General features: G+C 41.1%; 7 protein-coding genes and 1 long non-coding RNA gene across 12 annotated transcripts in view; 6 read left to right on the top strand and 2 right to left on the bottom strand.

Annotated features, from left to right (window-relative positions):
• The window catches only part of LOC138971143 (uncharacterized), a 23,052-nt gene extending 2,074 nt beyond the window's left edge, over positions 1-20,978 (top strand). Inside the window, exons 3-9 of one of the 2 annotated variants that reach the window (XM_070343776.1) lie at positions 845-1,006; positions 1,659-1,835; positions 4,156-4,299; positions 5,633-5,782; positions 7,396-7,497; positions 19,822-20,017; positions 20,582-20,978. In XM_070343776.1, the coding sequence (XP_070199877.1) occupies positions 845-1,006; positions 1,659-1,835; positions 4,156-4,299; positions 5,633-5,782; positions 7,396-7,497; positions 19,822-20,017; positions 20,582-20,702 (1,052 nt within the window). In that variant the 3' untranslated portion in view covers positions 20,703-20,978. Of the gene's footprint in view, positions 1-844; positions 1,007-1,658; positions 1,836-4,152; positions 4,300-5,632; positions 5,783-7,395; positions 7,498-19,821; positions 20,018-20,581 lie in introns of both variants that reach the window. The other variant, XM_070343775.1, reaches the window with a different exon arrangement.
• An 8,399-nt stretch (positions 20,979-29,377) lies between these two features.
• On the bottom strand, positions 29,378-36,037 carry LOC138971133 (thyroid transcription factor 1-associated protein 26 homolog). Its single transcript, XM_070343760.1, has 4 exons — positions 35,928-36,037; positions 34,626-34,800; positions 33,763-33,850; positions 29,378-31,272 (listed from the first exon to the last, which is right to left on the bottom strand). Exons 1-4 carry the CDS (start codon positions 36,025-36,027, stop codon positions 31,078-31,080), a joined length of 558 nt encoding a protein of 185 aa, XP_070199861.1. The 5' UTR covers positions 36,028-36,037; the 3' UTR covers positions 29,378-31,077.
• Positions 36,038-43,147: 7,110 nt separating this feature from the next.
• On the top strand, positions 43,148-46,417 carry LOC138971132 (uncharacterized). Its single transcript, XR_011457174.1, has 2 exons — positions 43,148-44,684; positions 45,425-46,417. It is a non-coding gene; the product is annotated as an uncharacterized lncRNA (long non-coding RNA).
• A 5,264-nt stretch (positions 46,418-51,681) lies between these two features.
• LOC138970175 (uncharacterized) lies at positions 51,682-57,644 on the top strand. Its single transcript, XM_070342667.1, has 17 exons — positions 51,682-51,727; positions 52,092-52,190; positions 52,324-52,423; positions 52,580-52,669; positions 52,774-52,915; positions 53,425-53,551; positions 53,718-53,986; positions 54,139-54,245; positions 54,376-54,434; positions 54,548-54,756; positions 54,946-55,025; positions 55,218-55,356; positions 55,473-55,605; positions 55,852-55,962; positions 56,129-56,284; positions 56,565-56,656; positions 56,900-57,644. The coding sequence occupies exons 1-17, from the start codon at positions 51,682-51,684 to the stop codon at positions 57,101-57,103; spliced, it is 2,163 nt and encodes a 720-aa protein (XP_070198768.1). The 3' UTR covers positions 57,104-57,644.
• A 4,491-nt stretch (positions 57,645-62,135) lies between these two features.
• On the top strand, positions 62,136-85,010 carry LOC138971142 (zinc finger CCCH domain-containing protein 11A-like). 3 transcript variants are annotated; one of them, XM_070343772.1, is made up of 22 exons: positions 62,136-62,244; positions 68,699-68,834; positions 69,790-69,909; positions 70,156-70,276; positions 70,661-70,852; positions 71,369-71,677; positions 72,084-72,161; positions 72,550-72,594; positions 73,110-73,175; positions 73,637-73,915; positions 74,534-74,626; positions 74,985-75,098; positions 76,259-76,360; positions 76,857-76,973; positions 77,363-77,479; positions 77,776-77,877; positions 78,327-78,449; positions 79,055-79,168; positions 79,610-79,749; positions 80,485-80,662; positions 81,179-82,034; positions 82,874-85,010. In XM_070343772.1, exons 2-22 carry the CDS (start codon positions 68,781-68,783, stop codon positions 82,980-82,982), a joined length of 3,429 nt encoding a protein of 1,142 aa, XP_070199873.1. In that variant the 5' UTR covers positions 62,136-62,244; positions 68,699-68,780; the 3' UTR covers positions 82,983-85,010. The 3 variants fall into 3 exon arrangements, with proteins under 3 accessions (XP_070199873.1, XP_070199872.1, XP_070199874.1); XM_070343771.1 differs by lacking the exon at positions 62,136-62,244 and adding an exon at positions 62,304-65,997 and having other exon boundaries at positions 66,653-68,834; XM_070343773.1 differs by lacking the exon at positions 62,136-62,244 and adding an exon at positions 62,305-65,997 and having other exon boundaries at positions 66,653-68,834; positions 70,664-70,852.
• A 300-nt stretch (positions 85,011-85,310) lies between these two features.
• LOC138971144 (ciliary microtubule-associated protein 3-like) lies at positions 85,311-90,337 on the bottom strand. The gene is made up of 6 exons (XM_070343777.1): positions 90,196-90,337; positions 88,993-89,141; positions 87,654-87,752; positions 87,277-87,413; positions 86,555-86,681; positions 85,311-86,102 (listed from the first exon to the last, which is right to left on the bottom strand). The coding sequence occupies exons 1-6, from the start codon at positions 90,203-90,205 to the stop codon at positions 86,034-86,036; spliced, it is 591 nt and encodes a 196-aa protein (XP_070199878.1). The 5' UTR covers positions 90,206-90,337; the 3' UTR covers positions 85,311-86,033.
• Positions 90,338-90,394: 57 nt separating this feature from the next.
• Positions 90,395-128,387, top strand: LOC138971138 (general transcription factor IIH subunit 1-like). The gene is made up of 14 exons (XM_070343769.1): positions 90,395-90,514; positions 92,515-92,802; positions 99,992-100,193; positions 100,739-100,835; positions 103,741-103,803; positions 104,226-104,319; positions 104,962-105,111; positions 106,351-106,430; positions 106,723-107,025; positions 107,573-107,779; positions 111,012-111,102; positions 111,642-111,757; positions 118,489-118,581; positions 122,486-128,387. Exons 2-14 carry the CDS (start codon positions 92,649-92,651, stop codon positions 122,570-122,572), a joined length of 1,737 nt encoding a protein of 578 aa, XP_070199870.1. The 5' UTR covers positions 90,395-90,514; positions 92,515-92,648; the 3' UTR covers positions 122,573-128,387.
• A 3,986-nt stretch (positions 128,388-132,373) lies between these two features.
• Positions 132,374-140,000, top strand: part of LOC138971130 (arylsulfatase J-like) — a 12,971-nt gene continuing 5,344 nt past the window's right edge. The window contains exons 1-10 of one of the 2 annotated variants that reach the window (XM_070343758.1): positions 132,374-133,098; positions 133,706-133,817; positions 134,376-134,427; positions 134,811-134,914; positions 135,513-135,625; positions 136,290-136,357; positions 136,812-136,913; positions 137,626-137,689; positions 138,175-138,272; positions 139,948-140,000. The exon at positions 139,948-140,000 is cut by the window's right edge and continues 87 nt beyond it. In XM_070343758.1, coding sequence (XP_070199859.1) covers positions 132,969-133,098; positions 133,706-133,817; positions 134,376-134,427; positions 134,811-134,914; positions 135,513-135,625; positions 136,290-136,357; positions 136,812-136,913; positions 137,626-137,689; positions 138,175-138,272; positions 139,948-140,000 — 896 coding nt within the window. In that variant the 5' untranslated portion in view covers positions 132,374-132,968. The remainder of the gene's footprint in view (positions 133,099-133,705; positions 133,818-134,375; positions 134,428-134,810; positions 134,915-135,512; positions 135,626-136,289; positions 136,358-136,811; positions 136,914-137,625; positions 137,690-138,174; positions 138,273-139,947) is intronic. The other variant, XM_070343759.1, reaches the window with a different exon arrangement.

The raw sequence follows: 140,000 nt of genomic DNA, 5'->3' as shown, positions 1-140,000 counted from the left end.
ATTGAGAGAGGGTTTGGATGAAGAGAAAGATGAGGAGATACTATATATACTGTCGTTTTGTTTGTTTGTTTGTTTGTTCATAAGTGTTTTTCCCCAATGTTGTTGTTATCTCTGTTTATTTGTTGTGTTCATGAGTATTGTTGTAAGTAATTCTCTATTTATTTACTTTGTTTTGTTGTTGTTGTTGTTGTTGTTGTTGTTGTTTTATTTTCTTCTAGTATCTATCTTTTTTTTTAACGAGCTTTTCCCCTCTTTCTTTCTGTCTTCCTTTCTTTCTTTGCTTTGTATTACCCATTATTATCTTTTGGGCTTTGTTTTATTTCTCTCTCGTTCTTTCTTTCTTTCGCTCTGTCTCTCTGTCTCTCTCTCTCTCTGTCTCTCTCTCTCTCTCTCTCTCTCTCTCTCTCTCTCTCTCTCTCTCTCTCGTTCTTTCTCTCTTTCTCTCTCTCTCTCTCTTTCTTTCGCTCTCTCTCTCTCTCTTTCTTTCTTTCTTTCGCTCTGTCTCTCTGTCTCTCTCTCTCTCTGTCTCTCTCTCTCTCTCTCTTTTCTTCTTTTCATTCTCTTTCAATCTGTCTTTCATTTCCTTCTTCTTTCCTTACTTTATTCTTTTCCTCTCTCTATTTTTCAATCATTCTCCCCGGTTCAGTCTATCCTACAGTCATTTTTCTCTCTCAATTGTTTTATTGCCCTCCTTCTTTTTCCCCTCTCTTTCTCTTTCTTTCTCTTACCATCAAACCACCCCCCCCCCCCCCCCCCCCATTTCTCCGGGACTAACCCTCCTCCCACCCCCACACCTAGTGTCTCGTGTATGCATTTGACCACAGCTCGCTGTCCTTTCTTTCAGTGGAGGGAGGAGCATACTCACCGGACAGTGGTGTGTCCAGCTGCTCGGACAGCGCCCCCTCCTCCCCCATCCTCCAGACTCCGCGAAGCTCGGCTGGCCTCAACTCCATGACGTCACTGACCTCGGAGGAATCCGAACATATCACCCAGCTGGCCAATGCAGGTGAATAGCATTTGACAAAAAAAAATTCAACAAAAAATTATAAAAAAAAGAGCGATTGTTTAAAAATACATTCCTTACCATGTTTGATCGTCACAGATACGTCGATCCAGGCATTTTACCTGGTATAAGGAAATCTTTCATATACAACAACAAAAACAAACAACAACAAATAAAAAATGGTCAAGTCTTTTTCTTTTCTTTTTCTCAGATGTTATGGGTATATTTGTCCACTCTAAAGACAATTAGGTCGACGTAGTCGTAATTGTTTCGTTTTGTCAAAAATTAAACTGACCTTTCTTGTTTTTAATTCTCAATTAAAAAAAAAGTATAAAAAACTAAACCACACACACACAAACCCACAGACTGCCTGTTTTTCTTATGCAGAGTGAATATTTCTTCAATGATTGACTCCGGACACCTTTTTCAATTTGCGAAATTGATTCAAAACTCTTGACTGACATAACAACAACACTAAACTTTCTTTTCAAGTAAATAGCGATAAGGCTTTGAAAGAGAAGTATACTTCAAACAAAATGTTACAAACACAAATATGTCGAACTAACACGAAACTGTATTCAAGACTTCATTCGCTGTATTTCAACCACGCAGACTCCATGTTCAAAACATTCTAACAAAATGATTTTCTTTGCAGAGTTCTACACGGACACCGAACAACTAACGTCGGAATGGTTGCCTACTACAGCGTCCGACACCGTATTTGCTTCTAACGGCCAATGGTGCGTTCAGAATCCGCCACACTTCTTGGAGCTCGACGACAAAGAATGGCACCATAGATATCCGGCACTGGGGACGGGCACTTATGTTGACGGTAATTTTGATTACTCTGTTTTGGAGAGTTTCAGTAGCTATCGCAGGTGACACTACTACCATTTTAGTGGGGACGTTTTAGCAGTAAGGATATAATAACATTTGTGCAATAATTTTGCGAAAAAAATGCTACAATTTAGATCGTCAATCCACCACAGTTTTGAGGAATAATGTATTTTCTTTTTCGTAGTTGAAATTGAATAAAAAGAAAATTTAGCCTACTTTGAGTTCGGTGATTAACATCTGTGAATTTCGTAAGAACTGTCGACTTGTGCAAGTTCACTCTCCGAATTAGGCACTTCACTTCCGAAAGGATTCATTATGAAATTCGACTTCTTCATAAAGTACTTCAGTTTTTCCCCAACACTTGAACGTTTTTCACTGAGATTTACGCCATTTTGTTAGATACGTCATTTTTACACAAACCTCAATCACTGACACACGTGGAATTGTGGATTTCTTTCTGAATGAGTGTTCTCCGGTCTTACGCTTATTTCTGAAATTGTGCAATTTCTGTTTGGAGTCGTTTCCGAGCTTCAAATACTAAAACATAAAAACCCAGGTCTTTTCACCAGTTCATTGGCAAGCACAAGGTTAGCTTTTATGGGAAAGGAAAGAAAAAGTTGGGAAAATCGAAATCAAGATTGTTTTCTCTGCGAGTGGACGAGTTTCTCACGTCACAGCACTGAACAGCAGGAACAGTAACAACAAAATCGACATGGACTACAGCAGCGACAACAGTAAGAATGCAGTGATATTCTCAAATTAGTTTCGAGCATTAGATAAGAGAATTCACATATAAGTGTACCAGAGGCTTTCCATTTTTGTGAGAGAAAAAAATGCAGCACGAGCAACCGAGCGCAATGATTTGTTTTGTCGATCAGTAACAAAAAATCTAAATGGGCGAAAGCTTTGGATAAATTAGAGGAAAAAAAAGAGAAAATAGCACTAATCAGTTGTTGGTGCACCCTAACTGTCAATAATGCTGGAAAGAAATGTTTTTGTTTTGTTTTTGTTTTGTTGTTGTTGCGTGCGCGCTATTTCTAAATGTGCTCGTGTAGACTTATTGATTTCTAGAATTTACGACGCATACACTGATCTGCGCAGTTTCAGGAAAAAAACCCCAGGAAGTTTAACTTTGCGTGGTTCAATTTCAAATCGTGAAAATGTTGCCAATGCACAATCTATTCTGGTATCGTGCAAATACTATCACCGGTTGCAGGTTCCAACTACGAATACCGTCGCACAGCTGCTTTCGTGCGCAACTCTGAAATTGCGATCGGAGCCATTATACAAATGCACGAATTCTTAAAAAGCGATGAACGCTTATTTGCAGACAGTCTGGAACCTGCATGGGTGGAGACCACAGAGATATAGAATCTCTGTGGTGGAGACGCGCACAGCCGCGGCGTTAAAATGTGTCACACAGTAGACACAAATGCAAAGCAATACTAAAAATGGAAAACAATCGTCAAAATTGTTTGGAAAAAGCAAAAAAAGATCAAATATTTTGTCCTAATGTCAAAGAGTGGAAGGAGACGCAGACAGAGTTCAGCATGTGTCGCTCAGTTCACTTCAAGTCTCGAATCTTTGAACGATCGCAGAAATCTACACGTACAGCCACACAAAAAGCGCAAACCAATTCAAATATTAAGAAGAGTGGGGCTCATGATTTGACGAATTGTATATTGTCAAAATGCGCGGAACAAAAAACAAGAACTATTGCCCTCTTATACAGAATAAAGACACTATTCGTGATTTGTTGCACAACGCACAGAGTGCAAAAGCAATGCAAGAATTACACAATTTGAAAAAAAAAATCAAAAAAAGATAATAATGCAAATGAAAACGTAACAAAAGAAATTATAAAAATAAGGCCTAAAAAAAAAATAGGTGTGGTTACGGTAACCCGACCTACCCTATTTTTAGGGGCCGATCCTATAACTTGTTATTACATTTGTCAAAAAAAAAAAAAAAAAAAAAAAAAAACGAGTGCAATAAACGCAATGAAAGCGAAAGCGCCCGTGTCGCACACTTATTTCCCTGTCAAGTAGGTTTAATTTGTACACATTAGAAAAAAAAGTTAAAAAAAAAAAAAGTGATTGCCTACCTACCTACCATATTTATTTTGGCTATGTTACCGTAACCACACCTATTTTTTTTTGTTGCCTAACCGCATCGCACAGAAAATTATAGTAATGCCAGAATTCCACAAATGCACAGAAATCACAGGCAATTCTAGAATTGTAAAAACACCCCACCAATCAACAATGACCGGAGCATTAAAACAATTTTTTTCATTATATTTTGTCGTGTAGCAGGAGACTGGGTGGAAACGCAGGCAGGCTTCAAGATGTGTCGGACGACGGACGGCAACGCCAGGGTCAAGCTGGGCACCAACCTCACCTACGACATCGACATCCACATAGATATCCCCGACAACGCCCCCGCCATCGTCAAGAAAGGTAGGTCAAGGGTACCGTATAGAAACGTGTGAGGGACTTCGGTTGTGTTTTTCTTTCATCTTAAAAAAAACCACCACAAAAACTTTTTGTTTACATTTTGTTTGTTTTTTTCCTGTTTTTTTCTTGTCTTTTTTTTACTTTTAAAATTTATTTTGTAACATTTTGATTTGTTTTCTTCCCTTTCTTTTTTAAACATATCTCCTCTTTTTTTTACAGTTATGAAACTTTTTCTTTACTATTTGGTTTGTTTTCTTTCTTTTTTTTTACATTTAAAAAAGAATTTAACATTCCGATTGCTTTTTTTTTCTTTCGTTTTTGTTTTTAATCATTTCTCTCTTTTTAACATTATACCTTCTCCACAAACTAGTAACTTCAAACTATTGCAGCTGTCAAAAGAATCGTGCTTGCTGAAGGAAAAAGAAGAAGAAAGAACACAGAACGGACTCAACTGAAGACAACAAAGCCCCCCCCCCCCCCCCACCCCCCATTGGCTCGGTTGCTTTGAACACACAAAAAAAGCAGGAAAAAAACCGACAAGCAATAAATTAAACGCTGCCCCTCCCTATACCCCATAAAAACCCAACTTCAAGGAAAATATTATTTTCAGAAGTTTTTTATTTCCAGGTCTGTTGTAACTTTGTAATTGCTAACCTATCTGCCGGTTAAAAACGACGCGTTTTTTTCCTGTAGTGCTTATTAATTGACACAATGGTGCTTCCTGAATGGTGGGTTGTCTGGTTTTTTTTTTAAGGTTCTTTGTATGTTACAAACACAAAAATTAAATGAAAAAAAATTGTCTACGCCTTATTATTAATAAATCAGGAAGGGTTAACAAGCTGTGTTCTTCACTCAATAACTTCGCATTCATTTGGAAAAAAAAAGTCTTTTTCTTTGCATTGAAAAATCTTTGTAAAAGCTCATGCACAGTAATTGTTCTTTTCTTTTCTTTTGAAGAAAATTTTATTGATTAGAAGAAGAAAAATGCTTTGAATTTCTTTTCTTTTTTTTAGAGATTAGTTCCGACGAGCAAAACGAACACACACACACACACACACACACACACACACACACACACACACACACACACACACACACACACACACACACACACACACACAAAAGAAGAAGAAAAATGCTTTGAATTTCTTTTATTTTTTAGAGATTAGTTCCGACGAGAGTCCGGGCCAATACACACACACACACAAAAGAAGAAGAAAAATGCTTGGAATTTCTTTTTTTAATTTTTAGAGATAAGGTCCGACGAGAGTACGGGCCAATACGGACACAAAAACAACCACAACAAACATTCTTTGAATTTCTTTTATTTTTCTAGAGATCATTACCGACGAGACTCCGGGCCAATACGAACACAACAACAACTCACAATACGGCTACATGGACATCAACAACAACCACCACCACCCTTTTCCCAGCTACCAAGACGACAACTGCAATGGCTGTCTTCAAAGGAGAAACTACTACGGTAAACCATTTTTTACCTGTAATATTACATTATGTTCTGAGTTTTGTTTTTCTGTTGTATAATGTGGAAGTCTAGGATGACTTCACAAGTTCTTTTTGTTTTTTTGTTTTTGTTTTTTGCGATACAATTCCGCACAAGAAAATATGTTTGAAGTAAATTTGGTTAGTCGAGACCATTTCATTGTCTGGTTGGTTCTAAATGGCCGAGACTAGCCACATAGTTCCCAGAAAATGGGTCAGTTATACAAGAATTTTACACGTTTAATTTCAGATGCAAAGACCAAGTCTGCCTATACGTCTTTTTCAATCGCTTTGCTATTGTTTCATAATACAAATACGTAAAGAACCCGTTTCACACGCTGTCTTTCATGTTATTCTCCTGTTAAAATCTCGTGCAGTTTCTAATATGAATACTGCAGAGAGAAATCATAAGGAGAAAATCCGCAAACAAAAAAGATCAATGCATGAAAAGTGGGGACCCTTGAAAAACAGTGGAGAAACAGAAACAAATAAACGAAACATTATTCAGAAGATCAAGATTTTGATTTTAAAAATGTTTAAAAAGAAAAGAAAAAAGAGAGAAAGAAAGAAAAACAGGAAGAAAGAGAGAAAAAAAAACCAAAAAAAAAGAGGAAAAAAACGAGAAAAAAACCGGAGGAGCGATAGCCGGCATTCCGCGGATTTTCATCAGTGATGTCCATATATGTGCATCTGCATCACAAATTCATCTCCCCAAAATATTAAAAGTGTAAAGAAAGTTATGTCTGTTGTGTTATGGTTTAATGCTTTCAGTTTCAAAACTTACCGCCTGCAAAACATTTAGTAAACAAACTGCGTTAAATAGATTTGAATACAGTGTGAACAGAGATGACGGCTTTCTGTTCAAAACCTTAAGGGCAGAATATACCTGCGCAGAGTCAGCGGCACAGACGACCCACTGCATATTATTGATGCTGCGATAGGGATTATGACGAGTACTTGGCCTGTTTTCTTTTCACGCAACGTGTAGCGGGCTGGGATAATCTGCAGTGCGTCGTCTGTGCCGCTGACTCTGCGCAGGCAGTATAATCTGCCCCTTACCAAACCCAAAAGTTTTTGTTTTTTTCAATGATCAAGACAAATGTGTTTGTGCTTATGAGCACAGTAGGCGGGTTAAGTGGCAATGTTATAGAGTTTGTTTTCCCGAAATACATAGAGTTAACAAGCGAAGAATCTGTTTGTTGCTTGTGTCAAAGAAGGCATCAGACATCACATGGAAAATTTCACTCATCTGCACTTGAACGACCAGTTTAGTGAATATTTTTAATTACGGATAGAGTGACATTGCACGGGTGTGTCTGCGATTTAAAAGTTCTACTCGGATAAATGTCATCAGTAGTTTATCTTTTAACTCTGACCGGGGGGCTTAAAATCCAAACTTAGAGGTTGGGTTGCCGCATAGCGATTCATCAAACGTCAAGTCATTAAAAACGACATCACATCACATCATTTGTCATAATGTCACGTGTGGTGTCGTGCCGTATCGTATCGTATCACCTATCAATTATTTGTTCTTCATTCATTGTTTATATATTTACTTACTCATTTATTCATTTATATTACTTATTATTACAGGTATTGGTCACTGTGCGGGAATGGGTCACCTTGACCTTCATCATCCTCATCCAAGGGCAGCGAACCCTGACGAGCGTCCTACAGTGCGATCCAGACGACAATGTAAGTTTTGAAAACCTGTTCGCTTGTTTGTTTGTTTGTTTGTTGTGTCCCTTTAGGGGTTTTTTTGTTTTTTTTTGCGTTTCGTTTGTTTGTTGTTGTTTTGTTTGTCTCTTGTTCTGTGGATGAGATTCCCCAAAATGTCTAAAAACAGTAGCACGTATTTTTTCTGGTCGGCCGAAATTTTACAATTTAGTTTTATTTTGACGGTCCGATTGCAAATCAGAAAGCGGGAGCAATTCCTATCACAAGATATTCGATTGACTAAATGTATTTAATGCGTTTTTTGTTGCTTTTACCATTTTTAATATATTTTTTTATTAACAAAACCAGGTATAGTCAGTTGCCAAGGAAATTGAACGTTTTCCTGACAGTGCAAATAGCTACAGAATTTCAAAAATAATTGTTTGAACAAAGATCAGACTAAAAATCGTACAAAGAAAGAGCTCCCGAAATAACTTTATAGGAAAGAGCTCAAGTATCATTCCGTGATCAGAATTGTGATATCTCAAAATCCGTTGTAAGTACTCCAGTTCGGAGAAGACTATAATTTATATGACCCAGTTGTGAACCAAAGGTGGACGGGGATGGGGGGAGGGGGGAGGGGTGAGGGGTGAGGGAGAGGGGGGAGGGTGGAGGAGGAAATGCCCTGAACACTCATAACTGTCAGAACTTGATGACTCGCAACCTCCGTATCTCCTCTTAAGTATAACAAGTTCTCCCAATTCGCAGTCAACGGCTTCAGAAACTGCTTTGACAAATGAATGTGTGCTGTTGAAAGCCGAATCTACCCCCAGGAAAATAACTTCTCTCAAGAGCAAGGAAACTCGCATTATAAAGTCTCGATCTTTCCGTCACCGAAGAGTTGGAGCCGCCATGGTAACTTGCTCGTCGTTGCGGCCGCTTGTTTGCAAACGGGACAACAATGGACGACACTGTCTTCCTGGGCATACACGCGCAGCCCCCCGCGGGTTAGGGGGAGTTCCATATTGGTTGGGACGAAAAAGAATTTACCTGATGCTCCCCAGCATGTCGTAAGAGGCGACTAACGGATTCTGTTTAAGTGTTTCTTGTATAGAATATTATTATTATTATTATTATTATTAATATAGTCAATGTTTGTAAAGATTTTAGTCAAGCAGTATGTAAGAAATGTTAAGTCCTTTGTACTGGAAGGGGTCCTGATTTGGCCTATTATGGTCCGCTGGACCCGAAAAGCAACAGCTAACTAACTAACTAACTTTGTACTGGAAACTTGCATTCTCCCAGTAAGGTAATATATTGTACTACGTTGCAAACCCCTGGAGCAAATTTTTGATTAGTGCTTTTGTGAACAAGAAACAATTGACAAGTGGCTCTATCCCATCACCCCCCTTCCCTCCGTCGCGATATAACCTTGCCGAACGGTTGAAAACGACGTTAAACACCAAATAAATAAAGAAAACACACGCGCATCTTTTGTGGGCCTGCAGATGTGACCTCAAATGCGATTTTTTTGTACGGGCTCACTCTGTAACGCGGTTGAAAGCTCTTTTAATGCTGGTTCACCTCCTTTTCAGATCATTGACAAAATAATCACTCGGTCAACACACTCGCGTGCTTTATGTAGGCATTACACCGCTTGCCACGTGTGCATGTTGTCAGAAAGATTAACAAAAACTGAGACTCTGACAAGGAGAAAAGTTAGACGATTTAGTTCCTGTTTCGGTTTCGCGTGTATAATAGCCAGCTGTTTGCATAACTGCACGCGACGTCGCCGTGGTGTTTTCGCCCGGCCGGTAGAGGAGTATGTCAGTTGTCCTTATAAGGAAGTGTTACACTACTAGTACTCTAGACGTCGAGTGGCCGGGTGATAGTAAAACGATGCCCTTCGCCCCTGTGAAAAAAGGTCAATGTATGTGTGGAGAGTGCAGGCATACACACACACGACCACACACACATGAACATACCGTGCCACACACACACACGCGCGCGCGCGCGCACACACACACACACGGCACACACACACACACACACACATCCACACGAACACTGTGACACACGCGCGCGAACGAAAGCATGCACACAAACACACACACACACATAGTGTTACTAAAAAAAAATTAGGTGGAAATCGAGTGTGCGATGTACCAATATTGAGTGCAAGTCGAGTCAGACGACTGAATTGTCTGTGTTGTAAGAAAAATCCCTCCCCAAAATGCAACCATTTTCATTTGGTGCATTCAGATTCGTTCACACTAATTCTACTTCTTCTTCTTTTCACTCCCCCCCCCCCCCCCCCCCCTGTGTATTCTTGCACAATATATAGCTTCCTCCTTTCTCTGTTACTTGTTCTTGTTCAGTTATGCTTCCTTGTCAGTCAGTGGAACCCTTTTCAAATCATTTGATATATTTTAGGCTATTGAAGTTGTTGTTGTTGATGTCGTTGTTGTTGTTGTTGTTTTTGTTGTTGCTGTTTCCTGGCATGTTCTAGGCACCACAAGTTGTTAAAAGCACTGAGGTGGTGAAAAAGAAAGATCCGAACAAAAATTCGAAGAGGGGGAAATAAACAGATTTTTGTTTTTCGTGGCCGCCCAAGGTAATGCTCTACCAAACAACGAACCGTGGGAACATTTTTTGGGACGAGGGGTGGAGAGGGGGGGGGAGGGGGGGTGGAAGGGCGTGTGGGAAAGGTCAAAGTACAAATAGAGGGCAGAACACCGACGATGTCTGTTTACCTCCTAAGGAACCGAAACCGGTTGTGAAACGCTTCCTACTATACCTGAAATGCATCGTAATTTTCTTCCTACCTGTTGCATCATTTTACCTGCATAGCCCGCCCCCACCCCACCCCCCCCCCCCCCCCCCCACCCAACCACCGGCCACCCTTCAACTGACATGTTTAATGGACGGGGTTGGAGGAGGAGAGGAAACTAAATAAGAAGAAGGAAAATACCTATCCGGAAAACTTTGGCCACGTGGCATCATTCGTACGCCTTACGCTCGCCGCCATCAAAAGACTAGGGGAACTTGAACTTGAACTTGAACTTGTTCTTAAAGGCACACTCCTTCCCATGCAAACAGTTTCCCCGGCTCACCATCCCAGCCGCTGGTCCTTGTTTGGTTTAAGCGTGTTTTATTCAATTTCTCATCCACACGTTTCAAACAATAACAACATTATAATAATAAGAATAATAATAATAAGAACATTTATATAGCGCTAAATCAAAAACTTTCGTTAAAAAGGCTTGCTCTAAGCGCTTGACATCTAAACTAAAACATTAAGAACGTTAACAAGCAGATTGCTTATGGACACGTTCTTGAAATGATAATCAATACACATTCCGATAGCAAAACATGGCGAACAAGTGATAGCTTCAACACTTATCTTGATAATCTTTAATTATATTTTATACAAATAAGATGAAGAGAGAGACAGAGAGAGAGAGAGAGAGAGAGAGAGAGAGAGAGAGAGAGAGAGAGAGAGAGAGCAAGAGAGAGAGGGAGTTTCATGGGATAAGAACTTCCCTCTACTTGGTCATGTACACACAATAAAAGAAACAAAAGAAAGCCTCAATTAACAGCCTGATTCCTCTCTGTGCACAGTTGGCATTTTTAAAATTATTAATTAATTTCGTAAGAGCCATTGGTGGTTTTTGAAGAAAATATTTTGAGAAAAAAAGAAGAAAAAAAATCCAACTCACCACAGCAAGCAGCTGCAGGGTGTTGATTTCTGGTATGTGACCAAAGTGGAGGGATGCTCTTATTACCCATTTAAAAGCTTGGCCAGACTCTGAGATTGTGAGCCCAACTGTTTACACGGGAAGGAGTGTGACTTTGACTTGAAACTTCTGCTATTTCTTCGTTTGCGTTCCCAGGTTGAACTTTTCAGTCCCAGGCAGGGCCACCTGCTGGCGGTGAATGATAGTTTCGCGTGGCACACGCCACGTGGGCAGCGTCACGCCGTGGTCGAGGGTGTGTGCGTGTTGTGTTTCCACAGTCTAGACTTTCGCTTCAATTCCGGGATCCCGTTACATGAAAAGTGCGCACCGGTCTTTGTGCATGCATTTGTACACGAAGGGGGTGGGGGGGGGGGGGGGGGGGCACCATTCTATCTTGGGATTTGCACTGTACGCTGACTCTAGTAATTATAGGAGAGACTGAGAAAAAAGAAACGAAACATAGAAGTCATAGAAGAAGAATGACAACACAACAACTCATGTTCTACTACATGTACTACTACTACTCTACTACTACTACTACTACTACTACTACTACTACCATTACTACTACTACTACTACAACAACAAACCCCCAAAACCGCCGCACATGGGCGTTTGAACATTTTGACTGACGACACTTGCTTGCATTAGTAGAGGGATTATAAATGCATTGCACGTTTGCGACAGTCGAAAAAAGGAAAACAAAAGCCTTACGGCCACAACTAAAGCTTATTGCTAATTTGTTCTTGCTTTCTACATAACGATGGATGAGTTTATAAGTGGTGAAACAGAAAAACGAACATAAAAAAGCAAAACAAGCAAAACAAACAAACATCATGTAATTATCAGTATAATCAAACAAACCGACCACAGCGGTTCAGACGGACCGGGTAGAGATATTTAGGGCCGATCCCCCCCCCCCCCCCCCCCCCCCCCGACTCAGACCTTCTTTTTACAAGGCTACTTCCCAGCGGGGGTTGCGGATTCTGCGAAATATTTAATTCCTTCGCGGAAATTCTCAGATTGTGCTCCCGCATCTTAGTTTCAGTGATTTTATCCTCGTGCGAAACCACGCTCTTTTCCCCAACAAATATTTCTCAGACAGGTGTTTTAAAGAATGTCTGCTATGGTGCTACAGCGACTCGTTCCTCCAAGTCTGTTATCATTAGTTATCAACACCCAGCTTCCCTATGCCCACAGGCTAATTTACAGGCCGTCTCCAATTTCACACGAAGACACGAAAGTCGAGTAATCAGAGATACCACCATACTACTGCTTATCTAAACAGTTCCAGAGACTTGTTGGATAGAGGGTGTGAGTGTCAGTTGCGCATCTGGAGGTCATTAATCAAATCTTCGTACTCGCAGAAAAATTCCTCCCGATCCTGTAACGCTATTGAGTTCGGCGGCTCGATTTACGTTTTTCGCACGCACTGAACCGTGCTCAGTCGGTGAGACTGAGATAAAAGTGTGATCGTGTTCTCAGGCTCCTCTTTCAAATCTTTTGACAGTATCAGTCCCGTTACATGCTTTTGTTGTGAAGTTTAGGAAAAAACTAGACACCGCTGCCTTTCCACTGGCAGTAGGGCAGGAAATCACGGGCAGTTTCGCGTCACTTCAGCGGAGTTGTTCGAGCTATTCAGTATGCCTGGGGAAATACCTGTCCTGGTTTCGGAAGCAACTTGATTCAGTATCATCACGTGACTGGGCACCTGTTATCGCGTCACGTCACCCAGACCGACCGCTCCGTGCGCTCACAGTCAGTACGGTGCAAGAAGCACGGCAATAATATTATACTCAAATGTAATTACTAATCTATAACACAAGCACACGGAAGCGAGGGTGCTGATCTCTGTTATCGCGGAGACTAATTTTGTATCTCAGACGAGAGAGAGAGAGAGAGAGAGAGAGAGAGAGAGAGAGAGAGAGAGAGAGAGAGAGAGAGAGAGAGAGGGGAGAGAGAGAGAGACACACACACACACACACACACACATAGACAGAGACAGACACTAAAAAGACAGAAGCGGAGAGACTCAGAGGGAGACACAGACAAAGACATACATACAGAGAGAGAGAGAGAGAGAGAGAGAGAGAGACAATGACAATGACAATGACAAATCTTTATTTTTCGAGGGTGACAAGAATAAGCATAGGTATGCTTTTTTGCATCTGGCCCTCGCCCTAAAGAGGGACTAAACTATTTTACTATAACTATGACTAGGGAAAAAAAGGTTACATAAAAACATTAATGGTAGAACATATAAGTTTATGTACATGAAGCGCATTATGTAGAAGCATTGTAGATCATAAGGTAGTGTTCAAAATTGGGTGTAAAGCAATGAAGATAAACGGAAAGTAACCCAACAATACATTAGCTCAGCAAAACAATGTATTACAGAGCCAAATCTTCGTGATTTTGTCACAATAAACCATAATTCCGATAATGAACAACTGTATACAAAGAAAACATACCAATCAAGTTTATTTGTTCATAGAGTTCATTAAATGGAAAGAATATTTGGTTCTAAAAGAATCTGTGTTGGTGGATTGCCGCAGGGCGTCCGGAAGAGCGTTCCAGAGGCTGCTTCCTGAATAAACAAGACTTGATTTAAATAGGTCTATCCTAGGAAGAGGAGTGTTTAGTTTTATAAAGTGGTGCGAATTCTTCAAAGAGAACTTTGAGCAAATGGTTTCGGGTGCATTTTCTGTCATAATTTTATGCATCATTATTCCTTTGTTGTAATTCATTCTTGACTTCAGAGACTGAGAGAGAGACAGAGACAGAGAGAGACAGAGAGAGACAGAGAGACAGACAGAAACAGAGACAGAGAGACACAGACACAGACAGACAGACAGAGACATACACAGACAGAAAGACAGACAGAGAGAGACAGAGACTGAGAGAGAGACAGAGAGAGGGAGAGAGAGACAGAGAGAGAGAGAGAGAGACAGAGAGAGAGAGAGAGAGAGAGAGAGAGAGAGAGAGAGACTGAAGGAGAGAGAGAAATACTCTTAAGGCTGGAGTTCACACCTGAGGCCATATTTCAAAGTGGTTAGGCAGTTTTAAAGGTTTGTTTTTATGTTAGTTCAGTGTTTTGTTTATCAGGAAAAAACAAAATGAATAGAGCTTGTCGCGCAAAATTTTGAGATAGCGACTGAAGTTTGAGCATAGGTATGAGATTTTTTCACGCAAACCCTACTGAAGAAATTGTGATCTTGTATTGTGAATATGTTAACAAAAAAACAATCGGATGATCAGAAACTGAAGAAGAGAAATAGGGAAGCAAAATAGAACATCAAACATAGTGATTTTACAGGTGAATTTGGAAAAAAAACCTTATGTATCCATTTTTGAAGCCCAATTTGAAGCATGGAACACAGTCAAACATAAATTAAAAGTGTTAAAGTGGTTACAGTGTTCAGAAATAGTGTTAAATAACAAGTTGAGTTATCCCTTTTCACAAATTTTAAGAGAAATACACCTCTTGTCCCGCAAAATTTTGAACTGTGATGCTTTTACTACCCCCACCCCCTACTCATTTTTCAGAAAAGAGTGCATATTATCTTCCAAATAGACAAGCAAGGTAGTCAGATGATCAAAACTTCAGAACAAAAATAGGGAAGCAAAATAGAACATGCAACATAGTGATTTAACTGGTGAATTCAGAAAAAACCCACTTTTTTACTCATTTTATTAGCTGAATTTAAAGCTTGGAAGACAGAAATAAATAAATTAAAAGTGCAAAACTGGTTACAGTGTTCAGAAATAGTGTTAGATACCAAGTTGAGTTATCCCTCTTCATCACAGTTAAAAGAAACGCACCTCTTGTCGCGCAAAATCTTGAACTGTGATGCTTTTACTACCCCTACCCCCTACCCATTCTTCAGAAAAGAGTGCATATTATCTTCCAAATAGAAAGGCAAGGTAATCAGATGATCAAAAACTTCAGAACAGAAATAGGGAAGCAAAAAAGAACACCCAACAGAGTTATTTAACTGTTGAATTCAGAAAAAACACACTTGTTTACTCATTTTGTAAGCTGAATTCAAAACTTGGATGACAGAAAAAAATAAATTAAAAGTGCTAAAGTGGTTACAGTGTTCAGAAATAGTGTTAGATACCAAGTTTAGTTATCCCTCTTCATCACAGTTAAAAGAAACACACCTCTTGTCGCGCAAAATCTTGAACTGTGATGCTTTTACTTCCCCCACCCCCTACCCATTTTTCAGAAAAGAGTGCATATTGTCTTCCAAATAGAAAAGCAAGGTAGTCAGATGATCAAAAACTTCAGAACAGAAATAGGGAAGCAAAATAGAACATCCAACATAGTAATTTAACTGTTGAATTCAGAAAAAAACACTTTTTTACTCATTTTATTAGCTGCATTTAAAGCTTGGAAGACAGAAAAAAAATTATAATGTGGTTACAGTGTTCAGAAATAGTGTTAGATACCAAGTTCAGTTATCCCTCTTCATCACAGGTAAAAGAAACACACCTCTTGTCGCGCAAAATCTTGAACTTTGATGCTTTTACTACCCCCACCCCCTACCTATTTTTCAGAAAAGAGTGCATATTATCTTACAAATAGGAAAGCAAGGTAATCAGATGATCAAAAACTTAAGATAAATAGGGAAGCAAAATAGAATATCCAACATAGTGATTTAACTGTTGAATTAAAAAAACACCTTTTTTTTCTCATTTTTTGAAGGTGAATTAGAAGTTTGGAATTCCTCCGAAAGCGGCGTATGGCTGCCTAAATGGCGGGGTAAAAACGGTCATACACGTAAAAATCCACTCGTGCTAAAAACATGAGTGAACGTGGGAGTCTAAGCCCATGAACGAAGAAGAAGAGGAGGAGAAGAAGAAGAAGTTTGGAAGACAGAAAAAATAAATTAAAAGTGCTAAAGTGGTTACAGTGGTTACAGTGTTCAGAAATAGTGTTAGATACCAAGTTGAGTTGTCGCTCTTTATCACAGTTAAAAGAAACACACCTCTTGTTGCGCACAATCTTGAACTGTGATCCTTTTACTACCCCCGCCCCCTACCCATTTGAACACAAAAGAGTGTATATTCTCTTCCAATTAGAAAAATAAGTAATTTGCAACTGGACATTTTTAAAATACATATTTTCTGTCAGTCCAAGGATTGCTTAGTCCATTAAAAACAAACAGACTAGGATTTAGCGCACCCATTTTAAGAAAAAGTTAACATGATAATTGATATATATATATATATATATATATATATCAGACTTTTTTTATGCAATTACTACTGAAGATTCCAGACCAGGTAAAACAATCATTTTATATTCTTTGTCACATTTTTTACTTTTTTTTAAATAAATTTATCTATAGCGAGTCTTGTCTCTTTGTGTCATTTAGTTATTTTGAAGAATTCTATCCTGGCAAAAAAAATTAAAAATCCCTACCTACCTACCCTATTTTGTTTACCCATGTTATTAGAAACAGACAATTTATTTTTTATTGGCCTAAAGATCTTGAAACATTTGTTTTAATAGAGAAATAACAAGTACAGCCCTTAGCTGTGTCACTCGAATTTCTTTGTCAGGCTGAAACTTAGCTGTTGCGTTGAAGTCTGCTGTGTGTGTCTGGGTCCAAAGCAACTTTCACATTCTCATCTACACATTCTCATCTACACACTCACACAATTATACAATTCTACCCACAGAGGCGTTCGGGGATGGGGGTCTCGCACTCGGGCGAATCACACCACAAAATACAAAGTATAACGTACACAGATTTTTCTATTGAACCAAAAGGCAAATTAAATCATGAATAAATCAATCAAGCAAAACTTCCACACAATGACACATTCACTCTCGGTTCACACTGCGCTCTGGGCATGCACACTTGGCAGCACGTATACGTTCCGACGCCGTTTGTCTTCCTGCAAGTCCAGCACAGGCACACGATTGTCCAAGAATCACAATAATCCTCGTGAATGTCACAGCAGGCATAGTAAGGTTACGTAGAAAAGTCCAAAAGGGTGCGTTAATGGTGGTAATCCGGCACACACACACCGGGCACACACACACACACTGACACACACACACACACACACACACACACTCCGGTTTGGTAAGTTACCTGATAAATAATGTAGCCTGTAGATTTAACGTGGAGACTGATCAGACAGGAAGAGTAATACTTTCACATTTCCGATGTTCAGCGATAAACTTGTTTTCTTCGAGAGTTCGATCTTCGTGCGATTCTGGCGCGTTGTCACCAAGAACGTTAAAAAAACACAGGATATCATCATGATGCCTCTCTACAAAAACCAGGTCTAGGAACTCTTCATCTAAAGTCAGTCAGTATTAACATCCTCAACACAATCCTCATCTTGTCCCATAGTGATTTCTGCCGCCAAAGAACATGTGGTTCCCAACTCAAAAGACCGATTTGTCGTCTTCCGGCATTGCGAAATTCAGATCTACCTCAACTTCGTGCATTGATCTGAGCAATAAAATGTAGAAGCGATAATCTGAAAAAAATCTGTTCGCGTGAACGCTGCCACGTTGTCATCAGTCCAATGTCTTTTATCCAGAGCAGGGACGAACACACTTTTTCATCAGCAGTTTGTTATGTTTATCCGCAGACTGCTTTCCATTACTTGTCTGTTTTAGATTGACTCGTATGGTTCTTCAGCCAGGCAAGAAGTGCTTGTTTACAGTGACACGTTCTCACGCACGACATGTCGTAAATGCAAGTTCTAACGATTGTTTTTTATTGCACTGATAGAGAATGTCGATAGTTGTAAACTTCTGACATTTCCTAATGTTTATTTCATTATTTTGCATACGGATATGGCTAATAAGTGGATAATCTGTTACGACACGAAACGCGTTCTAAATCCGGGAAGGGAGGCTACTCCAGCGTACTGTCAGGTTGTTAAGTTGAGGAAATGCAAAACATCGATATTGATGCAAAGCTAATGGGAAACAAGTCGCGTAAGGCGAAAATACAATATTTAGTCAAGTAGCTGTCGAACTCACAGAATGAAACTGAACGCAATGCCATTTTTCAGCAAGACCGTATACTCGTAGCATCGTCAGTCCACCGCTCATGGCAAAGGCAGTGAAATTGACAAGAAGAGCGGGGTAGTAGTTGCGCTAAGAAGGATAGCACGCTTTTCTGTACCTCTCTTTGTTTTAACTTTCTGAGCGTGTTTTTAATCCAAACATATCATATCTATATGTTTTTGGAATCAGGAACCGACAAGGAATAAGATGAAAGTGTTTTTAAATTGATTTCGACAATTTAATTTTGATAATAATTTTTATATATTTAATTTTCAGAGCTTGTTTTTAATCCGAATATAACATATTTATATGTTTTTGGAATCAGCAAATGATGGTGAATAAGATAAACGTAAATTTGGATCGTTTTATAAATTTTTATTTTTTTTTACAATTTTCAGATTTTTAATGACCAAAGTCATTAATTAATTTTTAAGCCACCAAGCTGAAATGCAATACCGAAGTCCGGGCTTCGTCGAAGATTACTTGACCAAAATTTCAACCAATTTGGTTGAAAAATGAGGGCGTGACAGTGCCGCCTCAACTTTCACGAAAAGCCGGATATGACGTCATCAAAGACATTTATCAAAAAAATGAAAAAAAAACGTTCGGGGATTTCATACCCAGGAACTCTCATGTCAAATTTCATAAAGATCGGTCCAGTAGTTTAGTCTGAATCGCTCTACACACACACACACACACAGACAGACAGACACACACACACACACACACACACACACGCACATACACCACGACCCTCGTTTCGATTCCCCCTCGATGTTAAAATATTTAGTCAAAACTTGACTAAATATAAAAACCGACTTTGTTGGTGATCAGAGCCTTGCGTTTCTGCTCCCTTTACGCATTTCTTTCAAGAAGGTGAGAAACCAAGAAAGAAAAACCGTCGCGATATAACCTTCGTGGTTGAAAACGACGTTAAACACCAAATAAAGAAAGAAAGAAAGAAAGAAAAAAGAAAAAAACCGAGAAAAAAAACGGAGGAGCGATAGCCGGCATTCCGCGTATTTTCATCAGTGATGTGCATATATGTGCATCAGCACCACAAATTCATCCCCCCCAAAAATATTAAAAGTGTACAGAAAGTTATGTCTGGTGTGTTACGGTTTAATGCTTTCAGTTTCAAAACTTACCGCCTGCAAAATCTTTAGTAAACAAACTGCGTCAAATAGATGTGAATACAGTGTGAACAGAGACTACGGCTGGTTTCCGGCATCCACTTCAGTAGTAACAATCACGGGCCCTGTGGTTGTAAAAAAAAAAAAAAAAAAAAAAAGCAAGCCCCCCCCCCCCCAAAACAAACAATTTTTGCGCATACGGTTACCCTCGCAAATAAAGATCTTCTTCGTCTTCTTCTGCATTCATGGACTGATAGTGGTACTCCAACGTACACTCGTGGTTTTTGCACTGTTTTTTTTTTTTTTTTTTACGTGGATGACCGTTTTTACCCCGCTATTTAGGCAGCCATACGCCGCTCAGTTTTTGGGGAAAAGAAAAATCTTGCCTTATCTCTAATAATAAAATTAAAAAAAACACCAGCAAAATATTTTAATATCTGTGTCCATTCATCAGTGACGCGGACCGAGCGCCTGTGGGAGTTCATCCTGCGACTGTTGGGGGACGCCAAGCACAACCCGCGCCTCATCGAGTGGGTGGATCGTGAAGACGGCACGTTCCGCTTGAACAACTCCAAGGCCATCGCACTCATGTGGGGCATGCGCAAGAACAACGGGCAGATGACCTATGAGAAGCTCAGCAGAGCACTAAGGTAAATAAATTCATGTACATGTACTATGTCTTAGAAATGAAGAAAAGTTAAACTATGACAGAAAAAATTTCTCAAAGTTAGTTAAAAATCAAAACTTGACTAAATATAAAAAAAGAAAAAAAAAGCCTAAGATTGATACCGTATTTGGTCAAGATGGCCTGTTAGAGACTCAACAAAGCGTTGAGGTGAATAGATATATTTAAAAGGAAAAAAACACCTCCATTTCAATTTACTTACACACAAGACACGCGTAATTAGCAGAATTAAGTCTGTGGCCGTAACGTCACAAAGTGCCACAAGAAGACTGAACTTTGAACTTGTAGGACTGATTCACTTTGATGACGTTCAGGCGCGGCGTTTTCATCTTGTCTCTCTGTGTTTCTTTGTCATTTTTCCTGTCTCTCTCTGTCTCGGTCTCTCTTTCTCCCTCTCCCTCTCTCTCTTGCCAACAACTATATACAGTCATTTGACTTTCTTACTCTTACTTTTTCTTGAATATTATGATGTGACGCTGAGATGATGTCATGAATCGAAAGCTGACCGAATGACGTCACATGTGTGCAGGTACTACTATCATCGTCAAATTCTGGAACCAGTACTGGGAAAAAAGCTGGTGTACCGATTCGGGCCTCACGCCACGCAAGTGTGGGAAAACCGCATCTACCGACCCCAGAACCCAAGATAGAATGCCGCGTGTGATGCCCCATACTACTGAGCTTGGCTTGTGTTACGATGGTGCTATCGTTAAATGTCAGAGCTATCTGACGTCATAGACACTGATTGTCACGTCATGAAAGTGACTCGCGTCACGACAGATTGCATGGCACAGTCTTCCATTACAAATGCGGCGTTCAAGGAATAATGTGTTGTGTAGCATAGGCAGAGGGAATAAGTCATGTACTGATCGATGTTGGCATGTGTACTGGGAGAGGGACTTGAAGCGGCGGGGGGAGGGGGGATAGAGAAGGTGGGGGGGGGGGGGGGGAGGGGCTCAAATTAGTGCAAGCCGTGTAGAGTGCTTTAACAGAGTGTACACATGTGACAATAACAGTTGTCCATTCAAATACGAATAAGAAGAACACGCCCACCGAATACCCCGTCCCTTCTGCGGCATCAAGAGAATCAGAGAGTACCCCCAGTGATCCGCATATACACACTGTTGTACTTTTGTTTGTTGTCTGCACAGAACGCCGCAGCTGATCTAAAATGGCCACCTTTTTACATTTAGTCAAGTTTTGTTTTGACTAAATGTTTTAACATAGAGGGGGAATCGAGACGAGGGTCGTGGTGTATGTGTGTGTATGTGTGTGTGTGTGTGTGTGTGTGTGTGTGTGTGTGTGTGTGTGTGTGTGTGTGTGCGTGTGTGTGTGTAGAGCGATTCAGAGTAAACTACTGGACCGATCTTTATGAAATTTGACATGAGAGTTCCTGGCTCTGAAAATCAAAAAAATTAAAAATTATGATCAAAATTAAATTTTCGAAATCAATTTAAAAACACTTTCATCTTATTCCTTGTCGGTTCCTGATTCCAAAAACATATAGATATGATATGTTTGGATTAAAAACACGCTCAGAAAGTTAAAACGAAGAGAGGTACAGTAAAGCGTGCTATGAAGCACAGCGCAACCGCACCGCGCCAAACAGGCTCGTCACTTTCACTGCCTTTTGCACTAGCGGCGGACTACGTTCAATTTCATTCTGTGAGTTCCACAGCTTGACTAAATGTAGTAATTTCGCCTTACGCGACTTGTTTCTCATTTCGTTGGTTGTTATATGAAGAGTAATACACCACAGTTGTGTTCAAAAGATCACCAGTTTTATTCATGTCAGGGACCTATATCTAATAAATTATAGGTCTATGTTCATGTTGATGTCGGATCAAATATCTGTTCAAGTGTGGGTTGCGCTCATGTTTTTAATACCTAAATTAACTTTAGTATATTTCAAATATTTACTGTTTGTCAGTGATTATTCATTCCTGTCGATTGTAAATCTGTGTACATATTCACTTTGTAGAAAGATCGTTATTATCGTTAACACTAAGTACGTCCAAGGCCTAGTGACAGTAAAGGGGACAAAATAAAATTGCAGAGCAAATTCTTACTCTTACTCTTCTCAGTCTTGAATTTCAGTACTTCCAATTTCGTCCAGCAAATGAATTGTGTCAGTGTCATTCTTATAGCCAGTAAAGGGTCAACTTCAGTACAAAACCAACAGAAATAGCTAAAACCACAGTTCTTCTTTCTAAAATGATCCAGCTTTTTGTTTTCATTATAATCATTCTATCACTTGAAATTCAAAAAATGTCAAGACTTGTCAAAGGTGTCGTATTTGCATCATACAATAGATTCTGAAAATCTGGTACTTTATTACCCCGCCGAACTTGTATGATATCAGGCTCAATGGGAAAAATCTGCTTTAAACAAAAAGTGTACGCCTCCCTCCCCCTCCCCCTCCCCCCCCCCCCCCCTTTCATCAATCCAGCACATCTGGGATGTAAAAATCAGAGCTGGTTGAAGGCTTACCATTAATTTTGATTTTACCCTCAGCTCTTCAAAATGTTCAGTACCTGTACCTGCGGAACATTCTAAATTCTTCTATCCTGTCAAATGGACTGTGGTTTTAAAGAATCCCATTCCGTCTCAAACGTTTGGCAAGTATAAGGAATGACTTAGAAGTAAAGCGTTCTTTAGGCATTGAGGAAACTCTCGCTCAAGATGCAGATCTTTCTCGAGTTTGTTGGAATGACCCTCAGCTGGTAACACGATAGGCCATTAGAACAAATTATACAGATTCTGTCAGATGTATATGTAGCAGTCTTTGCCAGATCTTCGGATCGTACCAGTGTTTTTTCTCTGTTTTTGACATTTGTTGTTGTTGTTGTTGTGTGCGTGTGCTTACGCGATTGTTATAGTGGTCTCTTTTTTATCTTGTTGCTTTCGTGTGTGTGTGTGTGTGTGTGTGTGTGTGTGTGTGTGTGTGCGCGCGCATGCATGTTTTCGGTTGTGTTTTTGGTTTGTAGGCCTATTTGAAGATATTTTGCTTTTTATTTTGTCAATTTTTTTTCAAATTGTTCATTTAAACAAATCTATTTTGTCTTTTTTTTCGGGTGGGGGGGGGGGGGGGGGGGCGGGGGGTGGGAGAGGCAATGTGAGATTACTGTTCATGCTTGCCATATGTTTGTTCTTCCAAGCCCTGTAAGTTGGGTCATTAACGTGACGTCATTAACGTTTCTCTCTACTCATCAACATGGTCATCGCAGAGAGTTGTTGTGGTTGTGCCTTTTGATTGTTTATGGCTGTGAAAAAAAATGTGTGCGAGTAAAGCTCACTGTACAAAACGCATAACGATCTATGAGGCTGCTTGCTTTGAAGTTTGTCACGACCTCTTTTTATTATTTTGATGTTTTGTTTCTCCTGTCAATAATTGTGCAGCTTGTTCTTGTGCTTGGCTGCTCAGCTCCCGGCGGCTTAAAGGCACACTTCTTCCCATGTAAACAGCTCGGCTCATCGTCCCAGATCTGGCCTGGCTTTTACATGGGATAAGACCATCCCTCCACTTGGACACATACCAAATATGAACAGTCTGGGTGCTCTTTGTCCACATTGGGGATATTTTTATGAATTAATTTCGTAAAAGTCACTATAGTGGCTTTTTAAGAAATTAATTCAGAAAAAAATGTCAGCTCACCACAGTAAGCATCCAGACTGTTGATTTGTTGGTATGTGTCCTAGTGGAAGGTGGGAGCATCTCGTTACTCCCTCGGCTTGTTACTAACCCTAACCCTAAGGGGGACTCAACGAGCCGGGGGAGTGACGAGCTGATCCCGTGGAAGGTTACCATGGTCCCGTGTAAAAGCTTGGCCAGCTCTGTGTTGATGTATGATTGTTTATTCAAGAAGAACGATGCACTATATCTTGAAAAGTTCACTGCGGCTTGTCTATGCTTCACACGCGTGCAGTAACTATCACATTCACTCCAGCACAAACATACATGCAGCAGGAAGATGTGAATCGTGAACTGTTTTCTGGTTGTTACCGACCCACTTTGACCTCGACCTAGCTTCTAAAACGGAAGTGACATCTCATCAGTCATAATCTGTGGCTCGTGTCATTTGCAAGTCAGGTTACAACACAAATGATCTGGTCATTTTTCCACTTAGTCAACTATTTACTGAAAAGCAGAATAGTCTGATCTCAATTTGTATCGTCAAATATAATCAACTATCACCATCATTCCATGAATGAAGCACAAAACTAGCATTTTTCAATAGTCATACGACAGTCTGGTCAACTTTGCATTAAGTCATTTCATAGAAAGGCAGCAATTCCTGATCTCAACCTCTTCAAAACCTCTTTAGATTTCATGTGCATACACACGCTCTAATAAACTCATCGCCCGTTACTTCATCACTCATCTGTTATCCCATGATACCTATATGCATTTGTTCTAATAATACACGCATGGTCTTGAATGTGTAATGCTCAAATTATTATTATTTTTTTCGTAATAATGTGTTATCTAAGAAAAGAAAAAAAGTTAAACAGAATGCATGGTGTGCATTATGTGTTCAAAAATAAACTCTAGACTTTTTGCACACACATATGTTAAAGGTGGTCGTCTACATTTTTGCTTTTTTTCAATAATCTTAGGCCAAAAAAAAAAAAAGGTGTGGTTACGGTAACATAGCCAAAAAAAATAGGGTAGGTAGGTAGGCAATCACTTTTTTTTTTTTTTTTAACTTTTTTTTCTAATGTGTACAAATTAAATCTACTTGACAGGGAAATAAGTGTGCGACTCGGGCGCTTTCGCTTTCATTGCGTTTTTTGCACTGGTTTTTTTTTTGTTTATTTTTTTTGTTGACAAATGTAATAAAAAGTTATAGGATCGGCCCCTAAAAATAGGGTAGGTCGGGTTACCGTAACCACACCTATTTTTTTTTTAGGCCTTATGGTTAGATTTCGCTAAAAAGTTATGTCAGATGATGAATGAACCATGGGAAAAAAAGTTATAGAAAAAAAAATATATGTAAAAAAAGATTTTATTTTTGGGTAGCGTGACTCACGCTTCCAATATTTTGTTTTCTGTTTGCTGAGAACATGTGCTGTGCCTAAAAATACTGACCAATCAAATTCATGTCACTATGCTTATAGCCACGCCCAAACAAGTGCAGCAACAGTTTGACACTGGAGCGCTGTCCACGCTTTTTTTTAAACGCACGAAATGCACGGGATTTGAGAGGAGTTTTGCGCTTGGCATTTTCCAAATAAGGATATCCTACTATGAGTACTACGCTGGAATACTACAATGAATTTTCAAACGGCTACACTGGCTTCGTCTTTCCTGATCGAAAGGGGGTGTATTGTTGATATTTGTAGATACTAAACTCTGCATTTTAATGGTCAAATGGCGATTTCGGTATAAAAATGTAGACAAGGACCTTTAAGTGCAGTCAAACACATTTTTCAGTAGCTTAACAGTTATTGAATGAAATTCCATATTCAAAGTTTTGAAATGCAAGAAGATAGTAATTCCACTATCGATCTAATGAAAGTGAAAATTGTGAGGAAGCAACAACTTTTGTTTTCAAAGATCACCATTTGAACTGAAGTCTTCCTTGAAAATGATATCTTTTTAAAGAATGTTATGAACGTTTGCTCCTCTCTATGTTGTTAACTGCGTGACCTCATGTTTACAATATTTTTACTGAATGAATCATATTACTTGTTTGTATAATTATATGTATCAGCTCAGACAACTGTTTGCAGTGATATTTTCCTAGCCGGTATATGGGCTATTGTGATTACTGTTAACGCACATTTTTGAGTGATAAATGTGTGGTGTAAATGAGTTGTTTTGGGTCGATCAATCTGGCTTGGTTAACAAAGCAAATCAAAATAAAACATCAGAAAATAATAAGAAAATGTAAAGTTTGTTTTGTAACAGAACCGTGCGTTTTTTTTTTAAATTACTGCCTATTTTTGTTGTTAATAATGAAAGTGAGCAGATCTGAAAATCTAATATTCAGACTATAAAAGCTTCACAGATAAGCCAAAAATTATTAACATCTAAGTCAACTAAAACTTCAACCAAGCTTTTGTCACTCACACAATATGGATGCAACTTACGTACTGATTCAAACTGCATGCAGTTTTCATTGTACATTTTGAAATATTAGAATGATTTCTTTCACCCTAAAAGTAATATCAAATTCATCATATAAAGTACTTCTGTTTAGAAAAGTTCTTTAATACGGTGTAAAGAAAGCAAGAAGCTTTGATTGTGTTTTCATTGATGAAGATTGTTTTCTTCTTCTCCTGTTTGTTCTACATTGTATTGAGGTTTAACCTGTGTTTTTCATATATATATATATATCTGTAACTCACACCTGTGTTCAGAGTTAAGAGATACCAATTGTGTTCAACTATAAATAAATAAGACATATCATATATAAGATGTTAATAATGTGTTTGTGTTATTTGTGTGTATATACAATGTAAAAAACAAGTGTTCATTTTCAGAAGAAAATATTTTTCTTGCATTTTTAAAGCAATCTATTTACTGCCTGTTGATTGGGCATCTATTGCTGGTGTTTTTACCCAAAATAAAATATTTTTTAATTGTATATACAATGTACTGGCATTTGGTTGTGTATGTATGTGTGGGTGTTTCAAGTCATGCAATTTTATATTTATTCAAACGTGTGTGTGTGTGCTTGCAGTGAGAATTACACTAGTACTTGTACATGATTTGAAAAGTACACATATTTACAAGTTTTAAAAGCGTTGAGAATTCTCTTTCATGGAAATAGAAGAGACAAAGATCGATGCGTAAGCTTTTTTTTCATGGTCAGATTAGATTTTTCACTGGGATGGGGTCAACTTTAATTTGTCCTGATGCATTCGTGCACAATTATAGAAGATTATGATGACACACTTTATTCTTGCTGCTTTGGTCTCTCACTGTCCCACAAATCTGTCCAACAACTGTCTCAGTTTGTTGTTTTTGTTTCTTATCTTATTTCTGGCTGCTGTGTTTTGGAAGATTGCTGGTTAATTAGTTTTGCTTGCTAATGCCATGGTGTGTTTAAATTCACAAAACATACTTGCTCTAATTATTATTCAGTTTAAACACCAACACTTGAAGGTACTTGACACAAAAACAACATCATCAAGAGAGAGAGAGAGAGAGAGAGAGAGAGAGAGAGAGAGAGGAGAGAGCATGTAACAAAGTCAGTGGGATTGTGTGTGTGTGTGTGTGTGTGTGTGTGTGTGTGTGTGTGTGTGTGTGTATGCGTGTTTGCATCTGCGCGTGTGTGTGTGCTTCTGCGTCAGCGTGTGTGTGTCTGCGTGTGCTTCTGCGTGCGTGTGTGTGTCTGCATGTGTGAGTGAGTGTGCGTAATAGAAACCGAGATAGAATGAACAATACTTCAAAATCTCATTCAAAGAAGAAGTCACCACTCTATTCACACCTAAAACGTTCCTGGTAGTCATCAAATCCTTCTTACAAATTCCATTCCTCAGAAAAACTTGAGTCATTTTTGAATTCAATCCCCTTGATGTTCTGTCAATATCACATTGGACCACTACAGAAGTCCTATTCACAAGGCCCATTAGCAGTTTTTTCGCTTCGCACCTGGGCTATCAAGATTCAAGTTGACATTTTCCTTGCCCAACATAATGAAGGACCTAAATTTCTGAGGAAAAACACCAAATTAGGTTTAAAGGTCACTTGGTCTGCCGCATGAACAGTTTCAATATGCGCACTCCACTGTGAAAGGACTTTGCGACGAGCTAATCATACAAGCAAGTGGTCAGGTGGTTACTTGTTGATAAAATCCGTTTAAGTGTAAGATGTTATACAGTGGAACCCCCCTTTTAAGACCCCCCAATTTAAGACCCCCTCCTTTTTAAGACCCTGTTTTCTCAGACTTTCTGTTCATAACCTCTGTAAAATGACCCCCATTTTAAGACTCCCTCCTTTTTAAGACCTGATTTTCTCAGATGTTTGGAGGTCTTAAAATGGGGGTTCCACTGTATATATGCAAGTTATCGATAATATATCTTAACACCTCAAGTGTGACAGCAACACTTCAAAGCATAAATGTCCTTGGATGTTACATAATTATATGCCGGTGTGGAAATGTTTGACGTGCACGGGGAAGTGATAAGGAAGAAATACTTATCCCTCAAAAGTTGATTTCTCGTTTACTCGCTCTTTGAAATACTGAAGTGGGGAACCACACCCAATGATTTTGCAAACTGACTTTCATCATCAATTGCAACTTTTTCTATTCAAAATAAGATTGAAAGGATATTAAAATTACCATAGCATGCAGACGTGAAGTGCTCCCAAAATGAAATCTTTCCACCAGCTAAAACGGGGTATGAGTAAACCCAACAAAATTACTTCATGGTTTATACCGTGCAGAGCCTTGTGAATGTTTTTAGAACTTTAATCTCTCGGAATGAGTTTGTTTTAGTCATACACACTGTGCAGGGGTCAAACTTGAGAAAATAAGTATCACCTTTTAGTCCTAAAATCACAACAGTCATGAGGCATGACGTGCACTAGGGTACTTAAGAATAGTAAGATGATTCGAAAACAACATCCATAAATCAGGACAGAAAAAAACCCACGCCCGAAACAGCAAAAAAGGGCTGACAAAAAGAATACTACTGAAAATACGGGTATCTTCCTTCTTCAAAGGTGTGCTAGGGTGATGTTCCAGTAATGGCGCATTTTTTCAAAAAAACAGCAAAACATTTCAAGTGAAAATTTACATTCTGGGCGTGCTTAGCCACTGCAAGACGAACACAGCCGGAAGATAGCATTTACATCCAACAGTGGGTCATCCTTTGCTTAACCTTGAGTGCTCATTTTTAGGACTGGCAAATAATCATCTAGATAATATAATAAATACATTTAAATCCACACTGAACACAGCAAAAACTATGTCTCTATCGTGATCTCATGCAACAAGACTTTTAGACTATCACTGTTGGAAAAAAAATTCCATCAAATTTGACGTTAAAAGCTAGATGAAAAGAATGCTAGTTTTGCTGCCTTCCATGTTTTATGACTAGAAATTTCCATTTCATCCAGTTGAATTCTGAATTCTGAATCCTGCCACTCAGATCTCAGCCATAACATATATATTTATTCATACTCTACAGATTTGCAAAATACACGGCAACCCAAAGCAATCTCATTTTCTCTTCCGTAAACTACGTCCCAACTGATAGTTTTAGATAAAAAAAAATGGTTTACGACAACAGAAAATAAACAAAAACAACAACAGAGACAGCAAAACAGAAACCAACAGGGATGTTTAAAATAAAAAATGCAAGCACAAGACACTCCAATGTCCTGATATTTATTCATAAGTTAGTCCCGAACAACATTTTCTGTTTCATCTAAACTTAAATCCACTTTGAGCTTGTTTAAGCTTGATCTAGTGTACTGTACAAGTGGCAATTACTTTATGTAACAACAGGGAAAAAGACCTGAAATTCATTAGAAGTATGCTTTGCGCAAGGTCTGAGTTAACATCATGCAAACAAGAACAAAGAAACCTGAACACACGCACACAAATCTAAAAACATTCATGCCCAAAGTCTAAACACACACACACGCAAAAGAAGCTCAAAATACATATTGTTCATGTGCACTCACGTTCTCACCCATACACATACACTCTGACTCACACACACACACACACACACACATACACACACACACAAGGAAAAGCGCACACGCACCAAAACAAAACACCCACACGCACAAAGTCCTGCAATTGAAACGTGATTTAACATTCAACCCGGACCAAGGAAAATCTTTAACGAAGATTTTCCTCGTACAGTCCTTAAAACTCTAGTGTCACATCAAAGCCCTCTTATTACACTCGACACTCTTAAATGAGAAAAAAAAAAAAATTTCAACCTTACAACGGCAAAACAAGAAACCTTAAAGTTAACTTAAAAAGAAGTGAATACCTTCCTTTGCATAATGCTACTGGTAGAATAACTAAGATTTATTAGGGCTGGGTGTGTGTAGTCTTCAAAAGCAACTTACACAAAGATTTAGTTGATGTCCAGCCTCATGGTCTTGCAACCACATTTCAGCCTCTAATTAACGGGGCGAAGTCGACTACGCGAAGTATACTTCGCGAAGCTGGCTGCACGGGCCTTAAGACAGAGTTTTCGGTAAAAAGACTTTACGAAGTCGACTTCGGGCTCAATCAAGGGCCGCCATAAGGATTGTTCACAACAGTCTGTTATCTTAATCATTATAAAAAAAAGGTCACCGGCATGCCCAGTAATTGATAACCAACTGACATCAAATTTTCCTTTTCACAATCCCAGCAGGCAAGGTCAATGTTTGATCCACTTTTTATAAGATTATAATTTGAATATGAAAGAGACCAAGAATAAAGAACTACGCCCATCTGCCGAGCGTTTCCATTCACTCATTCTGTATTTCATAAAGGTGCACAAAGGACCGTCTAAACAAAATACTTTAGCAATGAACGGATAATTAAACATAGTCAAGGACCAGGAATGCTTTCTGCAATCTGTGTTGGTACTCAGCCAGCAAAGCACAAACATTTTTAATTTGTCATTACAACAGTGGAACTCCCTTTTAAGACCCTATCATTTAAGTCTTCCTCCTTTTTAAGACCTTGCTTTTTCAGCTTTTCTGTTCACACTGTCTGTAAATTTACCTCCCTCCTTTTTAAGACCTGATTTTCTCAGATTGTTGGAGGTCTTAAAAGGGGGGTTCCACTGTACTGTACTGACTGCAACCTCAAGTTCCACTCTGCTCAGCTCTGTCCAATTTCATAAGTCAGCATACAGTGACTTAACCACTTTCGCCGTTTTTAACGCACTCTGGTCGCTTGTACGACAGCAGAATCCTGCTTTTTCATTGAAACCTTCCACATTTATGATCCTATTTTTTCAAATGTTCTGTTCATAATGTCTGCAATTTTAAGACTACCTCTCCTTTACCACTAGATGTTCTTATATTTTTGAAGATCTTTGAAAAAAAAAGCCACTGCATCAAGAAGACGATGTAGAAGCTTGAGTCTGTTCTTTGTGTTGCTTCTCTAGTTTCTCCAGCAAAAAGTGCATTTGATGCTTCATCACAGGCTGTCCTTTGGACGTTCGCTTGCACAGCTTCAGAAACCTGTCCTTCTTCTTGGTCCTGTACCTCTGCAGAGCCTCTTCTTTCTCCTGCTTTCTTTTCGTCATCTCCTGCACAAAAAACAATAACAAAGGGCAGAGATATAATTATCGCTGTTTTGATCTAGCAGTGATGTTCCCAGACACTGAGAACAATAGGTCAGTTGGACCTTGATTGAAAGTATGTAAAGGTCCAAATGACCTGGCTAAGACCTCCTGTGATTCAAAATTCTTGGATGGTCGACAGGCCAGGGGTCAGAGTAATGCTTTGGATCAAAAAAGTATATGCCAGTGACTGAAGACCAAGTCCTGAAAACATACTGGTATGTAAATTTTCTGCTTGCGTGACAAATCTCTCAGAATTAAAACAAAAATGAAAATCTAGTAACAGGTGTTGTGGTATCTACATAGCATGCCATTAGTTTGTACGGAAATTACATCCGTGCAGATTACCACGGCTATTTGGAAGGGCCATGTCCTTTCTAATAACCACAAGTAGTGACGTACACACATACTTGTTATTGTGTGTGTGTGAGCTTCACAAAGTAAGGCAGGTGTCTCCATATAAAACAAAACCAGGAAAATGGAAACAAAGGGCTCAGCAATACAGAAAATGTTGTGCTGCAATACAAACAATTTAGAAGTGAAAATACACCGCACAAGAGCTGGTGTAGGCTGGGACTAAAGGGAAGTAACTGCAGGCAGGACTTGCTACGCTTCAATGCAAAGGATCACTCATGGGACGAAACAAAGACAAAATCACACACACAACTTATACATGGACGCACAAAATTACCTCGAATAAACACATTCCGTCCATAGTTTCATACATGATAAAAATTACAGTTAAAATGAGCAACATTGGCACATAAAATCAGAGAAGTGCTTACAATTTTGAAATTATTCAAAAAACATCAACAACACAAATCATAACAAGAACCCAACAAGGGCAACATAAAGAAAGCATACAGTGTTGTTTCCACACTAACAGGTCAACAGGTCAGTTGGACCTGGACTGAACATATTTATAGGTCTATATAACGGGTCAGTTGGACCTGGACTGAAAATATGAATAGGTCTATATAACGGGTCAGTTGGACATAGACTGAAAATATGAATAGGTCCTAATAACAACCTAAACAGGTCAACGGGTCAGTTGGACCTGGACTGAAAATATGAATAGGTCTATATAACGGGTCAGTTGGACCTGGACTGAACATATTTATAGGTCTAAATAAAAGGTCAGTTGGACCTGGACTGAACATATATAGAGATCTAAATAACAGGTTAGTTGGACATGGACTGAACATATGTATAGGTCTAAATAACAGGTCAGTTGGACCTGGACTGAACATAATGTTTAGGTCTAAATAACAGGTCAGTTGGACTTGGACTGAAAATATGAATAGGTCCTAATAACAGGTCAACAGGTCAGTTGAACCTGGACGGAACATATGTATAGGTGTAAATAACAGGTTAACGTGTCAGTTGGACATGGACTGAAAATATGTATAGGTGTAAACAGGTTAACGTGTCAGTTGGACCTGGACTGAATATATGTATAGGTCTAAATAACAGGTTAACGTGTCAGTTGAACCTGGACGGAACATATGTATAGGTGTAAATAACAGGTTAACGTGTCAGTTGGACCTGGACTGAATATATGTATAGGTGTAAATAACAGGTTAACGTGTCAGTTGGACATGGACTGAAAATATGTATAGGTCTAAATAACAGGTTAACGTGTCAGTTGGACCTGGACTGCACATATGAATGTCCTAATAACAGCCTAAACAGGTCAACGGGTCAGTTGGACCTGGACGGAACATATGTATAGGTGTAAATAACAGGTTAACGTGTCAGTTGGACATGGACTGAAAATATGTATAGGTGTAAACAGGTTAACGTGTCAGTTGGACCTGGACTGAATATATGTATAGGTCTAAATAACAGGTTAACGTGTCAGTTGGACCTGGACTGCACATATGAATGTCCTAATAACAGCCTAAACAGGTCAACGGGTCAGTTGGACCTGGACTGAAAATATGAATAGGTCCTAATAACAGCCTAAACAGGTCAACGGGTCTGTTGGACCTGGACTGAAAATATGAATAGGTCCTAATAACAGCCTAAACAGGTCAACGGGTCAGTTGGACATGGACTGAAAATATTAATAGTCCTAATAACAGCCTAAACAGGTCAACGGGTCAGTTGGACATGGACTGAACATATGAATAGGTCTAAATAACAGGTCAGTTGGACCTGGACTGAACATATGTATAGGTCTAAATAACAGGTCAGTTGGACCTGGACTGAACATATGTATAGGTCTAAATAACAGGTCAGTTGGACCTGGACTGAACATATGAATAGGTCCTAAATGTCCTGGCAATGAAATAAATTGTTCAGTCAGTCGAGCTCCTACATGTCAAAACTATCGGACAGTCAGCTGACCAAGGATCAGAACAATGCGTTAGATCAACAAAATATGCGTCAGTGACAGAAGACAAAGGGCCTGAGAACAACACTTCATACAAAGACAAACACTGACAATTACCACACCTCATATTTTTGACGCTTCGTTTCCGCTTTCTTATCATGCTCCCACTGAGCCTGGCTGAATCGTGACGCTTGTTTTTTCTGTTCAAACCTGCATTCAAAAAACATACATATTACCATATATATTTAACAACTGATAAAAATGTACCCTTTAAAAATCTGGTTCGAGTTTTGTAAACACCATCTTGTACTGCTGATCTTCATTTTGCAAAACAGTGTAATTACATGTAGTGAATAAAAATAAGATACATGATGTCTTAACAAAACAAATGCCCATAAAAAACACACACAAAAACAGTAATTATCAAACAAATAAACACTAATTCACAAAGCTAATATTTCATTTTAATTCGTTATACATAGGGTGTCGCAAAAAAAGTACCCAAAAAGACATTGAAACATCAGTACCGAGAAAGGGAAAAACTAAGAGAAGGGACAATGAAATCCGAATGACAACACAGTGGTTCCAACAGGATGGAGCCCCACCACATTCTCAGAGAAATCCAGAACATCCCACAGGAAACATTCCCCAATGTAATGAACAATATGGCAATGAGGATGCAGTCTGTCATTGGAAAACGGGGTGGCTACATTGATCACGTGGTGTGAAGAAACAGACAATCTCAACTGAAAGCTGTGAACTGGGGACAAAACTTCTATGAACTGACTACAATATCACGCAAAAATGATTTCAATAAAGTTACTGACTTGTCTGTAGTATTGAAAGAAAATCAGGTACTTTTTTTGGAGACACCCTGTACATAAGAAAAGAAGGAAGGAAGTTATGACAATGAGGGAGGAACAAAATGCTATTTATCTGCAATAAAAAAGAGAAGGTGAAAGGCAGATTCTGCAGACAACAGTACTTTTTCTTTGCAGGAGAAACTTGAGGTGCTGAAGTAGACTGTGATTCCTCGTCTGACTGGGAGGTTTGTGGCTGCATCTCTTTGTAGAGCTTCTGCACATCCACTCCCCCGACCTGCTCTTTTCTCTTCAGCTTCTTGAAGTCATTGAACACCTTGTTCTTCCACCTGTCATTGCCTGTAACAAACAATCAGTTGCAGTCATGGCACACTTTTGTCCTTCTATTTGTCTCACCCTGTAGGCAGTTATTTGAGTTATGAAACACTTTCTGTTTTTTATCTTATGTCTTAGTCTGACGCATAGTTCCTGGACATTTGTAAAGTAAGATTTTTTTTAACTCTGCGGGTCTGTTACCATCTCACTGGGACAAGTTCCCTGCAGCAGTGCTGTGGGCGATACAATAATAAATATAATCTACTGAGGTTAAACAGTGTCAAATGTAATCACTTTCAATCAAAACCAATGACAATGTCCCACATGCTCTTTGTTTTGCTTCGAATGTCGCAAGGCTTTGAAAATCAAGTCTTCGCAGGTCTCGCGACTTATCGACTTGTTGTGGAAGAGTCGCATTCCACTTTATGGAGTCAAACAATAACATGTGGTTGACTAGTTATAACAAGCAACCGCAGCGAATAACCGACTTTAATGTGTATGTTAAGCAGTGTCCGCTCGATATGACATCACCCCATTTCTTTCCTAAATATACACATCAGAGTTTAAAATTTGGTGTGACAATGATCGCCTGCTTGCTCTCAGTGCTCGTCGACAATCTGTTTTGCTTGAGGTCACGGGAGTTTGGGAAAAATCATGTGCTCAGCAAACACTGCAGGCCATCGCCAGTGAATCGTGGCTCCAATGTGCAGATTTTCAAAAGAAAAAGGCATCATATTGAGCGGACACTGCATAAAGTACACATCGGAGTCAGTTATTCGCTGCTGGTTTTAACTGGTTCACCATGCGTTATTGCTTGGCTCACTAGAGACCGGCGCAGCTGATCCACAAGGCTTGGACATCCTGGCGGAGTTATTTCTGAACATCGTCTACTAGTACTACTGAAAATCTGAATTTAAAAAATGTATGAGGTTGACAGTCGCAAAGTGTAATCCACAATGTGCTCGCTTTTTAAAAGATCGCCAACTACGTGTAGAAGTGGTCGAATTAGACTCCATCGATCACTGGCATCAGCCTGAATCAGTGAAAGCCACATGGTCTGCTTTTCAAGACACTAAGTCTACAAAAATACAACTCATTAAAACAATTCTGAAACATTCAAGATAATCCATTACGACAAACATGTTCCGGACCTTCATCCTTCTTTCCTTTCTGATTCTGGAAACTCTTCTTATGCTTAAAAGTCTGGAATTTGTGTTTGTCCAACTTTTGCTTTCTATTCTTGTCCGCCATATTGAACCAAATATGCAGGCTCGCAGTAAATAAAAACGGAGTGGCTCGGGATCCGGCGAGCCGGATCTGGAGCCCCCAGGCTCGGGCACCGACAGTCACCAGTATCTCACTAAATAGAATTTCCTATGTTTCACACATCAGTCAGCTTGTTTTCTTCAGTCGGTAGTGAAATGCGCTAGAGATCATGAGGTTGCCGGTTCGAGTCTTGCCACCTGATTAGCGGTCCATCATCTTTTAATTTTTCTGTAAAAAAAAGAATCTGTTTAACTTATCCTCCCCCCCTCCCACCCCCCTCCTCTTAACTTTCCTTTGCTTTATTCTTTATTCCCAAGCATTTCGGTGATCAAACTGAGATCGCAACAACTAAAGCAGCTTACGAGTCACAGGGCTGGACCAACTTGAGTTCGTTTGAGGGGGGGGGGGGGGGGGGGGGGGTTCCAACTGAAGGCAGGCCGGGGTCCAGGGACCGCCGAGGCCCCGGGTGGGGTGCAGGGGCACCGCCCCGGCGGGGGGGGGGGGGGGGCCTGGGGGGCAAAGCCTCCCAGAAGCCGAGAAAATTTTGCATTTGTGAGGTCATTTTTTGGTCTTTTCTTGCAACTGGGAATCAAAATGACACATTTTCTATTAATACTAGTGATAGTGTAGCGTGTGACTTGACTTGTGGCCTATGATGATGGACTTATAACGGGGAGGGCAGGCCGTTGTCGACTTGATGTTGTTCATAAATTGAAATAGTTTTAGAAGACCAAATAAACCGTAAGGGAGTTGGGGGAAGAGCATATTTTTTTTCTTTTCTCTGAGAGGTACATCGGATGAACCCCCCCCCCCCCCCCGCCAGATTCGGCCAGGCTGAGTCAAACACTACAATGCAGCAGGGTCATCCGGCAACGACAAAAAGCGGCGGGTGCCGAAGACATGCCGGTGTCACTGCGAACCTGCCCTGAACTGTGATGCGCATATATATGCGCTAACACTGATGGGGAGATTAATCAGGTCGTGAACAACCTAACCCTAACCCAAATCCTTACCCTAACCCTAACCTAACCCTGGTCAACCTCACCAATATTAGTATGTTATTCAACCCTACTCAAAAAGTTATGAACCGATTTTAAATCTCTTTTCAGAGTTTGGTAAAGCTTAATGAGTTCGACATCTCCTGTAAGTTTCATTGCCAAACCCTAATTAGTTTAGCGGGTATTCCCGAAAAACCACAGGGTCAGTGCTAATATTGGTGTTCATGGCCTAACCGGAAAAACTTAAAGTCCAAATTAAAAATATCCTTGATTTTCTGCGGCCTTTTTTAACCCCGCACATGATCATAAAATAACATTTGACATATGAAAAAAATATTTTGGTCATGAAATATATCCGGGGTAGATTATAGTGATTTTCTGTGTAAGTGGACATGTTGGTGACATTTTGGTCACTTTTTTCAAAATTGATATTTTTGGTATACAAGTATATACCAATCGATTCTATATCAAAAATGAATGTGTTCTGTGCAAAAAACTTATTCCGGGTCAAATTAGGTCAAAAGTTATTGACAAAGTTATTTTAGTCATAAACAACACCGATATTAACCCTGGCCGAAAACTAATCTATAAATAGCTCAGCTGTTTTTCAAGATAGAAACTTGTACCTTATATGTTTTTTCATCTACGCATCATTTTCAACACGATGGTATCAATGTTATTTAAAAAAAAATAAAACCAATTTTTAAAATTTTTGACCATTCACTACACCTTCACCGTTCAAGATACACATTTGTTCCTTCTTTTACAAATGCAAAATTCATCAACAGCTACCTCCTACAACAAACAGAAATCAAATCCAATAAATCAATCAAAAGTTATGACATCAAGAAAAAATGAACACCAATATTAGTGACTTTTTCACGTTTCAACCCTAAAATAATGGTTGCCAGGGTCAAGCATTTCCACTTAGTTCTCAAAGGGCTGTGTTATATATGTTAAATGGCATTACAAATAAGGCACAATTTTAAAATATCTCAGCTCTAACTTTATTTTTCAACCTTTGAGAGCCATAAAACAATTACAGCTTTCTTTTGCCTGTTACAGCCTAATGCATAGTCATAGGGTGGTCAAACAAGAATAATATACATAAGAAAAAGGCCAGGATCATGATTACGAAGAAAAAACCCACTTAAAATCAATATTAAAAATTTTAGCTTTTTGAGTTGAGTGAAATTTTTCTAAGTCCAATTTAGTCTTGGACTGCACCAATATTAAGGTTAGGATCAACCCTGAGATTGTAAAAAATAATCATAAAAAATCAGTGCTTGTTCTTCTATTACTTTTAAGTGCACATACTAGTCTGTAAAAGTAGCGGCTACAATATCAAGGGTTGAAATGGTGAAAATAGGTGAAAATAAAAGAAAATCCTTCTTTGATCCAAAATCAGCATTTACTTTCATATGACATTAAGTGTCAAAATTTAACCTAGGATTAGGGTTAGGGTTCCAATTTGTTGCTTGCATTGTACTGAATCAATTTCTATCCATGCACACATGCAAAAATGGACATGGAATTTATTAGAATTTTTTCCAATTTTGGGGGTTGAAACATGACAAAGTCAACTAATATTGGTGTAAATCGTAAGAAGGTTTTTTTGGCGCCAACGCTATTAAAGAGAGACAAGTGATTGCTTGAAGTAATTAAGGCTTGGAAAAGGTAGATGTCAGTTCTGTACATCATTTAAAGTGTTGAAACTTGAAAAATACAATCTAAAAAAGGGTTAGCGCCACTGTTGTAATTTTTTGACTTTTTCATTAATATTGGTGTAGAACATGACTATTTTCAAACTCAGTAAAACATACATATCTAATGATTGGATAGGCCTAGAGAGAAAAGCTAAAGTGATTTGGAATCATCATTGTATGCTCTACCAAACCCTGTTCGACCCTAGGGGTTTTTAAAAAAAATCTCAAAAATTCTCAAAAAACTTGAGGTGTTGAGAAGTTGCATCTTGAAACGACCTGTTGCTGCATTTTTAGCTATATCTTTCTCAAATATATTTTTCGTGTTTTTTCTTTTCAGAGACAGGTAGGTAGTCATGCAAAGAAGGTACCCTGTGATTTTCAAGGAAATCTAATGATAATTAAGTAGATGTGCAACGCCAAGGCACTGCATACCCCAGCGAAAGACAAACCTCTCTCTCTCTCTCTCTCTCTCTCTCTCTCTCTCTCTCTCAAACTGACACACACACACACGAACACACACACACACACACACCCCAAGTTACACTGACACGTACACACTCACTCACACGCACTCACTCACTCTCTCACACACACTTCATACACAAAAAACACCCCCCCATACGCACATATAGACAGACGGACATACACACCTTTACAAACAAACACACATACACACACACATACACTTACGCACACGCACAAACACACACCCACCCACGCTCTCTCTCTCTCTCTCTCTCTCTCTCTCTCTCTCTCTCTCTCTCTTTCTCTCTCTCTTTCTCTCTTATACAAACAGACCCACACAAACACACACACACACACACACACACATGTACATACACACGCATGTACGCACGCACATAGACACACACACACACACACACACACACACATTGATTCACACAAATCTCATACACACAAAACACACGCTCATACGCACATACACGGTTGGCCTAGTGGTAAGGCGTCCGCCCCGTGATCGGGAGGTCATGGGTTAGAACCCAGGCCGGGGCATAACTAAGACTTTAAAATGGGCAATCTAGTGGCTGCTCCGCCTGGCGTCTGGCATTATGGGTTTAGTGCATGCTAGGACTGGTTGGTCCGGTGTCAGAATAATGTGACTGGGTGAGACATGAAGCCTGTGCTGCGACTTCTGCCTTGTGTGTGGCGCACGTTATATCTCAAAGCAGCATCGCCCTTATAATTATGGCCCTTCTTGGTCGGCTGGGCGAGCAAACAAACAAACAAATACGCACATAGACAGACGGACACACACACCTTTACAAACAAACACAATATACACACTCATACACACACAAACATACACACAAACTCATGCACACACACATTCACACACACACACACACACCCTTTCTCCCTCTCTCTCAGTCTTTCTTACACACACACACACACACACACACACACATACACACACACGAGTACAGACTCATGCACGCGCACACACACACACACACATACACACACACACACTAACACTAACACTAACACATGTGCACAAAATGAATACACACACACGCGCACACACACACACACACACACACACACACACACACACACACACACACAAACAGTAACACTAACACATGTGCACAAATTGAACACAAACACACACACTGCGCGAGAGAGAAAGACTTCAGGGAGACATGACGTCATGATGCATTAATTGACGTCAAAGTCTTTCGACCGTGACGTATTCTTCTTACGCGAGCTTTATCCATAGACTTGGAAACTACGGAATTTCTACCCGTCCAAAACGGCCTTGGGTGGCGTTTGCTGAAAAAATGGGGGCGACTATTGCACCCACCGTATTTTTGTTAGTATGGTCCCAATTTTTGGTGAACTTCCATCTCCAACTGTAGCACGTAGCCGGGCACAAAGAATCCTTCTTTATCATGTATTATTCAGTATGCACATTTCTCAAGTCGATTACAGTATTCACGACTTTTTTCCGTGACCTTTCGGATTTCATGGGGGCTGCCATTTTGTTCTCATCTCCTCAGTGTGTTCCGGTCTGAAACCGGTTTAAAACACCACTAGGCGGAAACCCCAAAACAATGACGGCCGCCTTTTTCGAAATAACATTTTCAGAGATTGTACACAAAAACAACGCCCGAACGGAAAGACAGAATGTGTCTTTCGCTAGATTGCAAGTCAGGCTTTTCACTTTTCCGATGAAGACAACCGCTGAGAGTGAAGAAACGACGCTGTTCTTCTTCTTCTTCTTTCTTGATGTGGACTGGGTTCATCAGAACGTCTGTAGTCCAGCGGCGGAGTACTGGGTGATTGGTTACTGATATCACTGATTTTGTTCGACTTCAAAATCTCCAGTCGCAGACGACCTTCGCTTTCGCAGTACAGTCTGTAGGCAGGTGCAATGTTACTCATTTTGATCAGCTCGTTTACGTATATTTTTTGCATTCAGATCAATTAGAATGATTGGAATCAAAGCAGGAATAACTTCGGCATGCAAATGCATTTATTTGGCGAAATCAGTACAGCAGTAAGCTAGATTTTTTCCCTTCAGTTTGTTTGCGTGACTGAATTTTGTCTTCAAGAATGTACCACTTGCTTGATTTTGATTGTTTGTTCAGCTCATTGGCACGAAATGCATCTTGCAAAATATCAATTTGTTGAATGAAAACGGAATAAGTGACGTTCTAACATTTATCTGCTTGCAAAAACAATCGCAAGGATAGATCTATCTGCTTCATTGACAGACAGATTTTCATTGAATTTAAAAAGCATGACTCGGTTTGCAGGCTCTCCGATTAGATCTATCTAGTGTTTGTGTTCTTAGATTTATTGGCCATGTGGGCTGTTTACGATCATAACACAGTGTTTGTTTGTGCCGGTGCAATCTGCAGATCAAAGGGGATTGACCACATGGTGATGCAGTGATCAATGCAACTTGTGTTCACCACTCAATGCCTTCCACCAATCTCAATGGCAAAACGAAAGGTACAGTAACATGCTTGTGATTTCACATTATGTAATGTCTCTGGCGATCAACATAGTTTTTTTGGCTCACGAAGTGTAGCCTATGCGATCGTAACTTTGTCTGTCTGTGCGTTTGTGCGTTTGTGCGTGTGTGTGTGCGTGTGTGTGTGTGTTTGTGCGTGTGTATGTCTGTGGTAGAAACTTTAACATTTCCGAGTCTATGTGTGAGTGGTTATCCAAGACTATGGATAAAGCTCGCATAAGATTACGTCACGGTCAAAAGTGTTTGACGTCAATTAATGCATCATGACGGCATGCCTCCCTGTAGTCTTTCTCTCTCGCGTGGTGTGTGTGGTCTCGGTCATTGTTATTTTGAGCGGGCCGAGACTATTTGGCAGTCGTGTCCCTGTAAGTAGGCTACATGCAGACAGACAGATCTAGATCTAGTGTCTCTCTTTCTTGCACAGTGTCACCTAAGCTTACTGTGTGTGTGGGTGTGTATGTGTGACGGAGTGATTGAGTTTGTGTTACTGTTTGTTTATTTCTTACGTGAGCCTTGAAGGCTTCGCCTCTTGTTAACTCTAGTCTAACTGATCATGCTTATTACTATTACTATTAGTATTCAATTACATACGATATATTCTCCGCCCCAGCTCCACCCTCACCCCATAGCACTGCCAATCAGCCTCTACACTACAATCCAACAACTACACCTCTAAAAGACCCCCCCCCCCCCCCTACCCTCCGTGCAACATATGGTCATAGGGAGTGCTCTAATTGTTCCAGAACATACCCGACCACACTCAAACACAGGGTACTGACAAAGGAACTTGTTTTTCAGTCTCCATCAGGGCTGTCACCTAATATATGCAGACAGGTGTAACGGACGTTTTAGCAGCCACTGTACCACACATGTCATATAAAGGTAAATATAGGTATGTTAGTATATTTACAAACTGTTCACTCTGTTGGTTTTTCTTGCAGCTTTTATTCAGAAACTCTGTAAATTGTGGCAATTACATATGCAGACGTTCAACTTATTATTGAAGAAATAGAATCAAAATTGGTTTATTAAGTATTTGAATTTTGATCATGTGATCAGAGAAACAGTTTCTTGAACAGCTAAGCTACAAGTGAAGTACAAGGACAACAACATAAACAGGTGACTGGAGACTCAGGCATTGTTTTTTTTTTTAAATATGCACAGCAATGTTTACTCAGTACTGGGGGGGGGGGGGGGTGGATTTAAAGTGTTCTTTTGGCTTCCAGAGAGGTGCTACGCCTGTTAAGATGGAAATGAAATAGAATAGTTGATGGTGAGGGTTATCACAAAACAGCAAGGATAATGTTGCATGCCTGTATTTTCAGTTTGAGTTTAAAAAAAAATTAAATACTAGTTTTCTGATTAGCTATAATTCACGTGAGAATATTGTAAGATTCTACCTTTTTGACTCACATGCGAAGCAAAAGTGAGTCTATGTACTCACCCGAGTCGTCCGTCCGTCCGTCCGTCCGGACGTCCGTCCGGAAAACTGTAACGTTGGATATTTCTTGGACACTATTCAGTCTATCAGTACCAAATTTGGCAAGATGGTGTATGATGACAAGGCCCCAAAAAACATACATAGCATCTTGACCTTGCTTCAAGGTCAAGGTCGCAGGGGCCATAAATGTTGTCTAAAAAACAGGTATTTTTCACATTTTTCCCATCTTCTCAGAAGTTTTTGAGATTGAATACCTCACCTATATATGATATATAGGGCAAAGTAAGCCCCATCTTTTGATACCAGTTTGGTTTACCTTGCTTCAAGGTCAAGGTCACAGGAGCTCTTCAAAGTTGGATTGTATACATATTTTGAAGTGACCTTGACCCTGAACTATGGAAGATAACTGTTTCAAACTTAAACATTATGTGGGGCACATGTTATGCTTTCATCATGAGACACATTTGGTCACATATGATCAAGGTCAAGGTCACTTTGACCCTTATGAAATGTGACCAAAATAAGGTAGTGAACCACTAAAAGTGACCATATCTCATGGTAGAAAGGGCCAATAAGCACCATTGTACTTCCTATGTCTTGAATTAACAGCTTTGTGTTGCATGACCTTGGATGACCTTGACCTTGGGTCAAGGTCACATGTATTTTGGTAGGAAAAATGTGTAAAGCAGTTCTTAGTGTATGATGTCATTGCTAGGTTTAGTTATTTGACCTTGACCCTGAAGGTCAAGGTCATGTAAAGGTCAAGGTCAAGCATGTGAGTCGTATGGGCTTTGCCCTTCTTGTTTAATTTTTTTTTAATAAGATTAGCTCATTGAGTCTGACAGGAACATAATTGAGGAATGCTTATAATTTCTTGGCCAGCTAAAAAAAAATTAAAACCCTTGAAATGAAGTTTACGCAGGTTAGATGTGAGGATATCTTAATTGGGATAATGCATTTACCAGTAATTACAACGAGAGATTTACTTAGAAAAACTGAAGTCATTCATAAACAATAATTATGATTACAATCACAGAGTAAGGGGAAACATGGCCTTTGGTCTGGAACAGCAGCTGGAATGGTCTACTTGTCAAACCTGCCTGAATGTGCTTTTTTATTTTTGTATACCTAGTGTGAACGACGTTTAGGTATTTGCAGACTAATTATTGTATTGCTGTTGTTTGTTTGTGAGTTATGTTATGGTGTGTCCTAAATTGGTCGGAATTTGTTGAGTAACAGTATGTTCTCATTTGTAATTTGTTTCTCCATGACCCCAGAGGAACAGACTTCATATTAAAACCTTGAGACCCTGAAAATACTGTTTTTTTATTGGGGATAGGCAAGCTCTTGAATTCTTCAAGCCTTGAGAAACTTTCCAGTCTGATATACATGTACCAGAAAAAAGTGTGATCCTAACAATAACATGAATACTTAATTCAATATGTGCAGGAGCTACTTCGGCAGACCCATATGGCTAGTATCACAATGCAGGGAAGGTGAGTTCATTGATTTATGTTTTTTCCACCTTTTCTGTGTTTGATGTCAGCCGTGATTACCCAATGAGAACTTCAAAACATGTTGCTGACTTGCGAAAACCCAACCATGACATCTGATGTAGTTGTGTAGCCCATCTAGAGGATAGAACATCTAATTTCGTGATAGCATAGCAATGTTGTGTACCTGACTAAATCTCTGCACATCACAGTGAAGTCTTACTTTATGATCATATGATTCAATACCCCCCCCCCCCTCCCCCCGACTAAACAACGAAGAGCAGGCACTACACACTCACATAACTACCAACTCCACAATGTCATTTCAGAATCAAGCAATCAGGAGAATGAAAGGATTCACCAGTGCTCCGCCACTCGGTTGGATAGCCATCACTATGCACAACAAAATCCATTATTGAGGGTTTCTTGGTCGTTTCTGAAGCTAGGGCTTGGAAGCTTCACATACAAATATTCCTAAGAAAAATCCTTGTCCTTGAGTAAGATTCCCAGTGAATGGGGCCGAAAACAACAAAAATGAATACTATTTTTTTTTTAAATCAAAACATTGTTAAATTTGTTATCTTACTCATTGTGAAAGTATGACCAAATCTGCGACATTGAGGCAAACAAGTTGGGGTGGGCCTTAAACTAAATACTCTGAAACCAGCAGCTGCTTTAAGTAATTGTATGTGTGTTGTCATTATGTACTGCTTGCACTAAATGCATTTTCTTTATCTCCTCAGAATCGAGCCACCCAGAGAAAGACCATTGACATGCAGGGCGCATAGTAAAACATATAGAATTATGGCGTGCAAGTCGGTCGACAGGTGCCAGCCATTATCATCATAACAAGCAATGCAGATCATAGTTCCTTATGTTTTATGTTGTGCACAAGTCCCTAGATCTGCTTTAATTTTAATGTAGAATTTCATTATCAGATAATTTGAAACATTTTGTTTAATTAAATTGTAAATACGTCCAAGTCAATTTGCAGCATTTTTTCTTTATTGTTCTTCTATATACCCTTAAAACTAACACATAGTAAAAACAAGAAATGTTTGTTCAAGGGAGATCATCTAAAGCTTGTTTTTTTAAATCTGTAAAATTGCATAGTGACATCCTCCAAAAATAAAATGTCTTAAGAATAAAGGTATCTACACGGGTTGTCTACCTATTTCTTGATAGCTTTGCTTTTAAGTATAACTTTTTTTCTCAGAATATTTTTTTTAATAAGTTTTATTCAAGGGAGGCAATAAAAAATATTTACAAAAATGTGTCCAATTGTGTGCTTACAAATATTAACATTTCTTGTAGCCCCAAGAAGTGTGTTTTGTCTTGTAACTATTGTGATTTGAGAGCTTTAGCACTGAATGCTTTGCATCCTAGTGTGAATAGCATTGTAAAGCTTGCCTCTTGCTAATTTAGAGCAGTAGAATAGAAAGCAGCCTACTCCACAATCTTCTTTCATATTCTGTGCATACTCCTTGACAAGAGAACCACGAGATTTGTTTTTATTCCGATGTTGCCTTTTCTATTCAATTAAATACTTAAATCCTACGTGCAACACAAACCTTTTTTGTGTTGGTTTGTTTGTTTATTTTTATATTTTGTAAGTATAGACCGTACTAGAGACCAGTCTTTCACCGCCGTATGATTGATCTGGAAATCTCCGCTAAGCAGTTCAATAACATAATTAGTACATGGCTAAAGCATTTTTGCTACTCCACTCAAAATATGTCTAACTACGCACTCGTACTCTCTCCCTAACATAACACTTGTTCATGCAAAATTGTTTGCGGATTAGTAAAATTTGCGTGAAATATTGAATTGCGAATTTTTTTTAATTTTTGTTGTTGAAAATTACGTAATCTTCAAAATAGATGAGTGTTTACTGAAGCGATAAACTATTTATACAAGTTAATAACAATGGTTTGTAAGATCAAATACAAACCAGCAATACAACTGCTGTCGATAGATTACCCCCCTTGACTTCTCTGTCTGTTGGGTCAAACTACGCCAGACATTTCTCTTCTAGTGGCTCCATAGCATGAGATATGTGCAGGCTCTGAGGCAGAAACTGCTTCGTTCTGAACTTGAATACATCGGTTCCTCTCAGTTACATAGTCTTTTAATTCCTTCTGTCGTTTCAATGCAACAGGTAATCAAGTCTGTGAGTGTTGCATACTGTATCAAGTTCTGGTGTATTAGCGATCAAAAGGTTTACGAGGTAGTTGCAGAATCGATGTTTTTACGTACCTTTCTGGTCAGTTATCAGGAGATAAAAATTAAAAACAAATGACATGTATGCAACATAAGAGGCTAAAAGGCTAAGAAACTTGATGCCTCATCTGTCTCGGTTGCTAGTCTTCATCGTTCATACTCATAGCATATAGCAATACCATTTGTTGTGTAGAATCAATATGTTATTTTTTTCTGAAATAAAATATTCACGAAGAGGGTTCGATTCTGATCGAGTGAATATATGTGTCAAAAGCTGAATAAAACAATGCGTTTGTCTTTGACTGGTGAAGTAGAGCTGAAGCTTTTTGTGCTGGATGTAAGCTTAGTTGGTTTTATCACACACACACACACACACACACACACACACACACAACCCTGATGTTTGTCAAAAATGTTGCATGTTCCTGCTTCACAAATGCCTGCACAAAAGCACACGGATGTACACGTACCTACCTACATACCCGTGCAAACAATCTACCACTGCAACACCACAGCCCCACACATTTATCCAAAAGTTGTCTGAATATCAATACTGGCAATCTTGGTATTGAACGGGGAACTCTACTTTCATGGCGTATGTGGTCTAGGTCTCATTTTATACATGCTAAACCACCCTTACAAAATAAAAAGCCACACATCGTGTAAGCTAATCGACTAAGCAAAAACCAGACACGCGAACAAACAAAAAACGAATACTTTGATTTTCAACAAACTTAATAACAGATTTAGGTAAATAATTATGCCATGCAAGGAACATTTCTATTGAATTCGGTCGATGCTTAGATCTAGAAAAACACCAGCTCACTTTATGGGGATTTGAATAGTGCTGTTTCATGAGTTCCAGATCTAGACTGACAAGGTAGTAGAACATTTATTTTTAGCTTGCAAAATTGAACTTGCCCTGCAGTCACCTTAAGTCGAACTGCTTTCCCTGCCACCGGGTGCAGCAGTTTGGCGGGGGGAGGGCCATAGAGTCGGCAAACTGGGAGTGGAACTTGACGAAATGTCACCTAGGGCCTAGTACGATAGCTTCTCTTCGGATTGACGTACAAACAGCGTCAGGGCCGCTTCAAACTTACATACGGATTACGATTCCTATCCCCAGTTTCTCATGTTGGTAACCACTGGCTATTTGTCAGATGTGTCATTCTCCCACATTTGAACGATGCTGTAGTGCGAGCCGGTCAAAATGCCCTTTAGTTGTCAAACCACGTTCTCTTTTTCCGCACAAACTGTTTTGCGTTCCGGACCGGAACACACTGAGGAGATGATCATTGACTATTTCTGATTGGACAATGATGCCAACGCCCACATGACCCTAGCTACAATGTCAAGGTCGGAAAGTCGTGAATAGCGTTCACGGGATACCTCCAGCTTCGCTGGGAATATAGCTCTTAAGTCGACTTTTTGGAGCTCTAGGGTTAGACTAATGTTTACTAATATTGGTGTAAATTTAAAGAAGGTTTTTTTGTCTTCATTTTTTTTTGTCATTAGACATTGTTTTCACCAAAACTAACATGGGCATTGTGTAAAGATGCATTTTATGTACCTTCTCTGCCAAAGGGAACTTGATTTGACTAAAAATAGACTTTCAGTGAACTTAACAAGATGTGGTCTTTCTTTTGTTTATACTGATGAGAGTTTTGCTTACCCAAAGCCCATATTTTCAAAAAGTGCCTCATTTGGGCCTTTATAAAACATAATTGAGAGCCAGGTATTGAAGTGACCTAGAAATGTCTAACCCTGAGCTCATGATATTTTTGTGCCTAACGTTTCTAATATTGGTGAGGTTCATTCTTTCACTTCTTGTGACGTCACTTTTAGGTTTCAAACACCTATATTTTCAAAAAGTGCCTCATTTGGGTTTTTATTAAACATAGTTGAGAGCCAGCTATGCAGGTGACCTAGAAATGTCTAACCCCAGAGCTTGATTTTTCTGGTCCTAACTTGCTAATATTGGTGTAAATCTATATAGCAATACTAAAATGACCACATAATGGTCAGTTTTTAATGAAAAGATCTATAGATCACTATGTGCCTTCTTTGAACACTTCCAGTAAAGCCCAGTCAATGATTTTAAGAATACATCAAATTTAAGGTGTATATATTTTTTGCAAAGTGGTTTTTATTTGTGAATTTGTAATATGGTTAACTTAATATTTGTCTGTGTTTATGTATTTCGTCGGTTATTGTTTTTGTGTGTTTATGTCCAACACCACACTGTAATATTTCATTACTGGGAAAATAAAGTATGTTTGACTTGAATTGAATTAAAGTTGTTCTTTCCTATTGAAATCAGAATGTAGTGCTTGCACTTGTATATACATGTGTGTATGTGTTCATAAACAAACGCAAAAACAAACAAACTCACAATCTATCACACACACAAACACACGCACACACACACACACACACCCACACACACACACGCACACACGCTCACGCACATGCTAGCTCACTCTACAGTCATTGCACACACTTTCACACTGAAAATCAACATCACACACGCATTCCTGCGAACAGAAAGAGAAAGTTTTTGCAAAAGCTTCTTTCAAAGAGTCACATTTATTTGTTCTAGCAAATCAACATCAGTTGGGCTGTGATCCTCTGGCAAGCCCCCACCTGTTCTGCAAACATATAGAAAGACGAGTGAGACAAATGTAAATGACAGTGGCACTAGAAATCTGAATGTTGTCTTAAAGTTTAAACCTAAATCTTGGACACTAACATACCAACGCTCATATTCGCACAAGAACAGAAACACACACATACACACACACACCGTGCACACACACACACACACACAGTGACACACACACACCCCCCACTACACACACACACACCGTCTGTGACGCACACACACACACACACACACACGCGCGCGCACACATGCACACACACGCAAGCACACACACACTGACACACACACACACACACACACACACACGCACGCACACACAAACGCAAGCACACACACACACACACTCGCACGCACACATACATACATACACACACACACACACACACACAAACACTGACACTGGCACACACACACACACACGCACGCACACACAAACGCACGCACGCAAGTAGCTGTGTACTCTAAGTTACTGAGCCACGCCTAGCGCGCAGGGGGCGCGGCCACATTCCAGAATTGCGTCTGGCATCACTGAGCCAGTGCCAGTGGGGAGCGCTGGCTGTGTACCTGTGTTATTTGACGCTGCTGCTGTGCTGTGTAGTAGTGATCCATCACTTCCGGCAAGAAGTAACCACGTGCGTGTGTTCTTTAACAGCAGGAAGCAACTACTTTCGAATCAGTGAGTCTCTTATATTACTAATTTTTCATTTGTTTTGTAGAAAACATCATAGTCTTCAACCTTTTGTATGAAGTTTAAACTTTACTTAACTTTAATAGTTGTGTGTTTTTGCGGAAAAAAACAGGTTTGATTATAGTTAGACTGGCTTTGTTTAACAAGTACTTGCCAAGTGTAGTGACCATTGTTCAAGACTGTGTTTTGTATTTTTCTTTTCAGTGGAAACAACAACTTTTTACAAGCAGAATGCCAAAGGGGGGGCAAGGGGTGGGAGAGGTGGGAGAGGGGGGAGAGGAAGAGGTAGACGGGGAGGAGGCAGGGTGGGGAGTAGGGGGGCTGGGAGAGTGAGGGTGCTGGAGGAGAGTGATGGGACGAAGGAGATTTCAGTGGGAACGGGGTGCAACTTTGCTGTCACGTTGCATCACATGTCGCCATCTGAGCCGATTAGTGCGATTATGACTAGGCAGAGGAAGAGGACAGAGGGGGGAAGGGGGGCAAGTCGGAAGGGGGGGGGGGAGAATATGACAGCGAAGGGGAGAGAGAGCGCAGGTTGGGAGGAGATGGGAGAGAGTGAGGAAGGGGGTTTCTTTAAGGGAGACAGAGGTGAGGGGAGAGAGATCGCAGGTGGGGAGGAGGTGGGAGAGAGTGAGGAGGGGGGTTTCTTTAAGGGAGACAGAGGTGAGGGGAGAGAGAGCGCAGGTGGGGAGGAGGTGGGAGAGAGTGAGGAGGGGGGTTTCTTTAAGGGAGACAGAGGTGAGGGGAGAGAGATCGCAGGTGGGGAGGAGGTGGGAGAGAGTGAGGAGGGGGGTTTCTTTAAGGGAGACAGAGGTGAGGGGAGAGAGAGCGCAGGTGGGGAGGAGGTGGGAGAGAGTGAGGAGGGGGGTTTCTTTAAGGGAGACAGAGGTGAGGGGAGAGAGAGCGCAGGTGGGGAGGAGGTGGGAGAGAGTGAGGAGGGGGGTTTATTTAAGGGAGACAGAGGTGAGGGGAGAGAGAGCGCAGGTGGGGAGGAGGTGGGAGAGAGTGAGGAGGGGGGTTTCTTTAAGGGAGACAGAGGTGAGGGGAGAGAGAGCGCAGGTGGGGAGGAGGTGGGAGAGAGTGAGGAGGGGGGTTTCTTTAAGGGAGACAGAGGTGAGGGGAGAGAGAGCGCAGGTGGGGAGGAGGTGGGAGAGAGTGAGGAGGGGGGTTTCTTTAAGGGAGACAGAGGTGAGGGGAGAGAGAGCGCAGGTGGGGAGGAGGTGGGAGAGAGTGAGGAGGGGGGTTTATTTAAGGGAGACAGAGGTGAGGGGAGAGAGAGCGCAGGTGGGGAGGAGGTGGGAGAGAGTGAGGAGGGGGGTTTCTTTAAGGGAGACAGAGGTGAGGGGAGAGAGAGCGCAGGTGGGGAGGAGGTGGGAGAGAGTGAGGAGGGGGGTTTATTTAAGGGAGACAGAGGTGAGGAGCAGATGGAGATGGCAGAGGATGATGGAGACAGTGTTTATTCTGAAGTCTACGAAGGTGAACATGCATCTATCTTTTTGTCTGTCTGCCTATCTGCCTGTCTCTGTCTGTCTGTCTATTTATTTGTCTGTGTAATTGTTTATGAGTCTTATTATGTGTCCGTGATTCTTTAGGCACGCAATTATTGAGTATTCTGCTGACAAAAACAGAAGAAAAAACCAAACAACACAATACAAACACTGTGTTTTTACAACGTTTGCAAGTTTATTAATCAAAATATTGACACTATTTAGTCTTTAGCGATCTTGTGTATGGATTTAATGTATAGTCAATGCATAGTCAACAAAAACGTACTGTTTGACTTTGACAACAGTGTTTAGTTTTTATCTGAGTTGATGCTTAAATTTGTTTTTGTCCACAGAAGAACCCCGCACTGAAGCCTTCTTTGACTGTGACATGATTGCGGACAGCGAGGAGAGTGAAGAGGAGATGTGGGATGAGTCGGAGCCGGATGACTTTGGTGAGCCAGGTTCTTTCTCTGTCCTTTCTTTTCTGTTAGTTTTAGTTGTTGTTTTCTTCTTTATGTCTGGCACATATCCCTCTGCCAGGTAGATGTCCCAGATTCCATTTAACAAAGAACATATTTCTTTCAGATAAAGATCCCAATTATGATCACACTGCTGAGGAGCGCCAATTGGAAGAGGAGCAGTTGGCAGACCGTCGCCGAATGGAGATTGATGCACTTATCACGGGGTGAGTTGTTGTTTTCATTAGCCGGTTTTACTTCAATTTATGTTGAAGTAACGGGGTGATTAACGTCTATGTATTGCTTAAAGTTATCATTTTCATTCATGGATTGCTTTGACATGGAAACTGATAATGCATTATTCCAATATTTCCTTTTTGCAGTCCTCTGGTTGAGGAGGAGGTCACTGCCATACCACCTGCAGACTGCAAGCCCAGGAAGACAGCCAGTGGGACGGGACACATAAAGAAGAGGTGTGAAGCTATATGTACACAAGTTTGACATGTATTTGTACGCTTCATGATCGAATCTTGAAATTGTTTATATCCACATACTAATAATCTTGTTCTTGTCTTAGGCCCCAGAAAAGGTGCCCACTTCCACACTGCTCAGCACAGGTCATTCGGATGACGGACCACCTTGTGACGAGGCACAATGTGCCTCGTCCAGAGGCCAGAGAATGGTTCAAGCAGGATGGGGCCCGGGAAACAAAGATGCCTGTAAGCAAGCACACTTCAATTTCATCTTTATGTGTCTATTGTTGTCTTTAGTCCGCTGTCTGTGAGTGCGCTTTAATGATTTTTCTTTCTTTTGCATGACTAATCATCATCAGTCTTGCATTTGTTTTTGTTTCACCAGAGGTCCAAGTGCAACATCTGCGGGACGCTGCAGACCAACATGGGCCAGCACTTGTCCCGGAAACATGGCCACGCCCAGAAAACAAAATCCGCTTCCAAAGGTACAAATAACTCTTTTTGAGTCACTGCAGTAAAACTGACTCCATGTAATAGGTCTGTCAGGCCCTTGCAAACCACCTTAACCTGGGCTTTTCTAGGAAAATTCAAAAGCGACTGGGTTTAAATTGTGTGTGGTTGTAACCCCAAATGAGCTTTGCACTTTGAAATCTGTTTTGGTGACACTTTTCAGTGTCAAAAGTGACATTTTGCTTTTCTAGTTGATCTTTTGGACTTACACATACAGAAAGTGGAATTTGATGTTTTTAAATCAGCACACAAATCGTCTTTCCTTATCTGATTCATCTGCATTATTATCTTATGTTGTAGGGACAGGGTCCCGCAAGCCCTCAGAAGGAGGCTGCAACATCCCGACGTGGATTCCTAAGTCAGTCCTCAACAGTAAGCAAACTTTATGTACTTATTTATGTGCTGTACTCTTCTGTGTCTGTAGTATTTTTTTTTTAAATCTTTTTTCTTTTTTTGTTGTTGTTGTTTGTTTTGAACTCTAAGACTAATTAGTATCACAAAAAAAGATGTATTTAATAATGCTTTTTAATTCTTGTAGGAGACCTCTGGGCGCAATTTCTGACCTGGCTTGTTGAGGACAAGCGCATGGCGGAGCTGGAGGCCAATCGCACCGCGAAGCAAGTTTTGAATTGGTTTCAGGCCGTCGATGTAAAAGTGAATGTACACCGCCTGTTCCGCAAAGCGACCAGCGACAGCGATTACATCGCCAAGACTTACTTCGACATCAACATCCTTCCCTTGGTAAGGGAAGTGGAGGTTGACAACAGGAGGGGGTCGAATGTGGTCAACAAAGTAAACCGTGTCAAGGTAAGATTTCTCGGCTATAAAATTCACAAATAAACACTGCTTATTTAAAATTATTAACTGAGTGTTTGTAAGTTGTTGTTTGTAAGTAACAATAACATGCTAGTCAACGAAAAGATGCATTTGACTCTAAAAGTGTTGTTGTATTGTTGCAGAAATGGTGCGAGTTCATTGCTGAGAGCAAGCACTTTTTTCTTGAGAACGGGGGCGGCTCCTTGGACGCTGTATCAAGATTCAGCAAAAAACTGACGGATTGGAACCAGTGAGTCACAGTTCTTGAGAACCTATTTAGGAAATGTCTGAGAATGTGACTGTTATAAATGCATGTCTCTTGACTTTTTTAAAACTTGCTCCTAATAATTTTTTTCTTTTTCTTTGTTTGTGTGTTACAGTCGCATCTTTGGAAAGGCGAAGAAGACAAGGGACAGTGTCATCAGACACCAGACTCAAGGTAAGAACTCAACGTTTTGCTTGAAAGTGCTATTATGCTGTACTTGTTGATACAATATGTAAATCGTATAATGAGTATGAGATAGAGTCAGAATTTGTCATTATGTCTTTCAGACCGGTCGGATGTTTACAACGAAATCCGGAAGAGAAATACGACACTTCAACGGAAGTGTCACGACGAGCAGAACCCGACGAAGCTGCGAGATGCCTTCATCGCCACCCTCCTGGGCATAAACATTGCCCGGGCGGGTGAGGTGATGAACCTCACCTCGCAGGAGGTCTTTGCTGGCACCGAGGTAGACCAACACTGGGTTCTCATGAGAGTAAGTGTTCTTAACATAGTGTTAGATTCACAAAGTATCTTTATATCTCCCTGTAATCTAATGTTCCCTTCGCGGTTGATTGGGCGCTAAGAGTTAACATATCTATCTACCTATTGTTCACAGGAAATGATAACCTATGATTATCATTTTCTATACTAACTGTTTTCATATTATGAATTATCTATCTAGGTTCATCAGCACAAGACCCTGATTGAACATGGACCAGCCAGCCTCTACCTTCAGAGGAAGACTCATGTCCGACTGGTCAAGTAAGTAAACGCACACTAGTTATTTGGTGTTCCATAGTGGGTTCTTTTCTTGTTTGTATGTCAACAACTGCTTCTTGATAAATCGTGTTTTTTTCTCGTCATACAATTAACACTAATGCTCTGGATATACCTCATAACATCAAGCTCAAACTCTTCATCATGACATTAAACTGACACTTTCTTCTTTCACAGATTTGTGAAGGCACACGGGAAACAGTGGGCCTTTGTCACAGACTCTGGCAGAAAAGTGGGAAACAGCCAGATGGCCAAAATTATGGCTGCCAATCTGGGTGTGACTCCATCCAAATGGAGAAAACTCTTTGCCCATCACGTGAGTGTCATCTTCATCATATATTAGGATGTCAAATCAAGCTACTTAAACAGTTAATTGTTTTACACTGGTTTGTTTATAGATTGCTATATATACGTGTTTTGATATGTTTACAGAACCGTCACAAAACAGAACAATTTCGGGAGAGCGTCATCTCTAAGATGAACCACACCGGCGATACTCATCGCCGGTGGTATGAGGGGGTGGCCGCCAAGGACACCTACCTTGAAGTTGTCAAGGTTGCTGCAGGTAGGAAGAAATCTATTTGCTTGCTTGTTTAGGACTTATGTACTTATGCCTGTGACATAGATAACAAGTGTCTCATAGCCTTGTTTGAGGACCATTTTCTCCAGTGTTTCAAATCTACATCATGTTGGCTTCAAGGTCAAAGCGCCAGGTGTTCTTATGTCTGCCTCTCTGTTTATATCAATTAAACCGAAATCTATTTTCCTGCTTTATCTTTTATCTTTTAAGTCTGCCTCTTTATCTCTTCAGGCCAAGGCCATGGCATATCAGCTGCGGAAGCCCAAAAGGAAAAAGAACTGATGAGGATTCGGGGTGAGCTGGAGAGTTATCCTGAGCCATCCGACACTGACGAGGAGGATGGTAAGAATAAAGACATTTTGTTGTAGTTAATTACACGTCTACTTTAATACTATGATCACATAAAAGGAAAACTAATTTGTGTGTGTACCAAAATAAATGTTCCTGCCAGCAAACGAAGACTCATGATAAAAAACCTACCTTGTTTAACAAGTCTTGTGCTGTGCAGAAGACCAGCCATGTGCTCCAGGCTCCTGCTCTGACCCCGCCTCTGCTTCTGCCTCTGCTTCCGCCTCTGCGGAAGCCTCTGCTTCCGCCTCTGCTTCCGCCTCTGCTTCCGCCACTTCCCCCTGCGCTGCAACCCCTGCAGCACCGAAGTTTATAGGTGTGTTTCAGATGTTTTTCATGATAGCTTTTATATGACATATATATGTGTCCTGCTTTGAACCTTTGCAGTATAACAATATTTAGGGAATAAGTAAGTATACTTGGGATAAAAAGATTGTAAGACAATTTAGGCATTACTCATTGGATTTCATTACTCTTCAGTGTGGAAAAAACTCACAGCATTTTAGCACATAACTACAAGCTAAGCATTTGTTAAGTTACATGCATGAAACAGCATAAGTACTTGATTAGTAACATGCTGTTTTATGTGCTTGCAGACTTACCGCCTCCTCTGACAAAGGCAGAGCTGCCGGAAGAGCTCAAGGTCATCGGCTTCATGTTGCCAACGCGTCATTTCATGAAAAAAGATGTAAGTTATTTAGTTTTTGGTGTCAATTATGCAATTTGTACACCTGCTTTGCTTTGCGTTTGTATTGTCTTTTTAGTTATTTGATCTTATTAACATGTTCTTAATTGCTGCCTCCCAGACCCTGTATATGAAAACCTGTATATATTCTATCTTTGATTTTGTTTTCAATACTTATTGTATACCTGTATTGATAAGCGGACATAAATCAGTATCTTTCTAAACATGTGTTTCTAATTTCCACAGTATCCTCATAACAAGAACTCGCCATGGGCTTCACCACGGCTACTCCCGTGGCTGCACTACTACCTCGGCGGCTACCGAGGCAACAAAAACGTTGGGGCGAAGGTTATCAGGGCATGCCTGCGGGCAATGCCTAAAGCCAAGGAGGAGCTGGCCACAAAAACAGTACAGAACATTCGGGACAAATTGCGAAATTGGTACTTGTGAAGTGTGGCCAATTCCTCCCTTGTTTAGGCATTATCTGTTGCCTCAATGCCTGTAAATCCTCTAATTTATTGATATTTATTATTGTGTTGAGTGACTGTATTTATTAATTAATTTATTCTTTTTATTGATACCAGCTTCTGTGATATGTATAACAGTACAACATGAACATATTGTATATTTTGTAAATACTTTTATACAAACGTTGTATGTCATAGCATGTATTTGTACTATTAATAATTTATATACATTGCATTACATATCTATTGTATATACTATCAATATTTTGTATATATAGTATTATAGCCAAGGAGGAGCTGGCCACAAAAACAGTACAGAACATTCGCGACAAATTGCGAAATTGGTACTTGTGAAGTGTGGCCAATTCCTCCCTTGTTTAGGCATTGTCTGTTGCCTCAATGCCTGTAAATCCTCTAATTTATTGATATTTATTATTGTGTTGAGTGACTGTATTTTTTAATTAATTTATTCTTTTTATTGATACCAGCTTTTGTGATATGTATAACAATACAACATGAACATATTGTATATTTTGTAAATACTTTTATACAATGGTTGTATGTCATAGCATGTATTTGTACTATTAATAATTTATATGTATAGGTTACAACACGAGTGGTTTTTTATATGGCTTGTATTTCAGTCAAGACCCAGCGGATGAATATCATCGGGAGACACGAGCCTCTGGCGAGTGGCTCTCGATTGATATTCCCGCTGGGTCTTGACTGAAATACAAGCCATATAAAAAACCACGAGTGTTGTAATCTGTATATCCCATTCTACCATCAAACACAAAGTGTAGACTACTAGCGGCACTGTTGCGATCTGTGCAGGGTAAAACTGTTGCCAGCGAGACTTAGCCCTTTTGCAACCTTAAACTAAGTGACCGTCGCTGAAAAAATAAAACGAATGAGTGCATCGATAAGTACGCGGTAACACTACTTTCAGACCATTTAAAAGCTTTAAGTAAAGGTTCATAAGTTGCAAGAAAGTTATGAAGTCGAATAGACATTAATTTAGTTGAAGCGCACAATTCTTTTGTTTTGCGTTTCAGGTCGGCAGAACGGGCGAAACGGGTTTGGGACCCATTTGGCTTACTCGATTCAGAATCGATTCCACGTTGTTTTTCTCGAACGTGTGTAATTAGGCTTATTGACAGAGAAGCAAATTTTAGGGAACAAATATGTAGGTTTAGATTTAACCATTTGCTCCCTATTTGAAATGTATCTACGTGATAAACTGTTTTGCGAGTGTGTTTGCATGGATGAACTTAAACTGGTATGGGTAAAACGCGACCGACACGTCTGTCACCGCCGATTGATTGCATTTTGAAGGAATATGACTGGATTACGGAAAAATATGTGGACTTACTGCAGAGCCAGGCAAAAGAGTAGACTTGCTCGCAAAACACGTGAAACAGCCGATGTTTGATAGCTGAAGGCGCACACCAAAACACACTACCGACAGATTCTCAAAAGTCGTCTGCTAACGATGCAAGGGGAGGGTACTCGTGTTTTTGTTTTGGTTCGCTAGCATCTGGTTATCTTGTAAGTTGAATGTTCGTTTTTTTCGACCTGCATTGCTTTCATAATGAAAGAAACTTTTGCTTATTGCATCTCATACATCAGATCAGATCTGAGATTCATTTTTGCGTGCAACTGATATGGTTTTCTGAGCCGTGCAATACGATTTTAGAACTTCATACAAATGTGTCACATTGTTCGGCGCGAGGTCAAAGGTCGGGAGGAAAGTAGTCCTTTGCCCAAATCGGAATCTGCACTATCATATATTTTTTGGAGTCCATGATGTATTTATTGAGCTATAAAAATACAACATATATACCCATACTGAAGTAACAGAGACAAAGAAGGGAGGTCATGGGATATATATATATATTGCATTACATATCTATTGTATATACTATCAATATTTTGTATATAGTATTATATATGTTAAATACACTATCTATTTATTGTATTGATATGTATCTACTCTTAATATATTGTATATATTGTAAAAACAAACTTTTTCTTTCCTTCTGCTTGAATGCGTGTGAGATTTAGATTCTGAGTGTAAAAGTGTGTGTTATGCCTGTGGATTGAATGTGCGCATGAGTCAGCACGCACGCGCGCGCGTGTGTTTGTTTTTGTGTGTGTGTGTGTGTAAGATTGACAGTGAGTTTGTTTGTCTTTGTGTTTTTATGAATACCTACACAGGCACATTTTGCAGTACAGACACTACATTCTGATTTAAAAAAACCACTCAAATATTCGAACGCATAGCCATAGGGTGATCAAACAAGAGAAAATGACAACGGGAATACTTATTGACCATACATATGAAAAGAAAATCAAACAAGCAGTAAGGAAAGAGAGAGAGACAGACTAGACAGATTTAAAACAAGTTTTACCATACACATACACGAACACACACTCACACACACACACACACGCGTGCACACATGCACACACACGCACGCACACACACACACTCACACACACACACACACACACACACACACACGCGCACACATGCACACACACGCACGCACACACACACACACACAAACACACGCAAAGAAAATAAATTTAAATCAATATCACAAATTTTGGCTTTTAGAGTTGGGTGAAATTTTGGATTACACCAATATTAACCCTGAGATTTGAAAAAATATTCATAAAAAATCACTACAATATCAATGGTGGTAACAGGTGAAAATTAAAAAAAATCCTTCTTAGGAGCAAAATCAGCATTTACTTTCATATGACGTTAACTGTCAAAATTTAATCTAAGGTTACAGTTAGGGTTCCAATTTGTTGCTTGCATTGTAATGAATCAATTTCGATCTGTGCACACATGCAAAAAAATGTGCATGGAATTAATTATGATTTTTTTTAATTATAACACTATATAGATTGACACCAATATTAGTTCCGTTAGGCCAGACCCCAGACCCTGACTGACTTTTTCATCTAATATTGGTGAGCCCTGCCTAATGGAACTAATATTGGTGAGTTTTAAAAAAATGACCACAGAATGCTTAGTTTTGACCCCAAAGGTCTGAAATTAACTGTGTGTACTATTTAAATGCTTTTGAACAGACCCGATGGAACGAAAATTCGAAAAAAATTTTTTTACACTTTTGAAACTATACTTTTGGTCATTAAAGTCATAATTTTTATTTCATCAAAATTTCCTTTTGTATATCGATTTATAATAACCTTAGGGTTCATAACGCCAAATTTCAATCATCTAGAACAAAAACTATGACTTTGAGAGCATTTTTAAATTTCTTGATTTTTAAGTTTAAATTTGTCATATATTGGTGTTTCTGGACATACACCACTATTAATTGACCACTTTGACCCCAGGAAGTCAAAACCCGATTTTTGCCATCTAAAAATCCTAACCCCATGAAAAAGTCAAAAAAGTCACCAATATTAGATGGGGCCTCACATATATCAGATTTGGATAGTCATAATATGCACCAATATTTTTGAGCATGACGGAGGATCTAATATTGGTGAGGTTCAGCTAATATTGGTGCTGTTGGACATACACCAATATTAGATGACCATACCCCTTACCCTAATCCTAACCCTGATCCTAACCCTAACCCTAACCCGGCCCATGGTTTGTTCGGCCTCTGAAAGGGTCGCATTTTTTAAGTCCAAACTTGGCGCATGCGCATTGACTGCAATCATAAGAAGGATTGTTCAGCAGAGGTTTCACTGGTTCGTGACACTGACCAGTGTGGCGATTTGAGATTGGCCCGGCCTGTGGTCACATTACCCACTCGATATATACTCGAGACTGAAACTGCTGATGTTGTTTCCTGGTGATTAAAGAAGTGAAATCATTTAAGGACGAAAAGCATGTCAGTTTCTTGCATGTGAAGAAAATTGGTGGTGAAATTTACTAATAGATTTCACCCCCAAATTCGATTTCTTCGAAGACGTGTACCGAGTGGTTACGTCGGCCTTGAATGAGAAGGGAACATTTTATCAATCAATCAATCAATCAATATGAGGCTTATATCGCGCGTATTCCGTGGGTACAGTTTTAAGCGCAGGGATTTTTTATTTTTTAGTTTTTTAGTTTTTTTATGCAATTTATATCGCGCACATATTCAAGGCGCAGGGATTTATGTATGCCGTGTGAGATGGAATTTTTTTACACAATACATCACGCATTCACATCGGCCAGCAGATCGCAGCCATTTCGGCGCATATCCTACTTTTCACGGCCTATTATTCCAAGTCGGCACACGGGTATTTTGGTGGACATTTTTATCTATGCCTATACAATTTTGCCAGGAAAGACCCTTTTGTCGATCGTGGGATCTTTAACGTGCACACCCCAATGTAGTGTACACGAAGGGACCTCGGTTTTTCGTCTCATCCGTCGGAAAGACTAGCACTTGAACTCACCACCTAGGTTAGGAAAGGGGGGAGAAAATTGCTCTAGTAACGCCCTGACCCAGGGTCGAACTCGCAACCTCTCGCTTCCGAGCGCAAGTGCGTTACCACTCGGCCACCCAGTCCATTGCTACATTTTAGGATGAATTCGAAATTTCTAAGTTTAAATAAAACAATTTGGTTGGACAAATTTGGCCCCATGAATGTAAGGTACCCAAGGTCGCTCATCAGTACTATCGAAGAGTGTTTTTTTGTTCAGTGTGGAGTTTATACAAGATCAACGAGGCCGAGGGGCTAATGTGACCACGGCACGGGCCAATCTCAAATCGCCACACCGGATCCTGAGCCTTGGGGCTCGAGCACCGACTCGCCGGTGCTTGAGCCACCAGGCTCAGGTTCCGGCTCGCCGGACCTCCAGCCACGGCCAAATAAAAATGGCTGTTGTATTAACATTGTACTACTCATTAAAATATTATGCATTTAAAATGTCTGATGTAACGTTGACGAGCCCAATCTTGAGATTATTTAGTCATGTTGCTACATATTTGATTGCAGTGCGGAGCTATTTAAAATTTGCCGGATGTGACGTCGTTACTAAAATGGATTCCAGGAAGACGAGAAGCTGATCGACTGACCGAGAAAACCGTTCAATCTGTATTCCTCCATTTTAGAAATTTGACCACGTAAACTAGTATAGATAATACGGTGAGAAAACGATCTACTGAATTGTATGTATCATATTAGATTCTACATGTTTTTGATTATCACCACAAGAATTTCAATGAGAAAAATTGGGTCACTGAAGTCCCCGCTTCATTTTTGGAGATCCAGACGTTGGCGCAACGCAAAAAACGAAGAACTTGTTTGAATCAATAAATCAAATGAGACAGAGGAAAGTAGTCTAAACTGCTAAAGTAACTGATAATCAGCCTTGCGTACTAAGAAGATAAATAGGCAGGCGTATGACACATAGTTCAATTTTTATCAATTTATGTGAAGAAAAAAAAAATACTGATGTAGATCGTACAAATTCTGATTTCATTCAAATGTATGTTTCGTGTTAACTTATTAATAACTAAGTTGGCTTAGTGTAACAACTTTATTTTGTACTTGTACACATGAATATGAGTCAAAAGAATATTGGAACAACAAAACTTCAAAAGCATGAACTTCTAGAATCCTGCTAGTGCTAGAAGTGATTTTCAGTTGTTTGAATCTGTATAAAAAAAAAATCAAAACAGTTGGTGCCTGTATTGCACAATACTGATTCTGCGTGTGAATGGGTACCTGGCAGAAAACTGTAGACAAGCTAAGAGACTGCTCCATAGGTAGCCATAGGCCACACTTGTTGGTCAGCATGCCAAGTAACTATAAAATTTTAAAAGCATGGAAGTTGGAATACAGTATCTGCTACTGGGTGTACATGCACCCAGGATGATTTTCCCCCACCGTGTATCTGATTCAGTTCCACTTCCTATCACAAGTGTGGTCACGTAGTTGTTCACAGTTAACATGTTCACTGATTGTTGGTGAAGGTTTATCACTAGTGCTTAGCAGCATTAGGAAAACTCCGAAAAGGATGGTCTTGTGACTTGTCTCTTGTAAATATTCACTAAACAGATTCCAAAAGGATGGTAAGATGGATTTGGTTGTTGGTGCTTAGGTGTTTGAGGCAGCTGTTGTGCAGGAAGCAGAATCTGCTTAAAGAATTACGATGTGCTGTCAAATATATCTGATATGGCATGCATCTTCACCTAAAGTTACACTGACAGAGCAGCCAGCATATTATTTTGTTTAAATGGGCAACATGAGCGGTTGTCTAGAAAAAGCATATGTGCAAAGTAAGGGAGACCACAGGTCATAGTATCCACAGGCATAGTTCTATTCTCAGAAAAAAAATCCAGTTTGAGTTGAGTTACAAGAAGGTCAACAGACTTAGACAGTTACTAAGTGTTAATACTGTTATGCTCAGATTGAAGCTGTAAATTGCAAGCGTATTGAAAATGATAGTAAAATCACATCATCATTAATGAATAAATTATGTTTAAAAGTTGATATATATTTTAAATTGAGAAGGAGAAGCTGGAGTGCGGATTAGGTCGACGTTTTTTAATGATAGGCTAAAGAAGTTTGCTTCCAGTACATGGCAAACATTATCAAGGATTTTGGCTGGTACAGTAGAACCCCCTGTTTACGACTTTGGAAAAACCTTGAAAATTAGGTCGTAAAAAGGGGGGGTCTTAAAAGGGGGGTTTGAGTTTTTGGCCGGTCGGTCATGAATTTGGTTGCAGTGTATGTACTGTCATGTTTACACACAAACACACAGTTGCAGTATACTGTCATATCAAAACACACCCAAACACATTACAGCAGAACAACTTGAACTCAATTTCAAAGAAAATTTACTCATGGCGTAATGCTCGCTCCCCGCTGAGTGAAGCACATTTGACATTGTGGCACAACCAGTAAAATCCGAATGTCCTAACTCGATAGAAAGCATAACGACTTTTCTCCCAAATCATCTTTCCGCTCATATGAATGATTCGTCGGCTTGCATCGCTAAACTTGACCACGATCGTTGAGGTCTTCGTACAGGCTCCTCTCCTTGCGCACTTTCGCTTCGCTATCCTTCTCACCATCTAGATAACACCGAGTCATTATCCTTGACGACACACAGGATTTTCGTATTTCCGACTCCCAAGGAAGTCGCCGCGGATTGCCACTTCGCTCGATTAGCGATTACTTTATTTGCTCTCTACTCAAGAGTCGGCGCTTTTCTTTTTCTTTCGCGAATCTTTGTTTGTCAACAAGACAGTCGTCATTACAAGATAGCGTGCAGAAAAAAACCAGATGTATCAGGATCTCGCGCGAGATTTCGTTTTTATTTCTTCTCGCGATAGTTGGAGGAGCGAGAGCCGCCATTTTGTGTTTTCGTCTGCTCGAAATATGCGCAAAAGTCGTAATTTATCCCAAAAAGCTCGGTCGTAAGTTGCGTTTTGGGTCATTATCCTTCACGATACACAGGATTTGCGTCTTCCCGACTCCTAAGGAAATCGCCGCGGATTCTATCGTGCGCGAGATTTAGTTTTTTTTTCGTCTCGCGATAGTTCGAGGACCAAGAGCCGCCATGTATTGTTATTGTCTGCTCGACTACAAATGCGCGAAAGTCGTAATTCATCCCCAAAAGCTCGGTCGTAAGTCGCGTTTTGGGGTGAGTCGTTCACTGGGGGTTCATTATATAGTAGAATGCATCCATGGTCGCAAAATCGGTCGTAAGAAGGGGGTGGTCGTAAACAGGGGGGTCGCTAAGGGAGACTTCTACTGTAACTCTAAACTATTAATTTGTCAATTTGGTTTTAATTCTTCAAACTCAATAACTGTTAATGCAATTGCTCGGCACACTAGCATGTTGCTTACATAATTTATGTAAGTTTGAAGGGAAGAGTAAGAAGATAAACCATGTGTCAAACCCTCCTACATTAGTTCATTTTACGGCGGGGATGTAGCTCAGTCGGTAGCGCGCTGGATTTGTATCCAGTTGGCCGCTCTCAGCGTGAGTTCGTCCCCACGTTCGGCGAGAGATTTATTGCTCAGAGTCAACTTTGTGTGCAGACTCTCCTTGGTGTCCGAATACCCCCGTGTGTACACGCAAGCACAAGACCAAGTGCGCACGAAAAAGTTCCTGTAATCCATGTCAGAGTTCGGTGGGTTATAGAAACACGAAAATACCCAGCATGCTTCCTCCGAAAACGGCGTATGGCTGCCTAAATGGCGGAGTAAAAACACGAGTGTACGTGGGAGTTTCAGCCCACGAACGCAGAAGAAGAAGAAGTTCATTTTACTTGTATAGTTAGATTTCTGACTTATATTAGATGAAAAGTCAACAGTTCCTGTAATTATGTATTCTTTGTGTTAGTCTTTAACGGAGATAAACTTGGTAGGTTGTTTGATGTGTAGAATTGGTGTCACATAAAGAAGGAACTTCCTAAAATGTTACATGGTTGTTTAAAGATGTCCAACATTCTTTTGAGTAATTGGCCAAAAGACAATAAAATCGGTAAGTGTGCACAAATGAAAGAAACTGCAGAAATTAATATTGATAAAACCTATGCCCATTAATTTGATTAAAATAAAAATCTAATCAGTATAGGAGACATCTGGTTGAAATTATGAGAGTAAACAGACTACTGATTTTAAAAGTTTTTAGCATTTAGTTAAATTAAGGTTTGTAATCTCAAAATTAAAAAGCTGTTAATTGAGTTAGGGTTGGCAGAAAATAGTAAGTAAACAAACAAAAACGGAAAAAAAGGCCAGGAGAAGATGGTTTGAGTAAGTATTGCCAGAAAGATAAACAGGAAAGACAAGTTTACATAACTAGAAAAGTATACTGGAGGAAGCCAAGTCTACGGAAGGCAAGAGGACCTGCTTTGCCGATGACTGCAAGTATTTTTATCAGAGGTACTGTATCCTTTTCTTTTTTTCCACTATTACACGTTTGTCTATTATTTAATCATTAATGTATGCTGATTTTGTGAGCATGTGTTGTGATTCTGAAAGAAAGGACCTTTTGCAGTTGTACAGTATGTCAATTTGATCTTACAAAAGATGGTGGGAACTTTTGTAATATCAGTGATACTAATAGTAATACGTACAGTGGAACCCCCCTATGAAGACTTCCTTCTTTTAAAGAATGTGATTTTTCTGTTCTTAACCTCTGTAAATGTACCCCCATTTTAAGACTCCCTCCTTTTTAAGACCTGATTTTCTCAGATTTTTGGAGGTCTTAAAAGGGGGGTTCCACGGTAGTGTAACACATTAGAAGCAATACAGTTAACCAAGTTAATTGAAGCTTTATATTTTTGAAATGTGTTCCTTCCTATTCAGTTTGATCATTAGGGTGAGGTAAAAAAAAAAAAATTTTTAAAAGTAAGACTACAGTTTTCAGTTCTAGCTGTGTTTTTGTTGAATCTGAAAGCAACTTTCAGAAGCAAGTTTGGTTTAAAATTAGTATTTAATATATTTGGAGAGGTCAAGGTTCTCCTCATTACTGATAGATTTTTAAGTGTTGCCTTGTTTGAAATGTTACGATGCTGTGTAAATTCGACTGTTTCAGATTAGAGCAAGCCCAGAAAAGTATATATATAGGACAGAGGAGAAGTGCTGTGGTTCAACGCTAAGATGGACCCAGTTCCCTGCAGTCTACAGTACCAGAGCCCCTTGTTTTGCCCCAGCTGCCCTAACGCCTGTCCCAATTTCCCTACCCTCACTGTCCAAATCCTCTCCCCAATGTCACACCCCTCAGCCATGTGTCTACTTCATTCCACCCCGCTCACTACCCTCTCCCTCCATGATTTGCCATGGAGGTGATAAAACCCTGGATAAGGAATTGACTACTCCTCGTTTGGTCCGGGGAGGAATGAGAACAGACAGAAAGTGCCCTTGCCAGGCCATTTTCTCCACAGCAGAGTAGACATAGTAGTAGGAGAAAAACAAGAGCAAAAAAAGATGTTATCAATATCACATGTGGAAAAAAAAAGAGAAAAAAAAAAAGAAAAGAAACAAAAAAGGGAACGAAAAAAAGAAAAGGGAAAAATGTGAGACAGAAAGAAAGAAAACATGCAAAAAAGAGCACTACTAGTTATGAAAACAAACATGCAGTATAGCTCTTCAAATTGCATTTGACTTGGAGCGAGACGGACTGTTGTTGTCTTTAGTTTTGAATGCAAATGAACATTCGGCTGAAACTGCACAGCCACTGTTGCAACCACAATCTTGCCTATGGGGAGGACATGGTTAAAATTCAAGGACAACATAATTGTTATAGTAAAGGATAAGGTTGATCTGGCTCTGACAAAAAACAAAAAAAACCATAGGAGGAATGTAGACAGAAATGCATATCAACATAGTATATAATACAGTTACGATTCACATGTATTAATTAATGTAGTTATCAGTTTAGAGAATGCAAGTGCTGACATTTCATTCAAAGTTTTTCAGCATCAGTGACATGTTCATTTTTAAATGGATAAATGCAGTCATGTAAGATTTGATTTGTGTGATATGGCGCATGGCAGATTTGTTTGTCGTTCCAATATTGGTTACTTGATATTTATTACACTTACAGTGTGATTGTACTTCTAATGTGCCTGTGTGTTTGACGGGAAAGTGGCAGAAGGAGTCAAATCTGTATTTCTCAAAGTGTCTCCTGTTATAATGAATTATTTTACAATATGTGTATGTGTGACAGGAAAAAGTCCGATGAAAGACATTGTACATCTTAATATTGTTTCAAAACTTACCTGTTGTATATTGTTAATTTCTGTTTCTTTTTTTTATGTCCTGCATTTATATTTGTATTACAGGGTCAGGTTTTCTGCTATTGGTTTCTACAAATTATTAATGTGTTTTTTTATTTAAATGGACAACCTCTCTTTGTCATCTTTTTTAAATGACTGTTCAGTACCACAGTATGCATTTTTTTTAACTTGCAATTTCATTTTTAGTTCTTTGTATAGTATTTATATTGCAATATCCTTCAGCGTTTCGTTGTATCAATTTCATGCAGTGTTTTGTGTAAACAAGATTGTTATGTCAATCGGTTGTATTGAGCCGTATGATGTATAGTACACAGTGAATTCTTCTGATATGGATGAATGAATGAATGACGGACAGTACACAGTGGATTCTTCTGATATGGATGAATGAATGAATGACGGACAGTACACAGTGAATTCTTCTGATATGGATAAATGAATGACTGAGTAAATGGAATTTGGAAAGACTGTCCATCTTCATAACATCTGTTAGATAACAAAATCAGCAAGTGAGATCATATTGTTTTGTTTGACACAATATACATTTCAGTTGATACCTCTATGTGTTGACACCATAGGTGGCATTTCACAGGGTGTGTAGGTAGAGTTGTGAAACAGAGCCAGATCATAGTGTTATGCAATGGTACAGAGCTGTCGCACTTGTCTGTGAAAAGAAGCATAGGATTAGGAATGGGTAGCTTTGAGACAGAACTTTTGGATACTTACAAATGTCCTCCCTAAAGTGGCTGTGGCAAGTTGCATGTAAGTGGAACTTTGCTGGAGCGTATTGCAACCAACCACTCTTCGATCATCACCGTCATTGTGAAAGCTGAAATTCTTTGCAGTCGTCGCAAACATCGTCAAATACCAGGACAACAGGATTCGCCGTCATCACATACCAGGACTACAGGATTCACGGTCATCACCATGGCTACCATTGGAGATGATTGTTACTTCTACTACTATTCGTCATGTGCAAAGGTATTTCTTTTGCAATAGTACCATATTTTCCGGGTCATAAGGCGCGACTTTTTTCCTTGAGTTTGACCCCTGCGCCTTGTATAACGAAGTGCCTAATCCCTGTATGAAATACCAAAAAAATCAAAGAGACGGCCTGAGTACCAGTCAAACAACTTGTGATAATGCATGTTTCAGCTACTGGGTACTACCCTGGCCAAGTTTCCTCTCAAGACATCAAAGAGACCGCCCCATAGGTCACTGACCCCAGTGCAGGAAGTGTTTCCTCTCTCAAATATGACAGGGGAACCACCTCTCATAGCTAAAACTGGGTCATTGACCCCTGGGAAGAAGGTCAGTGTCTATAAACAAGGCAACCCAGCTATCACAATGGACCTGCCTTTGACACAGAGCACACATATTTCCACTCTGTATTCTTCCTTTGATGTGCGGCTTATTTTCATTCTTCGACTGTTTGTTACCGGTATACTTTTTCAATTTTGGTGCGCCCTATCGGCCCCCTGCGCCCAATGGGTGATTGTATTACAATTTTTTTTAAAAGAAGGGGGTGCGCTATAGCGCCTTGTAACCCGGAAAATACGGTAATAGAACTGTTAACAAATGTCCAGATATCTAGTTCCTTGGGGGACATGTTTTGTCAATCTCATTGTGTATTCTGCATTTTGTTTGTCTGAACTATGTTTTTGTTGTGTTATTTTTTTTCTAGCTAACTTTTTGCGCTGTGAATTCTGAAAGTGTAACTAGATTTTGGAGCTTTCATCATGTTTGTCCTTTCTCAATTTGATCCATATTTTGTGATGCTCACCTCCTTTCATTCTACAAGCTGTTTGAAAATGGTTTAGCTTGGTGTGGAAATTGGTCAGTGTACCAAACTTTTCTTCGTCATGGTAACGCTAACACTCTGTTGCCACTTTTACTTTTTAGTTTTACTATGTACTAATGTTCCAAATATTTTTAGGGAGCATTGTGTCCCTTCCGTCACGTCGAGGCCGCTCAGGGCAACGAAGTTACCTGTGCCAACTGGCAGGCTGGGATGTGCTACAGGCCTAACTGCAGGTTCCGACACATGGAAATACAGGTGAGTTGTGGCACTTGTACATTATTCATTTGCCACGTATGACTTCAAAGCTTTCAACTGTTCCCCATCCTCCCTCCCCCCAAAAGTCTGACTGGTGTGCCACTCACTGTGATTATTATTACTTCTAGTTGTATAACTTAGCTTTTGCTTGTGGTTGTTTGAGTAACGCTTCATAATTTGAACAAAGCGGAAAAGTTAGATTGCAGTAAATCATTATTTTGATAACAAGGGTTTCCCTGTTGACAGGTGGACCGCAGTCAGATACCATGTTTTTGGGAGAACCAGCCGACCGGCTGCGTCAAGCCACACTGCGTCTTTAAACACTTCAAACCTAAATCTGGTGCTCCGCCTACTCCAGCCACCACAGGTGAGAATAAGATTCGGATAATCTTCAGTGGAGATTGTGAGCCTTGTTATTTTCTGGCTTTGAAAAACCTGTTTCTGTGGTACTTTTTTTTTCTGACAGATTATGCAGAACAAAGTACCAGCTGCGTTTTCAAACTTGATTTGAGCACAGGACTGAATTTTAAAAAAGTTCAAATATTGCATGTTCTCTTTCCTATAGACAGTCCACATTTCACTTCAGATAATTTCTCAGCAAGGCAATGGTAAATGTACACAGGAAAATGCATGCATGCACACCCACAAGTACGAACGCGTGATTTTCACTTTCTAAGAAACTTGTCCTAATATCAACGTGTATCAGGAGTGTATCATCTCTCTGTTGGGTTTTTGTTCACTACCGTCCCAGCAGAATCCACACCAAACACAGTAGCAGCAGTTCCACCAGTGCCGCCTGCCAAGATCATGCAAAAGATTTCTCCAGCAGTGGCTTTGGAGGTGGAGGAGGCGTCTGGCATTTCTGCCGCGAATCCAGCGTCGTCGTCCTCCGGTCACTCCAGCCCTGTTGTGCAGCCCATCATCGTCAACCCTTTTGAAGAAGGTAGGTTTGTCGACAGAGCTTGAGTGAGTCAAATGACTGACTGCTTATTGTTCTGTTTTTTTGAAGAGGGGAGATTGAGTTTCAGAGACTGAAAGGTGTTTTTATTCCTCCAAAGCTGTGTTCCTCTGCAAAGCAAAGTTTAGGAGTGATTGATTGGCAAGTCACACAGATTAATAATAATAATAAGGGTATTTATATGGCGCAAATCCTACCATAGTTTCAACCAAGCGCCTTACAAAAAATCAACCGATCAGTAAACAAATTGATTGTGGCTAACTCACCACTGTGACCTGGCTATCAAGTTATTGCCTCATCAGCTGTGAAGCCACACATTTAGATGGGCTGGTTTGGTGGAGAATATAGACACCCAACCAAGCTCCAAAATGTCGGCTCTCTTTTCAGTTCCACATTTTTTTCAACCAAAAATCTTGTTCTGGAAGCAACCACTGCATTAAACTTGGTGTTTGTCTGTGATGACTCTGTCGAACATTAATAACTCATCCTGTTTTTGTGCAGACTCTGACATGGATAGTTCAGGAAACGCCAGCAACAGCTCACCTCTCAAAGCCAAGCGAAGCCCAATAAAGAAAAAGGCCCTGGAACCCAAAACAAAAACGGCAGAGCGGCTGGCTGTCAGGACATCACCCAAACAATCAAAACCAAAACCTGTTTCCAGACGTCTGGGTGATGGCAATGGTTCAAATGTTGCCAAGCGTCTGGGGCATAGTGGCCACTCAGATGTTACCAGACGTCTGGGGCACAGTAGCCGCCCAGATGTCGCCAACAAGAAACCGTCAGCTGTTAGCCTCAAGTCCAAAAAGAAAGGTAGGAGGAATTTGTAGGTGGTGTGTATTTAGTATTTATTCATTTGCTGATGGTTATTTGACTGTCCTTTTAATTCTGAATGTCCATATGATTCAGAGGCACTCATCGTTATCACCTTACGTAAGCCAAAGAAATAAACTGTTGAGAACGGTTGGAATCCATTGCTTGTTTTCAGGTTGTTTAGCAATTTTAGTCAAAAGACAACAAATGCCTCTTCTCTAACACACATATAAACACTCGCATTCTGAAATACAGCAATGTTTGTTGTATAACTTAGCTGAAATCATAAAAATGAAGGAGAGTTTTTTTATTTTATGTGATGTTTGTTATTTCTTCCATTAATACAAACATTCTGGTTTATGATAGTTGAATGATTAACCGAATCTCTTTTGCTGTGTTTCTCCAGATGATAGTGCAGTTGCCATTTTGAGCCTGGAAGAAATCCACAGGCAGAGAGCTCTTGAATCTATGCAGAGAACAAAAGGTACAACATTTTACTTATTATTTGTTTTATCTCAGCTAATGCATGTAAGGTATGACTAATAAAGAACCATTACACTTTTTCACAGAATCAGATCTGTTGAATCTGGCTTTTTTTTTTTAGGGGGGGGGGTCAAAGTTTTGGAAAGTAGCTCTGTCAAAATCTGGAATCTGCAAACAGCTTTTATTATGTTGACGTAACAGGAACAGTATTTTATTGACATTTTGTTTGTGTGTTTTAGCAGATTTTTCCTTTTGTGAAACATGTTCCTGAAGCTTCTCAACTAGATGTTTATGTTTTTGATAACCAGATTTTTTTGGCTTTTCTTTTATATTTGTGCAGATTGTTGCAGTTGCAATACATTTCTATTTCTTTGTCATTTTCTGTGCAGTTGCTCCAGTGTCCCCAGAGTCGGATGCTTCATCTGAACCTGAAGGTACTTGGATCATTTGCCATCGTCAACTTTTTATTTTTTCCATTTACTATTTTCCTCAATAAGTCTTTTTATGTGATTGAAAGACTTCATTCAACATCGGTATCTTGTGATAGACTCTGAAGTAGTGCAGTAAATTCATCACCAAAGTTTAGAGTTGCAAAAATTGACAATGAAGAGAAAATGGAGGGATTGTGAATTTGTTTGCTTTGGAGTCATGTTGGGCTGGGAATGATAGTAGTGAATTTCCAATAATTCATATCAAATTGTCTTTCCCTACTGTTTGAAATAGTAACAACGATGCAGCAGCATTATACCCTACACTGTTTTCCAACAGTACTTGTAGTATGTTGTACTTTGTCTCTTGCTTTTACTTCTGACTTGACCGGAAAATAAAAGTCCTAATAATGAGAGGTTGTGACGAGTTATTGATAGATCTGATTCATCTGTCTCTGACTGAGGTGAAGTTTGTAGGTATGTGGGTTGTTTTTATTAAAGCTTGTTCTGCACTGTCACAGATCCTGATTTTGATTGTCGGAGGGTTGTGGTCGACTCTGATGAAGAACCGAGCAGCCCAAAGCAAGGTAAAAATGTGTGTCAGCATGTTTGGCAGCGTCTGTCATGGACGCTTCCTTTTGTGCTTCGTATTGTGTTTGTTTGAATCTTGTCCCTCTGTGAGTGTTGTGTGACGGGCGCTGTGGTTGTGTGTTTTGCTGCTGTCTGGTTTAGAACTAAAAGTCTGTTTTGTCGACTTACAGTTGCAGGAGGTGCACAGTTTTCTATTTCGGGGGTAGGAAAATAGTTTTTACATTGTTTCATCTGATTCAACAGGTTATAACCCCATGCTGATGGTGGGGAGACTGACAATAAAAAAAGGAAAGTTTGTATCTCTGAAACAACAGTTTTGTTCCTATCCTGTTATGATTGACAAGCAGGTACAATCTAATAACAATGATTCATGAGAATAATAGAACAGCAGTAGCAGTAAACATTGTACCACGCATTTTTGAGAGTAAAGTTACATCGTGTGTCTCTTTGTTTTCAGCTCGGATCAGCATCCAGGATCGGCTGGGAGGAAAGATCTCGTCAAAGAAATCCCTGAAAACCAAGAAGAACCGAACGCCTGTGCGGGAGCGGGAGCAACTTGATGAACCCAAACCTGTCAAGGTCGCTATTAGGAAGAAGCCTGAACCTGTCAAGGTCGCCATCAGGAAGAAGCCTGAACCTGTCAAGGTCGCCATCAGGAAGAAGCCTGAACCTGTCAAGGTCACCGTCCGGAAGGAGGCTGAAGAAATTGAACCTGTTAAAATCACAATTAAACAAGGTTAGTATCAACGTCTTGACAGAACATCTGAAGCTAGTTCTCAGGTTTGCCTGTGGTACCAGGACATTTGAAACCTATACATACTGAACCTGTCAACAAATTTCAGTTGAGCAAGGTTAGACTTTTTCCACAGTGTACACAATCTAGAGTCTCCCCGTTCTGTGGTTTTTCTGCAGAAAAAATACAAAATTAGAAATAGTGAACCTCTGAGAATCACAGAAAAACAAAACATCTGCCTCTTTGATTTTTGTGCCTGGAAAAATTAAAATCGTGTCTGAGGTTTGGTGCCATCATACACTGTCAAAAGCATTATTGACAAGTGGTCTGGTTTAAATTACATTATTTTGAGAATAAAATTTTTTACCTTTCTGAAATGTACAGTAATTTACTTGGAAACAAAATCTTGATGTGAAAGTGGAATAAGAAATTACAACTTAAGATTACATTTGATTTTGACTTGAGTAAATGTAAGTTATAACAAGATGGTGATATAAAAACAAAAACTGCGGAGACATTTCATTTTAGATGAAGTAAAGGTGAGGCATTTATGATGTTTCATATATGAGTGTAGACAAAATACATTGCTGGTGGTTTGATGTATAACTTTTACTTTTTCAGAACCAAAGCGACTGAAAAAGAAACTGAAAATGGCTGATCGCATCGACCATTCTGCCCTTGAAAAGAAGAGGAGAAAAATTACCCTTGTTGATGGTAAGAATTTTAAGGTTTTTGCATTTTCATTTCTTTTAGTGTGTTTATTTCAAAAGGAAATCAGTTGTGATACACTGGGGCTTGTTGCATTAGAATTTATTTTGTTTATCATTACCTCCACACACCCCCCCCCCCCCCCCCCCAAAACAAAACAAAAACAAAACTGGAAGAAGCAGATAATACAAGGTAGTCAGTCGGACTGCAGCTTTCATAGATAAAGCACTGCCCACAAAAACAGTCTCAGTCTGTCTTCTGTATTGTAAGCAATCATTCTGATCTATTCATGTCATTCCCCTACCCGGCTCCTACCCCCTTCTTTTGAAAGACAGGAAGGTACTAACTTGAATTCCTTCTCCAGAGGAACCTGCAGCCAAGAAGAGGACAAAGGTCAGAGGTCACACATCGGAGCAAGAGTCGCTACGACGATGGAAGGCTGTGAGGCGAGAGCTGGAAGATGAGGAGGAAGAAGAAGGTGAACTATATTTTAATTCAAAGACAACATTCCATTGTTCTTATTAACACAAGATTTTGTTACTGTTAAATTTTTTTGTAGAACAACCATACACACAGCTGTTTAACTTTTCTTGATTTGAAGGTGTGGTTTTTTTTTCTCAAATTTTCCATCATTCCTGCGGTGTGAAAACATGTAGCGTGGTAGCAAACTCCAGCTAGTTTCTGTAAGTGTTGTTTCTAAAAAATATAAAAAACTACTATTGATGTGCATTTTGATGAGGCGACTAGCAAATATCTTTTGGTTGTTACATTTGCCTTTTTGACTCACATGCGTAGCAAAAGTGAGTCTATGTACTCACCCGAGTCGTCCGTCCGTCCGTCCGGACGTCCGTCCGTCCGTCCGTCCGGACGTCCGTCCGGAAAACTTTAACGTTGGATATTTCTTGGACACTATTCAGTCTATCAGTACCAAATTTGGCAAGATGGTGTATGATGACAAGGCCCCCAAAAACATACATAGCATCTTGACCTTGCTTCAAGGTCAAGGTCGCAGGGGCCATAAATGTTGCCTAAAAAACAGCTATTTTTCACATTTTTCCCATTTTCTCTGAAGTTTTTGAGATTGAATACCTCACCTATATATGATATATAGGGCAAAGTAAGCCCCATCTTTTGATACCAGTTTGGTTTACCTTGCTTCAAGGTCAAGGTCACAGGAGCTCTTCAAAGTTGGATTGTATACATATTTTGAAGTGACCTTGACCCTGAACTATTGAAGATAACTGTTTCAAACTTAAAAATTATGTGAGGCACATGTTATGCTTTCATCATGAGACACATTTGGTCACATATGATCAAGGTCAAGGTCACTTTGACCCTTATGAAATGTGACCAAAATAAGGTAGTGAACCACTAAAAGTGACCATATCTCATGGTAGAAAGAGCCAATAAGCACCATTGTACTTCCTATGTCTTGAATTAACAGCTTTGTGTTGCATGACCTTGGATGACCTTGGGTCAAGGTCACATGTATTTTGGTAGGAAAAATGTGTAAAGCATGTGAGTCGTATGGGCTTTGCCCTTCTTGTTTTCTGTGTTTTGACTCACCTGAATAGCAATATTTGCCATTATACCCGTACACATGGAACAGAAAATAATTCACTTGTAATTGGTGTGCAGAGGAGGCAGCAGTTAAGGTGTCAAAAGTCAAGGGCCTCAGTCTGGATGCCATACGGCGACGAAAGGCCAGGAAAGTGCAACAGAGTTCTGAAGATGAAGAATGTAAGTAATGCTTCTTGGATTTTATGGACGTCATATTTAAGATTTATCTAACTATTTTGTAGACAGGCAGGTGTGGAATATCTTTCGGATAAATCAGAACAACATCTGGCCATCTGCTGAAGTGACTCATTAGAATCAGAATCGCAGGTTCCTGAAAAGTGGACGCTGTAATGTGTACATATGTGTGTAGATTCAAGCTTAACTCGTGACGAAAAACTGCATGGTCATCCTAGTTAATCAGCAACCTCTACATGCTCACTAATCAGAGTAGAGAATGTTCTGTGTTCACGAAAATGCGTGGTTTCTGTTGCCACCGGTGGCCTTCCTTGAGATTATTATCTCAGGTCCACACTGTGGTTCCCCCCCCCCCCCCCCACATTTTTTTTTCTGCCTGATTTTCTATCTGTTTCAATTTTTTCATAATCCCTTCTGTCTCACTTGCATTTGTGCCTATGATGTGCCAAAAATGTTCTAATTTTCTGGTTTCTGTTTCTAGTTTCAGATGACTTCCCTGAGTCTCCTCCTGAGGTCATCCTTAGCCCAAAAATCTTGTCCCTGGAAGAAATCAAAAGACGCAAGATATTAAAGGAACTGAAGGAATTGGACAGGGATTGTAAGTTTACAGACATGTTCCTTACACACAGAGAGTGTGTGTGTGCCTGTGGCATGGGATGGGGGCTCAAGGTTGTGTGTGAGAAAGAGAGAGTGGCATTTCCTTCTGCAGTCACGTGTTCAGTGTGAGAAGCTTAGAGTGCAACTGTATTAGAGGAAAGGCTTCAGCTGAAAGCATGTTGGCTGCCTAGTATGTAGACGCTAAAGACGTGTATGCCGGATAAGGTTGGGTTTTTTTTTTTCAGACTTATACCAGTTTGTCATGTTCCTTGTTCAGTATATCAAGATCAGCTGTGAAAATGTTGCATCATGTGTAGTATTAATTTATTTATGCCTTGAACACACATGGTATTTTTTTTAATCTCGTCAGCTGTGTTTTGACTGATTCAGATGACACCCCAGAGTCCTTGCCGGAAGTCCTTCCGAGCCCTAAGATCTTGTCACTGGGAGAAATTAAAAGACGCAAAACTCTCAAGGAACAGCAGCAAAGACTGGAGGACAGCGATGGTAAGTGGAGAGCAAAGAGTTTTCTGTGAATTTGTCAAATTTGTGTTTGGTAACCAATTGGAATGGACGAGTAACATTCTTCTTACATTTGTCTCACAAATTCTGTTTAGCATATTCAAATTTACAAAATATGTACACATGCGCACACACAGAAACTTGCACAAACAAAGCTAAGAATGCATACTCGCACACACACACACACACACACACACACACACACACACCAGAACATAACAATCACCATACCTCAGTGAGTAAAGATAAAGCCATAGTGTTAATTGCCTAATCTGTTTCAGGGTCACAAGAAGACGAGCCTGCAGCAGCAGTGTTATCCCTGGCAGACATCCGGCGTCGCAAGCAAGAGAAGGCGCGCCAAGCACAGCCTGTGGAGGACATCAGTAAGTGGTTAATGAGTTGAATCAAATGACTGGGATATAATACGCACAATGACATGCAAGAATGTTGATTGCAAGTGATGCTAACAGGTGATAATGTTGTTGAAAGTGCTGATAATCGATTCTGATGATGGTGAATAAATAATAGAAAGAGAGTAAGAAGATTTGTAAAAAATCTGTATGATTTTTCTCAATCATCTTGAAATAAATTTCAGATAGTTCGAGTTAGTTGCTTCAGGCAAAATTTGCAGGACTTGGACAGTGATTCTCTGCCTCAGGTGACCTGGTGTATTGTTTCACAACTCATCAGAGGTTGAATGTGTGTTCATCTGTTTCTAATGTTACTTTAAAAAATAATTGTAAAGAATAAAATCAGACAAATAGAAAAAAAAATTACAGGCTTTATTACCTTCTGTTCACTTGTGACAAAACCTACTCTGATTCTGCAACAGGCATTTTCACGGAGAGAGTAGTGGAAACGAAGAGAGCGGGTGAATCCTCAATTCTGTCCCTGGAGGAGATTCGAAGGCGCAAACAGAAACGTGCACAGGACACACAAAAAGACACAGGAGCGGGTGAGTTTCTCAAAGGGGTTGGAGAGAAAATAACTCCACCCTTGATGATGTTTGGGTCAGGTTCATGATTCTGTGAGATTTCATCATCAATGCAGTCTTTGAGTTGGCAGTACATGATGTGTGTGTATGCCTGTCTCATGATACATTTTAAGGCTTCAAACGCTCAGACAGGTACATTCCAAAAAAAGCTCATGCATCCATAGTATAACATCGATAAGTTTGAAGATTGTATCCCTTTCACTAGTTTCAGCAGGAGATATTCTGGAGATGTTTTTGCTGTTGTTTTGGTTTTTACTCGCCTGAGTAATCCTGAAGTCTTAGTAATGAGTAGTGTTGGTTCCTCATCAAATTTCAAGGTCACAGATGGGTCATGCTTGGGCAAAGAAATGGAAAAAAATACTTATTTCAAGGTCGCAGATAGCTATTAAGTGGGGTCAAATTCTGGTCAATAATTAGGAAATCTTCATTATCTTGAGCTTTATGGAGAGCAGCAAATAAATTGTTTCTGATTTAATTTACACACGACAAAGGTCAGTTATATGAGCTTTTTGCTTGTCTTGTGAACATTGGCAGCGTTTTGAAATAGTTTGCTGTGTGTTCTGTAGATGAGCCCAAGTCTGCTGGAGTCAAAGCACTGAAACAGAGAGATAAGGCCAGAGCACCCAAACGTCCCAAGGTGGAACAACAGATTTATGTGCCGCCAGCCAGGAAGAATGCAGGTGAAGAAGATGGTTGAGAAATTGTTCATGAAAATGTTTTATTCTTTTTGCTTCTCTGTGCATTGCAAGCAGAAGCCCTGCGTCTTCTTCAAGTGTGCTTTCTGTATTTGCAAATATTCTACAGAACCAGGAGGGAGAGCGTGTGTTTATCATTGAGTATTGTGCACAGAGCTACAGCTTGAATTATTTTTAGGGAATTCTAGTGGAGATTGTCATTGTAACCTTGTGTCTGTGTATACTTTTGCCTTACCGGAGGTAGAGTGCTGTAACCTTGTGTCTGTGTATACTTTTGCCTTACCGGAGGTAGAGTGTGTGATGCAAGTGTATTTGAGAGAGGGACAAAGAGAGAGAGAGAGCGAGAGAGTAAAGAAGTTTATATTTAAAATGGATAAACTTATCATCAGAGTGCATAACACTCATCAAATATGTTTTTTGTTTCAGTGAAGCCAGTGATAGCATCACCGCCAAAGGAGATTCCTACCGTCAAAGCCAGAATCACAAAAGAAATCCCTTCAGTCAAAGCAAGACTTGCAGAAAAGGTGGAACCTAACTCTCCAAGCAAGGCCAAAGAAAATGAAAAGGTAAGTCTTGATAATGATAAGGGGGAAAAAAAATAGTCTGTTTACAGTAACATAGGCAAAAAAATAGGGTTGGTAGGTTGGGATGGGTTTTTTTTTCTTCTTTTTTTTCCCCAAAACCATATTTTTAAGTTACTTTGCCAAAAAACAGACTTTTTTTTCTTTATTTTTCCCCCCCTAAATGCCAAAAAAAAAGTCTAGGGTCGCGTGAAAAAATAGGGTCGGTCGGGATACCGTAAACAGACTTTTTTTTGGGGGGGGGGGGGGGGCCTAAGGGTATTTATAGGGCGCAAATCCCAAAATAGTTCTAAGCGCCTTACAATCAATCTTATATATAATAATCTTAATAACAGCAACCATACACACAAGCTCCTTGCAATCAATCTTAAATATAATAATCTTAATAACAGCTTGCTAAAAATGAAATATGTTCTGGCTCAGTTATGTAAAATTTAAAAAAAAATTAGAGCTGTGATTTGATGTTTATTTTGTTATCAAATTTGTCAAATTGGTTCTTCATATAGAACATTTTAGTTGAAACTTCTATGCAGGCTTCAGTCTACAACATGTGTATTAATACATGTAATATATTCAGTCGTTGTGAAGTATTTGAGTTGCAAGTAAAACCATCTTGCTGGGAAATAATGAACATTTTATGTTCTGATACACAATAATTACAAGTGAAGCTGTTGCTTTCTGATCAATTCTTTAAACTGTTGATTATGTTTTTACTTGTAGAGCGGCCCTGTTCATGTGAAAACCTTTAGTGAGATCATGGCCGAGAAGCGACTAAAACGACAGCAGGAAAAAGAGCACCAGAACAAAGGTCAAGGTCAGAAGGAAGATGGAGGAAGCCAGGAGAGTACAACAAAGAACTTCCGCTTTCAGCCCGTTCTTTTTGGTGGTGATGGAGCAGGTGAAGTTATCTTTTTATGTTAAAATATGTGTGTTTTTCCTTGATTAAGTTTGAGCACTGAGCACAAAAATAGCTATGAATGCAAAGTTGTAGATATAGCTACTACCTCGGATAAGTATGTATGTGCTTATGACCTAAAGTTACTTATTCCTGAAAGCCATGATATTTCCCTTTTCAACTTTTTTCTTAGTATCTGTCAGTAAGGCGTTTATTTCTACTCTGGGGGTTTGTACAGTTTCATTTGACCGAAATGGCCGAGTCCAGGCCAGAGTGGCATGCACATGGACCAAACACCTAACTTGTAGAGATAATTATTTTGTTAATATGATGCTAAGCTTTGGGTTGTAAGTAACTGCTTCATTATCACACAGTATGTAAGAGACAAAACTTTTCATGGATACAAATAGTAAGTATACACATCCACACTGTAAAAACAAAAATCTCTCCAATTTTCAAAACTTTAAGGTCTTATTTTTGTGAAGTCGGGTCTAATTTTTTTGTTTTGTGTGTTTACAGCAAAACAAGGCAGCTCCAGCCCAGTTAGACCCAGACCCATGAAGGTCTTCTCTGACGATGACGGCAGCAGCAGTCCCAAACCTACCATGTTCAGTCGCCTTGATAACCAGACATCAGAGTCCTCGTCAAAATCCTCCCTGATAAGCAGTCCGTCTTTGAATACATTGACGGCCAAGAACACACAGGCAGCGTTTTCACAGTCAGTATTGAAAAAGTCTGGTAGTTCTAGTCAAGTGGCTGGACTGGCAAAGAAACCAGACATTGCTGTTGTGAGTGCTTCAGAGAAGAGGTTGGGTGCAGATAGTGCTATCTCTTGGTCTGCTGTGAGAAGATTAGGCTTGCAGACAAAGTTGCCAGAGAAGACAGTCACTGTGACACCCCAGGCTTCTGTGGCGCCATCTTCTTCACTACAATCCCTGCAGGCAAAGACAACAACAGTGAACAAAACACAGACAGTTCTTCCTGTGCGGAAAAACATTGTCACACCCGTTTCTTCAGTTCAGAGAAATACCCCCACCTCAGTTCCTACAGCAGTAGGTCGACCGCTTTCATCTACATATGTTTCTTCACCTCAGGCTCAACTTGCAACAGTAAACACAAATTCTAATCCCAATCATGCCCCCACCCCTAAACCCATGGCTGTTACAACCCCATCAGTCCAGCGGCCTTCTACAGTTCTACAACACACTGTCATCCCTCCAGTGGTCCCAAGGGCAAATGTAACAACGCCTTTTAGGGGATTGGACCAAACAGACACTGCTGTGATGACGCCTGTTGCCCCGCCCCCTGTAGTACGCCAGACCAGCTCTGATGGCAAGTCTGCAGCTGCTTTGAACAGAAGGTCGTCTGTTCAGAGGTAAGTGTCAGTTTTGTGTTTCTGGTTTTGGTGGAAAAGGGTAGTGACTGATGACTGGGCGATGAAGACATACATGTGGTAATTTAGTTAGACTCTTTGCAATAGAGAGGTAAACTTAGAAAGGGAACAACTTAGAAAGGGAACAACATTGAAATGGTTCCAAATAGCCAAGTAGGTTGAAGTAACATGAAAAACCAAGAACAGACCAACCTGTGCAAGAGAGCGGGGGTGGGGGGTTGTCTGTCCATCCATCCATCTCTCTTGTCAGTCTGTATCTTCCTGTCTGTGTGTTCCTCTATTTGTGTAAGCTTGTTTTGTGTGCCCATTCACCAACAAGTTTTTTTTTTGACGGGCGCCGTGGCCTAGTGGATAAGACATCAGCCTCCTAATCGGAAGGTTGTGAGTTCAAGCCGCGGCCGCCTGGTGGGTTAAGGGTGGAGATTTTTTCGATCTCCCAGGTCAACTAATGTGCTTCTGCCTTATCCCCTTTCGTGTGTACACGCAAGCACAAAACCAAGTGCGCACGAAAAAGATCCTGTAATTCACATCAAAGTTCGGTGGGTTATACTTATAGAAATACGAAAATACCCAGCATGCTTCCCCCGTCATACACGTAAAAGCCGTGGGAGTTTCAGCCCCTTGAACGAACAAACCTACAAGTTTCGCCTACAAGTACATATTCTACGTTTTAACCTAGATGAAATCTTACAAGTTGGTGACTGCAAAAAAAAAAACCACCACTAAATAAAGTGTTAAAAGTAGTGATTTCTTTCATCAGGTTTTGTTCTCGTACTAAGTTAAGCAAAATCAAGTATATGTACTGGCTTTGTTCATTGCAGATCTACCTCAAGACTGATCTCGGATGCAGGCGACGATCTGCTTCTCTCTGATGATGTCAGCCTGGACGACGATGACCTTCTCAAGGACATTGACAGCCTGCTGGACTGAACTCTTGTGAACACAAGACTCTTTGAGGAGCAGAAAAACTGACATTCGCTTTTCACGTTTCTGTTTGGGATCCATTGTGAAGAAGTGTTGGATGCCAAAACAAACGTAACGGGGTTCCATTTGTTGATGAAAGTTTATTGTTGCGTTGCCTTTAATGAGAATAGAATTTGAAGTGGTATCGTCTGATAATTCAGGAAGAAAGCTATCTGCATCACATTTTAAGAAATTATAATGAACTAAGAAGCAACAACAGCATTGAGTGGAATGACAAGTTTGGTCACTCATGATTAACAAGTTGAAAGATCTACACCTTTCTTACTGTTTTCTTTAAATGCACCAAGTTTCAAGGCGCTAACGTTTTTGTGGGCAAGGATGTAAACTTTGTTATGTTGAACTTGAAGGCCGAGTGGTGCTGTGTAATTAGTATGAAGGTTATGACATCTGTCCTATCCTTTTATTTGTTTTTATTGTGAAGTCCATGCTGCGCCTGAAACAAGTCTTTCTATGGTGAGATAGCTTGTGGTAAAAAAAAAAATCCTTAAAATGATTGCAAAAAGAAAGCATATATTCCATGTGCTCAAATATGAATTTCATTTTTTGTGCATGTGCGATGGTTCTTCTTGTTCTCTCATGTTGACTTCTTACAACTGAATATACTTGTGCATGTGGAATTTTGAATATGAAAAATCCCTGTATAATTTTGCACAGAATTTTCTTATGTTTTTGCTTTGGGTCTGATGATAAATGTTGTTTTACGCCCTCATGGTTAAACCATTAGGAGCATGTTCCCGCCAACGAATGGGTCTGTAGGGGAGAGTGCTTAAAGTCTGTGCTCTGATCATTCCAGAGAAAAAGAAATTGTGACAAAATGTGAGCAGTTTATTGAAACAGGGAAACAACATACGGGAAGAAGAGGCAAACATTTTCCAAAAAGAAAACAGATTCTCACACCTGCTTGAACATTTCTTGTATGTATTTGTAGCACTTTTTGATTCTGTGTTTAGTGGCCAGAAGTACAACTGCTTGAACAATAAATAAGCATATAGATAAAGAAAGAAACAAATAAAGTGAGTGAGATAGGGAGAAAGTTGGAAAGACGGAAGAAAAAAATTAAGACGCATGAAAGAAAAAAAATCAAAGAAAGAAAAACAAAGAAGGAAAGAGAGATGGAAATAAGATTATCAAATCCAACCAGCCAGCCACCCAACCGACACGCATCTGTATTTCAACAATTCTGAGTCCTGACCAGTCAGTATTCTCTATAGCATCAGCATGCTATTGTCATTTCCACACTTGAGACTGATAAAACTTCAAAATGTTTCATCAGTATTTCAGTTTTTGTAATTTCTCATGTTTGAGATATTAACGTTAATTTGACTTTATTTATTTCTTTTTTGAGGATATAATTGCATGTGTTTCTATTGTTGACTGCCATCTGAGTTTTTTTCTTCATATGTGCAAGGAGAAAACAGGACCAATATTGTTACGTGGCCTTCCTCTTGTTTGAAATCCGTTTAGTTTGCAGTATCTTCCAAAGATTTTGTTTTCTGCAATAAGTCTTTTTCCTTTAAATCTTGTCTGTTTTTGTGTAATCATGAAAGACAGCAATTGCGAAGTATTTTTGGACTACAGTTTGGATTTAGATGAAGGAATTTTATTCTGTTTGAGGGAGAGGTATCAAAAGTTGAAGTTGAAAGTTTTCAGGCATTTTTCCATTGATTTTACAAATGTACTGCCCTCTTCATTTGCTGGAGCTGTTTTTTGGTTGGTTGTCCATCAGTATAGATCTCACCATTTTTAACAAGTCGAGCAGGAAAGAAAAGAGTGAGAGAGAGAGAGAGAACCAAAAATGGATGTAAATAGTATGTCAGAAGTACAAAGCTTCAAGGATTTGAAATCTTTGAAAATTGTGCCAATTTCCTGTACAGTGCTTTGTAAAACGTTACGCATGTGCACATTTTCTGAAGTATACGCTTCACTGTCAATACATGTATGTGCGTTTTATGAATAAAAACAATTGTCAATACCTGACTGAGTGCTGGTGTATTGTAAAGTTGAGTGAAACAAATTAAGTGACTTAAATATGAACACATGTAGTTCATGTCGGCATATTTGCGAGATTAAGTCCATACTACTGTGCTTTGAATCAAAGCGTCATCCAAGTTTTCCTCATTCAGAGACGGTAGCAGCACATCTATGTATACAATGCTAACAAAAAGCTCCCACAAATCAAGAAGGTGGGAGCAGTTGCTTAGAACTGTACCCACCTATATAAGCTTCCTATTGATTGATTGATTGAAAACAGGAAAACACAAACATACTCTGAAATCAACTTCACATTTTATTCACAGCTTCAAGGTTTATGTACATGTCTGTTACATTGCTACAGAGACAAGTTACAAAAGACAACATTTTCTCATTACACTTGCACTCTTCTTCCACATCTTGAATTTGATGTGTAAAATGCAGTTAGCAAATAACGAAAGACATTTCTTTTTACATTTCACAAGTGGATCAGGTATGTACATGATATCTCCCTTTACACAGAGAATAGTATATATTCTGAAGATGCTATAGCTTATCTGCATGTATAATAATAATAATAATAATACGAGAATTTATAACACGCACATATCTCACCACAAGGCGACTCAAGGCGCACATACAAGTGACATAAATGTGTTTGTTCTCTGGAGAAATCTGTACAGCACACAAAAGCAACAACTACATGTACTGCAATGATCACAGTGAACAAATATTGAGTCAGTGATGAAACCTGTTAATGCACACAACCAATCTTTTTTGTCTGTACTACATTTATAAGGATATTATTGAAAAATAGTCTCCCTTGATGTAATTCTGATACAGTTCTGTTCACACAATTATATGCTGCTGCTGCCCCCCCGCCCAACAAAAATTGCAGTAAAATGTTAAGTCTCTACAATAGACATATTCAGGCCTGAAAAGAAAAGAAAAGTACCCTCCCTGTTTTTTTCAGCGTATGTTTAGATGTTCTTTGTCCCTTAATTCATAATGGTCTAGAAAACTAGATCAATCGTAATACAGCTTAAGATAAGCCAGCTTCCTGTGGAACTTCTGTTCCTCCTTGGTGCTGTACAGCTGGAAAGGAACAGAATAAGAAACAAAATAATCGGAGGCATCTGGAAAAAGAAAACCGATCCACTCCCCAATTTTTCTTTTGTACCCCTATTTTCTTTTTACACTTGAGTCTATTATGAGTTTTCTTACTTCTAGATTTTCTCCACTTTATAAAGTTTATATTTTGCTTCATAAATGAGCACTGACATAGGCAAGAAAGACAGTGTGTGTCTGTCTGTCTGTCAGTGCCTGTGTGTCTGTACAAGAGAGAGAGAGAGAGGGGAGGGGGGGGAGATTTGTAAAACTGACATTCTGTCATTCTAGTTTATGACTGTTTAATTTCTCACTTTTGCTGAATGGGTTTGCTCTCTGTAAAACAATGATGAAGTGCTTGGTTCCCTGTAAAACAAAACCTGTTCCTTGGTAAGATTGCCAAGATAAAGTCATCCGCTGTCCAGATAAAAGCAGCTTACCTTGTCCGTGTTTTTCTGGATGGTGCTCTTGATAGAAATAGGAGGCATCATTATTGGAGAGCTGCCGAACGATTGATGCCACTGCACTTGTCTGTTATGGGGGATCTCATGTTCGTAAGTTCCAGGTCTGCATAACAACAAGAAAATGTATTGCCACATTAAGAACTGTCACCTTAGGGGGGGTAAAAAAAACCCAGGCGGGAAGAAAAGCAATGAAGAGTAAACACAAAGAAAAGAAAACCGATTTGGAAAAGAACCAACCCCAAAAAAGGTCAACCTGATTTCACTATAAAAGCATACAAGAGGCACTGTACTAAATGTACCACATGTACTATACACACTATTAATATGACTGTACGAAACAAACTCTCATAAAACTAGAGTTAGATTTTATAACCTGAGACTCTTCAAAGAAGAGACCATGAAATCTGCATCCTTTCCTCCCTCTCTCACACACACACACACACACACACACAAGCCTGCCTCCTTCAATCCCCCCCTTTGCACCCTGTCTGTTTAGTTAGTCAGTCAGTCAGTCTGTCTGTCTGTCTGTCTGTCTGTCTCTGTCTCTCTCTCTCTCTCTCTCTCTGGCTCACCTTGTCTCTCTGGCTCACCTTGTCTCTCTCTGGCTCACCTTGTCTCTCTGTCTCTCATCTTACCCACAATTCATAACACCAGACACAAAGTAGGTTTACCAAACAATACTACAACAATACGCTTACCCTGGCAAAACTTCCATCATCTCCTTTCGTCTGACAGGGAAACGGTCAGAGCCGACCTCGAAAGGTTTGTTTGACGTCAGAAAGGTTCTTGGACCTGTGTGGTGGCGCTGGTAATGGCTAGGGGCTGGTGTCAGAAACTGCAGTCAAAAAGAATTGGTTCATCTTTATTGCAAGGTATCTTATCTTCTCTGTTTCGTTGTTCTTGTCCTCTAGCATAAAAAGAAGAACTTGGGCGCACACACCAGAGCAAGTTGCATTGCATTTCTTGAAACCTCTAACTTATGCCTCTTGCTGGAATAACAGCGTTCAGGGAGGAAAAACTAAGAGAGCATAAAACTGTTCAGCAACTTCAAAATTCAGGAGGTTCAACCACTTACTTTGGATCCCTTCTGCAACCTTGGTCCTGTACGCGCACCAAGAGTGTAACCCTTCCGGCTTTCCAAGTGGGACTCAATCTGGTACAATAAGTTTGTTTTCTGCAAAGAGACAAAAAGAAAAAAAGTCGTACAGTGGAACCCCCCTTTAAAGACCTTCCAAAATCTGAGAAAATCTTATCTTAAAAAGGAGGGAGTCTTAAAATGGGGGCCAATTTACAGAGGTTATGAACAAAAAGTCTGAGAAAACAGGGTCTTAAAAAGGGAGGGAGTCTTAAATTAGGGGGTCTTAAATGGGGGGGGGGGGTCCTCTGTCTGTGGTATGACTGTGTACCTACCTTACTGTAGTTCATTTTTATGGTCTTTGCCCCCTTCCTGTTTGAAATAATTCTGTTTTCAGTGTCTTCCCTTTCATCACATCCCCCAGTTCACCATATCATCCATATTCATCAGCCCTTTGAGTGCTTCTCTTGTAACTGCCCCTCTTCTGATTTCATTTTCCCCATTTTACTGGAAAATGAAGATTGATTGCTTTGGGTTGGTCTTTATATTGTTGTTGTTGTTGTTGTTGTTGTTGTTGTTGTTGTTGTTGTTGTTGTTGTTGTTGTTGTTGTCGTCTTCTTTCTTTCCCCATCATAGTTGCTGTAATGGTTCTGCTGTGCTTGGTGCTGCAGTTAATTGTTATGTCTTGTGTGTGTGTTGTGTTTTTTTATTGTTTAAAAAAAATATCTTAGGATGCTGTTCCAATGACACAGCACCTAAAACAGTTACTCCAGTTTGCTTTGACACCGAAGCATTCAGGAGGGTTCTGTTGAGAATCAGATAATAATAATAATAATAATAATAATACGAATATTTATAACGCGCACATATCTCACCAACAGGCGACTCAAGACAAAATTAGATTAATTTATATGCTCATGATCTAACAATACCCATCCTATTCTTTGGAGCTGCATACACTTTAAATCACATCTTAGAAAGATGCCATCATTTTCATTCTTCCTTTATCCGATTTTGTTTGTATTAAAGTTATTAGTTTTCTGTTAAAGCGAAACAAACCCCGGCACCTAGCATTTCCTTGTGAGAAACCTGGTGTTGAGTTTGTGGACCCTTAACAAAAATTAAATTACATTCAGTGAAGCAAACAACTTGCTAGATCCTTACAAACATAGTCTTCATTTTTGTGTATCGTGTGTGTGTGTGTGTCTGTGTGTCTGTGTGTGTGCATGTGCATGTTTATTGGAATTGTGAAGAGCTTGGAGCTGTGAATCGAGACTTGCGCTACAGAAAAGTGATTTATTGTTATTAGTGTTGTTATTATTATTGGACAAAACAATACCTCTTCATTGTTGTAGCAGCCTGGGCCTCTGTGTGGGGCTCCTCTCAGTGGCAGGACCTCGTTGCCAAAGCGGTTGTATGGCATCTTGATGGGGAACATATCCCTCTCCATGGAGGACATGAATGCCAACTTGGCACTTTTGGGTTCCACTGCAACAACAATGATGTTGTAGTTTTGTTATGTTGTTGTTGTTGTTGTTGTTAATGTTGTTGTTGACAATAATAAGTATATCACAAAGAAAATATAAAAAGAATAAAATAAACAAACAAGCAAAACAAACATGCAAAAAACAACAAAATTTAATAACAAGAATCAATCAATCAATCAATCAATCGATAAATACAATGTAGTTGAATAACTATATGATGATTTTGTCAACTTTCTGCCTACAATGTAATGGCTTATATAGCACATGTAACAATATATAATATGCTACAACAAATCAAAATACAATACAATACAACACAGTACATTACATGCTGTGAAGGTTGAAAAGTCAACCACAAAAGGGACAAACAGATTAAAAAATATCAGTTATGCAAGAAAGAACCCATACTGAACAAACAAACTCTCTCTCTCTCTCTCTCTCTCTCTCTCTCTCTCTCTCTCTCTCTCTCTCTCTCTCTCTCTCTCTCTCTCTCTCTCTCTCTCTCTCTCTCTCTCTCTCACACACACACGTACACACACGCACACACACACAAACAATCTCACATATTTCTACTTTTTACACTATGAAAATATCACTCAGACATTCAAATCCCTTTCCTTATATTTCAGGGTTTCAAATGTCTTTGTGCTTTAAATTTCATATCTGAAGGAGCCTGTACATGACATGTATACATTCCTTTCCACACAATATGCAAATAATATGACAGAGACTGAACGGTTGAAAACGACGTTAAACACCAAATAAAGAAAGAAAGAATGACAGAGACTGGCACTCCGACCTCTCACTTACGTGTACACAAACCATCAGTATCACACACACACACACACACATACACACTCACACACACACATGCAAAACACACACACACACACACACACACACACACACACACACACACACACACACACATGCAAAACACAGAGACAGGTAACATCATAAACATGGGAAAGCAGATCGACACTTTTTTCGGTCAAAAGTGTTCAGCATGAAATCATAGATCAAAAACAACACACAATACACGGTAATATTCTTACAGTCCATCATTGTTGCTGGTTAGTGTAGGCACTCTGAGTAGAATATCCTTGTTATTAACCAACTAGAAGAGATCTACCACTTTCAAGCACAAAATGTATGCTTGAGTCTGTTTCTAAGGAAGTTGGTGGTGGCGTTCCGCTTTACGACACACTACGACAGGAAGTACTACCAAAAAGCGAATTACATGTCGTGCAGAAATCGCATGGCGTAGGATTCACCGACGATGTCAGATCGTGCAGTAGGAAAATAAAATGCAAAAGGACGGTTTTTTGTGAATGTAGACAGTAGCAGTTTCGTGTAAAAGAGCACCATGATCTGGTAAGTTTGTTCACTGTATTTTTAGCCACGGAATCTAAATAGCAGTATCTGGCGGAGTCTGCTCTCTCTCTCCGCTCTCTCTCTCTCTCTCTCTCTCTCTCTCTCTCTGAGTCTCTCTTCTATGTTTTTCCCCTCTTCACCATTTGCATAACGTGGTGCGTTTTATAAATTGTGTTCCTACTCAGGCACAACTGTTTCGATAGTGGGAATTTGCATTAGAAAAGCAACAGACCCTTACTTCAGAAGTAAACCTATGATTTAGTGTAAAGTGCAACTTGTTACTGACAATAATGTTACATCCCCAGCTCATAAGAGTCATATTCATGACAAGTGTGATGTTTGTAAACACATAATATGGGTACCAAAAAAAAAAGGGTAAATGTCTTTTACCGTGTTGTAATCAGGTCAGTGAGTGGCTGCTGTAAGGTTATGGAGATCGACAAGAAGAAGTTTTATGTGTTTTAATTGTGTTGTTCACAAAATGTGCATAACAACAGGGGTATACTCACATAGTGCTTGCTGCCGCAAGCCAAGAAAATTTTTCCTCTTTATCTTTGCTGCGCAGGCCGCTAAACCCCTCCGCGTTGAGGTGTTTCCAGACACATCGTACGTAGGGTGATAATAATGTTTTCTACTTCCCATGTGAAAAAAGTTGTTTGCTCCACTCATCCTACCAGATTTTTCCAAAAACAGGAGCTTATAAGCACAAATATTGCCCATGGCTGTTGGTCTATCGCCAAATATGGCCATTGAAAGCCATTCAGGCGACTGGCCGAAGAAATGAATGTACTAGACATTCTTGAAGTTGGAAGGGATTCCTGTGACGCACTAAACAGTAAACTTGAAAAGAGCGGTTCCTGGGACCCACAAAATTGGCCTCATCATGCGTACCATGTGCACTGTAATCGCCTGCTAGTTTTCATATATATTTGGAACGAAAAAGAATCTGCTTTTTAAGACAAGAACTTTTTTTGCCAGATCTGTACCGATGCGAATTTACAGAGTACGTCTAACTGATAGTGATAGTGATATCACGAATAACACTTTTGTGCAGGTGAGGTCTCACACTCACAGAACTTCTAAAAGTCGGCCTGAATATATGGGACCCACTTGAGTTCCATTGAGGGGATCCTTGAACCCCATAAACATTATAATACACGTAGCATATGGATAATATGATCATCTATTCATTTTTCAGCATGAGTAGCAAGGGGAAAATGTAACAACTGAGGATGTTCACAATTTAAAATGGCAAATGAGAAGCACCTGCATGTATATGTTTGGACACAAGTGGTGCAGTGATACCTTATCTGTGTATGTTAGTTGTTACCCAATAAACAGGCCAGTATTGGACCATCCACAGAATGACCCCATTGTGTTGCTTGTTATACCCACACTGGTCTGCTTTTGATAAGGCAAAAAAAAAAAAAGGTCTGTTTACGGTAACATAGGCCAAAACAATAGGGTCGGTAGGTCGGGTTTTTTTTTTTTTTTTTTCTCCAAAAAAAACATATTTTTACGTTATTTTGCAAAAAAAACAAGATTTTTTTTTTTTTTTTTCCCAAATGCCAAAAAAAAGTCTAGGGTCGCGCGAAAAAAATAGGGTCGGTCGGGTTACCGTAAACAGACTATTTTTTTTTTTTGGCCTAAGAGCAAAGTTCTCCCCTTTTACTTTTAGGACCTCCATAATTCTGAGAAAATTGAGTCTTAAAAAGGAAGGAGTCATACACACAATTTGAGCAAGTCTATGATATTACTTTTTGTGTGTATGTAAACAGACAACAAATATTTAACTAGAAGTTAAAGTTAGGATTTTTAGTTTCACAGTGTCACCGGAGATCATAATAGGAAGTGATAAGTTTGGATTCTTTAACTTAGTTTGATGTGTGTCTCTCACCTTCATCTGTGAATGATGCATCAATTGATCAATATTGATCAGCAAGTCGGTGATTCATTCATTTATTTGCTTTAGTTTAATTGTTTTATTTCCCTTTTTTCAGGGTATATTCCTGGACGTTCACATCTCTGTTCAACAGAGGTATGGAGCTCCATGTCTGAGCCGTTTCCATAGCAATACCTACGGATCTTTCCAGGAACTAGAAAAAGAAGTGACACTTCCCATCTATAAAGCAAGATGTCCAAATCATCGGAGGAAGTGTTGCTGGTGGTAAAACATGTGCGGCACAAGAAATCCGAAGGTAGCTTGTACCTGATGGGAGAGAGAATGGCCTGGATGTTAGACTCCAAAAATGTGTTCAGCGTCAGCCATTTGTACGCTGATATCAAAGGTTAGTCTTTGGATAGAAAAATACAGCGTTGTGAATGATTGACTGTGGTGTTAGGGTGGGGGAGAAGTGTTATTGTTAATGAATGGTTGTGTTTGGTAGGTTGGAAAAGCCGTGGTATCTGTGTTGATGCGGTTGAACTTCCTGTATTTTTGATCAGTACCATAACTTTTTACATCAACCTTGATCCCTACCCCCTGCGGGTTAGGGGGAGTCCCATATTGGTTGGGACGAGAAAGAATTTACCCGATGCTCCCCAGCATGTCGTAAGAGGCAACTAACGGATTCTGTTTCTCCTTTTACCCTTGTTAAGTGTTTCTTGTATAGAATATAGTCAATTTTTGTAAAGATTTTAGTCAAGCAGTATGTAAGAAATGTTAAGTCCTTTGTACTGGAAACTTGCATTCTCCCAGTAAGGTAATATATTGTACTACGTTGCAAGCCCCTGGAGCAAATTTTTGATTAGTGCTTTTGTGAACAAGAAACAATTGACAAGTGGCTCTATCCCATCTCCCCCCTTTCGCCGTCGCGATATAACCTTCGTGGTTGAAAACGACGTTAAACACCAAATAAAGTAAAGTAAAGTAACCTTGATCCCTTTGCCCCGTCGATCGGTAGCGCTATGAGTAATACTGTATACCTTGCTTTTTGTTGTCCTTTGTTTTTGTTACCTGATGAAGCTTTTATAAGCGAAAATTCTTATTATTGTGCTGTCCTGGTATCGGTGAGTACAGATTTCTTTTGTTTTTCAAATACAGTAGCAAGGATGATGCCCAGAGCACTAGTGGCTTAGCACATTTCCGCTGTGTACTTCCCTTTGATCGCATCCAGTCTGTGAGTGTGAACAGGGGAAAAAAGTTACGGACAAAATTATAATTACATATTCTTACGCCGAATCACATGATTTGCATTGACCCACTTCGATGCTTAGGTTATGATAAAAGCTACCCCGTCTAGGTATAAGGGGAGCAACCCCAACTAAAAAAGTGACTGCACCAGAATGACTGACACCCTGGGTTACGTCCCATGTAGCCTACTACGTCATCAATGGTGCTGGTCACGTGATACCCCTTCAATCGACTACTATCACTCAAGGGTGACGGTTGTGTTCGCTTTTGCTCTGGCTGGTTTTGTGTCTACGGCACCCACCGGCCTCGGCCCCCGTCTACTTCTTGCTGGCTTGCAGCTGGTGAGATCGTTCATTTTTTCTTGTATGTTTTATTGTTTCTGCTGTGAATTTCGCATGTCCGTTGGACTCTGAAGTTTTCAGCAGTTGTTTGGCTTCCTCACGGTCGCCATTTGCATTAGCACGTTGTCTGGCTTCTGTTGTTTTAGCCGTGTTCGGTCTATTAACGCTGTCGTAGCTTGCTTTGTAGCTGCCGTCGGTAGCTTTTACGTACGTGCTTATCTATTTGCTTGCTTGCTTCTGAAATGTTTGTGTCTGTACGGACTTTATTATTTTCAGACTTGTGGCTTCCTCCTTGGTCGCCATTTTTAGCTAGCATGTTGTTGTTATGTTGATTTTTCGTCCGTACTCGGACGCTTAACTCTTCGTATAGCTAGTTGTTTAGCTGCCTTTGGTAGCTCCTAACTGGTTTTAGCTGCCCTCTTTGCTGGCTTCTGAAAGGTTGGCGTCCTTTCGGACTTTGCTAGTTTCAGTTGTTTGATTATTTTTCTCTCGGTGCTTACATGGCCGTTAATGAGAATTAGAGGGAGCTAAGGCCGAGGGTTAGGGCTTGGGCCCTGCTAAGCTCTATCCCTCAGCAGCCTCTTATTTTGAAGAACTCCGTTGTTGTTCATGTTGGCACAATTTTAGGCAATTTTTTACGTTGTTCTGTGCCGTTTTTTATGTTACGGACGATTGGCCGTCTGGCTCTCTGCCGTCCGTTTTGGCCTCTAAGGCTGTCGTTTTACGTCTGTTTCGGCTCCAGAGTCTAGGGCTCTGGGGTCTGCACTTATCTTTTGCTTATTTCCAGAAATAGATTCCCTCGTTCGCGAGGTTTGCCGCGGCGGACTTCGTCGCCAGCTCTGCCCCCCGCCTGGGGGTTAGGCGACGTTCTCTCCTTCAGACTCTGGGTCTTCTCCGGACCAGGCTGCTGTCCACCGCGATGTTTCTGGACGGTCCCTTGGGGATCTTCTTCTCCTCTTCCTGGCCGGCATTTGTTGCCTTCCGCTTGCGGTAGCGCAACAGTGCATGTCCCTCCGGGGATCCGGCCACTTCAAGGTTGGTGTCTGCAGCAGCCGTTTACGGCAGCTGCACTTCCGGTTTCCGGAATCGGATGTTCTCCTGCTAGTGAGCGACTTGCGTTCACGTCGGGTCAGAACCTCTCCGTACTCCAGCAGTCGGTTCCGACAGCTGGGCTTCCTGCTTTGGCAGGAAGTAGGGGTTCACCGTCTAGTGAGCGACTTGCGTTCACGTCCGGACCGAACCCCGCCTTACACCAGCAGTTGTACGCGACAGCTGGGCTTCCGGCTCCGGCCGGAAGCAGTGGTTCTTCCGCTCGTGCGCAGCCTGCTGTCACGTCCGGTGCGTCCCACATCTTACGTCAGCAGTCGTCCGCGACAGCTGCTTCCGGCTCAGGCCGGAAGTAAAAGGCTCACTGGCTAGTGTTCGGACTACGTTCACGTCCGGTTTGAGCCTTGCCTTACGTCAGCAGTCGTCCGCGGCAGCTGCGCTTCCGGTTCCGGCCGGAAGTGTAGGTTCACCGGTAGTGCACAGGCTGCTGTCACGTCCGGTTTGGGCCTTACCCTACGTCAGCAGTCGTCAGCGTCAGCTGGGCTTCCGGTTCTGGCCGGAAGTGTAGGTTCACTGGTTAGTGCTCAGGTTGCTGTCACTTCTGGTTCGAGCCTTTACCTACTTCAGCAGTCGTCCGCGACAGCGCCGCTTCCGGTTACGGCCGGAAGCGTAGGTTCACTGGTTAGTGTACAGACTGCTGTCACGTCCGGTTTCGAGCCTTGCCCTACGGCAGCAGTCGTACGCGACGGCTGTGCTTCCAGTTCCGGCTGGAAGTATCGGTTCACTGGTTAGTGCACAGGCTACTGGCACGTTCAGTTCGAACCTTGCCTTACGGCGGTGGTCGTACGCGACCTCTGCGCTTCTGGCTGCGGACGGAAGTGTGAGCTCACCGGTTAGTGCACAGGCTGCTGTCACTTCTGGTTCGAGCTTGCCCTACTTCAGCAGTCGTCCGCGACAGCTTTGCGTCTGGTTCCGGCTGGAAGCGTAGGTTCACTGGTTAGTGCACAGACTATGGTCACGTTCGGTTTGAACCTTGCCTTATGTCGGCGATCGTACGCGACCTCTGCGCTTCTGGCTCCGGCCGGAAGTGGGGGCTCACTGGATAGTGGACCTGCTATGGTCCCATCTGGTTTGAGTCTGGTTTTTTCGTCAGCAGTGCCCTTTGGGCTTGCAGGCTCCCTGCCTCAGGCGGATTAGCAGCTACCACACACTTCGGTAGTGGGTTCTGCCGTTCTCCTCACTTCCTGTGCCTTTGGTCTTCGACGCCTCTCATCCTCCTCTTAGTCAGGGGTGAAGTTTGGCCGTTGACCTGCAGGAAAGGGGCTTCAGGCTCCGGCCTTCCCAGCTTCGGGACATTAGCGGCTCAGAGGAGGTTGCCTTTGCCCAAGATGTCCCGGAATTTGCTGTCGTCTTTTGCCCCTCTGCGTGCACCTTTGCCGGTCACGCCGGAACTTCTTCTTTGGGGAACATTTCGAGTCCCCTGCTCTCTGAGCAGACTCTCTTCCCCTCTGAGGAAGTGGGCAGACAGCTTTTGGAACTTGCTTCCATCTCGGAGACACTCCTTTACGGAGTTCTTTGCGCCCTTTACACTCAGTTAAGAGCAGGACGCAGGGGATGCTTTCTCCACCTTTGCTAGGGCGAATTTAGAACGGAGAAGGCCTTCCTCTCTGCACAATGCCCATACGGTCATGTACAGACGGGACTTGTTCCTCGCCCATTCCTAGTTTGTGAGGAATCAATGAGACACCCTTAGTTCTTCACCCTTGGTGGATGGGTCTCTCTTCGGCCTCCTGGCCTCTAAGGCCTCCTGGCCTTCAAGTCCTCCTGGTCTCTGAAGCCTCCTGGTCTCTTAGGCCTCCTGGCCCCCAAGGCCTCCTGGCCTCTAAGGCCTCCTGGCCTCCTGGCCTCCTAGGCCTCCTGGCCTCTAAGGTCTCCTGGCTTCCAAGGCCTCCTGGCCTCTAAGGCCTCCTGGTCTCCAAGGCCTCCATGGCCTCCAAGGCCTCCTGGCCTCTTAGGCCTCCTGGCCTCTAAGGTCTCCTGGCTTCCAAGGCCTCCTGGCCTCTAAGGCCTCCTGGTCTCCAAGGCCTCCTGGCCTCCAAGGCCTCCAAGGCCTCCGGGCCTCTAAGGCCTCCTGGCCTCTAAGGTCTCCTGGCTTCCAAGGCCTCCCTGGCCTCCTGGCCTCCAAGGAGATAAAGATTTGTAGGGACCTTCAGGTCTCTTCTTTTGCTCTTCAAGCTTTGAAGCAGCAAAACGGGCTCTACCTAAGCAGACTCAGCTTTTTCAGGCTAAGTCCTCAGCTCAGGTTTATCCGGAGAGGTTCTTCCTTTCACAGACGTCTTAGTCTGTGTTTTTTTTTTTTTTTTTTTTTGGGGAACAACAGCCGGCATTAGGGCATCCGGGTTTTTTAGCCTCGGCTGGTACAACAGCCATTTCTTCCGTTGGTGGTGGTGGTTGTTGTTTGCTCTTTTGGACTCGGTCCTTGTGGGTCTTTCGCCGATTTAGACTCTGTCTTTCTCTAGCGATCGGACTTGTTCTGGTGTTTCGTCCAAACTTAAGGTTTACTTGAGTTGGCCTCGGAAGTTACATTCAGATTTTACTGAGTTTGCATTGGTTTTAGCAATGCATGGTGAGGGGTCATTCTTGTGGCCTATCACTTTTCTCAGCTTTATTGGCTAACCCTCCCCTTTCGGTGGAGGTCTAGTTAATTTCCTGGTTTCTTGGTGCGGGCTTTCAGCCCAGCATCTTTGATGGCAGGTCTACGGGCGTTCGGGCTCTCAGCCTTAGCTCGTGTAATAGTCTCCTGCCTGGCATGGGCGACTACGGTCTCCGTGTCTCTAGAATTTGTGTCTTCCTCTTCTCCCTCATCCTGCCATGAGGCGAGTCGGGTCGACTTCCGGTGGGGTGGGTTGCCTGTTAAGGTCACCCTTCTACCACTTGCATCTTTTACGGACTCTTGCCTGTTGTGTTCCGTGTCTGATTCTCGGTTCTGAGGTATCAGACGTGTTTGGTTTTTCAGCCAGACTCAGGAATTTTCTGGGCTCGGTCGGCCGCGAAATTTACTTCGGGCCCTTCTTCTTGAGAACTCTCGTTCAGGGAGTCTTAAGGCTGGTTAGCTTCACAGTTTTCTGTTTTTCCTTTCCAGTCTCGTTTCTGTTTTGGGTCTTTGATTTTCTTTCATTTACCTACAAGCAGACTGCTTTGTGATCACTCTGACTTTAGTCATTTCGGTTAGAGTCACCGGTCACATCAGGCTTTGGCCACCGCGTTCTCCGCTCTGCTGGCGGCTTACACTTTTCGTAGGCCGCTTCTTCCTCTGTTTACCTCCCTCTGTGCTTCTGCATGGACTGGTAGTGGACTTCTGGTGACCGTCTCTTCTGAGTTGTTTCTTTGAGTTTGACTCTGGTTTTTTGTACTCAGACGTCTCTCTCTCTTTCTAGGAAACAGGTCACTCCTCTCTGGAGCTGACCGTTATCTCTCCGGCCTTTCGGGCCTCTCTCCATGCCAAGGCTTTTTCTTTGGCATGATTGTCTTACGGTCCTGGGGAAGGTTGGTGCTTTTCATTTATGATCGGTCAACCTTACGCTTAGTCGTTTCCAGGGTTTTTGGCATTTCCTTCCATAGAAAGGGGGGGGGGGGCAGCTTGTCTGTCCCTCTACTCGGCTCGGGTTATTCAAGACTTGAGCCCCTTTCTGGGCTGTTTTTTATGGTTCAGGAGATGGGAAGAGGTGCTGAGCACAGCTTACGGGCTCTCTGATGCTGTCTTTCGCATTTTTTGCCTGAGCGGCATTGCGACTGTCATTTAGGTTGGTTCTCGGTCCTCGTTCTGTCATTTGGCAGTGGGCCAGTTCCTGGCAAGGGTTTTAGAGTGAGCTAGATGTTTTCTTTCTCACCGGCTCTTTCCCTGATGTTTGGCAGTGGGCCAGTTTTTTGGCGAGGGAGTCTCTTCCCCTCCGCCTTGGCGTAGCTATCGGCTATCTTTCCCCTAGGTTCAGCCCGAGCTCTTTTTCCAGGGCCTGGGCCTCCTCCTCGGCCGTTTTACGGTCTGGGAGGTTGGATGATGTCCTGCACACAGCTTACTGGTGCTCGGCTTTTGTCTTTATCAATATCAGTTTAATAGGGAGACATTGCTGCCTTGGGCCTCTTCCTTGGCCGTCTTGCGGTCCCACAGAATGAGAAGTTTTGAATACAGCTTATTGGCGATCAGACGATGTATTCATCAGCTTTTATCTGAGAGACATTGCTTCGCTCTGTAACGTTGGATCAAGGTCCCTGCCTGCCTTGGTGGCAGCGGGCCAGTGCATTTCCAGAAATTGATGGTGAGTTTGAACTTTTTTGATCTTACCCACCGCCTGGTTGGAGTTATCTGCAAATCATGTGATTCGGCGTAAGAATATGTAATTATAATCGAAAATTTTTATCTAAATTTTGATTTGATTAATATACTTACCCGAATCACATAAGTAATTCCCTCCCGCCTGCCCCGCTCGATATTTTTAGTATGCTACTAGTCGATTGAAGGGGTATCACGTGACCAGCACCATTGATGACGTAGTAGGCTACATGGGACGTAACCCAGGGTGTCAGTCATTCTGGTGCAGTCACTTTTTTAGTTGGGGTTGCTCCCCTTATACCTAGACGGGGTAGCTTTTATCATAACCTAAGCATCGAAGTGGGTCAATGCAAATCATGTGATTCGGGTAAGTATATTAATCAAATCAAAATTTAGATAAAAATTTTCGATTCACAGACACACACACACTACAGAGAAAGAACAAACTGGCCACAGACTTACTATACTTGAGCGCTTTTTACAAAAAAAGTTACATACCCACATACTATTTTTTCCCCCAACACAATGACTCAACCATCACTATCTTTTTCTTGGCCTTAACTTTCACCACCTCCCTCTGCCTAATGTCATCAGCCATGATGTGTGAATTCTTTCAATTATTTCAGTGCAAAAGATCTCGCCCGACAGTAAGGACAAAGTTCAGCTGCAGGTTGTGATGCATGATGGGAGTGCCAGCACGTTTCAGTTCGCCAACCAGAAAGGTCGTGCTGCGCAGCAGGCGGACAGAGACGCCGTCAAAGAGTTGCTACAGCAGCTTCTGCCTCAGTTCAGACGGAAAGTGTCCAGTGAATTAGAGGAGAAAAACAGGTGAAAACATTCAAACTTCTTTGTTTTCTTTTTCGCAACGTATTTGATCTGTTATTTTAGAAAATAGTACATTTCTGATTGTTAGTCGATTTGTTTTCTTAGTTTGTTTCAAAGACACTATCAAGTTTTATTGTTGATTTTTAGCATTTTCTTTGCCCTATCGTGACCTCACGTGTGTCTTGCTCTCAGAGCCCTACTGCAACTGCATCACAAAGAGAGAAAAAAAAGTATGCTCATCTGTAGAAATAAAAAGCAGATTTTCAGGCAATATGAGTACATGTATGTATTGCATTTTTCTGGAAAGAATTGTTGGAATATTATCAGGATCTTTGTTTCAGTTTTTGTCTGCCTATTTTGATATTAAATTTAAATAAGTTGAAGTTTGTTAAAATCTTGATGATCTTCAGGGATTGAAAAAGGCTGTTTGACTATGGCTCCATACATTTGATAGATTATCATTTATCTTCAGACATTTAATCAAGCTTGTGTGACTGAACCCACTTGCTGTGTGTACGTACTTTAACAAGGTTTGTTTTCTTCTTCAGATTGCTGCAGGAGGATCCCGAGTTGTTTCAGCTGTACAAAGACCTTGTGGTGTCCCAAGTGATCAGTGCTGAGGAGTTCTGGGCCAGCAGAGCTCATGTAAATGTCAAAGTATTACCGTATGTTAAGACCCTCCACTGCAAGACTCCCTGTACCATTAGACCTAAGTTTCTGTTCATAACCTCTGTAAATTACCCTATTTTAAGACCAGATTTTCTCAGATTTTTGGAGGTCTTAAAAGTGGGGTGTGGGCGGGGATGTAGCTCAGTCGGTAGCGCGCTGGATTTGTATCCAGTTGGCCGCTGTCAGCGTGAGTTCGTCCCCACGTTCGGCGAGAGATTTATTTCTCAGAGTCAACTTTGTGTGCAGACTCTCCTTGGTGTCCGAACACCTCCGTGTGTACACGCAAGCACAAGACCAAGTGCGCACGAAAAAGATCCTGTAATCCATGTCAGAGTTCGGTGGGTTATAGAAACACGAAAATACCCAGCATGCTTCCTCCGAAAACGGCGTACGGCTGCCTAAATGGCAGGCTAAAAAACGGTCATACACGTAAAATTCCACTCGTGCAGAAAAACCACGAGTGTACGTGGGAGTTTCAGCCCACGAACGCAGAAGAAGAAGAAGAAGAAGAAGAAAAAAGTGGGGTTCCACTGTATTACAATGGAACCTGTGTTTTAAGACCCTCCACTGCAAGACTCCCTGTACCACAAGACCTCATTTTGTCAGATGTTTCTTCGTGGTGTAAGTACATTTCCATGCTAAGACTTCCTCGCTTTTAAGACCTACATTTTTCAGATGTTGGAGGGTCATCTTCTTCTTCTTCTTGGCGTTCGCAGAGGTTACACAATCAGTCCAGCACTGGTGATAAATGTTGTCGTTTTCTCCAACTCCTGTCGACTGCCGTATAGTTTGGTCTGCAAGGGAGTTGGTGACGGCCACACTTCTTTTCGTTCCTCATCTAGTAAGGGACATCGCTGTAAGATGTGTTCCGCTGTTTGGTCCTCTTGACCGCAGGCACAGGTTGGTGATGGCGCCAGCTTGAACTTTCGGTTCATGTGAGCATTGAGCCTGTTGTGGCCAGTACGCAGCCTGATGAGGTTGACTTGCTGCTCTCTGGACATTGTGTGGTAGTCATCTCTGTTTGTCCTTGGCCTCATCAATGCCTTGATGATTGTCTTCTGCTCACTAAAGCTGACACTGTTTTCAGGTTGGTCTTCCACGGCTCCTTCTTTTGCCAGCTCATCTGCCCTTTCATTTCCTGGTATCCCACAGTGTGCTGGTATCCACTGGAGGACAACTCTTCTGGTTTGTCTGACCATCTGTAATGCTTTGGCCAGCTGTGGGAGTTTGTCGTTCTCTAGGGCCTGAAGGACTGAAAGGGCGTCAGAGAGGAAGACAACTTGGTAGCAAGGGTCTGCGGAGTCCTGAACGAAGGAGGCGGCCTGCATGAGAGCTTCTGCTTCTGCTTTATAGTTTGTGCAGTGTTTGCCAGTGGCAACGCTGGATGTAGCTGTATGTCCCCCAGGGAACTGGATGAGAATGCCTGCACCTCCATTGAGCACGGCGTTAGTTGCTGATCCATCGGTGTATACATGGATCCACGCCTCTTTTGGGTACTGTTCGTCGATCAGGGCTAAGGTGAGTGCCTGTCGAGCTGTGTCATTCTGATCTTCTCCTGAGGTAACATGTGGAACACTGGTGCAGATCTGGATGCCTGGTTTCTCTGTTGCCTTGGGGGTTTCCTCTTCTTCTTGAGTCAGAGGTAGAGTGTTCTGTGGAAGGACTTCCCTGTACTGTCGAGAAAGTCTCTTGCTCTCGTGTACAAAACTGCTCCGTTTAAGCCGGTTCTTGGTGAGGTTGCTCAGTCTGTGCTTCATGGGGTGGTCGGGTAGGCACTTGAGCTTCTCGGCCTGTACCATAGTCTTGGCTTCTCTTCTCTGAGAGAGGGGTTGGATGGTGGTAAGCTTCTCCATTTCCTTGATGGGCGTGGATTTCATTGCACCGGTGATGAGTCGGAGGGCCTGGTTTTGCACACGGTCAAGGGTCTGCAGGTTTGTCTTGGCTGAGGTTAACCACGCTGTGGAGCCGTACTCGAGGTGGGGTCTGATTGTTCCCTGGTATACTGTCTTCAGTATCTTCTCGTTCGCTCCCCAGGTGGTACCTGCCAGCTTCCTGAGTATGGCTAGCTTGCGCCGGGCCTTCGTTTCTGCCTGTGCAATGTGTGGTTTCCAGGTCTGCCGTCTATCAAAGGTGACACCAAGGTACGTTGCTTCTTCATCCTCTCTCAGAGGAGTTCCACCAAGCCTAATGGTTCCGGCTTTCTGCTTTGGCGACAGTGTGAATAGGGTGGTGGAGGATTTCTCCTTGTTGATGGAGACGCACCAATCTTCTGCCCATGCGTTCAGCCTATCTGCCGCTTGCTGCATTCTGTAGGTGGCAGTACTTGCGTGCTCCTCCTTGCACCAGATCACAAGGTCGTCTGCGTAGAGAGCAGCTTTGATCCCCTTGGGCATCTCAGACACCAGATCGTCGATGAAGAGAAGGAAGAGTGTGGGGGAGAGGACTCCGCCCTGAGGGACGCCATGACGAAGGAGGAACTTCTTGCTTTTGGTCTGGTCGACGTTAACTCTTGCCCTGCGGTTATAGGAGGGTCATTAAATAGAGGTCCCACTGTATCAACCGTAACATTAACAGAGCATTAGAGTAGAAGGTAACTTCTTGGGCAGCAAGTAATCAATTTTTTAAGTTTGTTTAAGTGTTATTGTGCGTGATTTTATTCTTGATTTTGTTGTTTGACGTTTTGTTTTGTATTGGCCTTCATTAAATAAATTCAGATGAAGGCGGTGCATGTTCAGGGTAATAATTTGTTCTTTCCAGTAATAGAATTCACTTCAGGAACTTCTGTTTTTGAATTTTATTTGTGTGTTAATTACGTTCTTACCAGTTCATCACCTCCATGTATGTTGAGATTCACTCAAGTTACTTTTTTTTATTTAAACAGAAATTTTCCAGCGCTACAAAGAATGAAAATATGCAAAACACGGGGGTATCTCCTGCCTTCTTGGTAAGTACTCGACACAGGAAAATAAATTCCAAAAAATAAAAAGTGTCATTCTTTTTTTTGTGTGTTTTGAGTCAGAGTATGTTTGCTACTAAAACAGCCAGCCACCAACTAACAATGTGCAGTCTTCAGCAGTAAAATATTTTGTGACGTTCCAAATTTCCCATATGAGCTGTAAGGATTTAAAATTGAATGGGATTAGATGTATTACATTGTGTGGAAAAAAGGCTTGTTTTGGCTGCAGTAGTAGCAATTTTCATCATGAACTAATGTGTAAATCTAGAGATTATAAAAAAGTGGCTTTGCATTTTAGTCTTGCATTAATCTTACAAAATTGTGTTCAGATTTATGTAGTATGATTTGCATCGTCTTTATTTGAATTTTGGTCAGATGTTGTAAATTGTTTTTTCTCTCTTTTTTTTCAGGCTGATATTAAACCACAAACAGATGGTGCTAATGGGCTGAAGTACAATCTCACTGCAGACATCATAGAATCTATATTCAAAACATATCCTATGGGTAAGTGTGTGATCATAGATGCTTGTTCTTTGATCAAAGGTAGAATTTTTCTTGTAAGGATATGAAGGTTATTTGACCATTGGCTTTTCCATGAAACTGCTATATTACTTCATTGGCGTGTTGACAAAATAGTGATGTGATCCTCCTTGAAACTCCCACCAAAAACATGTGCATGCACACAAGCACACCCACACTCCCATCTTTGTTGTTTTTGTTGCTTTTACTGCTTTTGTCTTTTTTTAATTTTCAACAGATTTTGTTGTTTGCAATGCCTCATATATTCACACCGTTGAAGATTTGGTTGGTTGTTTGTTTGCTTAACGCCCAGCCGACCACGAAGGGCCATATCAGGGCGGTGCTGCTTTGACATATAACATGTCCCACACACAAGACAGAAGTAGAGCACAGGCTTCATGTCTCACCCAGTCACATTATTCTGACACCGGACCAACCAGTCCCAGCACTAACCCCATAATGCCAGACGCCAGGCGGAGCAGCCACTAGATTGCCAATTTTAAAGTCTTAGGTATGACCCGGCTGGGGTTCGAACCCACAACCTCCCGATCACGGGGCGGACGCCTTACCACTAGGCCAACCGTGCCGGTCACCATTGAAGATGCGTTCTTGTCATTTTCCTTTCAGTCAAGAAAAAACACGCAGAGAGCGTTCCACACAGTCTGTCTGAGAGCGAGTTCTGGACGCACTTTTTCCAGTCCCACTATTTCCACAGGGATCGCATCAACATCGTCAGCAAGGACATCTTTTCTGAGTGTGCCAAGCATGACGAAGAAGGTGAGGTGTTTTTCTTTTTTTCTTTTTTTTTTCTTTTTTTTTCCTTCTTCACAACACTCACAAAACAATATACAATCCTTAGACGATAACAACTACTAACTTCTGAAAGTACATTCTTCATAAAACCTAGGTGAAGCCTTTCACTGGTGAATGCAGAAATGGACTTTCCCCATTAACTAACTGAAAAAAGATTGCAACTGAATTTTCGAGAAAGATAAGAGAGTGAAAGTCTCTTGCTAATTCAGTCTCGAGTGCCAAGAGACTGATTCCGCAGAGACCCCCCGCGGGTTAGGGGGAGTCCCATATTGGTTGGGACGAGAAAGAATTTACCCGATGCTACCCAGCATGTCGTAAGAGGCGACTAACGGTTCTGTTTCTCCTTTTACCCTTGTTAAGTGTTTCTTGTATAGAATATAGTCAATGTTTGTAAAGATTTTAGTCAAGCAGTATGTAAGAAATGTTAAGTCCTTTGTACTGGAAACTTGCATTCTCCCAGTAAGGTCATATATTGTACTACGTTGCAAGCCCCTGGAGCAATTTTTTGATTAGTGCTTTTGTGAACAAGAAACAATTAACAAGTGGCTCTATCCCATCTCCCCCCTTTCCCCTATCCCATCTCCCCCTTTCCCTGTCGCGATATAACCTTGAATGGTTGAAAACGACGTTAAACACCAAATAAATAAAGAAAGAAAGATTCCGCAGAGAGACTGATCCTGCATAGCGCTCACTGTTGTTTGAGCGCTTACTTCCCTTTATTTGAGGGGGTTTTTTTTGGTTTTTTAAGTGGACACAGTGGTACAGTCATACCTGTGATGTGAGGTCCCTCCAATGAGAGGATATCTCCCATGAAAGGACACTCTGTTTTCCCTTAGTATTTTATCTCTACCAAAATATACCTGTCATGACAGGCCACCTGCAATGTAGGGACACTTTTGGCTGGTCCCAAGGATGTCCTTTCATCGCAGGTACCACTGTATTACACAAGTGACAACTTAAAGTTTTTGGATTGCATTGGATCGCGATAAAGGCGCAAGAAAGATGATGCAACGCCGGACGGTATGCTGGAACAATGGGTCTTGATTGACTGTTGATGCTGATTTTGTTATGTATCACTAATCAAGCTTATACACTGCATTTATTCAAGCAAGCCATGGTGTGTGTGTGGTGTGAAATACCGTAGTGGCCTTGGTACATAGTGCTGCACTTCCAGAGAATATACTGTTTGTGTTTTTGTTTCAGAAATCCGTGCCGAGATCAGCCAGAAAGTGACCAATCCTCTGTTAGACTTGACAGAAATCAAAGACACCGGAGCTCAAGATGTAAGTTGTCTGAATTGCCAGACATTTCTGCCTGCAAGTTGTATTTTAAAAATACACCATTGTATTGCCATTGTATTTCGTTGATTTTGTCAGTATTTTTAATCTGTTCCTTTTTTTTCTCCAACAAATTATGTTTTTGAACAGGTCATTCTTACTGATGTACCTGACTTAAGCGGCTACTAATATTAATTTTTCATCACTATTTCAAAATCACAGTCTTTGTTTCTGTCAAATGTTTCTTTGCATAACATTTTCCCCTCCCTCACACACCCATCTGTTTCCATCTCTCTAGGAGTACAGAGGCATTGGGGATGACAACCGCACCAGTACCAACATTACAAACCAGTCCCTCATCCGTCGGTTCAACCACCACTCAACCATGGTTCTACGAGCATGTCAGGGGGAACAGGCAGCCTCCACCTCCGGCACCAATGAAAACGGCTCAAGCAGCAAGATAGACGGCTACGAACCAAAGGGCCCAGCATCTAGATCTGCTGTCGTCGAAAATGGCCGTCTTTCTAAAACAAACGGCAGCAGTGGCGGAGGTGGTAGCAGCAGTAGCCGTCCTGCTGAAGATGAACCTTTGCAGAAAAAGGTATGGGGTTAAAACGGGTTTCATTTAATAACATGTTCGCAGTCTTCCTGCTGATGATGAACCTTTGCAGAAAAAAGTATGGGTTTAAAAATGGGTTTCATTTGATCAGATTTGTTGTTGATGCAGGCCTGTTGATAACTTTAAAATACACAATTTCTGTGGTTGTTTGCTTTTGCACCTAATCTATACATATAGAAAGATACGGCATTTGTGTTCAGTCACTTTAAAGATGAGCTTTGGTCCTGGAAGTTTGGCGTAACTCGATTCTTGGCGATTTTGACGTTTTTGTGCTTTTAGACAAAGTAAATCATTCTCTATGAGAACTGTTCTCTGAATAACAAAGCACATTACATGATTTAATAGTCTTATCTTTCTATTTATATCAGGTATGAATATGAACACAATTTTATTATTATTATACAAATAATCAGTTCTGGCCTTCTGCTGATAAGCTGTCTAAAATGAGTTACGCCAAAATTCCACGGCGACGGCGAAACTCGTCTCCTGATTTGTTTGAATTTTATTCTCATGCCTTTGGTTGACACAGGCCAGGCTACACGCTGTGATGGAGATAGAAGACCTGAGCAAGCAGGAGTCAATGCCAGGGGTTGGGCTGAGACTGGAGCGCATGGAGCGGTATCTGCACGGCCCCACGCCGGCCTCCGCCTCTCGCTACACCACCAGTGATGACGTGATGAGGGCCTTCCACACAGTGTCGGGTCAGATGCACTCGTGGCATCCTAATCCATCTACGGTGAGCACTACTACCAACTCCTAGTATTTCATACTGGTTGGTCATTTAGAGCCCATGACGTGTTGAGGGCCGTCCACACAGTGTTGCGTCAGATGCACTCGTGGCATCCGAATCCATCTATGGTGAGAACTGCAACCAACTCCTAGTATTTTATACTCCTACGCTAAGGTTGGTCATTTAGAGCTGATGACGTGTTGACGGCCTTCGATACAGTGTCGCGTCAGATGCACTCGTGGCATCTGAATCCTTCTATGGTGAGAACTACTACCAACTCCTAGTATTTCATACTGCCACGCTCAGGTTGGTCATTTAGAGCCACAGTACTCAGAATTATAGTACTGTAGATCCTCTGTTTTAAGACCCTGTTTTAAGACCCTCTTCTTTCTTCTTCTTCTGCGTTCGTGGGCTGAAACTCCCACGTACACTATGTGTTTTTTTGGACGAGTGGAATTTTACGTGTATGACCGTTTTTACCCCGCCATTTAGGCAGCCATACGCCGCTTTCGGGGGAAGCATGCTGGGTATTTTCGTGTTTCTATAACCCACCGAACTCTGACATGGATTACAGGATCTTTTTCGTGCGCACTTGGTCTCGTGCTTGCGTGTACACACGGGGGTGTTCGGACACCGAAGAGTGTCTGCACACAAAGTTCTTCTTCTTCTTTTTGATCGCCGATCACACTTGGAGTCCAGGTCTTGAGATATAATTAGTGGTCCTCTGCAGCGCAGCCACTGGCCCGTACAGCTTGTTGTGCAGGGACTCCGGCATTGGCCAGACTTCCTCTCTCAGCACCTGGTGGTTCCTGCAGTCTCGTAGGATGTGGGCCGTGTCCTGCTCTGCTTCCCCACAAGAACACATGGGGGAGGGCACAACATGCAGCTTCTTGTTCCTTTCTCGTCCCCTGGCTCCACAAGACGAGATGAAGGGACCTCCAGTAGCTGAGGGTGGACTCCTTTGAGGCGCGGAGCCCGGCGCTGCACCTGCCTGGTGGATCCTCACAGGGCGAGCACCATTACTGTCAATTCTGTTTCCAAGTGTCATAATGGCAGTTGATGCGTAGTGTTGTGGTTTGTTGGAGTGCGCCGTGCGGCCCAACACATACGTCTTCAGCACTCGAGGTTTCTGTCAGGGTTACCTCACCCTTAGCTCATGGCCCAAGGACCTGCCCTGTGAGCACAAGGTTGGTCCATATTAGTCTGGCCTCTACCCTTCGGCCTGTCCAGCTTGGGAAGCCCTGCCAGGAGTTTACACTCCCGCTGGCATAGCTCTTAGGGTCACCGAGACACGCAAACCACCACACCACGTTAAGGAATGGGCCATGTGGTGGAGCACACAAAGTTGACTCTGAGAAATAAATCTCTCGCCGAACGTGGGGACGAACTCACGCTGACAGCGGCCAACTGGATACAAATCCAGTGCGCTACCGACTGAGCTACATCCCCGCCCTTAAGAGCCTCTATTATAAGACTCCCTCTACCATACAACCACACTTTCGCAGACGTTCTTTGGCTCACGTAAGTGTAGCCTATGCGATGCTAACTTTTGTCTGTCTGTGCGTGCGTATGTATGTATGTCTGTGGTAGAAACTACATTTGACTGAACACCGAAATACTAATTTTACCTGCTTATTATTCAAGCAACAGCTTCAAAGTATTGAAGCAATGATCAACATTTCGTCGGCACGTATGTAGTTAAAGTGTGTATCCAAAGAAATCGGGTGGTGGGGGGTTTTGGGGGGGTAAAAACAGGTGATGGGTTTGTGTCGTGTGTGGTATGTAGACCAGATCAGACAGGGGTCAAGGTTAGGTCAGATCGCGTGAAGGATTGTGGTATAGATGCAGTTATCACCGAGCTGCAGATTCGGAGAAGACGACTCATGATTTCACATTGTTCGGTTTCGTAGCTCCAGAAAAATAGATAAAGAAGATACCAAAGGAGATTTCCTACAGGTTAATCTGCACAGCGTGTTTCCAGTGTCTGCGCGAGGAAGCAGTCGTGTCCCCGTAAGTAGGCTACAGACAGACAGATCTAGATCTAGTGTCTCCCACTCTTGCACCGTGTCACTTATGCTTACTGTGTGTGTGTGTATGTGTGACGGAATGATTGAGTTTGTGTTACTGTTTGTCGATTTCTTACGTGAGCCTTGAAGGCTTGGCCTCTCGTTTTTCATAGTGTCACTAAATTTGCTTTCACTTTTAAGACTCCCTGTCTTTCAGGACCTGACTTTCTCAGATTTTGGGAAGTCTTAGAACAGAGATTACACAGTAATTGTGAGACAGGGCAGGGATGTAGCTCCTCGGTGTCCGAACACCCCCGTGTGTACACGCAAGCACAAGACCAAGTGCGCACGAAAAAGATCCTGTAATCCATGTCAGAGTTCGGTGGGTTATAGAAACACGAAAATACCCAGCATGCTTCCTCCGAAAACGGCGTATGGCTGCCTAAATGGCGGGGTAAAAAACGGTCATACACGTAAAATTCCACTCGTGTAAAAAAACACGAGTGTACGTGGGAGTTTCAGCCCACGAACATAGAAGAAGAAGAAGAAGAGATTACACAGTAATTGTGAGACAGGACCAGACCAGCATCTTGTGTGTCCAACTTGCCAGTAAGAAACCACATACTATGCGTTGCAATTTTCAAACAAAATCAAATACTATTTGTTTATGTCAACAACGGTACATAAAGGAACTCTTGCGCTGATCTTGACCAGGGTAAATGTGATGCATTCTAGGAATTTGTACAGAAATGGCAGATGCAGATGGGTTCACAAATGTTCCCCTACACATTTACTTGAGATATTATCATCAGTTTTAGAGTGACTGTGATAGGGTATGGTTGAGTAGTCATATAAAGCCTTTTTTTATTTTGATGAAATTGACAATGGGGTGTGTTGATTTGCTTCATGATGTGAATACAGTGAAATATGTGTAACATTTATTTTGGTGTCTGTTAAGTGTGGCAAGTCCGGGGTATACAAACCCCTTATGTTATTTGTGTGTCAGCACAGGTAAAGGAACATTATTTGTCTTCCAAACAGAGATTGGCCAACAGAGATTACAACATTTAGAAGACCAGTCATTATCTGTTGCGATTTTGTGTGTTTGTGCTGGATATTTATGCTTTTATATTGTTTTGCCAGCTTTTTTTCAAAGCACACACTTTTCATTTGTTATCAAGTATTGCATTGGGAGTGCTTCTTGAACACTTGTACACTGAACATGGTTTCAGGTTGTGAACGGACCTCAGGCGCTGAGTGTTTTAGGTGAACTCTCACCAGGGGGGCGTCTGTTGCAAGGAACGTCGCAGCAAAAGCTACATAGTAAGTCTTAGGACAGTGGAACCCCATATTAAGACCCCCCAAGACTTCCTCCCTTTTACGACCTTGCTTTTTTCAGATTTTCTGTTCATAACCTCTGTAAATTTACCCCCATTTTAAGACTCCCTCCTTTTTAAGACCTGATTTTCTCAGATTGTTGGAGGTCTTAAAAGGGGGGTTCCACTGTACTGCTTTGTTTTTATGCTGAGGGTATGCTGTGATGTTGATAATTCAGTGATATTGCAAGCAGGACGGAATTTGTATTTCTATATGAAAAGATTAGCATTAACGTCAGTAAGGTGGTGATGAAACATCTGGGAAAAAAACGTCATTTTGTTTTCTGAATGATAACAAAACAAACAAACATTTATTGTGTTTATGTTTTACAACCCAATTATAAAAGATTATATGCCTATCTGTGCTTTATTTACGGTGTTTCAGTGCTTGATTTAACTTCTTCATGCTCTTAGTCATTTTAAAACAAAATTTTCCTCTGTTTTTGTCAGCATTACGATGATTGATAAAATCTTGTATGATTTCAGGTATTGTGTCACCAGAAGTGCAAACAGAACTGAAAAATACCTACAACGCCCTTTGCGAGCTGCTGCGACATTTCTGGACCTGTTTCCCCACCACGTCGAAGTTTCTTGAAGACAAGGTGAAATACAGTGGAACCTCACATTTAAAACACTACTTTCTCTGATTTACCAAGCATAGATTCTGTAAATTTGTCTGCATTTTTAGACTCACCCCTTTTTAGAGCTATATTTTCTCTGGTTTGGGGGGTACCATTGTGTTAATGAAAGTTAACACAGGATAAGATTTCTTAGGATGAGATCTGTTCATTATTTAGGGGATTCTTTAGGCCTTAGAAATTGTTTGCATTGGTTTACCCTAACAGCTTTAGATTTCAGTGTGAAGTCTTTTTTTTTCTTTCTTAAAGGCACAGTAAGCCTCCCGTAAACCATCACAGATACTGTCAGGCTTTTACACACAGTACAAACACCCTTCCATTTGAATGCTCACCAAATGAGAACATCCTAGGTGCCCTACCTAAAGAGCGAGCAATTTTTAAAGAATTAATTTTGCAGATTGTCTCTCAGACAATCGGACCGTGGTGCGTTTTGACGCTAGACCTAACTTTTAAAATCTAAATAATAAATTGACAGCTTGTTACACAAACATTCTTAAGTCATAAAAGAATTCTTTTTTCATCAAGACAAGATCAGTACAATTCGAAGTTTTGAAAGTTTGAAAAAAGAAAAGCCCGGAAGCAGGGTCACGCAAGGTCGTGGTTCTCATAGCAGACGACGGTTTATGCCTATCGCCAGTTCCTCTGAACAGTCAAAAGCCATCGCTAGTGTTCTTGTGAACCACAGCCGTTTGTTTCGTGCAAAGTCAGAGGTACTTAATAACGTGCTATTGCAGATAAGCTCACAGCGAGTCGCATTCAAATTACTAACTGACGACTACATTGTGAAAAAGGGAAACTTGATCACACGGGTTCACGATGGCTCAGGGGTAAGATAAACCACGCAAAAATAAATTCTTTGAAATTTGCTCGCTCTTTACGGAGGGCACCTAGGATGTTCTCAAGCGGTGAGTGTTTAAAATGAAAGGGTGTTTGTACTGTGTGTAAAAGCCTGACAGTATCTGTGATGGTTTACGGGAGGCTTACTGTGCCTTTTATAAAGATGCAACCTAATAATTAAAAGCAATCAATTCAGAAATTTTTGATTAAATTACATATCTTACCCAACTCACATATAGCAATTAACTCTAGTTCAGTGCTGGTAACGCTGTACGCATCCCCTTGGTAACAAGGGAAGCCCCTCTAAAAAAAGAGTGACCAATACCCATAAGGCCATATTAATACATACTTCCGACTTCCGTATGCGCGCGCATACGCCGCCATATGCATCATTCCATACTCAGCGAGCAGTGGGACTGGTCGTGTTTTTGTACGCTCTGGCTGTGTTCAGCCTTCTGTCACTTCGTCTACGGACTTGGTCACTTACCTCTTGGTATCTTCTTGCTTGTCTTATCGTCTCTACTTGTTGAGGTGAGATCTTTCTGTTTTTTGCTTGTGTTTGTGGGCGTTTTTGACCTTAAATTGAACTTGTGAAATTTTCTTGTTTACAAAATTTTTCGTGAGTTGTTTTTGGTCATGGCGGTTAACGCCAAGAAGCGGCAGTCGTCTAAACGAGTAACTGCTGGTTCTCCGCCGACAAAGTAAACACCCGGGAAAGCAAAGGCTTCCGGACAGGCTTGTGTTTCGGTTCATGTACTGTCTTTGCAAAAAATATCGATGTTTTGGTCGTCATGCCTCCTACTCCGTTTTTGACGGCTAAACCTTTAGACAAGGTTTCTCCTGTGGATAAGCCCGCTTAGGCTTCCTTGGTTTATGTGTTTCCCGGTCTTGCGTCTGCGGACGTGGCGACATTGTTGCTCTCTTTAAGTTCACAGGTTTCTTCCTTGGCGGGGGAGATCGCTTCCACGCGGGCGGAGATGCGTTCGCTTCCGGTGTGACGGGGGTTTCGTCTCTTGCCAACGTTCGCCTGCGCCGTCTGCTACTGTGGCTCAGGCTGATGTTCATGCGGAATGGGATGATGGGACCACGCCTTCGCTTGTGGCCTGTGTTCCGGTTCCCGGTGGTTCACACCAGTTTAAAGGTATGTCTTCTACCCAAGTATCCGGGTTCTCCGGGGAAAGGGTAGAGCGTCTCCAAGAGAAAGTAACTCCGGGCTCTGGCTTTGTGGGTGAAGTTCCGAAGCTGAGGCTGGCTCTGACTGCATTGGCAGCAGGTCGGTGGCGGTTAGGAACCTTGGAGAGCGAACGGAAGATTTGCGCAACCACCCGCTTCTTTAGAATGCGGTAGGGGTGTGCGTCTTCCGCTTCCGCCCGGGGGGCAGGAAGAGAACAGTATAGCTGGCTCTTTGTTTGACTATGGGAGTCAAGCAGGGGGTCAGCTTCCGGAGGGCACGGGAGTGCCAGTCGGCTGTTCAGAAGACGGTGCTTCCGCAGAGGTGGTTGCACTGAATTCAAATTGCCGTTTAGGCTGTCAAGTGCAGTGGCACTGGGGGCTTAAGCGGCTTCAAGGTACAATAGGATCTTCTGGTGCATGTTTAGGCATCCGGTTGGTTCTGATATTTGCCAATCCGTGGCCGATTTTGCTAACGCTTTTGCGGCTGTGGCTTCCGGTTTCAGGATGGTTTAGCCTTCTGCCGTTAACACTGTGGTGTTGGTAGTTGGCGCTCATCAGTCTTCGGCTTTCGGTTCCGTTGTTGCGGTTCCTCTGCTGTTACTCACTCCACTTCCTTTTCCAGGCTTTCAGCTGGCATGAGGCAGGTGGATGGAATATCCTTTCGGAGTTCCGGCTTTTGGGAAATTTGTTCCAAACCTTTCCCTTTTGGCAAGTGTTGCTTTTTCGGGATTGGTTTCCGGCTCTCATCCTTTTGTAGATGGTTAGTATACCACTGTACAGGATGATGAGGATTTGGAAGACTAAGCTTCTGAGGCAGATGGAGACGCCTCTTTGTTGACTTTCAGCGAAGCTGCCATCTTTGTTTACATGGTTGGCAGAGGTTACTACGCGCTTTTTCCCTGTAGGGTTAGCGGTAGCATTGTCATCTGCCTTTTCTCCTCCATCTTTTTTGGCGTGTCTTGCTCCTTCTTAGGATCAATTTGCGAACTCAATCGATGCTTTTGCCCCATCTCTGCCTTTGTTGGCATCTCAGGGGGAAGCTCATACTTCAGCTTTGCCGCGTTTTGCGCATTTTCAGCTGACCTGAGCCTTTTAAGGGAATCTTAGAACGTTATGTTCTTGGATTCTCTTTTTGGGTCGTTTGGGCTTGTGAAATTTGTTTTTTCACAATTGAGGCTCCTCTGTTACCACTTCCTTTGTGGGCAACGCTCGGCTTAGCTCCTGCGGCGGCGGGGCTTTAGCTTGCGTCATCTGCTCAAGCAGCGCGTCACTCGCTGATCGCTATCCGTAGGCTTCGGTTTACTCCAAGCTTAAGAACGTAGTTTATTCGTTTGTTTTTTCTACGGAACCGCCACCGGGTTCCCCGGAATTGGCGAACATCCATCTGGATGTTAATAGCAAGGAGTGACTGTCTCTCTGTCAGAACAAGGATCTCCTGGCTATGTTTCATTATGGCCGCACTCCTTTACATTTACCGCTTTTTAACAAATCTTGTTTCTGCTCTCTCTCGTGCGCGGTTACGTCCTATCTGGATATTTTTGTGTTCCGTCAGGACGCGGATACGAAGGATGTAGCTTTGCTTTTAGCCTGGGTGTAGGTCTCTTTCAAAAAGGTTTGTTCTTTTGGCGAGACTTTAATCTCTTCTTTTCTTGAAGGTTCCTCTTTGTGAGTTCGCTTCTATGCACAGGGATTCTTCTCTATCTTAAAAAGCTCACTGCAGAAGGAAAGCGCACGGCAGGCCTTGGCTTTTTATTGTTTTCAAATAAAGGCTTCAGGCTCGCCGTTCTCGACTTTATCTTTTGTCTCCTTACCCTCGCGTTCGTGGCAGGGTTCTGTGTCAAATATCCACCTTTCTTCCCCCTGAGGCAAGTTAGCGGTGGGTGTTGGTAGGCACACAAAAGCACGCTTTCTTTCACACTTGTGGCAGTTATGTCAACTGGAAGTTAGTTCTCGGCATCACTCTTCTTTCGCCTTTGTGTTTAACACAGCGGCTGGGGGAGATTAGGTTTCCCTCTTTGTGGGGGGAGTCCCTTTTGGTTCTCTTTCATGGTTCGTTTGGTATTTCAGAGCTTCAGGGTTCTGATCTTTTTTCTAAGTCATACGTTTGTTGAGCCGTTTTTGGATCTCTTGGAGATTGTGCAAGCGGCCCTTGATAGAAGTCCTTTACTCCAGGTGTAACTGGGAGTGCAGGGCTGGAACACATTAGATGTCTAAGGCTTCTCAGCTTTGATAGGACCCTTTGTGGTCTGTTGGGCGTTAAGCAATAGAACAAAGGGTTGGAACATGTGTTGTTTCAAGCAGACAACTCCACAGGGGGCTTTTCTCATCAAGAAAAGGGGGTCTCTCACTCCCTATCGCTTCCTCACGGAACATGAGAGGTTTTGGTGGTTTTACCATCACGAGATCTTTTTAGCAGCGAAGTACCTTCATGAGAGTCTCTATGACTGGGCGGACTCTCTAAGTCTGTCGGCCAAATGGCCACTTGGAGCAGACTCTCTTTGACCACGTGTTTTTGTTCCTTCGGGGGAATGGGAGAAATTTCTAATATGAGTTTTTGCCTTTTGATACTATCGCCTTTTGCTTATCTTCGTCGCCCGACTGCCGGGCATGGAAATTTATACTCTTGTTTTACTTTGAGCGGCCTGCCGGTCGCACAGTATGGGCCCGTTCTTTCTGGGTTGCCAGACCTTGTTAGGCTGGCAAGAGGGCTCCGGTTTTGCTCACACTCGTTTCTCACGGGTGTCTACTGTAAGGATATTTTTGAGTTGCTCGGGCTCTTCTGCCCGTCAACTCTGGACTGGTACTTGTCTTGTTGTCTGGCTTGGAACAGATGGCTTATGTTTTAACGGATAGAACTCCTCTTCTCTCGGTACAATGAAGGTGGCGAGCCACCTATTTTGGCTTTCCGTTCTTTTTCTCCCACGTCTTTGTTTAAGACATTATGTGATATCAGTTTTACTGAGACAGCTCGGTGCTAATTTTTCTCTTGGTGGCTTTATAACCAGCAAGTTTTAGAGGGCCTACTTTAGGCTTGCTGAAAGCTGATCTTCAGTCCTTTCTTGGACTTTGCTCCTAGTTTTAGGGTTTTTGTGATTGGATTCTTTGACTCTTTTACTTAACTAGCCTTGCTGATCAACACGGAAATCGGCCATGCTTACTCGGGTAGCTTCTGTGAGAAGTGGGAGTAAGTGTTTTTTCTGCTAATTTTGCTATAGACGGATTTTCGGAGAAAGACTGATCTATGGCACTTAGGTTTCTTTTGGGTTTTCTGGCATATAAGCGGAATCTGGAGTTACCAACTTTGATTCACCGTTCAAATCTTAATCACTATTTTGGCTCCCCTAGAGCCATATTTAGCCTTTTGATCTGTTCGAGTTTTGAAGATTTTTTCTGACTTGCACGGATTGCTTGAGATCATTAAATCTAAGGGCTCTTGTTCTTATCTTTCTTTACCTTGAACGGTTATATACGACGTTAAACACTGATTAATTTATATAAAGGAAGAAAGAATGTCTTTCAACTTTGGTAGGGGTAATGACTTGTTGAGGTCAACCTTGCCTAGATGGACTGCCACAGTGTTCAGGTATGCCTTCAAGTGGTGGCAGTAGACAGGGGGGGGGGGGGCAGTCAGTCAGTCCTCCCCCTTCGGACAGCACGGACTCAATATTCCTTTCTTGAGCATTTTTATAGCTCTTGGAGATTCTGATGTACATTTTTGTACGGTTACAGCCCTCCACAGTTTTCCGTTAAGGACTCTGCACACTAGATCGGAATCTCAGGAACTTCTTTTTATCTCACTCGTTATGGTGCGCTTTAAAGACATCTCGAGAGTAGTGTTAGCCAATTGGGTCTCCACCATAGTTAGACAAGTTTATGTATGGTGGCAGAGTCAGGCAGGGGATGTCAGGGCAGTTTTGCCCTTTACTACAGCTAGGCCTCACGAGGCAAGAGATTGGGCTTCCACTCTAGCTGTTCTTCGATTTGGTCTCCTGGCAGAACTGAGTTCTTGAGTCGGCTTGCTGGCTTTATTGAAAGGTTTTTCATTGATGTTTATCTCAGAGATGCCTATGCATTGAGATAGGATGTGTTTCTGGGTTACCTGCTCTTTTAGCGGCAGGACAGATTCTCAATTCCTGATTGGGTTAAGTGCCCTCCACCTATAGTAGCAATCTGCTATATGTGAGTTGGGTAAGATATGTAATTTAATTAAAAATTTTAGTAATAAATTTTCATTTGATTAATATACTTACCCAACTCACATCGTTTATTCCCTCCCGCCTCCCCGCTGTGGGGGGTGGATTTCTAAAAAAGGGGAGTGAGTTGGGCTTCGTTTGGAATGATGCATATGGCGGCGTATGCGCGCGCATACGGAAGTCGGAAGTATGTATTAATATGGCCTTATGGGTATTGGTCACTCTTTTTTTAGAGGGGCTTCCCTTGTTACCAAGGGGATGCGTACAGCGTTACCAGCACTGAACTAGAGTTAATTGCTATATGTGAGTTGGGTAAGTATATTAATCAAATGAAAATTTATTACTAAAATTTTTGATACAAGAGCAGCCAGGCAAGGTTTTTGATTGAATGCTTGCTCCTTTTGTTTTAATTGTCTGTAATTTTTATTTCAATGTTTCTTATTTTTCTTTTAATGGTTCTAACTTTTATTTTAATGTTTGTTACTCTCACAGGTGGTGAAAATGAGAGCAACTCTAGAGAGGTTTTATTCTTCAAAACTACTACCTCTGAAGGAAAAGGTGGCTCATCATCATTATACAATAGATGTAAGTATTCTTATTCCCCCCTCTGCTTCTTTCTCTCTGTAAACGTGTAGGGCTAGTTATTTTTCGGTAACTTACCCAACAACCAAAATCACTTACCCAACAACGGGCCTGAATCCTCGATAGCTCACAGGTTGATGAGCTAGACTTTGAGGAAACTACTTTAGCGATTGAAAAGTTCCGAACGCTCTGATGTACGAAATATACATCTCTAGACCAAACAATACAAACATACTGCATTTAAACTAGCAACTACAGGCTTGAACACATTAATCTCCATATAAAATCCATGAGTTTGATTGTTTTCTAAATCCAAATCTAACGATCAGTGCAGAGAAACTCGTTTTAGATCTCTTATGAGTGCAAGCAAACTCCCAAGGCAAGTAACTCTCGTACTCTGTCTAGCGACAAGAGTAGTTCCCCTTTCAAATTTTCTGAACTGAGTTGCTTGGACAAAATCCTCCGAAAACGGCGTATGGCTGCCTAAATGGCGGGGTAAAAAACGGTCATACACGTAAAATTCCACTCGTGCAAAAAACACGAGTGTACGAGGGAGTTTCAGCCCACAAACGCAGAAGAAGAAGAAGAAGCTTGGACAAAAAACAGCAATCCGACGGTTACTTTTCAACAATATTTCATTTTATAAACAGATCACACGCAACCAAATGCACACATTTCATCAATTTAAAGAACATACAGCGGTTTCATACACTATTTTGCCCTAGAAAACTGAACTTCATACAGTTTTTAACGTTGGAACACGGTTGCAAAAGTTCGTCTGCTAGTCACATTCGAAGAAAGAACATTTCCTAAGCGATACCAAAACATGAAAAGAACACACACTATCTGCCTTTACCGCCACAGCAGAATAACAACATAACTGTGTACTTGAATTTAGTCCAAAACAGGGAAACTGACAAGAAGTGTTAACAGAATTGAATGATTTTCCCTGAACTATACAACCGCGCATTATTCAATCGCCTGCGCAGGTAGACTGGTTGAGTGAATAGGGTTCAATCAAACTTTCGCACAAAAACTCCTTTGAATAACTGAAGAAAGGAGGAATAAAGATGTTACATACCTCGTCTCAGTGATTAATAAAATTAATGGTCTCAGTTCGCGAAGAAGCTCGCATTTTTCATGATCCGCAAACTTCGACCATTATGTTTAATATTCACTAAGACTCGGCATGTAACCTCTGCTTATTCAACAGTAATATTTGGTCTGTCAAACATTTGATTTGTCAGTCTGGCTTTGTTGCCAGTATGACTTGTGTGAATGTCCAAGAAGTTGTGCCAGTGTTAGTGTACAGTCTGGGGCGGGGATGTAGCTCAGTCGGTAGCGCGCTGGATTTGTATCCAGTTGGCCGCTGTCAGCGTGAGTTTGTCCCCACGTTCGGCGAGAGATTTATTTCTCAGAGTCAACTTTGTGTGCAGACTCTCCTCGGTGTCCTAACACCCCCGTGTATACACGCAAGCACAAGACCAAGTGCGCACAAAAAAGATCCTGTAATCCATGTCAGAGTTCGGTGTGTTATAGAAACACGTAAATACCCAGCATGCTTCATCCGAAAACGGCGTATGGCTGCCTAAATGGCGGGGTAAAAACTGTCATACACGTAAAATTCCACTCGTGCAAAAAAACACGGGTGTACGTGGTAGTTTCAGCCCATGAATCCTGAAGAAGAAGAAGTGTACAGTGGAACCCCCCCCCCCCCCTTTCAGACCCCCCAATTTAAGACTCCCTCCTTTTTAAGACCTTGTTTTCTCAGATTTTCTGTTCACAACCTCTTTAAAATTACGCCTTTTTAAGGCCCGATTTTGTCAGATTTTTGGAGATCTTAAAAAGGGGGTTCCAATGTATTCAAAGTTTTGTGCCAGCTTAACAGTTTGTTTGTTTGTTTGTTTGTTCGTTCATGGGCTGAAACTCCCACGGTTTTTACGTGCATGACCGTTTTTACCCCGCCATTCAGGCAGCCATACGCCGCTTTCGGAGGAAGCATGCTGGGTATTTTTGTGTTTCTATAACCCACCGAACTCTGACATGGATTACAGAATCTTTTTCGTGCGCACTTGGTCTTGTGCTTGCGTGTACACACGGGGGGTGTTCGGATACCGAGGAGAGTCTGCCCACAAAGTTGACTCTGAGAAATAAATCTCTCGCTGAACGTGGGGACGAACTCACGCTGACAGCGGCCAACTGGATACAAATCCAGCGCGCTACCGACTGAGCTACATCCCCGCCCGCCAGCCAGCTTAACAGTGAAATCCTATACGTTATTTGTGTGTTTGACCAAAATATGACATTTTACACAGATCGAGACGGTCATTGTTCTCCAAGACCGCGCTAGCGGTCGAGGTGAACAATGACTGTCGAGATCTGTGTAAAATGTCATATTTTGGTCAAACACGCAAATAACATTTATGTATCAATCGAATTCCTTTTAGGTACTTATGACTTTGTTGTTGTTTTGACGATTGAACGAGCACACACACACATGCATGCAATCCACATGTATGCAATCAAACACATAAGCTTCATATTTGGGCGTTTCAGGTTGACCGAAACTTCAAAAGAACTACAAAACACACGTCATGTACTCACTTTGTTGTTGTTTTGACATTGAACAGCACACACACATGCAATCAAACACATGACGGTTTTTTTTAGTTCCTTTGAAGTTTCGGTCAACCTGAAAAGCCAAATTATAAAGTTTTGTCGGCCTCTGACGTCACATGACTCAAAGAAGGGAAATCCAATCTCCAATCGATACATAGTCTCTCAATCTGTTGATGTTTGTTGCTTTCAATTTAAAGATTTAATAATCAGTATTAGAAATCAGTTATTGAAAAACCTGAATGGATATATGTTCTGTTTTGCCGTATGTTTTGTGGAAGGATTTGTGAGGAATGTCAAATAATTCCTTTCGGCACGACTCTTTGATGTTTTCAAATATCTTTTCTAAGATTGCTCCTAGACATACTGGGGAGAAAGTTTGTTTATACATGTCAATATTGGAGTCATTTTGACAGTGTTTATTTATTCTGTGGTTTTATTGACTCACATGCGAAGCAAAAGTGAGTCTATGTACTCACCCGAGTCGTCCGTCCGTCCGTCCGTCCGGACGTCCATCCGTCCGGACGTCCGTCCGTCCGGAAAACTTTAACGTTGGATATTTCTTGGACACTATTCAGTCTATCAGTACCAAATTTGGCAAGATGGTGTATGATGACAAGGCCCCAAAAAACATACATAGCATCTTGACCTTGCTTCAAGGTCAAGGTCGCAGGGGCCATAAATGTTGCCTAAAAAACAGCTATTTTTCACATTTTTCACATTTTCTCTGAAGTTTTTGAGATTTAATACCTCACCTATATATGATATATAGGGCAAAGTAAGCCCCATCTTTTGATACCGGTTTGGTTTACCTTGCTTCAAGGTCAAGGTCACAGGAGCTCTTCAAAGTTGGATTGTATACATATTTTGAAGTGACCTTGACCCTGAACTATGGAAGATAACTGTTTCAAACTTAAAAATTATGTGGGGCACATGTTATGCTTTCATCATGAGACACATTTGGTCACATATGATCAAGGTCAAGGTCACTTTGACCCTTATGAAATGTGACCAAAATAAGGTAGTGAACCACTAAAAGTGACCATATCTCATGGTAGAAAGAGCCAATAAGCACCATTGTACTTCCTATGTCTTGAATTAACAGCTTTGTGTTGCATGACCTTGGATGACCTTGACCTTGGGTCAAGGTCACATGTATTTTGGTAGGAAAAATGTGTAAAGCATGTGAGTCGTATGGGCTTTGCCCTTCTTGTTCATGGATGAGTTGATTTATTTATTCAATAATTCATTTATTTACAGATTTAAAAAAAGATTTTTATGTCTATTTCAGCTCACTGGCCACATGGAAGACATGCTGAACGCAGCTTTTAACAAGTTTGACATGTGGCAAACACGACGTATGTCACGCAAGACTTGAGGAAGCCAAGCAGACACGTTCTCTGGTTTCTTGTTACGGCTGACCAGCCGTGCCCACCCTTACAAACAGGTGTGACTCCTGCCCTGGTGGCTCAATCATGCGTAAGCTCCGCCTACCTCTGTGATAAATCCAGCCAGCCATGACAGCGAGGGATCATCTCGCTTACCACTCTGATGTGATTTGCAAGGGGAAACTATTGCTCTTTCAGGAGCTAGGCCCCTTTCTGTGATCTGAGCACATTCACAAAGTTGGTGAAATCCAAGTGACACGAGTTATGGCCAGCTCATCTGTTTGTGGCCTGTGTGTTGGAGGAAATAAAGAAGAGTGACAGCTGTACAGGCAGAGCCAGGGTATTTAAGGCGCCTGTGATTCTGCCCGAGCAGATTTTCAAACTTCTGGCAACAGTCGGACAGAGGTCTCAAATTTCTTTTGGACGGAAAGTATTATGCAAGTTATCGGGTAGAAGAATTATGTCATGGTTCCGTAGAGAAGTACACACACAAATATTTCCTCAGCATCCTAATAAAGAACAGTTGGCGGAAAAATTCTTGAATCAGGAGAGGCCTCATTGTGAATGCGACCTGAAGGTGCACCTCCGGTTTATTTGACTTCATTTGCAGAGAAGTTGCTTACGTTGGTAGAGTTTCTGTCAAGTTTGTCAGAAACATTGGGATAGGCTGGAGAAAAAAAAGAAAGACCTTGAATTGTTTTAATTATGACTTATGCAAAACAATAAAAAAAGAGAAAAAAAGTCATAGGTGTAGTCGGGAAAAAGAAAACCTTTTGGAGCATTTGACGCATGATTGCGCCGTAAGAAAGGTATTTTCCAGGTGGCTGTTTCAGTAATCATTTTTCCAATTTTTTTTAATATGAAAACTAAGAGCTCCGCAATCAGCAGTGCATCTAGGAAAGCAAACGCATAAAACTGTCCGTAGGTGTTCCCTAAAGAAAATAGGTTTTAGGAGCTGCAATAAACTACCTCTTTCAGCCACTTGGACAGGGAATATTTACGCCCAGTGGTGTCTGTAATGCAATGAGTTTCCCCCTGAAATGTTGAAGTAATAGGGACTTGTTGTACAGAGGGGTTTGTATGCGGCACCCTTTGCACATGGAGCTTCAGAGTTAACAAAACGCCAAAACTTCTTTCAAATTGTCAAAAATGTTGCGATCATTTTGGCAGATCTGCAGAACGTTTCTTCACAGTGTGACGCCAAGGATTGACTTGAACTTTTAGAAAATGGCAGAAAGCTTTTATGACTACCCAGTGGCCACTTGGGCAAGTTTGCCAACGAAAACAAAGCCTAGCAACATCCAGAAGCATTAAAATCATGTGAACAGCTTTAAAGTGTTCAAGTCTATGAATGTGTGTTGATCGACAAAAGATGATGATGGACATGTGACAGTGTAAGAATGTGTTTCAGGTCACATCAGTTTTATTCTCTGTCACAACTTTAGATTTAAACAGCATATGATTCTCAGTTGTGTTGCACGTATTCTGTGTAACAAAAAAAATCATGCACAGATGGTACGGAGGTAAAGTTCTATATATATATTTATTGCAAAATCAAAGCCAAAAAATTCTCAATTTTTGACGGTGAAGTTTTTCTAGAAGGTGCTAGAAAGAAATGATGTACTGGTTGTATAAAGGCCATCAAAACAAGAATAACAGTATTAGCAGGAGCAATTATTGGTCAGTGGGAAATTATGTCTCTAACAGCACTCACAATCTAGCAGTAAGACAAAAGAAAGTAGTGATTCTTGTTCTTTGCTTTGGTTATATACCTCATTTATTATAGAACACATCCATGTTGCTTGAATAGGAAGATATTGTGAGCAAGAGGTTCACATAAATATTTACTGTATTCACTACCAATAAACATCAAGTTATTTTGCAATCTGTATTGACTACCAAGAAACATCAAGTTATTTTGCTATCTCGCAGGCAAGGAAAATAAAAGAAAAAAGTTGGAAATACTTGCAAGGTACAGATGCATATGTTTCTCAGACTGAAAAAATTATGAATACTGTGTGTTTGTCTTTGAGTGTGTGTGTGTGTGTGTGTGTGTGTGTGTGTGTGTGTGTGTGTGTGTGTGTGTGTGTGTGTGTGTGTGTGTGTGAACATGAGGTACATCTATTCAAGTATAACAAGAGCTGAGAAAGTTCATAATCGCTGTACATATTATTGTTAGTTGATTTGCTTGTGAAAACACTATCACAACAAGAACAACAACAAAAGACATTCTGCAGTGACTGAATGGGAACTGCTGAGGTAATCTCAAAATGGTGCTCAGTTGGAATTTTGATTGTATGATATTGTGCTGGAAGATGTACATGTTTATTTTCACTACTCATGCCAGTGTCAGTTTATTAGCAGTATTGTTTAACCTCAAACCCGAATTCACTCTTTGAAAGAAGAAGCATGCTGTTTTTGATTAATTGTTTTATTTGTTTTTCTGTCTGATGTATGTTTTGTTTGAGTCAAGAGATTTTAGCTAGTCCCCCTTTCCACTTGTATTGCTGAAACTTATGCTCAGTTTGTGTTGCTTTACGCTACCTTGTTAAGGCCTAAAAAAAAAATAGGTGTGGTTACGGTAACCCGACCTACCCTATTTTTAGGGGCCGACCCTATAACTTTTTATTACATTTGTCAAAACAAAAACAAAAAACACAAGAAAACGAGTGCAGAAAACGCAATAAAAGCGAAAGCGCCCGAGTCGCACACTTATTTCCCTGTCAAGTAGGTTTAATTTGTACACATTAGAAAAAAAAGTAAAAAAAAAAAAAGTGATTGCCTACCTTCCTACCCTATTTTTGTTGGCTATGTTACCGTAACCACACCTATTTTTTTTTGTTTTTTGCCTAATGTTGCAATATGACCCGGACAATTTCAAAAGGTTGTGATGATGGGATTTGTTTCTGCTGTTGTCGGATGTAATACAGTGGAATCTCCCTTTTAGGACCCCCCATTTTCAGACTCCCTCGGGGCGGGGATGTAGCTCAGTCGGTAGCGCGCTGGATTTGTATCCAGTTGGCCGCTGTCAGCGTGAGTTTGTCCCCACGTTCGGCGAGAGATTTATTTCTCAGAGTCAACTTTGTGTGCAGACTCTCCTCGGTGGCTGAACACCCCCCGGTGTACACGCAAGCACAAGACCAAGTGCGCACGAAAAAGATCCTGTAATCCATGTCAGAGTTCGGTGGGTTATAGAAACACGAAAATACCCAGCATGCTTCCTCCGAAAACGGCGTATGGCTGCCTAAATGGCAGGGTAAAAACGGTCATACACGAGTAAAAGCCGTGGGAGTTTCAGCCCATGAACGAACAAACAAACAAACAAGACTCCCTCCTTTTTGAGACCTGATTTTCTCAGATTTTTGGAGGGCTTAAAAGGGGGGTTCCACTGTATCCATGATTTAGTCACTGCATGTGACTAAAATACTTTCCATGTTGTCTGCTAAAATGTGCAGCTGAGAGCGGTTTGCATGTGGTCAGTTTTTTTTTATTGTTTGAATGCTGCAATGATGACAGCACAGGTTTGCTTCAACACAAAGCTCAAAGAGGGCTAGAAAAAGAGCAAAATAAAACCACTTGATTGTGAATCAAAAACGTTGAATAAAATTCAATGCAAAGCATTCAAATGCATCTCGACTAAACAAACACACAGCAGTGAACATTCACAACAGACATATAATAACTAGAAGATGAGGGATGAAAACTCAGCAATGGTTGTAGTTTACTTTCACGGAAGATGGTAGAGCAACAACAACAAAAACCACACACACACAAAACATTTGATCAAGTAGAAGAACAGAGGATGCATCGGATTGAACATTGTATTTCCCTTCTTTGAGCCTTGTGATGTCAGAGGCCGACTAAAACTCATATTTAGGTAACTGGCTTGGCTGAGACAACAAAAGAGCGCATGTGTAGTCGTAACAAATAAAAGAATTGGTACTGAATTAGTGGCATTTTTGACCAATGTGTAACATTTGACACAGATCTCAATGGTCATTGTTTACTGTGACCCGTAGCGCAGTCTTGTATGACGATGGCTGTGTCAATCTGTGTTAAATGTCATATTGTGGTCAAAAGTGTAAATAACATAAATATAGTTCAGAGACATCCTGCTTGCTGCCGCGCGGGCAAAGAAAATGTTCCCTCTTTATCTTCACCGCGTTGGCAGCAAAACCCCTCACGCGGAGGTGTTTTCAAACAGGCCAGACACAGGTTGTCCCGGAGGTGTATACGTATTGTTCTCAACTACAATTATGTTTGTCTTGCGTTGAGATGGTTGTTTTTGTTCTTGTTCACAGGAACTAAGGGAAATTGATTGAGCTCTTCTTCTTCAGAAAGTAGTGATTATTGTTGTATCCTGTAGCTGTTGTGGAATTCTTCATGAATGTTAGTCTTATGAGAGATTCAGAATTATGTACGAGATGTGCCTCCTCACCGGAAGGCTGCTTTTTCGATCTCCTTCTTTCTCTCCCCACTGATTAGGCAGCCGTACTACGTCTTCAGGGGCTTGGGTTGGAATTTATGCAGTAGTGACTTGCTCACTTGACAGTGCTATACCATTGATTGTATGATCTTCAGGGGCTTGTAATTTGAAAACCAGACTTTAGGTAATGCATTGTTAAAGTGAAGTTAAAGATGATTAAAAAAAAAAATGAGTTGGAGTGTTGTGGCTGTGAAAGTGAGTATTTGAGAATATATATGTGCTAACCCTCATAGGATGATTGTTTCTTGAAGTGATAGTGGATTTTGCAACCCGGGAAAATGATAGTTGTGTTTGTTTGTAAATACAACGTATGACTGGAGATTATATGTTGTGATAGCATGTATAAGTACATGTATGATTCATATAGAGCCATTCTGAGAAGATGATTTGATGGTACCTTTTCATTTCTTTGTCATTTTTATTGTCCCATCCATGGGAAATTCGGTAATCATGGTTTTGTTCATAGCCACCTTGCTATTTCTGTGATGTAAAATGCTCAGATGTGAACAAAATTCTTCAGTTTTCTCCGTTTACGTCTGATCGTGTAGATATTTGTTTTTGTAAGTTATTCTGATGTTTAGTTGTGTGTTTTGCCACTGAATACTGATTTCACATCATTTAACCTGTAATTGGTTTAGAGTAAGACAACGCTAATTGTTTTCTTTTTTAAATAGGGTCTAACATTGCAGGCACCATTGTACCTAATGGATGTGAATATATTCACAAGCACCTCAACGAACAAAATACATATACAACTTGAATACATGAAAAAAATGAAGGTAGTCAGAGGTGAAGATGGGGGAGGATGGTTGAGGGATGGGCGCTTTAACAGTTGAGGACACCCCCCCCCTCCCCATCCCGAAAAAGAAATTCTGAAACAAACAAGTTTTACTTTTAAAAAGCAAACGAACAAGCACCACAACACACACCAAGGTTCCAAGGTTAATGAACAGAAGGTTTTATAAGAATATTTTAGTTTCTTCAATTTTTTTTCATCAGACTTCATTTTTTGAGCGTTCTTGTCTTCTGACTTTTGCTAAATCAAAAAGAGCACAGAAAAGATGCAAATTTAAATTATTGATTCGTCACCTTTTGAGTACCTATTCTGTGCCTTTTTTTGTAGTTTGTTTTGCTAAGGGAACGTACTCATTACATAGTAGATTGTGTTGTATACAAAATCAAAAACACAAGAAAGGTAGGTTGTTGGAACGTTTGTTATTGACAAAACAATACATTCACAAATATATTCATTCACTTGCGGCTTTGTGGCAGGCGGAAGAAAAAGTCAGCCAGATAAGTTTTTGTTATTATATAAATAAAGAGAATAATAGATAATAAAAATATAAAAAATAAAAAATTAAACAAAAATAATAAAAAAAAATTAAAAAAAAAATAAATAAAAAAATAAAATAAAAAATTAAAAATTAAAAAAAATTATTAATTGTTTGTCTGTGCACTTAAAAGACCGTTGGGTCGATATATTTGTGAATGTATTGTTTTGTCAATAACAAACGTTCCAACAACCTACCTTTCTTGTTTTTTGATTCTGAATTTTGGAACGTTGGCAGTCTCTTTGTTTTTGGATTTGCGTTGTATACATGTATATCTTTCCTCTTTTGCTACACTAGGAACCTCAGACCATTTTTACCGCACTTGAAAGCTACATGCCAAAGTTAAGCTCAATCAACCCATAAACACCAGAGATACAAGTGCGGACAAGCACACAAACAAACAGACAGACAAGCCAACTAACAGAGTGAAACCTATATACCCCCGAATATACATTAGCAGTCTGTTTTAGAGTTCGCTTTGCTCAGGAAGTCCATGGATTTAGGGTCTTTGTTGTCCCCCTCCGCTGCCAGCTGTGCGGAGGAGAACCTGGAGTAGACAGTTTGTGATCGACAAGAAGAAGTAGGGTCTTTGTTGTTGAAGATGCTCTCTTTCTCACCATGCAGTTTTTTTGTCATTAGCACGTTTTCCTGTACACATAGCATAGAAGGTACAGTTGAACCTGTCTAAAACGTCCACCAGAGGGACCGATCAAAAGTGGTTGTTATAAACATGTGGTTGCTATGGAAAAGTGAATTACTTGGGGAGAAAACAAACCGGGGATCCTTTTTGGTGGCCGTATTGGGCAGGTGGTCATTATTGAGAGGTTGTCACCATCATGTCCCATGGCAGGTTCGACAGTAATTAAAAAGTTGATGTACCCCCCGCGGGTTAGGGGGAAGAATTTACCCGATGCTCCCCAGCATGTCGTAAGAGGCGACTAACGGATTCTGTTTCTCTTTTTTACTCTTGTTAAGTGTTTCTTGTATAGAATATAGTCAATTTTTGTAAAGATTTTAGTCAAGCAGTATGTAAGAAATGTTAAGTCCTTTGCACTGGAAACTTGCATTCACCCAGTAAGGTAATATATTGTACTACGTTGCAAGCCCCTGGAGCAATTTTTTGATTAGTGCTTTTGTGAACAAGAAACAATTGACAAGTGGCTCTATCCCATTTCCCCCCTTTCCCCGTCGGGATATAACCTTCGTGGTTGAAAACGACGTTAAACACCAAATAAAGAAAGAAAAAGTTGATGTGTTAGAGTGAGTGCAAATGTGTGTGTGGGGGCATGTGCTCAGTTTGCCATTTAGTCCCGCAATGTGAACATTTCATGTGTGTTGTCTGTCAAACAAAATTTGAATGTGTATTTGACTTGAAACAGCAGATGAAGGAATGTTTCATGAGTTTCTTATTTTTTAATGAATATTGAAGCAGTAAATCAGATTATGTAAGTGAAGCCAAATAAAGATCTTGCGACATGATTGTTAAGTGTGTTGGTTTGTGGGCAGATGGAAGTGCTTGAATTTGTTTGACTGTGCTTTCTTTAAAAAAAAAAAGTGAAATATTTACTTCAATCTGAACTGTTGATAAGGATGAGGTATAATTATAGTCCTGGGGAAGGGGGCATGATTAGGTAAAGAGGGAAAAAACGAGTGAGAGATACTGTGTGTGTGTGTTCGTCCGTGTGTGTGTGTTTGTGCGTGCGTGTGGTTGTGTGTGTGATGCATATTTTGTTTGATCTCTATACTTGGACGATCTGACCGAGACAAGCACAAACATGAGGCTGTGAGGTTGACATAACTGGTCGCTGTCTGATTTACACTACAGTGAAAGCTATTCTCAGATATTTGTCTGTACTGCTGTCCTATATGCAGACCAATGCACTTAGACACAACCTAACAGGCAAGCAGACAAACACAGAGACAACGCAGAGAGGAAGGCATATGCACACACTGTAAGACCCCTAACACAGAAACACACACACACACACACACAAACACACTGTCACACCCCTTACCCCCGCCCGTGCATAAACACCCACGAACCCTCCACACACACACACTATCAAAACAAAAACGAACCCACAATACAAATCTGCCGCATCACACCATATAGATACCATGCACATTTATCGATCAATTAACACACGATTCAGATCAATGCAATCCCGGGCAAATTGCAATTGATCTTGCAGTCATACCTTTGGCGTTGATTAAAAACGCGTGTCAGAATGAAAATCTTCCCACACACCGCACACGTGTTGCATGGGGGGCCGGGGGGGGGGGGGGGGGATTTAACCGACGTTAGTCCAAGTATGATGAGTTAATTAGAGGAACTGTTGAACCTGTTGCACTTCAGTAGCAGTAGCAGAAAACACCGAGTTCGCTGCATAAAACGGCCAATGCCCCCCTCCAAAAAAAGAAAAAGAGAAAAGAAGAAGCAGCAAGAGCAAACTAACTAAAAAGAAACAAGTCGCGTAAGGCGAAGATACAACATTTAGTCAAGCTGTCGAACTCACAGAATGAAACTGAACACAATGCAATTTTTTCAGCAAGACCGTATACTCGTAGCATCGTCAGTCCACCGCTCGTGGCCAAGGCAGTGAAATTGACAAGAAGAGCGGGGTAGTAGTTGCGCTGAGAAGGATAGCACGCTTTTCTGTACCTCTCTTCGTTTTAACTTTCTGAGCGTGTTTTTAATCCAATCATATCATATCTATATGTTTTTGGAATCAGGAACCGACAAGGAATAAGATGAAAGTGTTTTTAAATTGATTTCAAAAATTTAATTTTGATCATAAATTTTTTATTTTTAATTTTCAGAGCTTGTTTTTAATCCACATATAACATATTTATATGTTTTTGGAATCAGGAAATGATGACGAATAAGATGAACGTAAATTTGGATCGTTTTATAAAAAAAAATTCAAGTTTTACAATTTTCAGATTTTTAATGACCAAAGTCATTGATTAAGTTTTAAGTCACCAAGCTGAAATGCAATACCGAAGTCCGGCCTTCGTCGAAGATTGCTTGGCCAAAATTTCAATCAATTTGATTGAAAAATGAGGGTGTGACTGTGACAGTGCCGCCTCAACTTTTACAAAATGCCGGATATGACGTCATCAAAGACATTTATCGAAAAAAAGAAAAAAACGTCCGGGGATATCATTCCCAGGAACTCTCATGTAAAATTTCATAAAGATCGGTCCAGTAGTTTAGTCTGAATCGCTCTACACACACACGCGCACAGACAGACACACACACACACACACACATACACCACGACCCTCGTTTCGATTCCCCCTCTATGTTAAAATATTTAGTCAAAACTTGACTAAATATAAAAAGAATAAGGTAAACTGAACCAAAAAAGAATACAAGGGATACAAGAAAAGCAGTTATTAATTAATGTCATCCCACCAACCTTGCCATAACAACGATGCTTTATACCGGGATTACATGCCATGTTTTGTATTGTCTTTGTGATGTATTGCACGTGCATTTCCCCCCCCCCCCCTTTTTATCCCATTTGTTCGACCCCTCCCTTCACACCCCGCTGTTTCTGCACTTTTTTCATTTACGTGTTTTTATTCATAGTGTTTCGTCTCTCAGTGTGTGTGTGTGTGTGTGTGTGTGTCAGTGTGTGTGTGTGTGTGTGTGTGTGTGTGTGTGTGTGTATGTGTGTGTGTGTGAGTACCTGTCTGTCTGTCTGTCTGTCTGCCTGTCTCTGTTAGTCGGTCAGTCTGTGTCTGTCTGTCTGTCTGTACTCCCTCTCTCTCTCTCTCTCTCTCTCTCTCTCTCTCTCTCTCTCTCTCTCTCCGTCTCTCTCTCTCTCTCTTACAATGTTTTATTCAGCGTTTGTTTATTTATCTAAATCTGACTCGCACGAGTCTGCTCTATGATCATCGATGACGGGTTGCACTGTCCCAATATCAATCATGGTGTCTATTGCGGCTTAGAAGTGTGTAAAGCGATGGACGTGTATTTCATGGCTAAGCAAGTATATCCACAAATAACTGTGTAAAAACTACACATAGTGATATTTCTTCTGTAAACTAGTCTACTTGTCTTTATTGTCTGTTTATCAGTGCGTAAAAGTTGTCGTGGATCAGTCTGCGTTTGTTGTGATTGGTGGTAGAGTTTTTTCTCTCAACAAAAATGCATTGACTGTGAATTGATTTTACGCGAATACCGGTGTCCGAGGAGCTTCTCTAAAATTAATCAGAACCCATGTGAGGACATGTTAATAGGAGCCTTCGGTTATTCGGCGACTGTCGGGGTGTGAATTTAATATGCCCAAGACATTATACAATTTTGAAGCTTACACGTCACGCGTTTTAATGCTTTGTGAACTGTGCTGATCCGGAAAAGTTGAAAAGACCAACAAAAACAATTTTTGACATCAAAATGGCCTAAAACCTTTTTGTGTGTGGCACAGTGCAAAAAACTCGACAATGTCAGTCATATTCATGACATAATTGTTTGTGTTTGTAGTTCCGGTGACGTGTGTTAAGACGGAATCGTATATCGTATTGAAGAGATCGTAGAGACAAAAAGAGAGAGGACGCAGAATGTCGCGAACGGCCGTATTGAAGGTCCTTGGTGTGGCGGCTGTAGCGTTGTTGGCGTTGAAGCTGTTGTTTATGCCGTCGCCAAAAGCTCCCTATCCTCACATTATTTTTATTGTGGCTGATGATCTAGGTAGGTACTATATGTCTTTTTGTCTTAAATATTTAAATGTAGGCTACCCCTTAGGCTTTCTGCGTTCATCATCTCTGTCTACGTCTGTCTCTGATTCTGATGGTCTCTCCGTCTGTTTCTGTATCAGTTTTTGTCTGTCTGTCTGTCTGTCTGACTGTCTCGGTCAGGCTGTTTCTGGCTGTGTCTTTCGCTGTATGTCTGTCCGTTCTCTATCTCTCTCTCTCTCTCTGTCTGTATGTGCGTGTGTGTGTATGTGTGTGTGCGCGCGCGTGCGTGTGTATGTGTGTGTATGTATGTGTGTGTGTATCAGGTGTGCGAGCGTGCGTGCAAGTGTGTTTGTGCGCGCGCGTGTGTATGTGTGTGCGAGCGTGCGTGCAAGTGTGTTTGTGCGCGCGCGCATGTGCATGTGTGTGTGTGTGCAAGCGTGTGTGGCGTGCGTGCGTGTCAGTGTGTGTGTGTGTTCGTGCGTGCATGTGTGTGCGTGGTTGTGTGTGTGTATACGTGCGTGCATGCGTGCGTGTGTGTGTGCGTGTTTTAAATGTCATTTGTAAGTAATTACAATATACTGTGCACAATATGAGTTCAAAGACTGGTGTGCCCTTTGCAGGTTGGAATGATGTCAGCTGGCACAACCCACAGGTCAAAACGCCCAACTTGGAGAAATACGCCCGGGCGGGTGTTATACTTAACTCGTCCTATGTGGCACCTGTTTGCTCACCGTATGTGTTTGTATCTTTAAAGCTGTAATTGTGAATGTTCTGCTTGTGGTTTGGATTCGTACATTCAATGTTAAACTAGTGTATTCATAGTTAATAAGTAAAGCGCAGAGAGCACGATTCGTCTTGGATCGCGCTTTTTTAGGTCTCATTAGTAGTAGTAGTAGTAGTAGTAGTAGTAGTAGTAGTAGTAGTAGTAGTAGTAGTAGTAGTAGTAGTAGCAGCAGTAGCAGTAGCACCAGTAGTCGTAGCAGCTGAGCCTAGCAGCAGTAGCAGTAGCAGCAGTAGTAGTACGGTAGTAGTAGTAGTAGCAGCAGCAGCAGCAGTAGCAGTAGCAGTAGCAGCAGTAGTAGTAGTAGTGTTGTTGTTAATATTTGTACTCGAAAGTAATTCCCTTAATTTTATTAAGGTTACCTTCGCGCTCAAAATCAGCACACACATTTACTACATTGGGTTCATTTATTTTACTTTGTCACAGAAGTGCGCTAAAGGTACACGCATGGCCTTTTTTGTTGTTGATACATTTACAGTTCAGTCTCTGGGTATCTTTTTTTTACACAGGTCTCGAGCAAGCTTCATGACAGGGTACTATGCTCACCGTACCGGTCTTCAGGTACTCAATTCATATGATCTGCCTCTCTCAGTGTCAATTATTATCGCAGACTAGTCTGATAGTTAGCAAGTCTGTCTGTCTGTCTGTTCTTCTTTGTCTCTAAAAGTCTTAGACTTTTCTGTCCTTGCCTCTTTATTCCTCCGACTCTCTGTCTGTGTGAATGTCTGACGCCCCCCCCCCCCCCCCACCTCTCTCTTCTTTACACCACCTTACAGCAGTGAAAACAAAATTATTTGGTGTAAACACGGAATTAAAAGTTAAACAAAATAATGTTGATATGAATAAAAGTTTTTAAAAATTTTTGTTTTTAAATCAACAAAGATAGAGGACATAGCGTAACCGACCGCGAACTGTTGATTCCTGTTCTTGATTATTTCTTTCAGCACATCCCAATCATTCATTTCAAGGAGATGTACCTACCAAGTCGCTTCACGCTGCTGCCAGAGCTGTTGAAACAGAAAGGCTATGCTACACACCTGGTGGGAAAGTAAGTTGCAAGACGACACTGACGCACGCACACACGAGCATGCGAGCGAACAAACAGACCTGTACGCACCACAGGCACTCGATACGAGGTGGGCGGGGCTTATGTCTTGGATGTCACGTGCCGGGTGATTGAGTACGGCATCCTTTGCGGCTACAGTTTCTAGTACTCCTAGTAGTCTTGAGAGCAACCCACAGGCATCTCCCCCTTTGACTCCCGCCCTACCTCGTGTCGAGTGCCTGTGGTACGCACAGACAGATGCGGATGGTACCACTCTGACTTACGCATGGACAGACCGACAGACGGACAGCCAGCCAGCCAGACAGACAGACAGCCAGACAGCCAGACAGATACTGAGAGGAAGAAAAACAGACAAAATCACGCACACACACGCGCGCGTATGCACGCGCGCACACGCACGAAGAGATTAAGGGGTTATGGGTAGTGAAAGGAGAGGAGAGATTTTTTTTATTTTTGATCGCAAAACAGACTTACTCAAACCAAAAACTTTGAGAACGGTTATCCAACAAATTAAATGAAAGAGAATTACAGATTTGTGAAAAAACACCAACAATAATTTTTTTATTTCTGATTTTTGCAGATGGCATTTAGGTTTCTGTAACTGGCGCTACACGCCGCGCTATCGTGGATTCGACTCTTTTCTTGGTTACTATGGTGGACAGGAAGGTTACTACAACCACTCAAATGGCAAAGGTACCGACGCAGTAATTCCATGTTGAAGAAGATGTTTTTTTAATGGATGTATGTTGTTCTTGAATCGTTCTTTCTATCTTCTTCTTTTCTTTTTTTTGAGGATGAAAGTCGCTTGTTAATTTAATGCTCAGGTGCCAGGAGATGTGGTTCAGCATAACTCTCGCTTACTCCATTACACATGTCGTTTGCATTTAGAGCGCTTACTTCCCTTTGGTTAAATGATCATTTGCTTGTTGTTGGCAGGATTTTCCCCATGTATTTTTCATTGAAGTGCGAATTTATGATAACATCAATAAAATAATGAAAAAGCTATAATGCTTGTGTTTTTAGTTGGTTTTTATTACTAATCTGTCATTTCAAAGAGGGCACTGACAAACCAACGATGCTGTGCAACGAGGCTATGAACGTATTTATCTCTGAAATTTAAAAACAACACATGTGCAGGGTGTTAAATTATGTACCCATTTTTATTGTGCTCCCTACTGTGTGTGTATGTGTGTGTGTGTGTGTGTGTGTGTGTGTATGTGTGTGTGTATGTGTGTGTGTGTGTGTGTGTGTGTGCCAGTGTGTGTGTGCGTGCGTGCGTGCGTGTGTGTGGACCACCTTTTAAATACAGAATTATTAATTATGATCTCATTCTGATAATTACTTTTCTGTTTCGTAGTGGAGGAGGGGTACGATCTACGCGACAACGAAGAAGTGTTACCTGACCCCGATATGGAGTATGGGATGGTGAGGCAGGAAAAGCTCAAGCGATTATTCTTCTATTTTTGCAAGTTGTTGGTGTGCGATGTTTGACATTTTGTGCAGGCTTTTCCGAGGGAAATGATAAGCAGTAAAAAGCAGAGTTTCTGTCTTGCTTTGTTTTTATTTACCGCAGATGCTAAGGGGCATGCTATAAGAAAAGATTTTGTAATTGAAACTCGCGTTTATTGTACATGTATATATATGTAACCTTTGGTAATATGCTAGTTTGGTTTCCGCGATTGTTTTATGAAGTGATATCTTTACTGACCCCTGAAAAGCAAAATGACCACTCCAAGAAAATGGTTATCAGTTTGTTTGTTTTGACTCCATAACACTTTTAAAGCTTTTCATTTTTGACTTTTATCGTTTAGTCAATTTGGCCCGTTGGTAGTTCTGAAAAAGGAGGAATGTAAGAACACGTTCTGCTTCTGTGTTTCAGTACATATTAAATCGCGGAATGGAAAAAGTCATAGCAGAACACGACAAAACACAGCCCCTGTTTCTGTTTCTGTCCTACCAATCAGTGCACAGTCCGCTGGAAGTAAGTATGTGTGTGTGTGTGTGGTTGTGTGTGTGTGTGTGTGTGTGTGTGAGTGTGTGTGTGTGTGTCAGTGTGTGTGTGCGACGGTGTGTGTGTATGTGTGTGTGAGTGTGTGTGTGTGGTTGTGTGTGTGTGTGAGTGTGTGTGTGTCAGTGTGTGTGTGCGTGTGTGTGTGTGTGTGTGTGAGTGTGTGTGTGTGTTTGTGTGTGCGTGTGTCAGTGTCAGTGTCAGTGTGTGTGTGTGCGTATGTCAGTGTGTGTGTGTGCGTGTGTGTGTGTGTTAGTGCGTGTGTGTGCGTGTGTGTGTGTGTGTGTGTGTCAGTGTGTGTGTGTGCGTGTGTGTGTGTTTGCATGTGTGTATGTGTCTGTGTGCTTGTGCATGCGTGTGTCTGTGTATATGTATGAAAGGGATAGAAAGAGATTAAGAAAGTAGTAGAGAGACAGAGCCAGGCAGAGATGGATGAATGGATGGTTTATTCATTAAGGCCATAGCCCCATTTAAAGGGGTGTGAAACATAAAAAAAAGTATACATACATCAAACGTGACGGATCCTACAGCATCAGATAGTTAACAACACAGCAATACACAATGAATACATAAGATATGCATACTCTAATCTACCACCAAAACAAACAGAGACACATCGACAGTGAGACAGAGTGAGTCCATTAAAACAAAACATAATGACACATTATTTTTTTTATCTTTACAGGCGCCTCAACGTTTTGTTGACCTTCACCCAGAAGTCAAAAATCCCAACCGTAAAACCTTCAATGGTGAGTTCCGTTGTATAGTTTCTCAGATGCATTATTCTTCTTACGTGAGGTTTCCTCGCAGTATCCTGCACATCTGCTGGCAGGAAAAAAATATCTGGCACTGAGTTGTCACAGCAGGCCAACACTCCAAAAGGGGGGATGTCGTGTCGAATTCAAGGAATTGCCGAGTTCACTTAATCGGCAAAACGCTGCCCATTTCACGAAATCGGCAAAACGCTGACCATTTGCTGCCTATTTCACGAAATCGGCAGCGATTTTCCGAATCTGTGAATGGGATTCTCAAACTTTCCCATTTTGTGAAATGGGCAGCTAATTTAGATACATATATTGAAACCAGTATTTTCAACAACACAAAGAGCATCACGTAAACATTACAATACTTTCTTCTTTTGCAAATGCTTTGGATAAAAGAGATAGTCGTACGTACGAAAAATTCCACAGACAGAGTGCTATCTCGTATGCGTCAACAAAATGATGTGTTACAGGAATGATATCGGTGTTGGATGAAGCTTTCGGTAACGCGACGGCTGCTCTGCAGAGAGAAGGTCTCCTGGACAACGCTTTGATCATTTTTACAAGTGATGTAAGTTTTTCTTTTTGGTAATTGATATTGTAAAAAAAAAAAGAAAAAAAGGCAGGTGACCCTGCGTCAGTACCAGCGCAGTAAAATGCAATGTGATATTGCCGGAACGGTCATGTTTTGAATTATGAGGTTGTAAAGGCCGGTGTAACACGAAATTTTGACTCCACGAAAAATTTACTCCGGAGTAAATATTTCGTACGAAATTCTTACTCCGAGTACACTTTTCGTACGAGAAATTAAAGAACTCCCCAAGGCACGAAAAAATTACTCCCTCCACGAAAATTTTACTCCCCATTTTTTTTACTTCCACAAAAAATCTCGTACGCAAAAATGGGATGCGGGCGAAGGGATAATGCCAATAAGTGATCTCGCGCACACGAATGTCGCGCTACCCTCCCTCCACCCCTTCCACCACCAAGACTAACAGGGGACAAGGGAGTATAAATTTCGTACACCTGACATGGGAAGTTAAATTGCTCGTGTTGGGGTGAAGTAATTTATTCGTTATTTATTCGTCAGGGGAGTAACATTTTTGTACAAAATGTTTACTCGGAACTCACCTGTCTTGGGGAGTCATTTTCTCGTGCAATGGGGGAGTGCTTTTTTCGTAAAGGGAGTAACATTTTCGTACGAAATGTTTACTCCGGAGTAAAAATCTCGTGGGAGTAATTTTCTCGTGTTACACCGGATCCAATTTCTTTGGAAAAAGATGCTATTACAATTGCTTTCGCAGATTTTGGCAGTTATATATTTTACCAGGAGTGCATTAATTACATATGGGTTCATTCACGATGTGTTGATATCATTATTTGTGACAAATTTGATTTCTAACTAGTTTCTGTCTCTCTGGCCTGTCATTGTCTCGCCTGTCTTTCTATCTCTGTGTGTGTGTCCCCCCCTCCCCCTCCTCAGTCTCTCTTTCCCCTATTTCTCTGAGTTGGGACACACCAGAAAATCTCCAATCGTGTGGCTACAAAGTTGTGACAAGAGGGAAAATAGAATAAAAGAAGGTACCAGCGTATTCCTTTCATTTGCCCCGCCCTGTTAGTCCTTCTCAAGGTTCTAACATTTTGATCTCAGGGTCATTTTACATTTAGTGAATACCAAAAACATATAGGTATGTAATGTTTGGATTCAAAACAAGCTTAGAAAGTTTTAACAAAAAAGAGAGAAAAGCGCGCATTCCGGTGAAGCGCTATACGCTACTGCGGCGCCACAGGAACTTTTATCAAACGCCGTTCGATCATTATTTACTCCTTCATCCTTACTGTACCTTACTACTACTATCATCCTCACTGTACCTTGCTACTACTATCATCCTTACCGCTGTACCTTACTAGTACTATTCACAAGTAAGGATGAAGGAGTAAATAATGATCGAACGGCGCTTTGATAAAAGTTCCTGTGTGCGGCGCCATACTGGCTTGTCACTTCAATCAATCTGTGCCGCTGCGAGTTCAGTTTCGTTCTGTAAGTTGGACAGATTGACTATATAAATTAGTTTCGCTTGGTTTAAACAGTATTTTATTCTGATACAACTTTACAAAGCCATGGAATGTATGTTTTAATAAAGGAGCACAACAAGATAAACTTATGAACATAATTTGCTCTTATATATATGACAACATATATTCGCTTCACTGGCGCGTCTTGCTGTGTTGTTGTTTTCAATCAGAACGGTGGCTCACCAGACGTGGGGGGCAACAACTGGCCGCTGAGAGGAGGCAA

The sequence above is a fragment of the Littorina saxatilis genome, linkage group LG7, assembly GCF_037325665.1.
Source record: "Littorina saxatilis isolate snail1 linkage group LG7, US_GU_Lsax_2.0, whole genome shotgun sequence".
Classification (NCBI taxonomy): Eukaryota; Metazoa; Mollusca; class Gastropoda; order Littorinimorpha; family Littorinidae; genus Littorina; species Littorina saxatilis.
Note: the sequence above shows the minus strand (reverse complement) of the source record. Positions and strands in the feature narration are given on the sequence as shown.

Excerpts from the sequence above, each read along its gene's own strand:
- LOC138971144 (XM_070343777.1), bottom strand. Across the intron at positions 86,682-87,276 it reads ATGATGGAAGTTTTGCCAGG|ACCTGGAACTTACGAACATG; the intron begins GTAAGCGTATTG and ends GTTGTTATGCAG. Across the intron at positions 86,103-86,554 it reads TCCAGAAAAACACGGACAAG|CTGTACAGCACCAAGGAGGA; the intron begins GTAAGCTGCTTT and ends GTTCCTTTCCAG.
- LOC138970175 (XM_070342667.1), top strand. The coding sequence starts at position 51,682 with ATGGCAGAGGATGATGGAGACAGTGTTTATTCTGAAGTCTACGAAG. Across the intron at positions 55,357-55,472 it reads GAAAACTCTTTGCCCATCAC|AACCGTCACAAAACAGAACA; the intron begins GTGAGTGTCATC and ends ATATGTTTACAG. Across the intron at positions 55,963-56,128 it reads CGACACTGACGAGGAGGATG|AAGACCAGCCATGTGCTCCA; the intron begins GTAAGAATAAAG and ends TGTGCTGTGCAG.
- LOC138971138 (XM_070343769.1), top strand. The coding sequence starts at position 92,649 with ATGTCCAAATCATCGGAGGAAGTGTTGCTGGTGGTAAAACATGTGCGG. Across the intron at positions 92,803-99,991 it reads TTTGTACGCTGATATCAAAG|TGCAAAAGATCTCGCCCGAC; the intron begins GTTAGTCTTTGG and ends CAATTATTTCAG. Across the intron at positions 105,112-106,350 it reads TGCCAAGCATGACGAAGAAG|AAATCCGTGCCGAGATCAGC; the intron begins GTGAGGTGTTTT and ends TTTTTGTTTCAG.
- LOC138971142 (XM_070343772.1), top strand. The coding sequence starts at position 68,781 with ATGGCTACCATTGGAGATGATTGTTACTTCTACTACTATTCGTCATGT. Across the intron at positions 72,162-72,549 it reads ATCTATGCAGAGAACAAAAG|TTGCTCCAGTGTCCCCAGAG; the intron begins GTACAACATTTT and ends TTTTCTGTGCAG. Across the intron at positions 76,361-76,856 it reads GAGTTCTGAAGATGAAGAAT|TTTCAGATGACTTCCCTGAG; the intron begins GTAAGTAATGCT and ends TTCTGTTTCTAG.
- LOC138971133 (XM_070343760.1), bottom strand. The coding sequence starts at position 36,027 with ATGGCGGACAAGAATAGAAAGCAAAAGTTGGACAAACACAAATTCCAG. Across the intron at positions 34,801-35,927 it reads GAAAGGAAAGAAGGATGAAG|GCAATGACAGGTGGAAGAAC; the intron begins GTCCGGAACATG and ends TGTTTGTTACAG. Across the intron at positions 31,273-33,762 it reads CGAAGCGTCAAAAATATGAG|GAGATGACGAAAAGAAAGCA; the intron begins GTGTGGTAATTG and ends TTTTTTGTGCAG.